The 144,179-nt window shown below is 38.2% G+C and overlaps 1 long non-coding RNA gene, 1 other non-coding gene and 2 pseudogenes across 2 annotated transcripts; 3 read left to right on the top strand and 1 right to left on the bottom strand.

The window, feature by feature from the left end:
• The first annotated feature begins 35,034 nt into the window (after positions 1–35,034).
• Positions 35,035–35,137, top strand: LOC116275500. The gene has a single exon (XR_004184631.1). It is a non-coding gene; the product is annotated as a U6 spliceosomal RNA (small nuclear RNA).
• A 1,575-nt stretch (positions 35,138–36,712) lies between these two features.
• On the top strand, positions 36,713–40,572 carry LOC101024404 (annotated as a pseudogene).
• A 20,932-nt stretch (positions 40,573–61,504) lies between these two features.
• Positions 61,505–67,826, bottom strand: LOC110743047 (annotated as a pseudogene).
• Positions 67,827–86,530: 18,704 nt separating this feature from the next.
• Positions 86,531–139,949, top strand: LOC116275251. Its single transcript, XR_004184206.1, has 3 exons — positions 86,531–90,400; positions 137,514–137,698; positions 138,020–139,949. It is a non-coding gene; the product is annotated as an uncharacterized LOC116275251 (long non-coding RNA).
• The last annotated feature ends 4,230 nt before the right edge of the window (positions 139,950–144,179 follow it).

Here is a 144,179-nt window from a genome sequence, read left to right as displayed (position 1 = left end):
CATTTTGTTATTATTCAGGAAAACCATATTGCTTCTTAATGATCTGTTATCACTGAGTTTCTTGGTTCTCTTATTCTGCATAGTGTCTGCCATTTGGTATTCAAAAGATTCATTATTATTTTTATAGAATTAATCATAAAGTTCTAGTTCAGATATACAGCAATCATTTGATGCTTTCGTCCTTATAGTCTTCTATTTAGAATGCCCACAGCTGTAGCCTGTACTACTTTAATAGAAAGCATGCCATTTTGGCTATTAGATAAGGTATCTATATCAATTATTTGAAAAAGAAAAATGCAAAAATTGTTGTGAATTCCTTTATACTTGAATTTAGTGGCTTGTTTTTTCCTCATGGTTATAGCTTTAACATTGGAAATCTCCTTGTCCATCTTTGAGGGGGTAGGCCAGGGTTTGGGATGGGCAGGATTGAGGATCATTATTTTTGGTAGGGGTTGGAACCTTGCCAATGTGTGTCTGGGGAGTCACTGAGTCTCAGATGTTTTGAATAAAGTGTAACTTGGATTCCACTTTCACTTCATTTGGTAACAACACATATTATTCCAGTGAAATTCTGATAATTTGCAGGGCTGCTAAAATGCACAGGTTTTTATCTGGAGTTTTGATTGCTTCTTTTGTGAATTGTTCCATAGAGCAGTTTTAATAAAGCACATGGTAATACTTTTCTTCAAATAAAAAAGTAGACCGAAAATATTGTGGCTTTTAAAAACTAACATTTGACCAATTTGGTTCTTTGATTCTTTCATATTTGAAAAAGTACAAATGGTTTGGATACAATGGCAATATGTGGAACAAAGTTATCATCAACCAGAACATAGTGGAATGTGGTTAGTGACCTCTCAGAAATAAAGTCTTACATATTGTGAAAAAACGTACGATAAACTTAGCTAAAGGTAGCCCTTGTGAAAAGAAATAGGGTGCAACTGACAAAGTCATTGTCAAATTTCTTTATTACCATGGGTGGGAGGGCGGCAAGGAGGAGGTAAAAGGAGCAGCCTGGGCATGCCACATCTTAAACTTGACACACTCACTAATGTTAATAATCTTTAAAAATGTCTGAAATCTAAGGATTCAGTCTTTGTTATTTGATTTTTTCCCAAATTTCTTCTTCTTTATTTCATTTGTTTTTAACACTGACTAGTCTTCAGAGCCACCAGGGGGTGGTGTGATGGGTCCCCCACCAAGGTACTTAAGGGTGTATGTCCGCTGCTTGGGTCTTGAAGGCTGGGTCATGAGCCAACGTCATGGTGCCCAGCTCAGGAGCAGGTGTCCCTGAGAACCCAAACATCCCGGGGCATAGCTGGGAACATACCAAGGAAAACAAGGAGAACGGTCTCATCACACACACACACACAGAGTAGACAAAGGGTCAGAAAATGAACTTAAAAGCCACTTAGAGATGGGAGGCAGTGCAACTCTCTTTTTTTTTTTTTTTTTTTTTTGAGACAGAGTCTCGTTCTGTCTCTCAGGCTGGAATACAGTGGTGTGATCTTGGCTCACGGCAACCTTCACCTCCCAGGTTCAAGCAATGCTGCTGCCTCAGCCTCTCGAATAACTAGGATTGCAGGTGCATGCCACCACGCCCAGCTAATTTTGTATTTTTAGTAGAGGTGAGGTTTTACCATGTTGGCCAGGCTGCTCTCGAACTCTTGACCTCAGGTGATTCACCCACCTCGGCCTCCCAGTGTGCCGGGATTACAGGCGTGAGCCACCGTGCCCGGCCACAGTGCAGCTCTCTAGAGGTGTCCCGTTGCCACCTGGCAGTGCCCTATACATAAGACCTAATGAACTCATCTACTCACCAAGGAGTATGTGAGTTTATTACAGTCCCAAGTTTTCTCTTTCTTAAAAATACATATGATACTCCAATACCATTGAATCAGAATTTTTAGGACATCTGCATTTTTAAAAGTTTCTTCAGATAAATATGATAATTGTGACCCACTGGTCCATCGTCTATTAAATATCTCCTAAAATCTCTTCCTTTTCTTTGTAAACAAGTTCCTGTCAGAAGAGCGATCAATTCAAGATATTTTCTCTCCCAGTTAGCTATTGATCTAATCTATGCATTGTAGGATTTTGCCACAGATGAGATATGCAACAGTAAATAATCTCCAAAACAAATTAAATTTTTGATTCATTCTGCTGTCTAGGAAGACATAGGTAAGCAAAGACATAGTCCTGATTTTAAAAGCCTGTGAATCAAACACTTTGCCAAGGGTTATAGAGGCATCTATTGACTGTGTCCTTTCTATGCTTTCACATACAAATTTATATTTCCTGTCAATTTTCTAAATAGAAAACAAAAGAGTTGTTTAGTAAACATCCTTGGGGTGTTCATGTAGATCCCTGTTTAGCAGAAAACTTGTGAAGAAAATGCCCATTTTGTGTAAGGCTCTGTATGTAGGAACTCAGTCATGACAGAAATACGTTCTTGGAAAAATATAAACCCATATTCAAATGATTTTCAATTTTCTTTTTTTAGTGTGTTCAGCTGGAACTTGTCAGCATTTCAAGGGAAAGAAGTCACTCACTAATTAATGCTGTAGGTGGTGAGTGAATGTGTGTGTGTGAGTGTACGTGCATGTGTAGGAGGATATAGAAATTAAGGGAGAGTAGGTTTTTACTTTATTTAATTCCCATACTACTTTTCTCAGATTTATATTTCTTTGTAATTAATTTTTCTCAGACACAGTAATAAGATCTGAGTTTTTTCTCCAATCCTATGTTTATTTATTTGATTTACAGACAACACAGCAAGCCCTGCTTTGTTCTTCTGTCATCTTAGTTGTAGGTCTATTGGATCTTTGATCAATTTAGTCTTTTTTTCTTTTGAATTTTCTCCAGATACTATAAATTGTAGCAGGTCCTTTGGAATTAATATAGTTTATCACCTCGGTAGGTTCTAAATTAAGATTCTTTAATAATGCACAGGAAGTGTTTATGACCTTTAGAGTGGATCAATGATTACAGGTTTTAAGAGGTTCAGAAAGTCCAAGGAGACCTTCTCCTCAAACTATTCTGCTTAAAAAAGGAAGGGTCACCAGCCAGACCAGCAACAAAATTCCAAACAAAATAAAACAATCATACAAACAAACAAAAAAACCCTCTGCGTTACTGGGAAGGTAAAACAACAAGAACCCTCGTGCATTGCTTGTGAGATGGAAATGTAGGAAAATTTTGGCTAGTGTCTAGTAAAGCTAAACATACATATACCCTATGAGTCAGTAATTTCACTCATCTGTATATGTTCACCATAAATTCCTGCTGAAGTATATCAGAAGATTTCTAATATTTTTCTTTTCTTTCTTTCTTTCTTTTCTTTCTTTCTTTCTCTCTCTCTCTCTCTTTCTCTTTCTTTCTTTCTTTCTTTCTTTCTCTCTCTCTCTCTTTCTTTCTTTCTTTCTTTTTTCTTTCTTTTGAGATGGAGTCTTGCTCTGTCACCCAGGCTGGAGTGCAGTGGTGCGATCTCAGCTCACTGCAACCTCTGCCTCCAGGGTTCAAGCAAATCTCCTGCCTTGGCCTCCCGAGTAGCTGGGACTACAGGCATGTACCACCACGCCAGGTTAATTTTTGTATTTTTTGTAGAGACTGGGTTTCACCATGTTGTCCAGGCTGGTTTTGACCTCCTGACTGCAAGTGATCTGCCCACCTCAGCCTCCCAAAGTGTTGGGATTACAGGTGTGAGCCACCATGCCCAGCCTTGACATATTTCAAAGTAGCGTTGCAATGGACCAAAATATATGTGTGCATGCATATGTGTATATATTAAAATGAGCCAAAATGCCCATCAACAATCAAATACATGAGTTAATTATGACATACTCATACATTGGAGTAGTATGTAACTATAAAAATGAATAAATTACAAATACACAAGAAATGTGGATCCACCTTAAGGGCATAATATCGAACAAAAAAAGGCCAGACATGATATATCCTATGCAAATGGAATCACATCAATAAAACAGACATAATGTAATCATATTTTAGGCATGTATAATTGTATGTAAAATCTTAAAGTCAGGAAGCAAATAGGTATTTCAGGGATACTGGTTACAGCTGCAGGACGGGAGGCATTTATATTGAAGAAGTGGCAAGTCTGGGACTCTCTTATATTATGTCTTGCCATGAGTACCAGTTACGTTGCTGTGCATGTCAACAGTTCATTAAGGTGTACATTTGTTTTAGGCACTTCTCTTTATGTATTATATTTGATAATTACAAATAAAGTACCTGAACTATGTTTAAAACGAAAATGAAGACACAATCACATGTGTTGATAAAGGAAGTTTCAGGGTTTCACCTAAACTTACAAAAGCAAGGACAGACCCTGCTAATTGAACTTTGCTCTTCACTCCTCCTGGTGCGCCTTGTTATTAGGGCACATGTGGCAAGCTGTGACATGCTGAGGAGCCCCCCTGCAATGGTGTCAGGGGGATGAAATAAGGTTGGAGAGGAAGCCTTACATCGGAATCTCATTACTTGGGTGAGGTTAAGTCAGACACTTCATGTTACTATAGCATAGTTGTGTGTGTGTTCATATGTTAATTCTATTCTAGTATAATGAGGGAAGTGCTGGAATTCAGCACCAGCCAAGTACCTAATGTGCCCTTCAACCCCTGACCATAATGAATATAAAATGCTGGTAGTAATAGATAGATTGAAATGAAAAACCCCTTCATCTTGGCATGTGAGAGATTTGCAATCACGTTTGGATTCTCAAAGTGCTGTTTGATTGGAGATTAACATGTGGGTGGATTGACCTTTCTTGCAAGAGCCGTTGTTTTTACACTAGATGTGTGAAAAACAAATTTCAAATAGCTGCCCTATTGTACTTCTTTTGTGATTCATATTATCACCCTTTTAGATTTCTCAGCAATAATGGCGCTTATTAAACTCACTGGGTCTTTTTTTTCCCTTAACTCTACTTAAACACCTTTTTTTTTTTTTTTTTTTTTTTTTGTCTTCCGTAGGGGTGGAATTTTCTACCAACAGAAAAGTTTTTTCACATTCTTACACTGTCAACATATGGTTTTTTGATTGGCTTGTGTTTTAGTCCCAAGAATGTCTGCTTTAGAAATTAAGGGAAGCCTTGGGATATTTTGTATAGAGATTTTTCACCAATTCCTAGGGGGGAAAACATCATATATTATTTTTATGAGCTTTAAAATCATTTTCTTTCTTTCTTTATTTTGAGACAGAGGCTCACTCTGTTGCCCAGGCTGGAATGCAGTGGTGCGATCCCTGCTTACTGCAGCCTTCACCTGCCAGTTAAGCAGGTGGCAAGATTCTCTTGCCTCAGCCTCCCAAGTAGCTGGGATCACAGGCCACACCCGGCTAATTTTTGTCTTTTTAGTAGACTTAGTTTCACCATGTTGGCCAGGCTGGTCTCAAACCCCAGGCCTTAAGTAATACACCCACCTTGGCCTCCCAAAGTGCTGTGATTACAGTAGTGATCCACTGTGCCAGGCCCATATTTTCTACATATAGATCTTTCTTTTGTCTTAGTTTTTTTCCCTTCATAAGTGTTTCCTACATGCTACCTTGTAAACCAATATGTCAATTTTTCTTGTTACAGCTATCAAATTGCAACAAAGTAGATTTAGGTTCTTGTCAAATTCTAAAATATTTTTAATTAAAAAAATTTAGAAGATGATCAAAATTGACCTACACTTTTAAATCTCTGAGTGAAGAAATTATCTGAAACTATATATTTTGTACTCCCAGTGTGGATCAATTTATTTTAAGCTTTTTGGAGTTGAGGTTGGGGTGTGGTTTGGAGAAGCAAATAATAGTTCCCCAAATTGAGGGCAAGTAATCATACCACTGTTGAGATATCTGACATTCCTCCATATTTTATGTAGGCTGAGATGTAAATTATTTTCCATCATGTATGCTTTGTTTGGTTATAGATACAATCTTTATTATTATTATTATTATTATTATTATTGTTATTATTATTTTTGAGATGGAGTCTCGCTCTGTCACCCAGGCTGGAGTGCAGTGGTACAGTCTCGGCTCACTGCAGCCTCTGCCTCCTGGGTTCAAGCAATTCTCCTGCCCCAGCCTTCCAAGTAACTGGGATGACAGTGAGTGCCACCACACCTGCTTAATTTTTGTATTTTTAGTAGAGATGGTGTTTCATCATGTTGGCCAGGCTGGTCTCGAACTTCTGACCTCAAGTGATCCATCTACCTTGGCCTCCCAAAGTGCTGGGATTACAGGAGTGAGCCACAGTGCCTGGCCTTGGTTATAGATACAATCTTTATACCCGTAGCTCGTTTGAACTTATTTTAAATATTTGGAAGCTATTAAATAGTTCCTACTCAATGGAGTAATGAATGCCAGCACAAAAATCAAATACACGTGAGGAATCTTTTACCCAATCAAATCAACTAATAAACAGTAATATATCCCCTCTAGAAAGTTTAGCTATTTTGGTGTTCAGTGGTATCTTGTTCTGTTTCATAGAACATCTTCTTTTGAAGAACGGGATGGGGCAAAAGGGAATGTAAAAAGGCATTAAAATATTTAAATTTAATTCTGGGGTCTAAGTTTCTTAAGTAGCATCTGTAAAGGAAGCCTTTCTGTTTTAATGTTTCCCCTGTATTACTCACATCATTTTAGGGGCACACCACTAAATATGTTATTTCAATAGCTACATATTGAGTTTGTTTGACGAGAATAGCTTTGAAAATCAATTTATTTTGTCTTATTTTCCTTAAGGCTGACTTATAAAAGCAATATTCCCCTAGTTGATTTCCTTTCTTTTCATAAGCTACCCAGGAAGAGATTTTGTGAGTCATGTTGCACTAAAAAATGGCCCTTGTTCCTTAAGTGTCATATGGACTAGAGCAAATACTGACTTTAAGTGGTCTTAGGAGCAGATTGATGGGACATTTGTATGTTGAAAAGCTATCTCTGGGGATTTGTAGAAACTCTTATTCAGAAAATAGATAGAAGTATGCACGCTCTTCAGGGTCACTGGGGAGTCTAAGCAAAATGCCATCCAACCAGCAGTGACTGCCAAGACTTATCCACACTTCTGCCATCCGGTAGAATATGAAACAAAGCTGGAGTAAGCAACTTCCTGTGGCCCTTCTGCTGCTCTCACAAAGTGGCTTTCTTAGATGATAGCCTTTGTCATCTGTAAACGTGACTTACTGTGGAAAGGAGACAAGTGATCCTCAAGTAGCGTCAGGCTGAAGTTCATCCTGGTTCCATCAAGATTTTTCAAAGTCAGAAGTTAAAATGTGGATTGACCTACTTGAAACTTTCTTAGCTGAAATATGGAGGATAAAATGTGGATGACACAAGCAGGCAAGATCTGGGAGGATTCTCATGCACCTCAACATCAATGGAACCACATTTGAAACCCATATGAAAACCCAAGCCCTAGACTGAGTTACTCACAAACAATGGGAAAAGTGAAGTTTTACAGGGGGTAGGGAGAGTGATGAGTTATAGGAATATAGATAGTGTAGGGAGAAGAGAAATAGACTCAGAGGAGCATCTATTAACCCTGCTAACATAAACTTTGCTGATAATGAGCTTAAAGATACTTGAGATGATGTCTTCCCTGCCATGATTCAGTCTGGCTTCTCTAGGCAGTGCACATACTTTGGTGTAGGTGACAGGGAGTGTTACACAAGAATACACGACCACTTTGTAGTGCTGGCCAGCCAGATGAAAATGAGCTCTAGGTAATGCAGTATTGCTGTTGGGAATATCCCTGTTTCTGTCCTTGTGTGTGTATCTACATATAGTTAGATATCAACACAGACACACACACACACACACAAATACACACACACTCACAAACAACTTGGTGGCAATACACGGAGATTTTCATGATGCTTAAGAAAAGTGAAATTTCCTTTTCCTGGGGTGCATATATGTCAGTGGCAGGGTGCCTGAGGTACTGGGCCAGCTCTGCCCCGTGGGTGAACTTGGGTGGTCTGTCTGAGGTGAGAGGCTTAGGTTGTGGGCTGGTGACCTATCTCAGCCTGTGCAGCTGACTAACAAGCAATTGTCTTCTAACCAAGTGTTGAACTGCATCCAGGTCTGTGGAAGGTTAGTCTACTTCGCCTCCAGGATTCAAGGCTCAAACAAGTTTCTCTTTGCTTTCCATGATGCATAAAAAGATTTTTAAAAAATTCTGAAAGCTTGCTGGCACCTTCATCTGGAAGGAAGTACAGTAGGTCCTTAGAAAGATACTCACCTCTCTGTGCCCTCTGTGAGGGGTGAGAGCCCTGACTCTGCAGGGGAGCAATTTGTTAAACGAAGGAGGAATTTTGGCAGTGAGAGTGCCAATGACTGGATGGGGTATATATGTCTTGGTCCCTCTGCCAGCAATTCCAGAACTTCCTTCCTCTAGTTCTGTGGCTGCAAAAATGAGAGCTAGAATAACGGGGCAGGGGGTGGGTGTGGGGCTAAGGGATGGGACACTATTCGTCTCCCTGCTTTGAGTATTAGCAGAAGAAAGTTGGGCGCAACCACTAGGGCTCCCTGGATGCTGTTTTTCATTAGAGCTACAGAAGATGTTTTACTTTGCGTCCTCTTTTAACTTGCAATCTTGCATATTCTAGCTCTGAATGTGTAAAATAACTTGGGGTAAATCAGTCTTAAGCAAAATCTCCAAATGAATGACTTGTTTGTGGGACTTGCTGTTCTCTTTTATTTATTTTAATTTTTCAAATGCTTGTTACTGTTTGGTGCCACCCCAGTTTTTAGGATGACTAATGATTTCATGCAGCCAGGGATCCCTCCTCAGAGAGGTCGAAAAACGTCAGATTAAAAGCAACCACAGCTATTTATAGGATGTGAAGATAGCTGAGTTTCTTGATAAAATCCAGAAGCATTTGCATTTTAAAAATGGAGACCTCGTTGCTGAGAAATCCAGAGGAACAGACCTTTAAAGACAGATTGTTGGGTATTTTTATGTCTGGGCAAGGGAGATATTTTGGGGCAAGGAAAGCTTCTTAAATTACACCATTCTGGCGTGCTGCCTTTATCTACTTGTAAGGTTAGTCCTAGTCATGGATGGGATGTATCCAGATGAATGGCATTGTTCGCTAGCAAAATGAGGCCATCAAAAGTGCCTGTGATTTTCCCATGGTCAGATGAAAGTTACTCTTAATCATTTAATTTTGCTTCTCATTTTATCAGCAGCCTCTAGAATGCTTTCCAGGGTTATTAAAATGATGATTAATTAAAACACAGGTAAGAGTTAATGAGATTTGAAAAGTGCTTGGGCATCATTGAGGCAGATAGTTCTAGGTAAGGAGATTCTGAATGAAAGTCATCATCATTCCATCATCATCTTGATCACCACCATCACCATTGATAATAACCGTTAGCATTTAAGTGGTACCTATTTTCCAGAGATTTCAGCATCTGACAGAAAATTCCTTGCTCTCACAACATCCTATTAATGACAGAAGGTGGTTGTGGTTTAAGAAATCATGATGGTTATCACTCACTGGGTCCTGGCTGTCTAGTCATGCTGATGCATCTGTTCTCTCTCCTTGACTTTTCTGTCCCTCTAGAGCTGTGTAGCAACAGTTCAGTGAATGGGCAGAACCTTGTCACCCAGAGACTGTGAAGAGCAGAGCTCTCTGTTCTTGTTAGTTGCCATTCACACTCATCTTGGGGGAATATTACACCTAATTCGTCTCAGCTCATTCTGTTCATCTGTTGCCTCATTCCTTTTTCTCAGCAATTTGTCTTTTTCCCTTTCTTTCTCCTGTCTTTTCTAGCATTCTACTGCCTCCCCTATCTCCATTCTCTATTCTCTTTCTATTTTCAATGGCCAGTTCATGTCTCTATTTTTCCTTAGTTTGCCCTGTCTTGGAAGCTTATACAAGATAAACTAGAGATGTAGAGATACGTGCGGGGAAACAGCTCTCTTTGACTTTCTTTTCTTTTCTTTTCTTTTTTTGAGACGGAGTCTCACTCTGTTGCCCAGACTGCAGTGCTGAGTCTTGGCTCACTGCAACCTCTGCTTCCTGGGTTCAGGCAATTCTCCTGCCTCAGCCTCCTGAGTAGCTGGGACCACCAGTGCACACCATTACGCCCGGCTAATTTTTGTATTTTTAGTAGAGACGGGATTTCGCCATATTGGTCGGGCTGGTCTTGAACTCCTGACCTCGTGATCCACCCGCCTTGGCCTCCCAAAGTGCAGGCATTACAGGCGTGAGCCACTGCGCCTGGCCTGTTTGACTTTCAAAACTGGGGAATTAAGTACTTTGCTCTGTTTCTAGTGTACATAGTTTTATGTGTTGATACTTCTCTGCCTTTGGTGACTGTTAGCATGTTTTTAGTAACTTGATTAGGTCAAAGTGACTGATTTCTTTTTTAGTTCAGCTCTCTTGTTCTCTATTAAAGTTTCATAGAAATTGGAGTGGGAGAGGAAATTTTGAGGGCTTCCAAGCAGAGTTTTGGCAACATGTACATTCAAGGGAGGAGTAAGAAGGATTGTGGACTCTGTACTGGTCAAGTGTGCATCCAAGTTGGCAGAGTAACAGACAACAGCTCACATGCATTGAGCACATGCCCTCTGCTAAGCATGGTTGTAAGCACTTAATAAATAATAACTAGGCATAGTCAACTCTGTATTATTAAATTACCTGTACTCTATGACTCCTTAGCTCCTGCCTTTTTGTATTTGCTTTTTTCTTCAGTGTTCTTGGTAACAATTTCTTTTCCCTAATTTAAAATTCATCATGCCTGAAATATAAAGACAAAGACCCATCCATACCTTGGATGGGACTGAGAAGGTCACTCCCTATAATCTGTTACAGTGGGATGGTGTTTCTGTGAAGGGCAAATTGAATTGCAACATTAAAGAATTAAATTAGGCAGTAATAGTGAGTCTTTCTCTATTTGAAGTAGTCTTTCTAGTCTATGATTTTAGTGTTTCTGAAGATGTTACAAAAATAATTGTTCTTGCCTGGCACAGTAGCTGAGTCCCAGCTTCTCGAGAGTCTGAGAGGGGAAGATCACTTGAATTCAGGAGTTAGAGTCTAGTCTGGGCAACACAGTAAGACTGAGCCCCCCCATCTCTCTCTCTCTCTCTCTCTCTCTATATATATATATATATATATATATATATTCTTTTGTAAAAATCGAATTTGTCCAGATGCTGATAGCCCCAGAAAAATCAGGAAGAATTGGTAAATCACTCAGGTAAAGTGATTCCTGTGGCTATAGAAAGGTGGTAATGATGGTGGGTTATAAATAAACAAATGACCCTGCTTTTGGCTAGAGTTTATTCTGGCCACTTTCAAAACAAATAATTTTTCTGTAGGCATATTTTTTACAGACATATTCATTTGTGAGGAAGAAAAACATTTTCTATAGATGGTCAGAAGTTGCAGCATCCTCCTGTTTTGAGAAATGGTAAATCTAAAAACATAAAACAAAACAAACAGAAATCCACAGCACCTTTACAAATCTAACATTTTTTTTTTTTTTTCACATGATAGAAACTTGGTTCTCTTGGCCTCCATTAGGGAGGTGTTTTGATGTTCTCCTTTTTATTTCTTTTTAAAATAACCTTTTATGTCCTAGTGCTTGTGAAAAATACCTTTGATTCTCACTTGACCTCTTCCACTGAATTGGAAAATTTGGTTCCATTCTCTTAGCAGGTAAATAGCCTTAAAACCATTCATGGTTTTGTCAGGGTAGAGAAGAGTTGAAAAGCATTACATATGTTCCAAGTTAAGAGAGGCCAATCTTGCTGTTTTCAAGTGGTTCCTTCCCCTCCCTTCTTCTATTACGGGCTCAACCACAATGGAGCTTTAATCAGCTTCATTGATTTAAAGCTAATTTGCACTTGGCTTCAAGGTTAAGGTCCACAGCATAAGCTGAAGACCTTTAAATCAGAAGTCAGACTGAAAAGCCTTAGGTATATCATATTGTCTGCTGTGCATAAGAATGACAGCTCTTGATGACTGCGAATTAACTATTGGGGAAAAAGGCACAAAGCCAGTTTTTCTTCTGTGTTAATATAACCTCTGCTAGCCGAGTTTCACAGCATTGCTATCAACATTTCTGCTTCATCATGTAAATGGATGGAATTGGCTCAAAATACTTTGGGACTATGATGTTTGTAGCCATCCATTTCTGCTTGGTTTCAGTTGGATTTCAACCTAATTGCCAAACTGATTCCATCTGTAATAACTTTTAACATTTATTTTTCCCAAAGGGAAAAAAATGTCTTGTCTGTATTCTGCAATTAAGAAGGTGATGAAATATTCAGTGTATGTCTCCACTCTGACTAAATTCTTTTGTTAACTTTATCAGATAAACTATAAAATATTAACCAGGCTCACTGTTTGAGCATGTGCAGATGGCATAATATTTACCAGACATATTTTTAATACACATTTAATTTTATAAATTGAATTAACTATTACATGGCTAATTTTTTTCCTCTCTTTTCCAAATTGATGCAACAAGCATCTCTGTTGTTGGCTGTATGTACTACACTAGAACATTTGTGGATAATTACATAAGCTTAGCTGTGGATATAATAAATAACATTTCCTCCAAACTTAACCACATGAAATCAAATCAAGCAGAAATAATGCTATTTTCTAAGCAAAATTATGCTGAGTCGCAATATGTGGGTTCTTTGCTTTTTTTTCTCTGACAGCTCAGTTTTTAAAATTTTCTGGAACGTTTAAATAGGTAAGTTAATTTTACCCACCTCTCTTATCCTCTATACGACTTGTTGTATATATCCATATCTTCTCTGCCATTCCCAAATGTACTAACATAATACCCACATAATACTTAACCTAAATCAGATTTTCTTAGAATGTGATTTGGACTGAATCAAGGTCAAATTCTAAATCATGGCACAAAGAGCCATGAAAACCTTTTTTTTTTTTTTTTTTTTTTGAGACGGAGTCTCGCTCTGTCGCCCAGGCTGGAGTGCAGTGGCCGGATCTCAGCTCACTACAAGCTCCGCCTCCCGGGTTCCCGCCATTCTCCTGCCTCAGCCTCCCGAGTAGCTGGGACTACAGGCGCCCGCCACCTCGCCCGGCTAGTTTTTTTTTTTTTTTGTATTTTTTAGTAGAGACGGGGTTTCACCGTGTTAGCCAGGATGGTCTTGATCTCGTGACCTCGTGATCCGCCTGTCTCGGCCTCCCAAAGTGCTGGGATTACAGGCTTGAGCCACCGCGCCCGGCCTTTTTTTTTTTTTTTTTTAAATAATTAACAAAAAGGCTTGGTTATTGGTGAGCTGCTAAAATATCAAAATGGTTCTGAGCAGGGCAGCCATGTGATAGAGGTTATACTAGAATTTCACGGTAGGGATTGGAGAAAGGAGGGCGGATGGCTAATTCTGAGAGTCAGGGATAGTGGTAAGGAGGACATAACAATTTGGCTAAGATTTAAATGTTTGCCTATTTGGACGAGGGGTGTGCAGTGTAGAAAGGACATTCTAAGCAGAGGGAATGGTGGGAAGGGCCTGTGGGAAGTGGTGAATGTGTGATTACCATGAGAGACCTGTGAAAATACCTGGAGTATGAAGGAGAGAGTGGTAAGAGAGGAAATTAGGAGGGTAGTTGCAGCCTAGAACCTAAAGGTAGAATTAGCAGGACGTGCTGATGTCATGGTTCAATGGACCGTGCAGCCGCAGGAGTATGATGTGCGGGGAACAATGTGATGGTTGACAAAAGGCAAGCAATAGAGGGAACAGAGTCAGGAATGGTGATTGAATTCCTGGAGGTCCCCAGGACTCATTTAGAGAGCTGCATTTTGGAAAAGAATTCAGCTATGAGCAAGATGAAGAGAGCATGAGTATTCAAAATAATTCATTTTGAATATGAAATCTTATTTTGTACCCCAAGTTGATGAACAGGGGACTCAACAGCTCCATGCATGAATCACATTCAAATGTACACAAATGTCGAAGTTGTGGAATCTGATTTAATCATGTTTCACTATGCACTCAAAAGTGGTTTTGAGAGTCCCTCATCCCCTGCCCTCACTAATTGATTATAAACATAATTACTTAAAGTATCATACAGTGCAAAATTATCAACCCTAAAAAGAGCAAGCACTCCCATCCATAATGAGTAATATGTAGTTAAGCCCGAAAAACTCAAGTATTTTCCTAAGTAAAGAGACTAGTGTTGGGTGCTGAGGGATAGAGGTGAATAAAGCCTCTAAGAGCTTTCACTGGCATTGAGGACACAAAGCATGAATACATCACATTTTAAATAACAAAAGCGTTAAATTATTCAAAAGAACACAATTTAGCATGAGAGGGGATAGCTGCAGATGCAAAGAGGGTGCTTACAACACTGAGGCAATATCATTGCATCTACTTATTTTAGAATATATCAGTCCATAGTAATGTTGACAACCCGCTTCAATTTGTACATGCAAGTTAAACATAAAACACATGTTTCATAGATAAGTGGAGACAATAATGATGGGTTATCTCAAGTGAAGGAAGGCAGACGAAGCCAAAGAGACATTTGTGTAATAGAAGTGCAATGCAGACTGAATTGAAGCTAAAATTTGCTCACACAAAGGAGCAGGGGCACGCACAATAACTGAATTCCCCCAAAAGCAAAAGGGTGAGTTTGGACAAACACTGTTTTAACATCTCTGTTTATTTTAACATTAGTTTTTAATTCTCCCCCCGACCACATTTAGTTATTATTCAGAGTTTTATTGTCATGGTCAGCACTATCATCCTCAAAGGCAGCCTCAGGCAAAATTGCAGAAGAGAACCAACATTCAACACCGCTAGCCACCCCTTTTAATGTCCTTCTCTGCGTCAGTGATGGTTGCCACCCACTTAGGGCTCAGAGCTCTTACCACCTTCCTGACAATCCCTTATGGGCATCTGCTCTAGGAAAAACAAACAAGCAAGTGTATTCACACAGAGGTGCTAAAATGTGAGAAGTTTAATTTTAACTCTCTCTGTGGGGCATTTACACTATCACTATGGACAGAGACTTTTGCTACAGGGAAGGTGTCTGCTTGTATTTTGAGGATTCAGCTGGTTTAGGGAAGAAACAGTCTGAACAGATGTTGATCTTCTTCACCCTTGAGCATGCATCACAGAATCGGTCACCTACTGCACCTACCGCCTTCGCCACCTCTTATCTGTGTGATGACAGCAGCCTTCGGGTGGGTTTCTTCCATTTTTCAAGACTTTTTCTGTAACAGAACCTAGTAAGCTAAAAAAAAAAAAAAAAAAAAAAAAGAAGAAGATATAAACATGTATTGGGGTTCAGGATATAGTATCCCTGAATATTTTAGGCTAAAGGAATTTGGGAAAGCCACAAAAGCAGGAAGGTCTGCCTGACCTTCCCCCCAAAGTAGGTCATAAAACCTAGGGAGGATTTTCTGACCTTCCTCTGACGCAGTTCATGAGAACTTCATGTGGGAGGTACCCTCCCTATACCCAGAGGAAAGGGCTATCCTTATTTCTGAAGACAAAGGGTCACAGAGAAGAATCGGAACAAACAGGTCCTGCTAAGTTTTCCCCAGTTTATTGCCATTAGATCATACCGCTTTTGTCATATTATATTTCTTCACGACTATCCACCCTTCAAATTTAGCATTAAAACACACAGGTTTAACTATTTCTTTGGGTCTCATTTTCTTTTGAAGGCTCCTGCGTCATGAAAAACTTACATTAAATAAAATGGTATGCTTTCCCCTTGTTAATCTTTCTTTTGTTACAGGGACCTTAGCCATGAACTTGAGATGGGTGAGGAAAATATGTTTTTCCTCCCCTACAGATGTGCCAGAATGATAGTCAAACTACTGGCTTTCTCTGCCTTACTCTGTTACTCCAGAATCCCTGAAAGTTTCTAATTGTTGATTAGGACAAACAGGAATGTTTCAACCTCATGACAGTATTTTTTTTACTATTTTTTTTTACACTATTTTTAATAGAGCACCTCTTCCCACCTCATCTCTTTACAATAAATCAACAATTTCCCACTAAATCCCAGCAATCCCTATGGTCTCACATTTGCCATCATCTTTTTTTTTTTTTTTTTTTTTTGAGGTGAAGTCTTTCTCTGTCATCCAGTCTGGAGTGCAGTGATGCAATCTCGGCTCACTGCAGCTTCTGCCTCCTGGGTTCAAGCAATTCTCTTGCCTTAGCCTCCCGAGTAGCTGGGACTACAGATACATGCCACCACACCCGGCTAAGTTTTGTATTTTTGTAGAGACGGGGTTTTGCCATGTTGGCCAGGCTGGTCTTGAAGTCCTGATGTCAGGTGATCCGCCCCTCTTGGCCTCCCAAAGTGCTGGGATTACAGGCATGAGCCACTGGGCCCGGCCTCTGTCCTCTTTCCTCTAACCTATGTGTGCTGTTTCAGAATATAGACTCACTTTATCCAATCATCTTTTCTTTCTAACCTTACTTATTCTGACCACTTACTTTACTGGTACGGTTTTGTCACTTTCTTCAAGTTTAATGGCCTGTTTCTTGGTATTTCCTGATGTATTGCCTCGGAGGTATCATTTTAAATATTGCTCTTGGCTTATAGCTCTTGGTGAACAAAGAATAACCACCATCATCACGATAGCTTCTGTTAATCTGCAAAATAGATATTTTTTTCATGTGTTATTAATAATCCTACCAGGCAGTTGTTATCACCACTCTGTAAGTGAGAAAACTGAGGCAAGGAGAAACTGAATGAGAAAACTGAATCAAGGTCAAATTCTAAATCATGGTACAAAGAGCCATGAAAACCTTTTTTTAAAAGAAAAATTAATAAAAGCCTTGGTTATTGGTGAGCTGCTAAAATATCTAAATGGTTCTGAGCAGGGGAGCACTGATTCTTACAAGACTGTCCTTCATTCAGCATCATCAAAGAGCTAAAGATGGAGCTGGTAGGGAGAGAGACACATAAGGACACATTACAATCCAGCGTGATACGGGTTGTACTAGAATTTCACTGTAGGGGTTGAAGAAAGAGGGTTTAAATCATTAGTCATCCTAATGACCAGATTTAGCTATGACAGGACTGGGATTTTAGCCCCACTCTCCTTGTTGAAGTAGTGCCTTTCTATCGTGTTCATAGTATTCAGACTTGGACTGGTCTGTGAGGTAAAAGCCTTGCTTCTGCTGTTAGGGCTTTCTTTGGAGTCCTGAAAGCCTGGTAAACATGACTTTCTTTGGACCTGCCCTTTAAAATTAGAAACAGAAGATTTAGATACTATTCATGTGACAGGCATTTGCAAGCACTGCTTAATTCACCTCCCTCCAGTCTCTGGTCACATGACAGTAATATAATTTCACCCGATTACAGCCACACAAGAAACTGACAAGCTGATGTCCTGGGAATGGAGTCCTACGGTTAAATTTTCTAACCCCCATTTTGTAGATTTATGCTATAATATCATGAAAATTTATCCCATATCACCAAAAATAAAGAAATTGTTTGTGGTAAATACTATACACTTCTACCTATTGATCACATATTGACATGTGTTTAAACTTGTCTGGGTTAAGCCAAGGATAGACTAGGAGATAAAATTAAAAGGAATAAAATACAACACTTTAATTGCATTTGTGGCCAAGGGACCTACATTATACAGCAACCAGCATGTAACAGTGTACTTCATGTTCCATGATTTACCTTGCTGATAATTGCTTTGCACTCCTAATAAATTAACCCACAGAAAATCCATTCATCTGCATCTTCTTTTTATGCAGAGCTAGAGGAAAAAGGACCAGTATAGCAATTTGAGTGGCAATCATGCACTGATTGTAGCAAAGAAAGTAGCATGGTGAGAGTCTTAAGCATTCTGAAAGCATTTCTTTGTAAGAAAAGAGGAAGGAAAAAAGAAGAGAGGGCTTTTGCTAATTAAGTTCTGTTTTTTGTCTTATTTGCTATGGAGAATATATTATGTTCTAGGTCAAAAATTCTTGCTGGATATACTATATTTCTGGCCAGATATTTTATTTTAATATCATTTTCTTTAAATATTTGTAGAAAATTCTCATTGTTATGTTTAAGATTCCTAGAAGGAAAGAATGTATAAATATGTTATTATATTCCTATGAGGTTCCTTCCATAAATATTTTTCCATAGTAAATCTCACATTTAAGCTGCCCAATTTTTGTTAGACTCTGTAATCAAAATAATTTTGAATAACTTAATTTTATTCTAATGCTTTATGTACTTTCAATGTTCTGCCTAGTGCCTTGATGTTACTTAGCTCATTTGATCCTCATGGTCAACATGGTAGAATGGAAAGAATGGTGAATGATAATCCCAGCACTTTGGGAGGCCGAGACGGGTGGATCACGAGGTCAGGAGATCGAGACCATCCTGGCTAACACGGTGAAACCCCGTCTCTACTAAAAAAAATACAAAAAAATAGCCGGGCGCGGTGGCGGGCGCCTGTAGTCCCAACTACTCGGGAGGCTGAGGCAGGAGAATGGCGTGAACCCGGGAGGCGGAGCTTGCAGTGAGCTGAGATCGGGCCACTGCACTCCAGCCTGGGCGGCAGAGCGAGACTCCGTCTCAAAAAAAAAAAAAAAAAAAAAAAAAAAGAATGCTGAATGAGTGAGGAGGCAGGATTTCTGGTTTCCACCCTGACGCTAAATTGGGTATAATATTGGCCTTGGTGTTTTACTTGTCTGAGTCTCAGTTTTCTGTATTTTAACATAAGGAGATTATAAGAGATAATCTCTAAGGTCCTTTCCAAATTTCAGGATATGCAGTCAGAATACTGTGAGTGATTAAGGTTCACAGAGGCCAGTGACTTCCTCAGTTTCATAAGGTGGATAGGTGGTAAGAGAAAAGCAAAAATGAGTTCTGCTTCTAGCAGTATGCAAACTTGACTGACCTTCTTGCAGAAAACAACAAAAATGCTGTTTACGGTTTTTTTTTTTTTTTTTTTTGAGATAGAGTCTCACTCTGTTGCCAGGATGGAGTGCAGTGGTGCAATCTCAGCTCACTGCAACCTCCGCTTTGTGGGTTCAAGTGATTCTCCTGCCCCAGCCTCCTGAGTAGCTGGGACTGGGACTACAAGTGCGCGTGACCACACCCAGCTAATATTTTTATTTTTAGTGGAGATGGGGTCCACCATGTTGGCCAGGATAGTCTTGATCTCTTGACCTCGTAATCTGTCCACCTCGGCCTCCCAAAGTGCTGGGATTACAGGCATGAGCCACCGCGTCCGGCAAAAAATGCTGTTTAAGTTTTAAAAGGCTCCCTAGATACATCAACGAACTGGCAAGAAAATAAGAATTTCTTCAGTGCAGTGTTGCCAGAAAACAAACATAGGCAATCCAGTCGAATTTGAATTTTAGATAAGCAATAAATAATTTGATTATATGAGTATGTCTCAAATATTGCATGAAACATATGTATACACAATTATTTATCTGAAATTCAAATGTAATTGAGCATCCTGCATTTTTATTTGCTAAATTTGACAACTTACTCAGAGGTTAAGAACTAAGTGAAAGCAGGGATCTGGAGAGGTAAATTACCATGGAAGCTGCTTTCAACCAAGAAGGTATTTGCTGAATCCAGATAACCTTGAGCTTTGGCTTTTGCATTCCCACAGAGGTGGGGAGAGGACAGGAATCTAGTAAGAGATCAGCAGAATAAAACTGAGACCCCAATAGGCTACATCATCACTGTAAAAGTCGCTAGAATTAAATCTGGTCCCTGTCCTGGATTGTATGTGTGGAAGCAGGTAGCATTGACAGAAGGAGCAATTTCCTGTCTTGAACCTCGGTGTTGGCTGTGGATAAGGGAGAATGTTTACCCTGAGAACTCACATCTGAATTTTATACCTGCATAGTCTCAGGAACTTCAAGCCAATAATTTAATTTAAAGTGTACTTTTGTTACCAGTATGACCAGGCATCTGACAGAAGCGAAGACTGATGCTGAGAAAGATAAACTCATGTATGGGAGAAAAGATTCCTCACCCATTCATTACAAGGTTTGTGACCGAGACCCCTATAACAAAAGACAGATTAGAACAGGAAAGCATACAAATTTATTTATAACTTTTACATGAGGTGGGAGCCTTCAGAAGTGAAGACACAAAGAAACAGGGAAATCTGTTTTTATGAATGACTATTGCAGAAGTATGATTGGAGGACAAAAGGGTATGGTCTAATGGTAACAAACTGGGGGGGGGGGGGACGTAGCACGATCTGTTTGTTCAGATGGTTCTTGGCAACTCTGTGTCTTTAATCCTTTCCTCAATATCTTGTGACCTACTCTGGAGGAAGTTTAGAAAATTCTTTTCTGGATTACCTAATGGCAAGAGAAGGTCGGTGAGACCTTCTTGCTTCTGCTGTTTTTTTCAAATGTCAAGGTGCCATGTTTTGAGGTAGCATGCCCTGAACCTCATCATTCAGATACAAGTATAACAAAATATACAAGGAAATATGGCCCTGTGAATGAGGCTTGGTGTAAACAAAGGTTGGCACAATCTCAAAAACGTCAATTAGAGTTATCTGGCAGGGAGAATAAAATATACATTATCAATATGCTTAAAGATTAAAAAGGGAATTGAAAATGAGCAAGAGACTTCATGATCAAGTAGATTTAAAAAACCAAATATAGTTTGTTTTTAGGAATAAGAAAAAGGGCAATATTTGAAAATAAACATTCAACAAATGGTACAAACGGATTATACACATTAGGATAGATAGGGATATATTTAGGAGTATTTGTAATACAGAATAAGGAAAAACAGGTGAAAAATGAGAAAGAGAGATTAAAATGAATTAGGGTCCTTAAAGAAAGGAGAGAGAAAATAGAGAAGAGGCAATCATTAAATAAATAATGGCTGAAAATTTTTCCAGATATTAAGGTTACCAATCCTCAAAGCCAGAGACCATAATAAATGACACAGGATAGTCACAAAGAAATCTACACATAGAGATATTAGAGTGTAGATTCAAGACACCAAAGACAAACAGAAGATCTTAAAAGCAGACAGAGAGAAAAAGATATATACCTATCTTTTTCATACATATGTATATACACAAACGTATACATATATGAAGAATATATATCTCTTTCACATGTACATACATATACACACATATATGTCTACACTTTTATATACTTCTTATATATTATCATATATATATAAAAATATATATACATATTTATAAGTAACTAGGTAAATATTAGTCAAAGGAATTTGAGATAGTTCTATTGATGTCAGAGGAAACAGACATTAAATCAAATGGCTAACTAGAGATAAGGAGTGATTATAAGATAAAAATTTCTAGCTAACAAGAAGTTGTCTATGTGTTTGTGTGTGTGTGTGTATTGAACTTATATGTGCTTAGTAACCAAGCCTCAAAACATATAAAGCAAAAATTGACTGACCTGCAAAGAGAAGTTGATACCCAAGTCTATCGTTATAGTAATTGTGTCTTAGTGCTTGTTAGATTAAGACAAAAAAAATCAGTAAAGATAGAGAAGACCTAAAGAGCTTAATTAACCAGAGCTAATTGTGAACCCCATGTTTATCTCAAGTTATTTATGGAAAAAAAAGATCATATACTGGGCCACCACATAAGACTCAACAAACTCAAAGGATTTATCTCATTCAGAGTATTTTTTTTTTTTTTTTTTTGAGACGGAGTCTAGCTCTGTCGCCCAGGCTGGAGTGCAGTGGCCAGATCTCAGCTCACTGCAAGCTCCGCCTCCCGGGCTTACACCATTCTCCTGGCTCAGCCTCCCGAGTAGCTGGGACTACAGGCGCCTGCCACCTCGCCCGGCTAGTTTTTTGTATTTTTTTAGTAGAGACGGGGTTTCACCGTGTTAACCAGGATGGTCTCGATCTCCTGACCTTGTGATCCGCCCGTCTCGGCCTCCCAAAGTGCTGGGATTACAGGCTTGAGCCACCGCGCCCGGCCCAGAGTATTTTTTTTGAGCATTAAACAATTGAGTTAGAAACCAACAGCAAACTATCACCAACAAAACCATAGGCATTTGAAGATCAAGAAATATAAATTTAGGCCGGGCAAAGTGGTCCATGCCTATAATCCCAGCACTTTGGGAGGCTAAGGCGGGTGAATCACTTAACATCAGGAGTTCGAGGCAAGCTGTGAAACCCCATCTCTACTAAAAATACAAAAATTAGCTGGACATGGTGGCACATGCCTGTAATCCCAGCTACCTGGGAGGCTGAGGCAGGAGAATTGCTTGAACCTGGGAAGCAGAGGCTGCAGTGAGCCAAGATTGTGCCACTGCACTCCAGTCTGGGTGACAGAGTGAAACTCCATCTCAAAAACAAACAAAAAAACAAACAACAACACCCCAAAACAAACATAATTTTAAATAAAGTATGGGCCAAATAGGAAATTATAATAAAAATTAGAAAATTTTTAGAATAGAACAAAACCAAAAGTACTATACATTAAAAGAGAAAAAAAGACAGAACATTAATGAGCTAAGACTTTTATTTATAACACTAAAAAAACCTAATGGAATGTAACCTAAAAATAGATTAAGTGGAATTTACAATAAAATAAAAAAGTACAATAGAACCCACAAAACCAAACTTTGTTCTTTACAAAGGCAATCCCAATCCATCAGCCAAATTGATCAAGAAAAGGGAGCACAAAAATAATAATTTTGAAATAAAAGAGGATATTACTGCAGAGTCTTCATAATCAAAGAATAATAAACAAAATTATGCTAACACTGAAGTCTTATTAGACCTGGAAACAGTCTTCAGAATATAATTTACCATAATTAATGCAGTAAAGAATAGATCATCACATAATCCTATAATCATTAAAGAAATTGATTCAGCAGTTAAAAACTTCCCCTTTTCACAAAGAAACAAACAAAACTGAAACAAAACATTATTTCCAGTTGAATTAGTCAATGTGGATTATGTAACATTCATGGAATAAATTATTCAAATTTCATACAAATGAATGTAAGGACTAGAAAGTCTGATCTTGCACATAGAGAGAGAAGAGCATTTCTTAAACAAAACATTAATAAAATGAATCACACACTATATAAAAAAGAATACTGGACTAAACTGGCATTATTCCAAAAATGCAAGGCTTGCTTTACATGGAAAGAAATTAAATTATAATTTATTATTAATAAAGGGTGAAAAGTACACCACTTCAGTAGACAAAGGAAAAAGCTTTTGATAAAATTCGTGATCTATAATCTATTCATTATAAAAACTTTTAGCGGACTAAAAGTAGATAATATTTATCTTCAAGTAACATGCAGCATTTTAGTGGAATAATTCGCAGTTAATTTAAAATTAACTCAAGATCAAGAACATGAAAATTTTCGTACCATTACTGCTACTTATGTACATTACACTAGAGATTCTAACCAGCTCATTAAGACAAAAATAGGGCTGGGTGCAGTGGCTCAACCCTGTAATCCCAGCACTTTGGGAGGCCGAGATGGGCAGATCGTGAGGTCAGGAGATCGAGACCATCCTGGCTCACACGGTGAAACCCCGTCTCTACTAAAATATACAAAAAAAAAACAAAACAAAACAAAACAAAAACTAGCTGGGAGAGGTGGCCGGGCGAGGTGGCGGGCGCCTGTGGTCCCAGCTACTCGGGAGGCTGAGGCAAGAGAATGGCGTAAACCCGGGAGGCGGAGCTTGCAGTGAGCTGAGATCCGGCCACTGCACTCCAGCCTGGGTGACAGAGCGAGACTCCGTCTCAAAAAAACAAAAAAAAGAAGACAAAAATAAATAAATAAGTAAATTGTGACGATATATGGATTGTAAAAAAAGAGATGGTTATTATTTGCATATAATTGTGCAGAAAACACAAAATAATATGCAGATTATTTATTGAATTAACAAGATAATTTAGCAAGGTGGCTAGATATAAAATCAATGTACGAAAATCAATACATTTCTATTAACTTAAAAATAAGTAGGCAAGAGAGTGTGATTTATAAAAGCAAAAGTATGTACAGCGTTTTCAGAACAAAATCTGTAAAAGATATGCATGACTTTTACACGGAAAATAATAAAGCTCTGTGAGAACACATTGGAAAAGCCCTATATAAATGGAGGACTCTATGGTATTCATGGACAAGAAAATTCAATATCCTAAAGATGCAAATTTTAATAAAAATTACCTAGATTAAAATTCCATTAAAACTCATAACATAATATTTTTGGTGATGCTTTAAAACTGGTCCTAAAATTTATTTGAAAAAGTCAGAAGCCATGTAGAACTCAGACATGGGTCAAGAACCAAAAACTTAGGTAAAGAAATTTTCCTGCCAGATACCAAGAATTAATGTGACTGTAGAGTAATTAAGACAATATGATATCACCAAATGGGCTAACAAAGACAATAATTAAATTGAACAGAGGGCCCCAAATAGATCCTTACATGACTGGAAATTTGATTTATGACCCAGATGGCATTGCAGGGCACTAAGGAAAATATAAATTTTTCAACAAATGACACTGGACCCACCCATATACTGTAACAGTTAAATTAGACCTCATATTTTATACAACACAGATACCTGTTCTAGGATGATTGAAGACTGAGGCGTGAAAGGCAAAACTGAAGCTTTTAGAAAATGATGTATGAGATGATCCATATAACCTTAATGTAAGGATAGATGTCTTTAAAAAGAACCACCAACTTGAAAAATTGACTTCAATAATGTTTAGAACTTTTGTTCATAAAAAGACCTCACAGAGAATGTGAAAATATATGCCTCTGACTGAGAGAAGGTATTTGTAGCACACATAGCGAAACATTGATTAGTATTCAGGACACGTAAGGAATGCACGCAAATCAGACTGAGAAAGAAAACCCAGTGCGGAAATGGACGATAAGACTAGAACAGGTACTTCACACAAGAAGAAACTTGAACGGTTTCTAAATAAATGAAAGGAAGCTCAATTTCAATAGTTTTCAAAGAAATCCAAGTTAAAACCATAATGAAACAGCATTTCATACTCATCAGCGGATAGGTGAAAATTAGGAGGTTGACTGAAACAATTGTTGGTAAGTTTATGGAGCAACCGTAACTTTTGCACACTGCAGGTGTATACCTTGTACAAGCACTGTGGAATATCACTAGACATTATCTAGGAAAGTTGACCATATGCTTATCCTGTGAGCCAGCAAGTCTCCTTGCAGGGATATACTCTAGAGAAATTTTTGTATAAGAAAGATAGGAAACTCTTTAGGCTAAAATCTTTAGGCTGGTAACTTTTATACTAGCAAAAAACTGGAAGCAATGAAAATGCCCATTAAAATGAGCATGGATAAAAAATATGGCATAGTCATACAAAAAATGATGTATCCACATACATGCAGAAATTCAAGGAAATGAACTGCAGCCACAAGTAACAACAAGCAAGTACATGCATGAATTTCAGAAATCTAATGTTAAGGAAAAAGCGAGTCACATACTACTATTGATGAATATAGGAATGTTTATGTGCTAAATTATAAGCGACTAAGCAATACATTGTTTCTGGATGCAAATTGTGTAGTAAAATTACAAAGAAACAAAGGGAATGAGAAACATGAGATTTAGGAAAGTAGTTCCTCATGGAAGGAGGGAAGCAGGGACTCCACCGATCACATTAATGCTCTATTTAACAGTATGGTCCAGAGATAAGCATTGATTTTGCTACGGTTCTTAAACTACAGACATTTACAGATGTTTCTTTGCATCTATTCAATATTTAATAAAAGCACGTTAAAAATGGACCAAAAATCAGGTTTTGGGTCCCTGATGCAGTGCTCATTCTAGTGAACCACATACCTGGCCACTGGCTTTTCTCTATTTCGTGTGTTCTAGAGCAATTAATTACATGCACATATACCTGCATTATTTTCATTGTATGCTAATTGTCTTTCAGTTTTCTATCATCCAGCTATTTGGCATGCCTTCTGCAGACAAATGTTTTATTGCTTTTTAAACGCACTTGTACTGTGTTCTTTGAGAATGAAAAACATTAATTAAAACTGTGGGTATGAAAGAACAACCTATACTCAAATGGAAAGAGAAACTTCTGATAATTCTGAAAGACCTGGCAGCTGGGACAGTACAGTGTAGTGGTTAGAGGTGTAGGTTTAAAAGTCAGCACATGTCACTTTTAATCCTGACTCCACTATTTATTCAATGACCTTGATTTTAGATTTCTGAGTCTTGGATTCTTCATAATCTTCCACTGTTGTGAGGATTTTGTGGGCTGGTATAGGGAAAACATTTATTTGGCTGCGTAGTAGAACTCAGTATCAGGTGACTGATATCTATCAACATTATTATTAAGTATCATTAAAGAGTAAGAAAGATTAAAGTTAGCACCTAGAGCTACAGGAAGTAAAAATATACCTTGAAATTAGCTGTTAGTGCAAGTGTAAAACTTCCAGCTTTCCTTTGCTTTGGAGATAATTTTGATATTTTCTGGGTTAAAAAATCCAGTGAATAGAACTCATTTCCCCTCGTTGCCATGTATTTCTCATTTGATCTGACTTTTCATAGTCTCATTTTTCTTATCTGAAATATGATGACGATGTTTATACTGGGTCTTTGTGAACTTCCAAAGGAGTGATATATAGAAAAAAACGTATTTAATAAATATATTACCGTGAGTGTTATACCCTGAGAAACTATTTTGAGTATATTATTTGTAGTTTTCCAGAAACAAAAAGGCAAGTGCTCCAGTTTTTAGTGTGTGTGTGATTATGTTTTCATGACCCCTGGTCATTATTGTTGAAACTGCATAAAAGTGGTCGTGTAAAATGTCACATAGCAACATGTCCCATCTGCTTAGCAACAGAAAGAGGACAGGTAATAAAATATATATATCAAAACAGAGACTCTGTAAGAAACTAGAGTCAAAGAAGCATCAAACCCTAAACCTACTCATATTTTTTTCCTTAATAACAAAACACTAAAAACCACTCCCCAAATTGTCTGAAATTCTACCAAGTTCTCTAACAATATTCAATTCAACTTATTTTTGTTATGAACCTCACAGTGTATTTCATTTAAATGGCACAAATTCAAATAGTCACAGTAATCTAGATGACTTTCTTAGACTCTACATGATCCACGTGAGGTAAGAGGAATAAATTACCCCACAGGAGAAAAATTCTCCTGTGTGGCGAATTAGCTGCCTAGAACATCAATGTATAATTTAGTACTCTGTAAGAAGTGATTTTTTAAAATGGTATCTGGAAGAGTTAATTTACCTCATAGCAGCAAGTAGTTTACTACAAAAGAATTGCTTACTCATCTTGGATACTTTGGAGTAAATTCATTATAGGATTACTCATTTTGGGGCTAAAGGAACATGTTTGCCATAATAATGGATAAATATACTGTACAATTTCTGCATTATTTATTCTGTTTACCAGCTGATGGACCACTGTTCTTGACAGGGTTTCCATCTGTTTTGATAGGAATTAAGGAGTTCTGAAAGCATTTAAAGGTATTCTTCAGTTAGTGCTTTATTTCCTCAACTCCAAAACACCATTTATTATACCAAGGCAGAAAAAAATGCTAGTTAAACTCTGACACAATGTATTCTTATTACTGAAGAATTTTTATTTCATACTTGTTGACAGAGTTCTTTAGACTGATTCAGATATAGAAGTTTTAATCACATATTACTCTTATACATTCAAAAAAGGGAAAACAGAGGTAAAGTATATTAAAGGTATTCCCAAACTGTCTTCAAATTCAGTTTGACTCTTCTGAATTATTTTTCGACTCAGAGTCACTTATATCCATGTTTTCCCACAAAGTGTCTTCTTCTGTGCATGAAGTGGACTAGTGAGTCAGGATATTTCCAGGACTATTGCACGATTGTCATTGGCATTAAATTCTAAGTAATTGACAACTTTTCGCTAGTTTTATGTCTACACAGTCTTCCCAGAAAATGTCAATGGAAGGATTTCAAGCAACGATTAGAGCTCATATTTTTTTTTTTTCTAATGGTCCTTAAATGTTTTGTTGGCTAAAAACTAAGAAGTTGCAGTTTGCCAGGTAAGCCACCAAGAAAAGCAACCAACTTTGCTCATGAGTAAGAAGATAAGTAAGTCAAGAGTGCTGCCTGGTTACAGTGACTTTAAGGTACCTTTGACTCTAAGATGCACTTCTATTTTGAAGACTTTAAGAATGAAAAAGGTGCGTATTTGTAGTGAGAAACATGGCATGGAGTTTTAAAACATTTTTACTTGAATTAATTACAGATATATCTGCTTATATGAATCTATCAATGTATTGCTCAAATTAGCATTATTTGCAATCTTGTTATTCTCTTTAGAGTTGGCAAGAGGATTAGCACTTGTGTATTTTTCTATTTTTTCCCTCTATATATTGATATCACAGTTTGGGTTCTAATTTTGAACCTTCCAAGAAATATGATCTACAATTACAAATACCATTTACTGAATATTTTCCAGTTCTTTATGGAGCTAGTTCACTACAAATTCATTTGGACTTTCCCCATCGGGGCCACTGATGCTGCTTGAGAACATCATTTTTTTCCTGTAATACATGGGGTTCATATCTTACTCTTTGTTCTCTAAATCTTTTCTACACAAGGACCAATTGATTCCCCCACCTCTATCAAGTTTCCCACAAATAACGCAGCTCAAGGTGATCCTCATTTACCACTATCCTCTGTCATCCCAGATACTACTGTCTTTTAAACATTTTATGCGTGAGAAAATTGCAGCCTAGTTGTAAAGTTGTGAAGAGCCTTGTGTGCCATGCTAAAGAACATATGACTCCTAAAATAACCGTGAACATTTTTTTTTTGAGACATAGTCTCGCTCTTGTCACCTAGGCCGCATGCAGTGGCGTGATCTTGGCTCACTGCAACCTCCACCTCCTGGGTTCAAGTGATTCTCCTGCCTCAGCCTCCCAAACAGCTGGGATTACAAGCGTCTGCCACAATGCCAGGCTAATTTTTGTATTTTTAGTACAGATGGGGTTTCACCACGTTGGCCAGTCTGGTCTCGAACTCCTGACCTCAGGTGATCCGCCCACCTCAGCCTCCCAAAGTGCTGGGATTACAGGCGGGAACCACTGTTCCTGGCCTAGGAGTTTTAATTCCTTAGACGCCATTTTTCTATCTATTAAGTGGGAAGAGTACATAGTTAGCAAGAGTTTTGTAGATAAAGTTATATATGTAGAGCATCTAACTGAGGGCTTGACACATAATAGTTGCTTAATAAATCACACTAGTTATTATCATATAGGCAATGATAGGACATTAGATGATTTTTCTTCCAAAAACAATGCAAAGACACACACATCTAGATAAGGTCCACAGAGCATGCAGTATCCCCAAATTCCAAGTGCATGATGATAAATAAATCCAGGTCAAACTGGTAGGACCACTAACAAATTTTGAGGTTTTCTTCTTGAAGTTTGTCTTCTTGGGTGAAATAAACATCCATTTGCTTATTTGCCTTGTGAATCCTTTTTTAAGTCTGGCTGGATAGGGTTGTGGCTCCATTAGTAATTCAGTAGGATACTCCTGTTTTTAAAAGTGATGAAATCACTTTTAATTGCTAGTGCTTCAGAAATACCGACCTTCTGTTAGATATGGGAAGGGTGAAGCCTTTACATACATCATCCCTAATCTTCGTATGAGTCCTCTCTGGAGGGCAGTATCCTTATCCTACTGGTGAGGCAACTGAAGTTGAAAGATGAAAAGGGCTCCATCCTTGGAGGATGACAGAGCAGGGCTCTGCCTAGAATCTGCTGACTGTGAGGCTGGCCCTCTCTCTGCACTTTACCAGGTCATACTGGGTCCTTTTTTCTAAGAGTTTACTTTAGGTCATCCTCCATAGTCTGTTTCACACTATCAGCTTGGCTATTTGTTTGGGGTTCATAAATCATGACTGGAGCATTTGAATAATATCCCTGCCCATATGTTTTTTAAATTCACATGAAATAAGCACTGGTGCATTGTCAAAAACTCTATTGTCTGGCGTATTTTTCAAGTAATAGGCATGGAGCTATTGATTTTACAGCAGAACTTTGAATCGAAACCAGAAATCTGCTGCCATCAAATTATTATTATCTTGGAACTGTCCTGCAAAATCAATAGAAATGTAGATACAAAATACAAAAATGTAACCTGCGATTTCATTTAGAAACTGATATAGTTTGGATTTGTGTCCCCACCCAAATCTCACGTCAAATTGTAATCCCCAGTGTTAGAGGAGGGGCCTGGTAGGAGGTGATTGGATTATGGGGGTGGATTTCCTCCTTGCTGTTCTCAAGATAGTCAGTGACTCTCACAAGACCTCATTGTGTAAAAGTGTGTGGCACCTTCCCCTTCACACTCTTTCTCCTTCTTTGGTCATGTAAAACGTGGCTTCTTCTGCTTCACTTTCTGCCATGATTGTAAGTTTCCTGAGGCCTCCTCAGCCATGCTTCCTGTACAGCCTGTGGAACTGTGAGTCAATTAATCCTCTTTTCTTCATAAATTACCCAGTGTCAGGTAGTTCTTTATAGCAGTGCAAGAACAAACTAATGCAGAAACTTATCGAAACATGTTATCTGTCATTTAATAGTTATTTTTTCTAAACATGATTTTTAATGGCTATGTAATATTTTATTTTATTAATATCCTTAAACAAGCCTCTATTTTATAGTTATGAATCCATTTATTAAATATTGTTATATGCTTTTTACATATCTGTAATGTTTCTTTAGGCTATATTTCTGAAAGTAGAATCTAGGTCAGAAACAGACCTTGTTTAAGGCCTTTAGTGTATTATATTGCCTTCAACAGAAATTTCAAACTATTTCCAGGAGAGAACTGCTTCCCAATATCCTTAACAATGGTAAATTTTATTATTTCTATGAATTGTCAATTATATAAATGAAAATGGAAGCTTATTATGTAACTTGCATTTCATTCATTATAAGTGAAGGTGATTTTTTTCATATATGATCTGTATGTATTTCTTCTGCACATTTTGTATTTATTACTTTTGCCAATTTTTAAATTTGAATGTTTATAATTTTATTATTGATTTGTTAAAGTGTTTCATAAATGAAGGATTTGCAATGTGTACTGTAAATACTTTTCTAGTTTGTTATTTGTTTTTAAATTACATTTTTTTTGTTCTTGAAGTTGCTTTCTCTCCCTTCTTTAAGTTTCAATACAGAGAATTAAAACAAGATTTTAGACAATTTTCTCATGGAAATAACTGTCTTTGATTAGGTTCCATTAAGTAACATAGATTAAACATGCTACTGTAAACTTCAAAAACAGAATTGGGTCAATGTCACTAAACTAAGGCCTTCTAGCCAGAATACTTTTTTCTTTAATGCATCACTTATATGTATCATTATCAAAGTACTGTGAGAGCGGTTTTCTGAAATGACATTGTAATTCACTAAAGTAATCATGTTGAGGCATATACATTATGTTTCTAGGTTGTGACTGCTGAGGTTTTCTTATGGAATTTTATCTATTGATCATGCTCTTTCCTGCCTGCCTCTCTCATTCAGTTTAAAAAACTCAATCTGGGATTATACAGTTAATAGCTTGTGTTTAATCATATTCTACACTGCACCTAATATAGTATCTTACCATAATGAACTCTGAACTCTATTTGTGAATGCCTAATTCAAAGATAACTAGGTGGAAAAAGAGAGAAATCTTTTTTTTTTTTCAGTTTTGAATAAAAGCAAGAATAAAAACCTGGCAGTATGTCTAGAATGTATTAAAGGATTAGATATCTAAACAAGTTTCAAATTGGAATTATCATATAGATCAAGACAATGAAACATGAGGAAAGTAAGTGACTAGTTCCAACTGCATGTAATTCAGTCTGATTTCCTGAACAAGTGTATGGGCTGGGTGGAGACCAGAGTTGACCAATAACATGACTTAGACTGTGTGTGTTGGTTTGGGGAGGGGGTGTCAAAAGAAATGTGCTTTGCAGACTTTCGACTACAGCAAACAAGACTGATGAAGGGCCCTAGCTGTTAGGCTCTAAAATCCATTGCCTTGTCTGGGCTGAGGCCACGCTTCCTACCTGTTTCCCCAAAAGTGAGTATGGCAGAGATAACCAAGGCATACCTGTTCTTGTGAGACATGAAACTCCACTGATGACCAACTTTGGTTCAGGAACTCTCCTATAACCTTCCATAGACCACATGATGGCCTGGGGGTGATTTCTTTCCTCTCTTCTCTCAGGGTCAGAACTGCATCTTGGTCTAATGGGTCTTTTTGTCTTTCCGATTCTTCCCCCATTTTCTTCTCATAGCCATTTTCTCTAATAAAGTCCTTGCATGTTTAATCTTGTCTTTGACATCTCCTTCTTAGAGGACCTAGATTAATCTACAGAGAAATTGTTGGCCAATTTTCTTATTCCTTAGAGACTCTGTTTTTTTTGTTTGTTTGTTTCAAAAAATTTCTAAATCTTCTTAAAGACTTCTTTCTTCAGTAAATGGGAACAATAAATGGCAAAACGTACATAAAAATTTGCATGCAATTTTAGTTGGTGCATGAGAATTTTGGAAATAACTCAAGGATCCTCTGAAAATCCACTGGACACCAGGTCAAGTATCCCCAGAATTCTTTCTGAAGACATTGATAGTTGATATTGATGAAGACTAATTATATGCTTTAAGGACTTTAAGCCTGGTAGTGCAGGCTATATACCCATTCATACTCTGTGGTGATATTCAAATTACTTAACAACCAATCAGAACAATCACTAGCCTCTACAACACAAACTAGTTCTCACCCTGTTCTTTTCCATTATCTGTCTTCCATGAAATCGACGATAATTCTTAATGTATATATTCTTCTTGATATTTATTATGAACTGCTCAATAACTTTTATTAAATGTCAACAAAGTATGTGGCCTCGGGCAGGGGGAGACATCAGGAAAACCGACACAAAAACTAAGAGACAGGAAAACTAGCAGTAAAGAGTCCCCCTTTTAGTTCAGAGTTAAATGCAAGCATGGCTTGCATGGTTTACGTTTGAGCAATTGTTTGTACTCCACTATTCTTTAAATAGCCAACAAAAGGTTTTCGAGGCAGCCATTTTTAATTGGTCCAATCCTCATTCATATCTTTTGAAAAACCCTAACAATTTGTGTTGAACTGCATGTCTACCTTCTTGTGTTCCAACTCTTTGGTTCACTTTGTCTGTTGTCTTTCCCATATGGTTCAAAAAAGCACTGTGCATAATGCCTTTCTCTAGCATGCCCTTTTGATTCCTAACATTCTTCTGAGGGCCTTAACTCTATAACCATTACCTGAACATGGTGCTTTCATCTAGGATTAAGTTTTGCACTTCTATTGATCTTCCTCTATGGGGTTGAATGTAGTAAATGAACCTCCTAGCTCCCAACAAATTTGCATGTAATTGCCTGTCCAGTCCTGAACACTGAATACTGGGCTGGAAGAATACACTAGCATTAACAGAGCCAAAAATGTTTTTCTTTCAAAGCCTCTGCTCCTTTGTAAAAGTGGCATATATGGGAAGAATCAGAAGGCTTTCTCAAGGTTTGGGAAAATGGCGAGGTGGGGGGGATGTCCGGAAATTATTACCATGCTATCAAAATTATTATAACCTGAAATGGACCTTTTGAATAAGTCTAGAGCTGGTGTTAACCTCTTTTTGACCACTGAAATATACTGACCTACATTTACATACCCCCAAAGAGAATTGAAATACTTTAATCATGCCTTCTTTTCACTTGAATTTCTTTAGACAGATTTTACTAGGTAGTGATAAAAATTTTGTCCTGTACTGTGTCTTTGATGGATTTAATGATCAATCATATTTGAAGGGTTATTGTTGAATTCTTTTGAATAAAAAAGTAGTTTTACTTGAAGCTAGATAACTTTCATACTTAACGCATTATGTAAACCCTCAAACTTTTCCTCTGATCTGTCACAATGGACAAGGTATGAAATTTTTAAGGGAGATGTAAAATTTACCACAGAGAAATGTCTGATTGTTAGACTTTTATCACAGTTAATTACAAACATTCAATACTGCACTGTCTCAAGTCTTGATTTTTAATTTTTAAAAAAGTGATGGCTCCGTCAATATTTGTGTGGGACACTCTTCATTTGCTGTCTCCCCAATGCAACCATATTATAAAGCACCCACTCTATTTACTTTAAAACATTAAGTGATGGATTTAATAAAAATTAAATGAAATAAAGTTTAATTTGCTCTGTAATAATTGGAGACCCAATACCGTGTCTCATATCAAGGGGCTTGGGAATTATTTTTTTCTTTTTTTCTTTTTTTTTTTTTGAGACAGAGTTTCGCTCTTGTTGCCCAGGTTGGAGTGCAATGGTGTGATCTCGGCTCACCGCAACCTCTACCTCCCGGGTTCAAACGATTCTCCTGGCTCAGCCTCCCGAGTAGCTGGGATTACAGGCATGTGCCACCACGCCCGGCTAATTTTGTATTTTTAGTAGAGACGGGGTTTCTCTATGTTTGTCAGGCTGGTCTCGAACTCCTGACCTCAGGTGATCCACCCACCTCGGGCTCCCAAAGTGCTGAGATTACAGGCGTGAGCTACCACGCCCAGTTGGGAATTATTTCTTATAAGTAAATCCCTTGTTCCTCTTTGGAGAACGTAGAAGCTCTGCATTCTGATGATATGTGACTGGGAGAGGGGTCAAAGTTCCTCTCCTCATTTGTCCTATTCAGTCTGATGAGCTGATGAAGTCAGCAAGTTAAAGACATGCTTTGGAATGATCAAGAGGAATTATTTAGGAGGAGGTGTGGTTTGTGAGGAAATGTTGAAAGCATTTTTAAATTGCACTAATAACTGATGAAGTTCAAGCATTATTAGCACTGACAGGAATCCAGCTGAGTCTTTAGTAACATCATAACTTTTTATACCATCCCTGTGAAAGTGACAATGTTAATGTTAATTTGAGTTAAATTCTTAAGCATCCTGCTTTTGATTAGTTCAAAATGCCAAATACTAATGCTGTTTCATAAAATTCTGTGAGATATAAAAATAGATATATTTCAATATGTCCATTAGTGTTGGCATTGGCAGCACATATACTAAAATTGGATACAGAGAAGATTAGCATGGTCCCTGCACAGGAATGACATTCACATTCATAAAAAGCATTCCATATTTTAAAAGAAATAAATATAGCAATTACATTTAAGAAAGATGAGAAGGAAGATTTCAGAAAATAGAACAAGTTCTATTGTTTTAGACCAGATAAGTATGCCAAGAATTATTTCTGTCATTGCCATTCTATTATTCATGTTAAGGGATATCATCTGACTAATAATAGTATCCCCAGACACTGTGTAAAGCCCTGTATGTGTTAACTCATTTGATTGAACACAAATAGTGAGAATATGAGATGTGGACAACTTTAAGATGAGGAACTGGGTTTTAGGGAGGATGGGGGACCTGTCCAGAGTCACTTTATTTGTAAAGGATATTTTCTGCCTTTGAACCCTGATTGTTGGATACAATCATTCTAACTCAAGAAATGCTCAAACTGGTGTTGTATGTGCATCATACTGCATTGAAAACCACTTAGGTGATAAGGTGAGAAGGGTCTCAGTTTAAGAATCAGAAGATCTGTATTCTAATTCTGACACTAATCTCACTTTGTCCATGAAACAGTTTTTTTTTTTTAACTAACAAAATTCAATTAAACTTGTATCATACAGGGTAAAGGAAGTCAAGCATTTAAGCTATGGCCTATATCTCTCCACATCTTATGTGATATATACACTCCTTCCCTCTTCATAGTGCTTTTGTCTGAATTGCTCATTCTGCAGTCAATTTACATGAAGAAATGTAAAATAAAATATGAATAAAACAGTTAACACTAAAAAACATGTTTTAAATTAATATGAAGTCATATAAACATAAAATAATATTTGAAAGAATAACATTATTAAATTCTCTATCATTTTGAAAGCATAGGACAAACATAGCTAAGAGGAAGACAATGCCCAGTTCTTTGAAATGAGTTGCACACACTGGATTTAGATCCATCACACCCTAAGATACAGAAGTAACTTGTAGAATTACTGCCAGAAATATTTTGAGAATTTATGGAGAAATGAAATACTGTTGAATGGAAAATGTTGCCTCAATCATCATAAAGGAGACAAAATATATGTTTTAAAGCTGCAAAACTGCACAGTGATAACCCTGCAGCCCTCTTTAGTAGGTTATGAAAGGAACAGTTTGCCGAGGAATGGTCATGAGGAGCCAGCATGGGTTCACTGAGAATGAGCAATGCCAGGGTCGCTAATTTCACATTTTAATAAATTAGACTTACATGTTTGGGGAATTTTGTAGACATAGTATGTAAATATATTTCTGGACTTGAGTCTAAATAGCAACATATTGCTTAAAAATCCCAGAAATTTTGTATTTACTTTAAAGAAATTTCCCTTTAACTTTTGGGATGCCGATTTACTAGATCTTGGTTGGGACCGGGAATGTGTTTTGTTTTGTTTTGTTTTGTTTTGTTTTGTTTGAGACGGAGTCTCGCTCTGTCGCCCAGCCTGGAGTGCAGTGGCCGGATCTCAGCTCACTGCCAGCTCCGCCTCCCAGGTTCACGCCATTCTCCTGCCTCAGCCTCCCGAGTAGCTGGGACTACAGGCGCCGCCACCACGCCCGGTTAATTTTTTGTATTTTTAGTGGAGACGGAGTTTCACCGTGTAGCCAGGATGGTCTCTATCTTCTGACCTCGTGATCCACCCGCCTTGGCCTCCCAAAGTGCTAGGATTACAGGCCTGAGCCACCATGCCCGGCAGGGAATGTGTATTTCACAAAGTTCCCTAGGGAGTTCTGATCATCTTCTGTGTTTGGAAATCTCTATGTTGGGCAATCCATTTTTTTTTAATTGGGCAATCCATTTTTTTTTCTAGCAAATATGAATACATTTCTTTTGAACTCCACTCTCTACTTACAGATTTAGCATCTGTTTTTGAACCTCATAAGGTCTTGGACAATTTGAGAAAGATGAGAAGAAAACAAGGATGCTTACTTGGGAGCATCTTACTGTAGCCATTCCAAGGTTAAATGCACAGATACGAAGCTGGCTTCCTAGGTCCAAAGCCTGACTCTCTAGCTGTGTGTTACTTTATGTGTTTGTGCCTTTGTTTCCTTTTACATGTAAAATAGTAATAGTGCTTCCTCATTGGTAATTAATTGAGATACAAATACAGTACTTACAAAGGTGTCAGTGTATAGGATATTCTCAATTAGAGTTAGCTATTATTATTATTACCATTGTGATAAATACCTATTATTTTTCACGTGGGATTGACAAGATGAATAGACATAATCCTCGATTTAACAACTTCACAGTTTATCATGGGAGTCAAGTGTGCAAATAAACAATTGCCATGCAACTTTCAAGGTACAAGTTTAAAGGTACGTATGAATTTTATTGGGCAGACATCAGTGACAGCTTCACAGCAATGTTGTCACCTGAGCTGGATATTTAGGTGAATTATCTGGACACGTAAGTAAGGGAAAAGTCATTCCAGATGACAGGAACACTATGACAAAGGTGCTGGGGACTAGAAAAGCCTGGCTTTCCAGAGAGTGAGTATTGCTTTAGTGGGCAATGGGAGAAGAGAGTAAAGAGAGGTATATTAGGATTTGCTTTAGGGGACTCCGTGCTGGCTAGATCCTGAAGGGCCCTGAATACCATGCCAAGGAACTTGGCTTTTTTCCATCCTTAATGAGAGCCATGAAAAGATTTTAAGCCAGAAAATGATGCTATTAGATTTTCATATAGGATTGTAGGAGGCTGTTAGTAGAGTTGAAACTAGAGGCAGGCACACCAGTTAAGAGGCTGTTACTACAATTCAGGCAAGGCTTGGTAAGGGTCAAAACCAGAATGGTGACAATGGGAGGGAGAGCAATACGTGATAGCTGCTGGTAGGAAGATCCCAGACATCTTGCAGGAGGAATGCTGGTTACTGGCAGATGATGAAGGAATGGGAAGCAAAAAGACTCCCCTGATGTCACTCAGCAAATAAATGGTTGAATCTTCCTTCAAATTGAGCTAGGAAATAATAGCATAAAGAGCATATATTGGAGGCAATATGAGTTGTGTTTTATTCTTGCTAAGTTCTGTGTGTGTGTGTGTGTGTGTGTGTGTGTGTGTGTGTGTGTGTGTGTTGGGGGAGTGTTGATATATTCAGATAAAGTTATCCAGAAGATGACTGGATATCTAGGTCATAATCTTTGGGAAGAAAGCAGGGTTTGGAGCATTGATTTTGGAGTTGTGTCCTAAAGCCACACTTATGAGTTACGTTTCCATTTTACTACATGTACTGCACGTGACGGTGACTTAATGAAGATAAAAATGCATTTCTATCTCACCTAAAATAATTTTGGAGATATATAATTCAGAGAGAGAATCATAACTCTATGACAGTTTTGTCTCTTTCCAGCTCACTTCTCAGCTACCTAGGTCAAAAGCTGCTACCAGAGTTCTAACATTCATATCTTTGCATGTTGTTATGGGTTGCAATTTGGAGAAGAAAAGAAGGCTGTGATCTTCCTTTCAAAAGAAACTCCTTGGGAGTACCACACTTCTGTTTATTTCTCATTGACTAGAACATAGTCAAGTCATGGGATTCTGGGTAATGTAGTAATTTAACTGGATGGATATATGCCCAGCTACTTGGAGTTCTGTTATAAATGTAGATTAGCGCCCATTCTGTTGGCCACATGCCATGAAGTGGCAGGTGCACTGTGACCCCTGGTGTGGGCCGTGGTGCTTGCTGCTCCAGAGCTGCCTGTGCTGGACATGAAGCGGCCCTTCCTGTGCTGGGAGCCGCTGAGTGGCCAGCACATGGGCCTCAATGTCCCTGCTTCTGTTCGTTGTTCCCTTATGGACATCAAAGTGCTTGCCTTTTCTGGGTAGCATTACAATGAAGTTTTAGGTAGTACAAAGTCTTCAAAAAAGAGCAACAAGGCTAGAAAAGGCTTCTCTTATTTGTTAACTGCAACAGCTACTGTTGCATATGGTGCCAACAATATCTTTCCCCAGTTTGTTCCCAGCACGAGGGCTTCTGCTGATGTGTTGGTCATGTCGAAATCAAATCCAAGTTATCCGATATTCCAGAAGGCAAGAATATGCCTTTCAAAGGAAGAGGCAAACTCCTGTTTGTGGGCCACAGAACCAAGAGGGAAACTGACTAGGAAGCTGCAGTTGGAAGGCCCCATTTGCAGGATCCACAGCATGATTTAGAACAAGTAAAGAAACCCCACTTTCTTTATCCAGTTTTTCACCATCAATGATAGACTGGATAAAGAAAATGTGGCACATATACACCATGGAATACTATGCAGCCATAAAAAAGGATGAGTTCATGTTCTTTGCAGGGACATGAATGACGCTGGAAACCATCATTAACACAAGAACACAAAACCAAACAACTCCAACAAGTGGGAGTTGAACAATGAGAACACATGGACACAGGGAGGGGAACGTTGCACACTGGGGCCTGTCAGGGGGTGGGGGTCTAAGGGAGGGATAGCATTAGGTGAAATACCTAATGTAGATGACGGGTTGATGGGTGCAGCAAACCACCATAGGACATGCGTACCTATGTAACAAACCTACATGTTCTGCACATGTATCCCATAACTTAAAGTAGGTTATCCTGATAAGTGTTTGCATTCACCTTGGTTATGTACTCACTGCATTTGCAGGACATTCTGGTAGTTATTACGGCCCTTGCCATGGGTCACACTATGATGCCTTTCGCATGATTAGGAAGGGGCCTGCACCTCCCAACCTTGAAGTTCCTTCTTATGAGTTCACCAGTGTTGATATAGTCATTGTTGGTTAGAGACTTGGCCTCAAGTCTTGGGCTTTTTTGTCACCTCAGAAGAGTTATTTGAGTGCAAGCCTTCTGCACTTCAAGTTAGTTGATGTGAAATATGTAAGAATGGATGATAATGTATTTGCAAACGTTAATGTGAAGTAAGTTGAATTTAATGTTGAAGACCCATGTATTCACTTAATAAAGCCATGGTTAAACATTATTAAGCTCAGTCATACACTTGAAAAGTGCAATATCTTTTAGCTAGTTTTAATTAAAATGTTAATGTTTTACTTAATTTTAATTAAAAATTACAGACTGGTGTGCAAACAAAATATGGGAGAACAGTGAATATTTGGAGGCCACTCTCAGTCTCTGGTACTCCAGGGAGTGGATGCATTTAACCAGGAAAGGATACCAAGTGAGGAAGGTGAGCAGCAAGGATGGAACCTGGAAGACCTTTCAAGCATTCCATCCTTTTGTAATGACCTCTGGACCTCTGGTAGGCTCTGCCGGGTTGCTTCTCTCCATCATGTTACATCTGGATGCTCCTTCCTTGTTTCTTTTCAGCCCCTGCTCTGTGCATCTGCCAATGCCTGGTTTCAGAACCCAAATTATGTCTACACACTATCAAAGAATGACTGGAAGAATAAAAATAAGTTTATTAAAACATCTACATATTTTTCTATATGTTACTCAAATTAAGTTTATATGTTTGTAAGTAAAAAATGAAATTTTAACTTTAAGTATAGGTATTCTGTGTACTTTAGATGACAATGATCACAACTTACTTTCCTAACTTGATGTTCACAAATTTTGAAGATTTTCTCTGAAGCATGCTATAAACCTCCACTCAACTTTTATGTTAATGAATCTTGTTAGGGTGTTGCTGTAAAAACACCAACAGTGGAAAAAACAATACCCTCCCATTTGTTTTCTTAAAATTAAACCAACAAAGCCCCTACATCTTCCTTCCCTTCCTTCCTTCCTTCCTTCCTTCCTTCCTTCCTTCCTTCCTTCCTTCCTTCCTTCCTTCCTTCCTTCCTTCCTTCCTTCCTTCTTTCCTTCCTTTCTGTCTGTCTTGTCTTTTTTTTTGAGACAGAGTCTCACTCTGTTGCCCAGGCTAGAGTGCAGTGATGTGATCTCGGCTCACTGCAACCTCTTCCCCCCAGGTTTAAGTGTTTCTCCTGCCTCAGCTTCCTGAGTAGCTGGGACCACAGGCGCCTGCCACCACGCCCGGCTATTTTTTTGTATTTTTAGTAGAGAAGGGGTTTCACTGTATTAGCCAGGATGGTCTCGATCTCCTGACCTTGTGATCCGCCCGCCTCGGCCTCCCAAAGTACTGGGATTACAGGCGTGAGACACCATACCCTGCCCAAAGCCCCTACATTTTAAAAGTTAAACACATTCTCACTCATGACACAATTGTCAGATTATTTCATATTAAAAATTATTTTATTTCATTTTTTAAATTTTTGGGTGGTTTTGTTTTGCAGAGAGTTAGTTTTCCTTTATTTGATCTAGAATTACTAATCCAGAAAAGGTACCATGGAAAGGCTAATATGGAGAATCTTTTATTAGTTTCACATTGGAATTTTTATTGCCACATCTGTTATAAGTTGGCCATAGATGGTAACAGAGGTTTTTATAAAACTCCTATTTCACTGATCATATGCACTGGGCTTAGAAAAGACCTGTTATAACCTACTTCATATGTATAGCACAGTCATATCGAAGCTCGCCAACAGGAATTTCAAAATAAGCTGACTCCAAGGCAATCAATTAATATCCTTTAAACAGTGTACCACAGAATTTCCAGTAACCAGATTTATTATAACATCATGTGCATTACAATGAAATCTCATAAGATAACTGTCAATTACATTTTCCTTCATTTCATTAGCAGAGAGGCCAGATATTTTTGTACAGCTGAGAATTCATGGCACTTAGTACACAATTGTATTGTAAATTGCTTTATTTTAAAAAGTGCCTGTTTGTGTCACGGCGTGATTGACATTTTGGCAGAACTGTGTAGAACTCTGAAAATAATGTTTGTTACTTAACTGATGGATTTACAGGAAAGGCTCAAAAATGCAAAAAACATTTTTTTGGTAGAAACAATGATAATTGCTTTTGGGACCATATGGCTTCATGGTTAGAGCTGGGTGATGTGTCTTTCTGAGCTATCTCTCTATATTTGTATGAATAAGTACAAAATACGTGTCTATGCATTCATTCACTGCACAAATATTGTATGAACGCCTATTATGTAGGTATTCACCTAGTATGGTGAATACAATAGACCTGGTTCATGCCATCAGTGAACAAATAGTTCTATAGAGGAAACAGAAATAAACATGAACATACCTTTATATTATATATGAACATATACATAAAATAGATGTTTCAGACACCATTTTATGTCTCCAAAATGAAGTGGTGCTAAACTAAGATTTTACAAGTAGGTGGCAAAAACCATGTAGAAAACTTTTAACTCCCTCCCTAAAAATAAAGGATTTAAAAGGGTCCAGAAAGGGGATCATGTAGAGAGAGAGAGAATTTTTAGGGAGACCTGCATGGGTTCTGTGAGTTCTTCTTTCCCACCTCATCACAATAAAAGATATTAATTGAGTTCAGTTCCTCAACTTATTAAGAAAGGACTCATTGAGATAATCCTGAGGGTTGATGCATGTTCCTCAAAGTGAGAAGACCCAGGAGACAGTCCAACTCCTGCCTAAGACATGTAACAGGCATGGGATCCACTGGCTGACTTCCATTGGAAAAGCTGAGCAAGAAGTGACTGCAGTGTTATAAAGCCTGGATTAGCAGGTGCGGCTGAGACAAGTGAATGTTTCCTGTGCATTAAATGTGAGACAAGTAAGAGAAAGAACATCAGCTTGAGATGATCTCAGATTCTAAGGTCAAATCATCTTTGAAGAAGGAAACAGACTTCACCAAATAGATCCAATCTCTCTAATTCCTTGAGTGCAGGAGCAGAGGCAGTAGTAACCAAGGATCATTGCATTGCCTGCCTCAAGGGAACGGCAGGTGAAAGTTCTCCCAGTGATGGGAGTCTCCAAGAACCCACAAAAGGAACCCTGAGAGAGGATACTTCTCACCACCCTCCTGACTTTCAGTGTGGGATGCCAACTCACAACAATTATCAGTTGAATGAAAACTTCTATTTCCCCTGGCCCATGTTCCATGAAGGAGTCAGAAGCCACTTCAAGATGGAGCAGAAAGAGTATAAGTGAAAGGTTACTTAAACTTCTGCACTTGAATTTCCTCATGGTTAAAGATAGGGTTAATAGTACCATATCGCAGAGTTGTTGAGAGGATTACATGGGGTAAATAAGACCCTTAGAACAGTGATTGGCACATAATAAATACTATGCAAGAGTTAGGTATCATTTGAAAAGAAGCAGCAGTAGCTGACACATTGTCAAAAGAATAAAGGGAGGATGGTTTCAGGAAGACTCTCAGCATTAAAAGAAAAAAAATCAAACAGGGAAGGAAACCTAATACTCAGGGCTTCATAAAGTTAGCGTTTATTTATTTTACACAATGATTTCATCTCTCCACATCAGGTTTCCTTCGGAAACTTTTACTGCGGATCTGGCTGACCTAAGTATTGCCAGCTTGATTTGGCTTAAAAAAATGCCTCTCATCCCCCCGCCGCCTTATTGTGCACATTAACCTGCGTGGAATAAGGTCAAACATTGCTAAAGAGAAAGAGGTTGCCAGTTATCTTTGTTAAATGATAGCATGGTAGCGACGTTTCCTTTAATACATTTCTAATGTTGATCACTGCATTTATTTATTGTTGTTAGCACCTTATAGATACCATCAGTCAAACAGGCATTTTCCATCACTCTTTTTTAGACAGATGACCCATCACCTTCAATAGCTTCCTCATGGAGCAGTAGTTCCTGACATAGGGGTGGGGAACCGCACTCTATCTGTAGGAAAAAGAGATGCATGTAGTTTGATAAACTGCTCAGTGATTCTGCTCTAGGTCATCCCTTCCTTGCCATCTCATACATCAATACTCTTCCTATCCCACCTTCCTTTCCACACACACCTTGAGAACCTGATGGCAAGGGTCCAAGATGGTGTAACTAATGAATTAATTCATGGCTTTTTTGTTCAGAAAATGAAGTTGATTACTAAATTCATTTTCTGAAAAAAAATGTATTGGGATATAATTCACGCATGATACAATTTGCTCATGTAAACTGGACAATTCTATGGTTTTTAGTGTAGTTACAGATATGTGTATCCATCCCCACAGTCAATTTTATAATGTTTCCATCATTGCAAAGAGAAACCGTCTACCCTTTAGCTATCACCCCCTTGTCTCTTATCCCCCACTCTGAGACCCATAGTTCTAAATAACCACTAATAGATTTTCCTAATCTGGACATTTCCTATGAATTCATCATATAATTCATGTTCTGTGTGTGTGTGTGTGTGTGTTTGTGTCTGTGTATGTGACTGGCTTCTTTTCCTTAGCATAATGTTTTCAAGTTTCATCCATGTTGTAGCATGTATCAGTGCTTCGTTTATCTTTATTGCCAAAAAATATTCCAGGGTATGGCTATGCCACATTTGTTTATTCATTTTTGCTCATCTATTGATGGACATTAGTATTACTTCTGCAGTCTCTTTCTCCTTTTTGTATCTTTGCATCTCAACTATGCAGTGCATCAAATCATATAATTATTCCGGATGAAGTTAATGGATATTAGTGGCTATCCATGTACCAAATTAACTCAAGAGAGTACTATAGCTTAGAAAATTATAAACAATAATGTTGGTTATTTTACCATAACCAACAATACATAGAGCTGATGAGCTTCAAATGCTAAAAAGTGAAGCAGAGCCAGCAAAACTGAAATGAGTTTTCAGTGCTAAGGACTGTCCACGTTTCTTGGAATACTAGAGTCAGTTCGCCTGTTCCTATCCCTGCTGCTAGCACTGAGACTTCGTTTGCAGAATGAAGAACAGGTAAGGATTAAATCATAAAGAATTTCTAAAAATAAATTATTTACTTATTTTTAACAATCATTTGCAACTTCAGCAAACATTTTTCTTAAGGTACATAGCAGCTTTTAATCCACTGCCAAAATATTAGGGTGAATAGGCTTTTTTTTTTTGGCTTGGCAGAGTGTACATAAACATACGATGCCTTGCTTAAATATTCATAGACTCCCAGCTCGCAGTACAGTAACTTAATAATAAAATATTTTGAAGAGGGAATGATGCTGTGGAGCTTGTGATACCACTAATGGATTTGAAGAGGATGCTAATGCATTGTAGGAGGAAGTGAATTGAGCTCTCGTGTGTAAAGGAGGATTATAAAATATAATTATGAAAAAGCAATAGTGGCAGGCTTGAGGAAGTTCTGTTGATGTGTGAGTACTACAAACGACATGTTTTGTTGATGAGAAAGAGGCTTAGATGGATATTTACTGTGCTAGCAATCTTCTCTATCCGGAAACATGAAATGCATTATAGAAATGGCCATTTTGTGAACTCCAGAGTGAAAATTAAATAGGGTAAGATGGAGGCTGACAAGACCTATGCAGCTTTTCATTTCAAATAGCAGTTGTCTAGGAAGGCAAGGTTTTCACATCAAGAGTTTCATGAAGACACCGGAAGAGGAAAAAGTGATATGACTGTCAAAGTAGAGGGAAAACTTTTTTTGCAAAAAGAAGCTTAAGGAATTCTAGAAAATTAAATAATTCATGACATCCTGCAAGAAGTGGAGGAAACATGAAGACTTTTCTGAATATCATTTCCTGGGTTCAGCTTTGACAACTTCTTGTAAATTGTGGGCATCAGTGGGGGCAACTAGACTGGGGCATACAATTAAAATCTTGACTTTCCTTAGTTTCCAGTCCTAATCTCATTGCTTTACCTAAGGCTCTGCCCCCTCAGGCAAAAGGAAGAAATGTTCTTAGAATGTTACTCTAATATTTGCTGAAAAAATATACAATGCCAATAATTAAATAGAGATAAGAACATTGAAGAGACAGGTCATAAGTGATATAGCTTTAGTCTGAAACTATACCCCTTTTCTTCCTGGGAAATTATTATTATTATTTTTGAAAGAGGGTCTCCCTCTTTCCCAGGCTGGCCTTGAACTCCTGGCCTCAAGTAATCCTCCAACCTTGGCCTCTCAAAATACTGAGACTACGGGCATAACCACCCATGCCTGGCTGGAAATTCTTAATGATATGAATTTAATTCTTAATGATATTAAAGCTCAATGTTTTACTCCAATCTATTTTTTTTTCCTTTTTTTTGAGACAAAATCTTCCTCTGTTGCTCAGACTGGTCTTGAACTCCTGGGTTGCAGGATCCCCCTGCCTCAGCCTTCCGGGTAGGTGGGACTATAGTCACCCACCACTGTGCCAGGCTTACTTCAGTCTTTAAACAAGAGTGACATGTGAAATAGGAATAACGTTTATTTTTCAGAAGCACATAAGAATGTTGCCCTTTTATGGAGCTATTTGGGAGGATAAATGAGTGCTCTAATAATTTTGACATTGTTTAAAACATGTATGAAATGCTGTGATTCTCTAAATAAATTGTTTAAAAGTTATAAAAAATTCAAACACACAGAAAATGTATGCAACACCAAGTATAAATAGTTGTTAACATTTGCCATGTTTAGTTCAACTCTTTCTCTTTTTCTCTCTCTGTCTCTTCGTTTTCACAACACACACACACAGACACACACACAGACACACACACAGACACACACAGATTTTTATACAAACAGCACTCTATGGCTATATCTACATTTTCACTCTCAGAGGAACACACTTTTGAGAAATTGATGTGAACTTTTCCCAGGCATTTTGAAATGTTTTTGAAACTATAAATGCATGAAAACTTACAGTATGATTTAAAAATGTTTATTTTTTATGTTCCCCTGAAAGTGTCCTTTTGCAACTTATTTTTTTCACTCAACAAAATGTTTTAAGGTTTGTGTAGATATATGTTCATTTATTTAAACTGCTATGTAGTATTCCATTGTATTAATAAACCACAGATTTTTTCATGAATTTTTTCCCTGAAGGACTAAATAAAAATATCAGTGTATTTTATAAATTAACAGCTATTCAAGCTTTTAGAACATTTTAATTTATATCCTTTGCTCACTGTTTGAAATTTTTGTTTCTTTTCCTTTTTTTTTTTTTTTAAGATTTCTTCCTACGTCCTGGATAGTATTAGTCATTTGTATTTGTATAATACAGAACAGACTTCTACAAAATAGTGCTACAAAATCTCCCAATCTGTGATCATTTTTGTTTGTTTCTCCTTAATTAAGGAATGCTTTTCACATTGAAATTTTTTAGTTGCAATAGTCAGATTGAGCATCTTTTCTTTTATCTTATTGTGGTATGGTGTTTATATAAAAATCCTCGTGTCAGATGCGATGGCTCACACCTATAATCCCAGTACTTTGGGGGGCCAAGGCGGGTGGATTGCTTCGAGCTCAGGAGTTTGAGACCAGCCTGGGGAACATGACAAAACTGTGTCTCTACAAAAAATACAAAAATTAGCCAGGCATGGTGGCACATGCCTGTAGTCCTAGCTACTTGGGAGGCTGAGGCTGGAGAATCTCCTGCAGTGAGCCGAGGTCATACCTCTGCACTCCAGCCTGGGTGACAGAGTGAGCTCCTGGTAAAAATGAAAAGCAAAACCTAAAAAAAAAATTCTCTTTGACCCAAATATTGTACATTATTCTTTATATTTTATTCCAAAATTTCAGAGTTTACTCTTCACATTTAGGTCTTAATCCATTTGTCTGTGTGTATATGTTTGCATGTGTGCATATGCATGTCTGCAATGCAAGGTAAGGATCTAGTTGCATCTCTTACCATACGTCAGTAATTATTTTATCACCATTTAATTGAATAGCTCATCTTTCCCCAGTGATTTGTAAGGGCAGCTCTGTCATATCCTAAGCTCATATACCTACAATAGTCTGTTTCTAACTGGGCAAATGGAGTAGAATTGTTCAGCTGTATAGTAAGTGTGTTTTATTTTATAAGAAACTATCAAACAGCTTTTTATGGTGACTGTACAATTTTGCATTCCCGTAGGCACTCTATGAGAGTTTCGGTTGCTCTGTATTCTCGCCAGCACTTGGCATGGTCAGTTACTTATTTATGAATTTTTAACATTAGCCATTGTAATAAGTGTGTAGCAGTTTCTCATTGTGCTTCAGGTGTTTGCCATCTGTAACTTTTTTGATAATGTGTCCATTCAGATTTTTGTCCATTCTTTTATTGGTTTGTTTCCTTATTGTTGAGTTTTAATAGTTTTTTATATATTCTGGCTACAAGTCTTTTGTCAGACATGTGATTTGCAAATATTTTTTCTCAGTTGGTAGTTTGCCTTTCATTCTCCTATGTATTTCACAGAGCAAACAATTTTATTTTATTTTATTATTTTTTTTTTTTTTTTGAGACGGAGTCTCGCCCTGTCGCCCAGGCTGGAGTGCAGTGGCCGGATCTCAGCTCACTGCAAGCTCCGCCTCCCGGGTTCACGCCATTCTCCGGCCTCAGCCTCCCGAGTAGCTGGGACTACAGGCGCCCGCCACCTCGCCTGGCTAGTTTTTTGTATTTCTTAATAGAGACGGGGTTTCACCGTGTTAGCCAGGATGGTCTCGATCTCCTGACCTCGTGATCCGCCCGTCTCGGCCTCCCAAAGTGCTGGGATTACAGGCTTGAGCCACCGCGCCCGGCCTCAAACAATTTTAATTATGAGCAAGTCCAAATGATCTTTTTTTTCTGTCTTTTATTGGTTGTGCTTATGGTATTGTGGCTAAGAATTCTTTGCCTAACCCAAGGTCAAAAGGTTTTTTTTTTTCGGATTTATTTAAAAAGTTTTAACAGTTTTACATTTTTTTGCTTTTATACCTATGATCTATTCTAATTTAATTACAGTAATAGGTGTGAGTATAGGTTGAGTAGCTTTTTGAATACAAGTGTCTAATTATTCTAGTAACATTTGTTGAAAAGCCTATTCTTTCAACAAGTTGCCTTTGTATCTTTATAAAAATCAGTTGGGCATATTTGTGTGGGTTTATTCTGATACTATAAGTTTAGTCTTGATAACTACACCTTTATAGTAGATTGTAAAGTCACATAGTATGCATCCTCTAACTTTGTTCTTTTTCAAAATTTTCCCTTGGGGATTTTGATTGGGTTCATATTAAATCTATACATCAATTTGAGAAAAATTTTCATGTTAATAATATCAAGTTATTAAATATGTGAACATGATATATTTCTTCATTTTATATAGACATGTTTAATTTCTTTCATCAGTGTTTTGCAGTTTTTAGCATACAGATCCTGCACAGAGATATTAGAGACACAGGTACTGGACACTTGGGGAGCTGTCAGGGTACAGGTAGCAGCTGCAGGGGAGCTCAGGTGAAATGAGGGGTATCAACAGTGCCGAATTTGTCTATGGCTAGGTTTAACTTTTTAAATCCAATCTGAGAATCCCTGTTTTTCAGCTGTTGGTTTGTGTCTATCTACATTTATTTCAATTTGTTTCTATTTCCTACTTTTATGCTGTTATTTATTCCATTTTTCTTGGCTTTTTTCCTTCTCTATGGGTATATTAAATGTATTAAATCTTGTTTGTCTTCATTTTTTTCCCTTTTCTAATGGTTTTGAAAATAAAGATTTTGTTTGTATTTTCTTAATAGCTATACTTAAAATTTGAATAAGAAATCCTAAACCTAACCTAAAGTTAAGTATTAGTTATCTTTAACTTTTCAAGACAAAAGAAGCTAAATTTTTAAATCTGCAAATCTCTTATGCCATATATGAGTAATTTTGTATAATATTTTAATTTACACGTTGTCTTATATTTAGCTGGTGTTATTTTATGAAGTCCATACTTGCTCATTGATTGATTTGTTTAGTATTGTTTATCACATTTACTCCTTCAATTTAACCTCAATTATCTTTTTCAGTAAATATTACTTAGCATTTCTTTCTTTTCTTTTTCTTTTTCTTTCTTTCTTTTTTTTTTTTTTGAGACAGAGTTTCGGGTCTGTCGCCCAGGCTGGAGTGCAGTGGCGCGATCTCGGCTCACTGCAAGCTCCGCCTCCCCGGGTTCACACCATTCTCCTGCCTCAGCCTCCCGAGTAGCTGGGACTACAGGCGCCCGCCACCTCGCCCGGCTAATTTTTTGTATTTTTAGTAGAGACGGAGCTTCACCATGTTAGCCAGGATGGTCTTGATTTCCTGACCTCGTGATCCACCTGCCTTGGCCTCCCAAAGTGCTGGGATTGGAGGCGTGAGTCACTGCACCCGGCTTTACTTAGCATTTCTTTTAGTGAACATTTGTAAGTGGTATATTTCCTTTGATTTTCTTTCTTTTTGCCAACACTTATTTTTCTCACTTTTAAGAAAATATAGTTTAGTTAGAGACAAATTCTTGTTTGACAATTATTTTCTGTAAGTATTTTCAGCATATAATTCCATTGTCATGTAGCCTCTATTGTCTGTTACCTATTTAATTTTGTCCCTTTGCAGATAATTTACTATTCTTTCTGGTGGTTTTTGAACTCATTTCTCTCTCTCTCTTTTTTTTTTTTTTTTTTTTTTTTTTGAGACGGAGTCTTGCTCTGTTGCCCAGGCTGGAGTGCGGTGGCGTGATCTTGGCTCACCGCAGCCTCCCGGGTTCACGCCATTCTCCCGTCTCAGCCTCCAGAGTAGCTGGGACTACAGGCGCCCGCCACCTTGCCTGGCTAGTTTTTTGTATTTTTAGTAGAGACGGGGTTTCACCATGTTAGCCAGGATGGTCTCGATCTCCTGACCTTGTGATCTGCCCGCCTCTGCCTCCCAAAGTGCTGGGATTACAGGCATGAGCCATCTCGCCTGGCCAATTCATTTCTCTTTTCTAGTACTCTTTGGTATCACAATAATGTGTCTAGGTGTGGATTTATTTTTGTTTATGCTCTTTTAGAGTCACTGGACATGCATCTTCAATCTGAGAACTTATGTATTTCATTTTTTCTAAGAAATTTTGGCTATTGTGTCCTTGCAAATTATCTCCCTTTATTCTTCTGGAAGTTATCTTAGTCATGTATTGAAAGTCCTCATTTTTAATCTATTATGTCTCTTTATCACTGCTTTATATTTTCTAACTTTGTGATTTTCACTGCCTTCTTCTGTGCAGTTTCCTTAGATCCATATTATAGTTCACAAATTCTCTCAGCTGTGTCTAATCTTTTCTTTAAGTTGTGCATTGAATTTTTAGCATAATTTTTTAGCCAAATGTTTTCAAGTTTCATCCATGTTGTAGCATGTATCAGTACTTCGTTTATTTTTATTGACAAAAAATATTCCAGGGTATGGCTATGCCATATTTGTTTATTCATTTTTGTGCATCTGTTGATGGATGTTGTTGTTACTTCTGCAGTCTCTTTCTCTTTTTAATTTCAATGATTATATTTTTTATTTGTATAAGTTCTATATGACTTTTTTTTTCCAGTTTTTTCCCCCCAATGTCTTATTTTAGCCTAAGCAACTTGACAACTGGCTTTTATGTTTTTAATTATTTTACTTGGCCGGGCGCGGTGGCTCAAGCCTGTAATCCCAGCACTTTGGGAGGCCGAGACGGGCGGATCACGAGGTCAGGAGATCGAGACCGTCCTGGCGAACACGGTGAAACCCCGTCTCTACTAAAAAATACAAAACACTAGCCGGGCGAGGTGGCGGGCGCCTGTGGTCCCAGCTACTCGGGAGGCTGAGGCAGGAGAATGGCGTGAACCCGGGAGGCGGAGCTTGCAGTGAGCCGAGATCGCGCCACTGCACTCCAGCCCGGGCGACAGAGCGAGACTCCGTCTCAAAAAAAAAAAAAAAATTATTTTACTTATTCTTTATTCACTTTCTGATTTTTGTTTTATCATCTGAAGTTCTTCCAATGCAAACCTGCTTGTGCATGTTGGATTGATTTATTTTGTGTTTGGCAATTTTTCATTGTGATCACATCTTTTAGGTAGGGCTTATTCTTTCTATGAGAATCCTTTGTGTCTGAGCTTTGGAAATGTCTAGGTGCTCCAGGACTGTCAATGGTTCAGGACCAAGTTCTATATTACTTATCAACTTGGAGTTTCCTAGACAACGTCATAGTATCTGACCATGGAGAAGATATATGTGGGTTGATATTTTCTTTTCCCTTTTTTTTTTTTTTTTTTGAGTTGGAGTTTCACTCTTTCACCCAGGCTAGAGTGCAGTGGCGCGATGTTGACTCACTGCAACCTCTGCCTCCCGGGTTCAAGCGATTCTTCTGCCTCAGTAGCTGAGACTACAGGCATGCACCACCATGCCTGGCTAATTTTTTTGGATTTCTAGTAGAGACGGGATTTCACCATGTTTGCCAGACTGGTCTTGAACTTCTGACATCAGGTGATCTGCCCACCTCCGTCTCCCAAAGTGCTGGGATTACAAGGGTTAACCACCACCTCCCGCCAAAATTTTCAAGGGAGGTTTTTTGTTTGCTTGTTTTTCTTTTCCAGCAGAGCCCAGAAAAGTACAAGATTCTTTGGCCTTTCTTGTTCTCTTCCTGTGCCTACTGTCAAATTTTCCCCCTTGTCCTCTTTACCTTATATGCTTTTCAAGGATCCTAGTTTTATGAGCTGGTTTCTTTCTCTTTTTTTTTACATAGAGGGTGGCTTTATGTTTGCTCATCACGTGGATACTAAAAACCAGCCCATAAGTGACCAAGATAGAATCTTCCCCATTCCCCAAGCAAGACAGCCACAGAGTATGCTCAAGTCCTACTATCTGATTTTTAAATTCTTTTTTCTTTCTGGCTTCTAGAGATTACCTTCTAATTCCTGAAAGCTCAGCTAAGCATTTAAAAGGAGTCTGGCTATCTTTTATTAACTGTTTCTAAAAGTTTGTATCAAGACAGTCTTCAGACTTTGCCATGTTCTTAACTGGAAACTCTATAGTAATTGTTCTGACCTGTAGGCTAAATAACTTTATTAGTGAATAGTCATATACTACATGCCCAAGGTTGCAGAGATTCAAATAATAGCCTTTAGGACAATGCCACTAAATTTACCTCCACTGTAAGATTTGAAATTAAGCTTTATGAGAATGAAATGAATAGAACAATGCATTTTTTCCAGTGTACCTTATGCAATGCTGTCACATTGTACAGAACCTGTGACATTAAGTAGACCAAACATAAAAACTCAAGATTTGTGTATTTTTCTCTATGTCCAAGAGTGCTGCTGAATAATTTAGAGTCATAGCAAATAGAAAGAACCCATCACATTTATCACACTTTATACTTTTAGCTAACCCAGGGTTTGGAAAATTCTTGTCTTTTTTTTCTTTATTTTTTTTCTGTATGTTCTCTTTCTGAGATAATCTGACAGGTGGCTGACAATGATTTAAATAGGACTTAATCTGATCAGTAGAAAAAAGAAGTGTAGAAACTCATCTTACTCAACCCCTGAAATGCTGCATTTTCTGTTCATAATGGTAACCCTCATGCCTGTGATACAGGACTGGAGTCTCAAGCGTGCCTTTAGTTGTCAGAAATTGCAAACAAGTTGCTCATTGCTCCATCCAAAATAACCACTGTATACTTTTGTTTTAAAATGGTTCTTAAAGTTTTTACCCCAACGCTTTGAAGAGTCAGCAGCAATTCAGTAATTAATACGTTAAACATGTTAGCCCCATTCAATGCAGTGTAATTTACCTGACCTTCAAAGAGAATCTTCTGTAGAGAATTCACTCCTGAGTAGCTGAGTAGTAGTCACTCTCGCCAATGACATAAGTGAAGCCCATGGGCAGGGAGATTTTCTTGGAGGCTTTTCTTTCAACTGTCAATGAAGAGAGAAAAAAATACAGAAATGGAGAAGGAAACACAAAGCTTTTCACCTTAAATAGGAATAGAGTCTCATAAAATCCTAAAATAGTAGGATGGATAAATCAAAGTTAAAGTGTGATAAGGTGGCAACATGCAACTAAGGATGGACAGAGCCAGACACAGATTCTGAGGCTTCTAACCCCCAAATTAGAGTGTATTTGAACACTAAATAAGTCATGAAATTTTCGAAGGTAGAGACTGCTCAATTTATTTTTATGTTCCTCTCATGTCCAGAATAGTACTTTATATACAGCAGTATCGTACTAATTTTTTTAATGTAATAAATGAAAAAAATAGTTGGGTGGAGGCAGTGCCCCCTTGTACTTTAATGTATTACAGCTTTATGCTGAGTCATTTTGATAACTTTTCAGTCTTCATGAATATATCTCTTTATTCATCAATATTTTAGAGAGTTGCCTAATTATGTTGCTATATTAATATTACCCAAGATGTAATATTTTTTATTTCAAATATGTATAATTGTCTTAATAATATGCTTTAATTTTTAAAATTAATTTAAATATTAAGTTCTAGGGTACATGTGCAGGATGTGCAGGTTTGTTACATAGGTTAACGTGTGCCATGGTGGTTTGCTGCGCCTATCAACCCATCACCTAGGTGTTAAGCCCAGCATGTATTAGCTATTTTTCCTGACGTCTAGCTCCTCCTACCCCATCCCCCGAGAGCCCCAGTGTGTGTTGTTCCCCTGTGTCCATGTGTTCTCATTGTTTAGCTCCCACTTATAAGAGAAAACATGCAATGTTTGGTTTTCTGTTTCTGCATTAGTTTGCCGAGGATAATGGCTTCCAGCTCCGTCCACGTTCCTGCAAAGGACAGGATCTTGTTCCTTTTTATGACTTCAAAATATTCCATTCTGTCTATATACCATATTTTCTTTATCCAGTCTATCATTGATGGGCATTTGGGTTGACTCCATGTCTTTGCTATTGTGGATAGTGCTGCAATAAACATATGTGTGCATGTATCTTTATAGTGATTTATATTCCTTTGGGTATACATCCAGTAATGGGATTGCTGGGTCAAATGGTATTTCTGCTTCCAGGTCTTTTGAGGAATAACCACAGCATCTTCCTCAATGGTTGAACTAATTTTCATTCCCATCAACAGTGTAAAAGCATTCTTATTTCTCCACAACCTTACCAGCATCTGTTGTTTCTTGACTTTTAAAAATTGCCACTCTGACTGGCATGAGATGGCATCTTATTGTGGTTTTGATTTGCATTTCTCTAATGACCAGTGATGATGAGTTTTTTTTTCATATTTTCCCCACATGAATGTCTTCTTTTGTGAAGTATCTGTTCATGTTCTTTGCTCACTTAATTTTTTTATTCTTTTCACAATTATCTACAACTGGAGGAAATCTGCTTGGTGAAATTTTACTATTCTGAATAGGCACCACCATCAGCCTGGAAGAGGTGACCTGAAGTGTAGGTTAGCCATATTTTAAAACTCTGTTCTATGTTAGTGACAAATGTAAAACACTAATTTATAATTTTTCAAAATTTTTAAATATATGGCCTTTATTTAAAGATAATATAAGGGAATAAGGACTGGCGGGTATGACCTGAGCATTGACTGAATAATCTATGAAAGGTTATGTATTATATGTATATATGTAGAAAATATTTATTCTTATATTCACAGAGCTACAGATAGGTGTTGATAACACTATCATTATCCTCTATTTATTGGTCACCTCTAGTGTTCTCAGTTGGATAGGAAAGTTTTTGGTTCTCCATCTACTGTCTTATAATGTGTTTTCCTTGGGTACTCATGGTGTGATACGCATTTTAAGTTGATTTTCCAATGAAGTATTGACTTGGAGAGACTCATCCAAACATTTTTGTCTTGTTTGTGGCAAATGGCTGGCCAATGTTTAAGCAAATAGAATATTATGATGAAGAACTTTTCTTTCCTTGTAAGGATAATTGCTTACTAATGAATCAAGTCCCCATCTTCTTTTTTTATTTGTACCTATTTGTGGAGTACATGTGACTTTATAATATGTATATAATGCATAGTAATCAAGTCAGGGTATTTAAGGTGTTCATCACTCATGTACAATACATTTTTGTTAAGTATAGTCATCCTACTCGCTATTAAACATTGAATATATTCCTTCTATCTTACCGTGTGGTTGTACTCTTTAACACATTTTTCTTTATCCTCCCCACATCAGCTCCCCCATTCATGATTCCCAGTCTCTGTTTTCTGTCTTTTCACTCTCTACCTCCATGTGATCAGACTTTTTAGCTCCCACATACAAATGAAAGCATATGATAATTTTCTTTTGTGCCTGGCTTCATTTGTAAGACAACCTCCAGTTTCATCTGTGTTGCTGCAAATGACATTATTTCATTCTTTTTAAATAGCTAAATAGTATTCCATTACGTATATATACCACATTTTCTTTATCCATTCTTCCGTTGACAGACACTTTGGTTGATTTTATATCTTTGCTATATTCTGAATAGTACTTCAATAAACACAAGAGTGCAGATATCCATTTGATATATTACTTCTTTTCCCTTGGGTAGATACCCAGTAGTGGGATTGCTGGACTGAATGGTAATTCTATTTTTATATTTTTGAGAAAACTCCATGCTATTTTTCACACTACCTGTACTAGTTTACCTTCCCACCAACAGTGTATAAGAATTCTCTTTTCTCTGCATCTTCACCAATAACAATAAATATCTGGGGTTTTTTTGGTCTTTTTAGTAATAGCCATTCTGAGTGGGTTAAGATGATATCTCATTGTAGTTTTGATTTGCAATTCTCTGATGATTAGTGACAGTGAACATTTTTTCATATACCCGTTGGCCATTTGTATGTCTTCTTTTGAGAAATGTCTATTTCCTGTCTACTTTTTAATGGGATTATTTGTTTCCTGTTAAGTTGTTTGAATTCCTTGTATATTCTTAATATTAGTATTCTGTTGGATGAATAGTTTGCAAATATTTTGCCCATTCAATAAGTTGTCTTTTCACTCTGTTGATTATTTATTTTGTTGTACAGAAGCTTTTTAGTTTAATTAAGTACCATTTGTCAATTTTTGTTTTTGTTGCCTGTGCTTTTGGGGGCTTAATCATAAATTCTTTGTTTAGACCAATGTTCAGGATAGTTTTTTCCTAGATTTTCTTCTAGTATTTTTGTATTTTGGGTCTTTCATTTAAGTCTTTAATTCATTTTGATTAGAATTTTGTATATGGTGAAAAATGGGGCTCAGTTCCATTCTCTGCATGTAGCTATCCAATTTTCCCAGCAGCATTTATTGAAGAGGGTGTCCTTTCCCTAGAGATCTTGGCTTTGTTAAATATCAGTTGGCTATAAATATGTGGCTTTATTTCTGGGATTTTTTTCTATTTTTTTCCATTGGTCTACATATATATATATACCAGTATCATGCTATTTTAGTTACTGTAGCCTTGTAATATATTTTGAAGTCAGGTAATGTCATACCTCCAGCTTTGTTCTTTTTGCTCTGGATTGCTTTGGCTCTTCAGGCTTTTTGTTCCATATGAATTTTAGGACTGTTTTCTTTAATTCTGTACAGAATATTGCCATTAATTTAATACGGACTGAACTGAATCTGTAGATTGCTTTGGGCAATATGGTCATTTTAATGATACTGATTCTTTCAATCCATGAACACGGGGTGTGTTTCCATTTGTTTGTGTCATCTTCAATTTCTGTCATTAGTGTTTTGCAATTTTCCTAGTAAAGATCTGTCACCTACTTGGTTAAATTTATTCCTTAGTATTTTTTTGTAGCTATTGTAAATGGGATTGCCTTCTTGATTTCTTTCTTGGCTAAATTATTATTGGTTTATAGAAACACTGTTGAGATTTGTATGTTGATTTTGTATTTTGCATCTTAATTCATTGATCAAATCTAAGAGCTTTTGGTGAAGTCTTTAGTTTTTTTGTTTGTTTGTTTTGTTTTGTTTTTTTTTCCTTTACATACAAGATTATACCATCAGCAAAAAGGAACAATTTGATTTCCTCTCTTCCAGTTTGGATTCTTTTTATTTCTTTCACCTGCCTGATTGCTCTGGCTAGGACTTTCAGTACTATGCTGAGTGGGAGTGGTGAAAGTGGGCATTCTTGTCTTGTTCTAGTGCTTAGAGGAAAGGCTTTCAAGTTTTTCCCATTCAGTATGATGTTAGCTGTGGGTTTGTTGCAGTTGGTCGTTATTAGTTTGAAGTGTGTTCCTTTTATGTCTAATTTGTTGAGAGCTTTTATCATGAAAAATGATGGATTTTTATCAGATGCTTTTTCTACACATCTATTGAGATGATCATATGGTTTTTGTCCTAAATTATGTTTATGTGATGTGTCATATTTGTTGACTTATGTATGCAGAACCCTTCTTGCATCTTCAGTATAAATCCCGCTTGATTGAGGTATATTATTTTTTTGATGTACTGTTGTATTTGGTTTGCTAGTATTTTATTGAGGACTTTGGTGTCTATGTTAATCAGAAACATTGGCCTGCTGGGCGTAGTGGCTCATGCCGGTAATCCCAGCACTTTAGGAGGCCAAGGCGGGCAGATCACAACGTCAGGAGTTCGAGACTGGCCTGGCCAATATGGTGAAACCCCGTCTCTACTAAAAATACAAAAATTAGCTGGGCATGGTAGAGTGCACCTGTAGTCCCACCTACTTGGGAGGCTGAGGCATGACAGTCGCTTGAACCCAGGAGGTGGAGGTTGCAGTGAGCCGAGATCATGTCACTGCACTCCAGCCTGGGTGACAGAGTGAGACTCCATCTCAAAAAAAAAAAAAAAGAAACATTGGCCTGTAATTATTTTTTTCTTGTTGTGCCCTTCTCTGGTTTTGGCGTTAGGGTGATGCAGGGCTCATAGAATGAGTTAGAGAAAATTCCTTCCTCTTTGATTTTTTTGGAAGAGTTTCAGGAGGATTAATATTAGTAATTCTTTGTATGATTGGTAGAATTTGGCTATTAATACATTTAGTTCTGGGCTTTTCTTTGTCAGGAGACTTTTTATTACTGATTCAATCTTGCTACTCATTATTGGTCTGTTCAGGTTTTCTATTTCTTCCTGATTTAGTCTTTGGAGGTTGTATGTTTCTAGGAATCTGTCCATTTTCTCTAGGTTTTTCATTTGTCAGCATATAGTTCTTCATAATAGTCTCTGTATTGTTTTATATTTCTGTGGTATCAGTTTTCATGTCTCCTTTTTTGTTTCTGATTTTGTTTATTTGGGTCTTCTCTCTTCTTGGTTAGCGTAGCTACTGGTTTAAAGGAATCAACTTTTTAAAAAATTGATTCTTTGTATTTTTAAGTCTCTATTTCATTTAATTCTATTCTGATTTTCATTATTTCTTTTCTTCTGCTAACTCTGGGTTTATTTTGTTTTTGTTTTTCTAGTTTCTTGAGGTGTGTCATTAGATTGTTAATTTGTAGCACTTCTACATTTTGATCTAGGGGTTTATTGCTACAAATTCCCCTCAGCACTACTTTTGCTGTATTCCACAGGTTTTGGTACACTGTTTCTCCATTTTCTTTTATTTTAAGAAATCCTTTGATTTTCATTTTAATTTGTTCATTGACCTTATGAGCATATTCTTTAATTTCTATGTATTTGTTTTGTTTCCAAAGTTCCTCTAGGTATTGATTTCCAGTTTTATTCCTTTGTGATCTGAAATGATACTTGATATAGTTTTGATTTTTAAAAATTTGTTGAGACTGTTTTGTGGTCAAACATGGTCTGTCCTAGAAAATGCTTCATATATTCAGTCACTGAATAGAATGTTTTGTCAATGTCTGTTAGGCACATTTAATCTAAAATACCGTTTAAATCCAATTTTTCTTTGTTGGTTTTTTTATTTACATGATTTGTCTAGTGCTGAGAGTGGGGTATTGAAGTACCCCACTAGTTTTGTGAAGTACCCCACTAACAATATTTGCTTTATGAATCTGGGTGCTCTAGTGTTGGGTGCATATGTGTTCAGAATTTTTATATATCCTTTTGCTGGATTAATCCCTTTATCATTATATAATAACCTTCTTTGTCCTTTTTTAAAAAACTATTCTTGACTTAAAGTGTGTTTTATCTGATATAAGTATAGTGACTCCTTTTCACTTTTAGTTTCCATTTGTGTGAAATTTTTTTTTTTTTTTTGAGACGGAGTCTCGCTCTGTCACCCAGGCTAGAGTGCAGTGGCCGGATCTCAGCTCACTGCAAGCTCCGCCTCCCGGGTTTACGCCATTCTCCTGTCTCAGCCTCCCATGTAGCTGGGACTACAAGCGCCCGCCACCTCACCCGGCTAGTTTTTTGTATTTTTTAGTAGAGACGGGGTTTCACCGTGTTAGCCAGGATGGTTTCGATCTCCTGACCTCGTGATCCACCCGTCTCGGCCTCCCAAAGTGCTGGAGCCACCGCGCCTGACCGTGAAATATTTTTCTTTAATTCCTTTACGTTTAGGCTATATGTGTCTTTAATGGTAACGTGAGTTTCTTGTAAGAAGCATATAGTTAGATTGTATTTTTAAAATTAATTCAGACATTCTATATATTTTAAGTGGAGATTTATTTAATTTATGTTCAAGGTTATTATTGATGTTGCAGCTTCATTCCTGTCATATTGTTAATTGTTTTCCAGTTGTTTTATATATTGTTTTCCAGTTGTTTTATATATTCTTTGTTTCTTTTTCTCTTATTGTTTGTCATTATGGTCTGTTTGATTTCTGTAGTGATACAATTTGAGTCCTTTCTCTTCCTTTTTTGTGTGATCATTTTACCAGTGGGTTTTATATTTTGTGTGTTTTCATGATAGTAAATGTTGTTATTTTGCTTTCAGGAATAGTACTACCATGAATGTTTCTTGTAGGTCTGGTCTAGTGGTAATGAATTTCTTTAGTATTTGCTTTTCTGGGAAAGACAATTATGAATAATAATTTTGCTAAATATTGTATTCTTGGCTGACAGGTGTTTTCTTTTTTCCTTTTGACTATATTTTCACATTCTCTTCTGGTCTGTAAGAATTCTTCTGAGAAATCTGCTGTTAGTCTGATGGGACTTCCTTTACAAGTTACTATGGGCTTTCTCTTGATGTTTTCAGAATTCACTCTGTATCTCTGATGTTAAACCGTCTATGATGTGCTGTGGAGAAAACCATTTTTTCATTGTATCTGCCTGGGGATCACTGAGCCTCTTCTATCTGAATGACTAAATATTTTGCTTAATTTAGGAAGTTTTCATCTGTTATTTCTTTAAATAGGTTTTCTTATATTTCCTCTGCTTTTATTTGTCCTTGAGGATACTGATGATTTGTATATTTGGTTATTTCATGTTGTCTCAAATGTCATGAAGCCTCTGCTCATTCTGTTTTATTATTTTTTCTTTATTTTTGTCTGAATGGGTTATTTCTTTTATTTTTTCAACACTTAAGTTCCAGGCTACATGTGTAGGATGTGTGGGTTTGTTACATAGGTAAACATGTGCCATGCTTGTTTGCTGCACAGCCCAACCTGAATGGGTTATTCCAAAAGACCTGTCTTTAAGTTCTGAGATTCTTTCTTCTGCCTGATCTAGTCTATTGTTGAAGCTTTCAAACATATTATGTATTTCTTTCAGTGCATTTTTCATTTCTAAAATTTTTATTTGGTTTTTTAAAAAAATATCTGTCTCTTTGGTAAATTTCTCATTTGTATCTTTAATTAGAATTTTTAAAAAATATTGTTTTTCAGAAGTCCCTTGTATCTCATTGAGCTTCTTTAAGATCAATATTTTGAATTATTTATTTGGCATTTTGAATATTTCTGTTGATTGAGATCTATTGTTGGAGAATTACTGTATTTTTGAAAGGTGTCATATTTCCTTGCTTTCTCATGTTTTCTGTGTCCTTATGTGGATATCTACCTATCTTGTGTAATAGTCACTTCTTCCTATTTTTGAAATTATTTTTGTAGAATAGAACTTTTCCTAAATATATATATATGGTGTTGGTTGTGTACAGCATTTTAGTTTGATTCTGGATGCAACTAGTAGTGTAACCTCTGTGTGATTTCTTTGGCTATAAACAGTATTAGGGCTTTCTGTGATTTTCTTATGGGGGTTAGTATGCAATCATTGATGGAGGTTGTGGTGAAGTTGTGGGGGACTGGGAAGCCAGACGGGCCAATATTCAGGCCCTAGTGGTGGCAGTGGTGGGCTATGCATGCCTGACTTTGAGCCCCAAGGCAGTGTACACTGGCACCTGCATTGGCAGTTAATGGTGGGCCAATTCTTGGGACTCCAGGTGGTTTGCTCAGGTACTGGTAGTGGCAGTGGTGGGCTGGGGGTGGCTAAGCAGGTTCTCAGGCCTCTGGGTAGGTAGTGTGGTGGGTGCAACTGCGGTAGCAGTGGTGAGATGATACTTTGCGTCCTGAGTGGTGGTGGTGGTGGCTGTGGTTCATTTACACCCAATGGCCTCAGACACTCTGCTTTCAGGCTCACCTGATCTCTGTAGCAGTACTGCTGTAGTGCCATGTTGCAGAGGGTGAGGGACCTGCCTCACTCATGAGCCAAGGCAAGAAGACTATTCTGCCAGTGGTGTCACAGTTGCCACTTATCCCCCAGACGGGTAGTCCTCTAACTCATCTGCCCCAGCCTTTGACAGCAGCAGAAGCGGGTGTGTGGAGGAAGGGTAGGGATCCTGTTTCCGACCTGAGTGCCCAAGCACAGAGGCCACCCCACCTGTAGGAATGGATTTTACCTTTCGCTTACAAAGGCAAGCACAGAGTTTGTGCTGCCACTGGGGGTGGGGTCACTTCTCACAGTTCTAGACAGACAGCTCTCGGGCTCTGAAAAGCACATGCTTTGTTTTGCTTTGTCTCAACGGCTGCCTTTTCGTACACTTGTACCATCTCTTCTCCAGTGAGTAGCACTCCCTGTGGGCTAGAGAACTGAGGACCCTGTAACACCTTCAGGACCAGCCAGCTCTGTGCTGCTGTAGCCCTCCTATTAGACACTGGGAAATGTCAGTGAGAGCTCCCAGGGTACGGAGATATGGGGGCTGTTGTTCTCAGGGCAAGATGAAGTCCCATGATGGCTGCACTCCCCAAATGGCACCCTCTCACACCTGTTCAAGTATCGGGGTGGGGAATAAGTGGCCCAGTGTGAGTTTCCTGTCTGCTGCAATGACCTCGCAGGGTCTCCAAACTGCCACTCATACTTGGATCACTGTACATATGGGTAGAAGAGCTCTCCTGCAGTTCAGATGGCAGGAGTCCATGGCAGGCATGTGGGGCAACAAAGCTGTCTTGCTAACTCTTACCCTGCAATATTGAGGCCCCTGGGGCTCCCGGCCAACCTTGGTTGAGTGGTCACTTGCTTCCTTCCCCTTCAGTGCCTCAGATGTTTCATGTGGGTTTTTTGTTGAATTCTGGTGTTCTTTACTAGATATTCTATTTGAGGTATGATTGTCTATTCATAATTTTGGTTCTTCTTTCTGGAGAGGGTGGATGTCTGATGTCTCTAGTTAGCCATCTTGAATTAGAATCTAAGTCCCCATCTTCAATTTCATTCTACTGTACCACCTCTGTGTGTGTGTGTGTATGTGTGTGTGTATCTATATCTATATCTATGTCTATATCTATATTTATCTCTGAACTTTTTATTGGCCTCCTGGTCCCCAAAGGGTACTCTGCTTCTGCTGGCTTAATGTCTCACAACTTTGGTGTCATTGGTCTCAGACACCACTTTGCCATCCACTATCTGGCTGGTGGTGGTCTTCTGGATGGTTTGCATGGAGTTGCTGCTGTCCAGGGTATCACCAAGATTAAAGCCCTTGCCATCTTCCAGCAGGAGGCAGTTGGTGGCGATCTCAGCCTCCAGCTTGCCCTTGATGTTCAGCAGGGCCTTGTACTTCTGGGCCTGGTGAGCTGTCCCTCTGCCTGGGTCTGTGCCAGCTCTGACTCCAGGTGCAACAGGATCCCGTTGAGCTGCTCCATCTGCAGGGCGTAGCAGGCCTCCACCTCCCTCAGCCTGTTCTCCAAGCTGGTCTTCAGATTTCTCATCAAGTCCAGGTCGATCTCCAAGGACTGGACTGTACGTCTCAGCTCCATGAGTGTCATCTCAGCAGCTCCAACCTTGGCGGACTGCATGGTGACCACTGTGGTGCTCTCCTCAATCGGCTGAGACAAGTACTTGTCCATCTCTTCTCGGTTTTTCCAAGCCAGCTTGTCATATCGGGTCAGGATGTCTGCTATGATCTTGGCGAGGTCCTGAGATGTGGAGGCATCTACCTCCATAGTCAACCCAGAGCTGGCAATCTGGGCTTGTAGGCATTTTACTTCCTCTCTGTGGTTCTTCTCCATGAAGAACAGCTCCTCCTTGAGAGCCTCGATCTCTGCCTCCAGTCGCAGCCGAGTGACATTGGTGTCATCAGTGACCTTGAGGAGCCCATGGATGTTGCTCTCCACAAACTGGCACATGGCCAACTCTGTCTCACACTTGACTCTAAAGTCATCAGCAGCAAGATGGGCACCGTTGATCTGCAGAAAGATGCGGACATTGTCCACAGTATTTGTGAAGATCTGAGCCCTCAGATCCTTGATGGTCTTGAAGTAAAGGCTCCAGTCTCTGAACTGGGGTCCCTTCCTCTCCAGGTGCTCCCGGATTTTGCTCTCCAGCTTCTGGTTCACGGTCTCCAGGTTCCTCACTCTGTCCAAATAGGAGGCCGGGTGGTCATTCAGGCTTTGCATGGTCTCCTTCTTGTTCTGGATGCCTCCCATTCCTGCCAGACCCTCAGCCATCCCCACGGCCAGGTCCCCAGACCCCATGCCATCCTGGAGGCTGGTGGAGCAGGACACGGACATCCAGGAACCAGAGCCCCCAGTGCCTGCATAGACGCTGGCCGCCCTGCTGACTGGCTGGACCCATAGCTGGGCCCAGGGACTAGTAGTTGGTCGAGAAGGTGGAGCCAGTGGTGAAGTTCATGCTCTCCAGGGTTGGGGGAGGAGTGAGTAGAGAGCGAGAGGACAGGACTCAGGCTTTGCCAAAGACCGAGTGTATGTATTTATTTATGTATGTTATGTAAATGTGTAGAGCTATCCATTCATCTATCTAATTTACAGTTATCTATTGACTTTACTCATGTAATATAAGCAACAATTTATGAAACTAAACAATAAATAGAGTTGGACACTAAAGATAAACATTAAAAAGAAAAAAAAAGTAGATATATCAAAAATCATTTAGAGAAACAGCAGAAATTTGACAGGAACTCATGATTGGTTAGTTGCTATTGATAAGATTATATTGGGCTCCATGTTTCACAAAGGACAAAGCACAATATAGTCTTGGCACAAAAACAATACAGGAAATCCAGTGGGTTAGATGGTATTTATTGAAGAGTAATTATGGAGGCTACAAGTTATTCTGGAAAGACAATTGCAATAAATTCTGGAAGGGATCTGTCATTTGTATCTTTATGGAATGGACACTGGGTAACATGATAAATGCTATGCTCAGTTATTTTGTAGAAGATACACAGTTCTTCCACAAATCGAGAGCAGTGTGTATTGACTATAAAAGTTGTAACATGAAATTGTAACTCATAGAAAGCATTTTTCTAAAATCTGGGTTACTAGAATTGATGATCAACTGTAGTTGATCACATGTTTCTGATAATCAAACTTAATTCAGTGAGTTTCCTCCTGCTCCTTTGGTTCAAAGATGAGCGTTCCAATCACCTTTAGTATCAAAGTTAGCTCATGATTAAATTATGTGATCAGACTAAAGGGAGAATATTTTTCATTGTTTATTAAAAAGAAATTCGAATGTTGTAAGTTACTCGGATGTCAATTTTAACCTTACCTGTAGAGGTAGGCTGTAAGAATAGTTATAAACAAAGCCATTACTATTCTTAAAATGGAGTTTAATCTCCTTACATGTTTGAGCAAATACTCAGAGAAGATTCTAGCATTCTGGACACACAATATGAAAGGAAGCTTTTTTTTTTTTTTAACCTTAAAAAAGAAAAAAATGCAAGCACTGGTATTACCAATTAGACACTTAGACCATCAAAGAACCCTGTAGGGCAACTGACTTTAGAAGAACGCAATACCTTTGTTTTGGGCTCATGGACATAAATTGGCTCATGAGAAACAATATTGTTTAGCCATCAGCCCCAGACATGATTAAGTCAGATAAGCCTGACTTCAAATCCCAGCTCCATCATTTATTATCTGTGGGATCTCAGGCAAATTACTCTTTTAATTATAAATTTTCTTATTTATAAAGTATACACAAGAGTGCTACACAGTTCAGGATGCTGTTGTGAGACTATACACTTAGCACAATGCTAAATATGTGGTAGGTGCTTAATACTCTTATTTATAATTATTAAGTGAAAAGTATTCTTCCAGGTATCTGAATGAATTGACCTATTTTAAAAAATATTCTCCAATTTGGAAATTTTCATACAATAATTTCATTTTATCATGGCTAATGCTAAACTGTTATTTCTGGTAACAATTAGCCTCCAGGTACAGTTATTTCTTAATGTTACCCTTAGCTGACATTTACAAGTCCATTTCATCAGCATAAGAGGGGATCTGCTAATTTTATTGTTCTAAGGATCAGCCTGCTTTCAGCCAATTCATGTAAGATTTTTATCAAATTACTTAAAATACAAAAAAGAGGGATAACACTATAGCCTTTATTCTACTGAATTTACAAACTCCTTGCATGCCCCAAGGCAGATGATGGAGAGGTGGGAGCTCCGGGGGGATCCTGGTAGACACTGGATGGGACTTGTGGAGCGGTGTGAGGGTCTTGGGTGCATGAATGCAGAAGGAAGACCAGGGACCATCAAGGGAAAGCTTTGATTGGTGAGAATTTTGCCAGGCACAGCATGTCCTGTGGCCACTATGTTGAAGGACAGAAAGAGAGAGGTCGTAGGCCTGTGCTGCATCCACACAGATGACAGGTAAGCTGTGTTCTTGTCTCCAGCCTGTCACCTCAGTACCACAGAATTCCTTGTCCAGGTGTACATATTTGGTCCTAGGAAAGTGACCAAAACAAGGTAAGGGAGGGAAGGGAGGTGAAGGGCATATTAATGAGAGAGGTCTGTGATGTTGGCAGTGTGGACATTTTTACCTGGGTTCCTGCTAATGACTCTTATTTTAAGTCCTGAATTTCTCCCAGAACTGCAAACAGCTGTCTGCACTGAAGTGCTTTGACACATTATTGTACTGTACACTGGGTTGCTCATTTAATCAGCCGTGGTGCTGCTCTTCACATAGAACATGTCACATTTGACAGATTTATCAAAAGACTGTGGGCTCTATTTTCCACAGCCCTGTGGAACCCTTTCCCATTAGTGATAGCAGGAGTGATGTTTATGCATGAAGAGAGAGTGTTCGATTGGGCAATCGTAGCCCTCCACGGCAGGCGAAAGCACAGCTCCCACTTATCAAGTGGGGCTAATAGGGGATATTCATATGCACTGGAGAATCAATTCTCTGTACATGGACCTCTACTACAAAAATAATTGCTACTCACTGGTGGTAAAGACCTCAGCAATGTCAGAGCCTTAATGGTGAGATTAATGTGCTACCACTCCCCGGCTGGGCCATTTCTCTATAACCAGAAAAAAAAAAACAAACCAAAACATATTCCTGGCCGGAGGTCTTGAGAGCGTGGTGAGATGTTTTTCAGGTGAAATCCAGAGCTGTGCTGATTTGCTATGCTATTGAGTAAACCTTTTCTCTGTAGATAATTTTCTCTTTGTAGACTTTAATTAGATTGAAGCAAGCAATGAACAGCTTGGAGTCCAGTCCCAGATTCCACTACCTAAATATACATGCTCTTTATGAGCTCAGTATTTTCAGCTTTGAAACAACGCAGCTGCATTAGGTGGTTTCTTAGTACTTTGCTCATGTATCTGCTACACAGGTATCATGATATATTGAAAATAAGCTTGATCTTTGGTTTGTTTCTTCTTCCCTACCAGATTGTGATTGTATTTCTTAATTTATCTCAAGAGCCTAGCCCAGTATATATTTATCTCAAAAGCCTAGCCTTGGTATATATTATACACACACATACACACACACACACACACCCCCCCTCAAAATACATAATATTTTATATATTATATATAGCTACATATAATTAGTTTTATTTATTGAGAGGTTCAATAAATATTTTTAGTGAAAATAAAATTTTATGCTTATATAAGTATAAATCATTTGGACAATGATGCAGTTCTTTAGAACAATGTTTATTGTTTCTCTTCCTTATATCAGCAAAATTTTCAAAAAAATTAATGGAATTGAATTTATTACACTAGTATCAATGATATTATGTTACTTTATTATATTATAAAGTATTCAGTAAAGAAAGGCTTGTTGGTAAAAACAGATGGAATTTGATCCTTTTCTCCTTAACCAGGAAAGTTGGCTATTTACTAATGGCAAGAGTAGTCAGAGATGAATTCATAGATGAACTTGATTTGATAGATTAGGTAGAACTTAATTTGATCTGTGAAGGATAGTTATGCTTGGTGAATAGGCAGAGAAAAATGGGGAACTCATTGTGGACTAAAAGAAAATAAAAGCTACACAGCATGAATAGTATAGAGTCTGTAGAAGAAGGAAGAGACATGTTGATTGTAGCTGAAGTTGCAGCTGGGGAATTAAAGGAAATAAGGTTAAGTGTGGTGGCCAGATGATGAGAGTCTCACTTGAGACCCAGGAATAATTTAGATTTATTGCATCAACCACAAGATAGCCATAGGAATCAATAGTGCTTTCTGAAAAGCAATGTCATAGTGAAAACTGACTTGGAGACAAGGTACTTTGAAACATTCACCTGATTCAGAGAAACAGATGAAATCTGATACCTTTTTCTTTAACCAGGGAGGTTGACTTCCAACCACTGTAGAGTAACTACATTCAAATTGATGCTCTGAATTCTGTTAATGAGTAGTCTGTTTAGAAAAATTACATCCATTATGACAGCACTTAATCATCTGATTGAGTCATCTTTTACTTTTTTTCCTGAGTTCTCTCTGTTTTTTCAAGTGTTTGGGTTTCAAGATGGTTAATTTTATGTGTCAGATTGGCCAGGCTATGGTGCCCAGATATTTGAACAAACACCAATCTAGATGTTGCAATGAAGGTATTTTAAAAATGTGATTAACTTCTAAATTGGTAGAGTTTGAGTGAAGCAGAGCACTATCCACAATGTGGGTGGACTTAATCTAAACAGTTGAAGGTCTTAAAGGAAATTAGGTTCCCCGAGGAGGAAGACATTCTGCCTGGAGACTGCCTTTGGATTCAAGCCGCAACATCAGCTCTTCCCTGGTTCTCCAGCCTGCTGGACTACTCTGCAGATTTTAGATACATCAGTCTGACAATCATATGAGCTGAGTCCTAAAAATCAGTCTCTCTCTTTTTCTCTACCCCCTTCACACACACACACACACACACACACACACACCCTATTCAGTTTCTTGACGCAATATATATATATTTTTGAGACAGAGTCTCGCTCTGTTGCCCAGGCTGGAGTGCAGTAGCGCCATCTTGGCTTACTGCAACCTCTGCCTCCTGGGTTCAAGTGATTCTCCTGTCTCAGCCTCCCGAGTAGCTGGGTTTTTATGCAATATTTTAAAGAGACAGTTGATGAACTTGGAAGTCACTGTGTCATGTCATGTTTTTCTGCCTTGGTCCCATTCCATATGTCTCAACCTTAAACTGCTTGATGAAAGAGAGTGTGTATTTCTTCCACATCATTTCTGTTTGTCACTCCTTGAGTCTTAGAGAAAGAAATGTATATTTTGGGGGTTTCTAGTATGACATACGTTAGAAATACCACTCTCATGAAAGTGACATCCTTTCTCATACTTTTTCTTTTAGTTATTATTTTTTGAAAACAATGTCTTGACTATTCTGCTCTCTAGTTGCCTTCTCCTTCTCACCTCCCTCTAGAACTCACTTCATCCAGACACGTGAAAGTAAAATGGATACTGTTTTGAAATATTGTTTTATTTGTTCTTTTATTCTGGAGCAACATAGAAAGCTTAATTTCACTGAAATGAGAGTAAAGACATATTCCTAGAATCCACTGCAGAGTAATCTCCTACCTTTTGGAAATAGTGAAAATAGATAGTAAGTGTGCTAAAGTAAGAGCTGTTAGGCAGTTTATGCCAGCATATGTAAACACTAGGCAGCTAGTTCTTCTCTACTTAGGAGAACTATTTTTGCTTCAATCTTCTTGCTCTGCTTTTGACCATATAAACTCATGCCTTGGATTTTGCTTGGAGCCATGTGTCTTATTACAGATCAAGAGGAACTGCTGGAAAGTAGAATATACTTTGGGTTTTGGCTTGTCATCTAATTATGCTCTTTTTTCCTGTGTATATTTTGCAATTTTGAAGTTAATGCATATTCACTGCAAGAAAAAGACTCGAAAAATTAAACAATGCCAGCCATAATTTAACGGCATATAAATAACAATTGTTAAGTTATAGCATGTTTTCTTTGTGTGTGTATGAGAGAGAAATTGTGAGAGGGAGAAAATAGGTCTAAATTGCTCTTTAATGTAATCTCGGCCAAGGACGGTGGCTCATGCCTGTAATCCCGGGACTTTGGGAGGCCGAGGCGGGTGGATCACTTGAGGTCAGGAGTTCGAGAACAGCCTGGTCGACATGGTGAGACCCCCCATCTCTACTAAAAATACAAAAATTAGGCGGTCATAGTAGCTCACGCCTATAATCCCAGCTACTCGGGAGACTGAAGCACGAGAATTGCTTGAGCCTGGGAGGCAGAGTTTGCAGTGAGCTGAGACTGCATCCCCACTTCCATTCCTTCCCCCCCCCTCCCCTTCCTTCCTTCCTTCTTCTTCCTTCCTTCCTCTTTCCTTCCTTCCTTCCTCCCCTCCATCCACCTTCCTCTTTCTTTCTTTCTTTCTTTCCTTTCTTTCTTTCTTTCTTTCTTTCTTTCTTTCTTTCTTTCTTTCTTTCTTTCTCTCTTTCCTTCTTTCTTTCTTTTCTTTCCTCTTTCTTTTCTTTCTCTTTCTCTTCCTCCTCCTTCCTTCTTCCTTCCTTTCTTCCTTTTCCTCTGTTTTCTCCTCTCTTTTTTTTGATAAAGGTTCTCTGCTCTGTCACCCAGGCTGGAAGGCAGGGGCATACCATGGCTCACTGCAGCCTCAATCTCCTGAGCTCAAGGAATCCTCCCGCCTCAGCTTCCTGAGTAGCTGGGACCTCAGGTGAAAGCCACCATACCATGCCTGGCTAATTTTTAAATTTTTTGTAGAGACAGGGTCTCACTATGTTGCCTAGGCTGGTCTCAAACTACTGGGCTCAAGTGATCCTCCTGTTTTAGCCTCTCAAAGTGCTAGGATTATAGGTGTGAGCCACTGTGTCACATTTCTTAACAATGGGTACAATCAAATTTCGTCGACTGCATTCTTGTTTATTATGTTGCAGTTTACTCTTAGTTATTTTTAGTGCCTTCCTCCTCCTTTCTTAGGCTAGGACAGATTGGCAGCATTTCTACAATCCAAGAAGTTAGGGTGGACCTCTGTTCTTCGGTTTATCTAGTGAATTGGAGACTGCACCTCCCAGTCCCCTTGCCCCATTCCACATGGGGACCTGTTGTGGTTCCCAAATCCACTGAGCTTAGTGTTCTGCCTTCAGAAGCCCTCCCATGCACCTGCGTGTGGAGGTCCTGACACCTCCAGCTTGCCTTTCAAGCACTTCTATGATTTAGTTTGTCCCACCAAGACTCATGTTGAAATTCGAGCCCCGTGTGGTGGTGGTGGTGGTGGTGGGAGGTGGGGACTAGTGGCAGGTGTTTGGATCACAGGGGATGGATTCCTCATGAATGTCTTAGCGTTGTTCTCTTGACAATGAGTTCTTACTCTGTGAAAGTAGATTAGTTCTCTTGGGAATAGATTAACTCTTGAGACAGTGCGTTGTTAGAAAGCCAGGATGCCCTTTGGGTTTTAGCTCTTCCAACGTGTTTACTTCTCTTTGACTGTCTCTGTCGTGTTGTGACTCAGCAGGAGAGTCCCCACCAGAAACCAGGACCATGCCCTTGAACTTCCCAACCTATAGAACCATGAGCTAAATAAACCCCTTTTCTTCATAATTTCCCAGATTTAGGTATTCTTTTCTGGCAACACGAAACAGACTAAGACAAGAACACTTAAACTTGCCATCTAGGCTGTCTCATTGAAGGTACCGGCAACCTTCTTTTTCTTTCCTCACATTCCTGAGGAATTCCTCTACTCTTCTAATTGCTGATTTGTTCATCCCAAATCAGGCCACACTCTCCTTCAACCCTGAGAAATACTCAGCCTTTATTTCCTGTTCATTTGAATCATAGTATTTAAAAACTCACCTAAACACCTTTCTCTTTGAAATGGCCAGATTCTAGGCCCTTAGACCCAGCACAGACCATTTAACATACCAGGAGCTAAGGCGGTTCCAGTCTTGACATATAATACCTGAAAACTCATCCTCCAAGTATGCACAAGAAGCTTCGTCTAAAAGCAGCAGAAGATAACAAATTTGAGTTTTCATATACTATTGCAACAAATGCCCAACACCTGCCAGAAGACAAAATTACAAGTTTAACTTAAAGATCTAATTAACTTTTATTTGACATCCTAGATCTGGACAGCATTTTGTATAAAATAGACCATGTATTCTGCAGGGTATGACAGAAGAGCTGGGTTTTTTAAGATGGGAACAAGGAAACAACACACTAGAAAAAGCGGATTGGTTAACATCTCATTGCTTCATTTTAACCTATCTTATAAGGGTTAAAGCAGAAGGGACTTCCCTATTACACTGAATCAGATTGACTGGGCCCATTCCAATTGGTTGTTGTGAGCATCTTGTTTTCAGGAAAAAAAACTAGTCTGTTTGGTGATCTACCTGCTTTCTTTTTTTGGCTTGGTAAGCCAGGAAATTCTTTTTTCTTTCTTTCTTTCTTTTTTTTTTTTTTTTATTATACTTTAAGTTCTAGGGTACATGTGCACAACATGCAGGTTTGTTACATAAGTATACATGTGCCATGTTGGTGTGCTGCACCCATTAACTCATTGTTTACATTAGGTATATCTCCTAATGCTTAAAGTTTCAGTTTGATTATGTGGCACTTAGCACAAGTGACTCCATTTTGATTTGGTCTAGTCTATAGGAGTCTAATGCAGGAGCTCAGCCCAAAACAGTGGCTTCCCATAAAATTTGTTTAACATGCTTCAACTTACTACACACGAGTAAAACATAATTGGGATGATATTATAAATACAAGTTTGTAACTCTTTTTTTTCTTTTTTAGCTAAAATTATGACTGTTTTCCCAGGAAACTTTTTTCCCTAGTTAGCATTGGTTAAAATAAGTGGGCAGGGTGTTAGCTGGTATATGTCCAACTGGCTTGTGTTCTTCACTTAGGCTATCTCAAATGATTTATAAAGAGAGAACATAAATCCCTTCTTTGGAGCACCCAAGTCTTACTAGACAACCAGGAAAAGGCCAGGTTTTCTGTCTCTGAACTGTGCAGGAATCAGTTTAGAATCTTCACCTTGAGCTTTGCTTAACCATTGGTGTAGTGTTGGATTCTTCTACTTATTCACAAACAAAAGAAGTTGTACCCAAGTAGTCTGTATTTGTTTTTCCTTTTTCCCATTTTGTGGTGGATTAAAGATGATTCCATATTCTTGATCACTCCCCTTTCAGAATGAAACTTATTTTCTCAACCCTTGAATCTCACTGGTGCTGTGACAGCTTAACCAATAAAATATGGCTAAGTACTGGATACTGTGGCAGTTCTGAGTCTAGCTTTTATGAAGATTGGCAGCTTCCATTTCTTCTCCCTTAGAATGCTTGTTCTTGGTCCACCCTCTTGGAACACAGCCCCCATGGCAGTGAGATGCTCATGTCTCCCAGGGAGAAGCGTCCTGCAAGACTTCTAGCAGGCTGCCAATCTAAGCTCTCAGCCAACAACCAGCATCAATTGCCAGCAACGGGAGGGAGTCTTCTTGGTGGTTCCAGATCAACTGAGTGCTTGGGTAACTGCAAATCAGCCAATATCAGAACTGCCTAGTCAATGTGCAGAATCTCAAATAATAATAAGACATTTGTTGTGTTAACCCAATAGCTTTTGGAGTAGTTTGTTAGAAATTAATTTGTTTATTTGATAAGGGAAATATGTACTTTTGGTTTCTATTACTATAGGGGCATGGATGTAGTTAATTATCTTTAACCTCACAGCAGTTCTATTATTGGTTTCAATATAGTGGGACTATCTTCTTAACAAAGACTAGTTCAGCTCTAAATATATATATTTTGGGAAATTACTGTGTACCAGGCATAGTGTTAAGTTTTGGGGATAAGCAAGACAAAGTCCAAGCCAGCAAGAGGCAGAGAGTTGAACAGGGAACATGTATGTGAATGAATAATTATGACCAGATCTATTACAGAGAAGATTTTTATTTCATGAATATTTGAGCATCTATTACATGCCTGGCATCATGCAAGGCACTGGGAACAGATAAAAATAAAATTATTGTTCTGGAGTAATTTATCAACTAGTTGAGGAGACAGATTAAAAATAGATATCGCTAATATAATGTGGCTTGTGTTAGAACTGAAGCATAAAGTTGTTGGTAATTCAATGATATTATGTGTAAATTACCTAGCATAGATTGTTATATAAAAGATAATAAAAGCATTTCACATTCAATCCTCTTCCCTTGATGGTTGGCCAAGCTGTATATTCCAAAGATGGCTTCAACAAAAACTTCCAACCCATATACTCTTTGACAATGTGACTTTGCAACTCTATTATCAAGGGGAAGAGTCTCATTGCACTTCCTTTGAAACTGGGCCGCCTTTCAGAATTCGCTTGTAACTAGTGGAATTTGGTGAAAGTGATACTGTATAGCTTCTGAGGCTGGGCAGGAATAAAACCAAGTCGTGTGAGCCTTGGTCTTCTAGAAGACTCATTTTCCAGATGCTCCAACTCAGAAGGCTTTTTCTGGAGCTCAGCTGCCATGCTGTGAGAAACTCAAGCCACATGGAGAGACTATGTGCAGGCATGCTGACTGACAGTCCAAGTTGGGCTCAGCCTTTGAGTTACCCCAGCTCAGGCACTTCCTAGAATAAACTTCCTAAAATAAAAGATTGTGAGTGAAGAAGCTTCCGGGTGATTCCAGCCCCTGGCTGTTGAGTCACCCTCAACCCACTGGAGCCTTCCAAGCTGAGGCCCCAGATGTCCTGGAGCACAAATAAGCCCTCCCCACTGTACCCTGTTCAAAATCCCAACCCACAGAACCTGTGAGCATAATGGTTGCTATTTTATGTCACTGAGTTTGGAGTGGTTTGTTGCACAGCAATAGATAATTAGAACAGATGGAGTTCAAGAGAGAACTACTTTACAATGAATCATATTATTTTTGAATGCTTTCTATGCTGAGGCTCCAATATTCCTGCATGCAGGTCTTTCAGTTAACTTGGAAACTGAGAAAAAAATTTACTTTTTAATTAATTTCTGAATTCAGATCACAGGGTTTTGGGAGCTTATCCATGACTAAAATACTTTTCCATCATGTGTAAAATTAGGGGTCTACTTGCTTGAGGAATATTTCATTTCTTCAGGTAGGAACTAGTTCTCTTTATCTTCAGATTTAGTGGAATTATAAATGTTGGACAACTCATTTATCTGATATTCATATCATAAATTTGTGAGACAAAACATTTTTATAAATGGTAAGTGGGAGAGTATGCCTTGGTATATGTGAAGACACTGGCTACCTCAAATATAATGTGTTTTATGGCTTTTATCACTAATTATCATTTATAGGAAGAATTTGTTTATATGAAGAGGAGTTGAGGAAAAATGAGATATTAAACTGTAAAGTTCTCTTCCATTGTAGTCATTAGTCCTACCACTTATGAACAATTAAACCATGTTCAGTTTCAAGAATGGCAACTTGAAAATTATCTAAGGAAGATATTCATTTTAATTATGTGAATTGAAAGAGGCACTTTTTTTGGCTATTTTTCTATCTTACAGTAATTGAGAAATCATTAAAAATTGGAATACACTTCCATTAAATTTACAGGGGGAGAAAAGAGACTATGTTAATATCCAAAACATTTTCTTTCTTAGACTATAGTCTTGACAGATGAGATAATTAAATCTGAGTCTCTGTAGTGGTAAAATAGGTGACATAGAAGGAAAACAACGAAGTGCAATATATGGTTAATTAATGGATGCCAATTTTATCTTAGAATTGAATGTGTCCTCTGAAAGCGAGAGGACTAGTTAGAAGAGGCAGAGCTGGAGCCTGAGGAGAAACCATGCCTGTAAGCTTGCAGGTGCACCCTCTTAGTAGCCAGATGCTGCTGGGCCTGGACAGGGACAAAACCCAGAAAACCTGGTGGGTGCATTGCACACTGGAAATCCAAGATTCTGACAGTGAAAGCCTATTGTCTGTAGAGAAAGCATGCTTCTTAATTTCCCACTTTCCAATTCTTTGCAAACTTCCTGGAATAAAAGTACTTGGTGGACAAGAGGGAAGCACAAAGTCTAGGAAATCTTTCAGGTCTCAGACTTCATAGCATCATTCTTATTGTTTCCTGTTACAATACGCAGATTTCCCTGTCATTTTCTTTTAGACCCTTCTGCTTGACAAGTATGCATTTTTGGAAGAACCTCTCAGATTCTACCTGAATTGCCTACTAACATTTTTTTCCCCATAGAGACAAGGTCACCCTCCATCGCCCAGCCTGAAGTGCAGTGGTGCGATCATAGCTCACTGCAATCTGGAACTCCTGGACTGCAGCGATACTCCTGCCTCAGCCTCCTGAGTGGCTAGTACTACAGACACTCACCACCATACCTGGCTAATTTTTATAATTTTTTGTAGAGAAGGGGTGTCACGCTGTTGCTCAGGCTGGTCTCAAACTCCTGGCCTTAAGTGATCCTCCTGCCTCAGCCTCCCAAAGTGCTGGGATTACAGGTGTGAACCTAATCACAGAGGTAAGAGCACACTGCAATGTGAAGTTAGTTCCATCATTGTTTCCTCTCTCACCTGTTCAGGTGGTTCACTGCTAAACTGTCTCAGCTTCTTCCAAATGAAGAGATAAATGGAGGGTGTTGCCTGAGGCAAGGAAAGTAAATCAATTTAGAATTAATTCATGCCAAAAGTGAGCAGGAATAGGTTTATACTTTTCTATGTATCTATTCTTTTGGGATATACACATATATTAAAAGTAATTAAAAAATTAAATATCCTCAGGATTTTTTTCTAACAAATCAAAGGAGGTTTTCGTTTAATGTGGAATTTAGATTATTTTTGAGGAAGTAATACACCTCTAAGTATTGGTATATAAGAATGCACATTTGCAATATTTTTGCTCCATTAAAATTTTTTTTGAGCTAGCTTGCTTGTCAGTTCAGTCACCAAGTTTCATGAAGCTTTGCTAATTTTGTGAAATTTGGAATAGTGTTTTGCCACGTTAGAGATAATCCCTGAAAGCTTCCTTCTTGCAGATGGCAATAAATCATTCTTTCCACTAAAAGCCTCGATGTCATTTGAAATTTATTACACAGAGCGGGTAGTGGACTTAAAAGCCATTTCACGTGTCTTATTGCTTCAATCATCTAATTTATGGGTTTCAGCTGCAATTGTAGTTGGAAAAAGTATTTTCCTTTCCCTGATCAATGTGAGTCTGGTTTTGCATTCATTCCTCCCTAACCTTCCAGGCCTGATTTCATCTGCTGCGTCTCCTGGATTTTGTAGGTTCTACATTCTGCATTTCCATCATTCAAGAAAATGCAGGTAGGAAATGGAAAGAAAGTGCCAACAAGGCTGATGTAGATTGACTAAGCTTTCCCAGCTCTTAGCTGCACTTGTCAAAAGATATCTTAGTTATTATTAGTTGAGCAATCTTGCCCTAGGGAAGGGGAAGCTGTCAAAAACTCCTGTGTTTAATATGTACATCTCTGGCTTCATGGAGAGAGCATGAAGGAAGCCGATTAAACACAGATGAGCTAAGACTAAGTAACACACACTTAACACAAAGAAGGATAAGGAATTGGTACTCTTTAATGCCATATTGGAGGCGGGATTTTTTTCTTTCACAATGAAAAATGAATCTCTGTTCCCGTGTGTCAGTCATTCTCATCACCGTGGTGAAAGATAGTATTAATGGGTTGATAAAGTGAAGAAGAATATAGGAATGTAATAGTCTCTCTCGCCTGGATCCCATGTGAAAAGCAAACCTGTGTGCGTATAACGATTGAGCCCCTGCAGTGTCCAGGTCATAGACACTGTCTCCAACTGCCACCAGGATGGTTGTAAAAGGCACTGCTGTATTCTCTGACTTCAATGTAAAAAATAAGATTTGCACCCAAATACTCCTATCCTGAGTTACCATAATTATGTCTTAGCCCCATCAACCTTATGTTTCAATCCATTCAACCTCATGGGGAAATTCAAAATGTATTAAAAGCCTATCACATGCAAGATACTAAAAGACAATTCCCTCTTATACTCTCTCCTATACAATTCTTAGTCAATGTTGGGAAGAAAACACTGGTTTGCCTTTTGTATCCACACGTTGTCTTCTTTGCTGCTCTTTTAACCCTCCCGAGTGGGTCTCACCTGGGTACCCCTCCTCTTCTATTCTCCTTCGGCAAAACTCTTGGTTACCTCCAAAACAGCCATTTCTTTATCTTTTTTTCTTGATAGCTGGGAGAACTTTCTCCCATAATAGATACTGAAACCTTTTATACTTGCATTCTCATCTCCCTTGTCCTTATGGTATAGGTGTGAGACCCAATCCTGGTAAAAGGGACTGGAGGAGATGCCTGCTAGGGGCTTCTGGGGAATATTTTACCTAATAAGACAGACATGTGGAAGGATTCCTTCTCTTTCTCTCTGGATAGGAACATGTCAGCCTGTGACACCTGGGACCGTGTCTTGATAACACACGGAGAATGGAAGAGTGGACCAATGAGAGCTCTGGGTCCTTGGTAGTGAGCTGCCCTACTCCTGGGGCGTTTTGTAGATTGAAAACAATGTATTTTTACAGAGACAGCTGGTGTTTAGTAGTTTGGCCAAGTAGTCTGGAATCTCAGGCTCTAAGATGATTATACTCATTTTTAAAATATGACAGATAATATTCCTTCTTGGTGGTCCTTGTTCCCTTTGAGTTTAATCAACTCCTCAGCTTAGGCTGAGAGGTTAAGACAAAAGCTTCATGATCCGGATCCCACTACAAGTTTGCTTGCTAAAGACAGCTGTGGAAACTAAAGATAAGATTCATACCCGGCCTGGGCCAGGCACAGTGGCTCATGCCTGTAATCCCATCACTTTGGGAGGCCGAGGCGGGCGGATCACGAGGTCAGCAGATGGAGACCATCCTGGCTAATGTGGTGAAACCCCGTCTCTACTAAAAATACAAAAAATTAGCCAGGCGTGGTGGCGGGCACCTGTAGTCCCAGCTACTCGGGAGGCTGAGGCAGGAGAATGGCGTGAACCCGGGAGGCGGAGCTTGCAGTGAGCGGAGATCGCGCCACTGCTCTCCAGCCTGGGCGACAGAGCAAGACTCTGTCTCAAAAAAATTAAAAAAAAATAAAAATAAATAAATGCATACTCGGCCTGGTGGTGCACGTGTAGTCGCAGCTACTCAAAAGGCTGAAGTAAGAAGACGGTTTGAACCCGGAAGTTTGAGACTGGCTATCTGTCTCTAAAAAGAATGAGACAATTTTCATATTCTTCAGATGTGAGAAACTTTACTTTTTATTTTTTTTCTTAGGTGAATTGTCTCCGCAAATTTAAGCAATAAATGATACCACAACTATTTGGTGTGTTGTGAGGCATGAACAAAGATTTTTTTTTAGATAAAAAGAACAGTGAAAACAAAACACATAAATAACATATTGTAATAAAACCACAGGGCAATTTCACTTATGAATAAATGCAAACATAGAAGATAAAATGAGAAGACTGAATCTAGCAACACATTAAGAGGAAAAAACAAATAAAAGAAAAAGATAAAAGAAAAAAAAAACACACCATGCCAGCAATTTAAAAATGGTTCAATATTAGGAAAAATCCTGAAATAATTCTCACATTTTAAACTGGAAGAAAAAAATCATATAAGCTTTCCCACTAATGAAAAACAGCAATATTTTTTATCCATTCTTTAAAAGAGCACTTCATAAAATAGGAATAATGGATATATCATTAACATGAGTCACATTAGATAGATGGAAATCTGATGCTATATGTGCAGAGTAAGAAATTTACAGCCAGAAGTTGGGCACGGTGGCTCACGCCTGTAGTCCCAGCACTTTGGGATGGATCCACCAGGCGGGTGGATCACCAGAAGTCACAAGTTCGAGACCAGCCTTGCCAACATGGTGAAACCCTGTCTCTACTAAAAATACAAAAATTAACCAGACGTGGTGGCACACGCTTGTAATCCCAACTACTCGGGAGGCTGAGGCAGGAGAATCACTTGAACCTGGGAGGCAGAGGTTGCAGTGAGCCGAGATTGTGCCATTGTACTCCAGCCTGGGCAGCAAGAGTGAGACTATGTCTCTAAATAAATAAATTAATTAATATAATAATTTTAAAAAAGAACTTTCCAGCCAGAAAACATAGCTTTACATTTCAATCCCTCCATTTGCAGTCTGTGAAACCTTAGGCATGTCATTTTACTCTCTTGGTTTCAGTCATTTCATGTTAAAAATAAAGCTAGTAACGACTATCTTAGGAGGATTAACATGATGCAAAATACATGTAAATCATTTAACATATTCATTCAACCTTTCATAAATGATTGCTTTTTAATACAATATCACCTATTCTAAAGATTTATTCACCCAAACATGGAAAAAAACAGGAAATATCTGAACACGTACTTAGTTGAAGTCAATAAATGTTCAACATTTCCTCCAATTAATCAAGTAGCATGGATGCCTTCTTCTGATGATTTTCCCAGACAAGATCTTCAGTAATAATGAGGTAAAAGGTTCAAAAGCCTTCTATGGCACATATCGCAACAGAAGGTTGACTCTTTTTTTTTTTTTTTTGTCAGTTATATCCATCCAAAAGAAGACACATGTTCTCACGGAATGTTCCCAACAACTGTTGGTTTAGAATCCATAATGTTCTCCAGATCACGGGGCATCATTCACCTTCCTGGAGAAGTTCATCTGTGGAGTCCTCTTCTTTACTCCTCTGTTTCTCTGGCCTCTTGCTTCTCTAATCAAGCACTCATAATTTATGGAAGGCTGAAGAAGCAGTTAACTTTTTTTTTCTTCTGTAACTCTCTTTGGAAATTGCAAATTAGTCTCCATAACATAGCTCTGCAATTTTCCTAATTCTGTGATTCTATTTATCTCAAGTGCAGCAATGAGAGGAGGGAGTAGAGGACACCAGCTCAATCCAGGCATCCATGTTGAGTGTGAACACCTTCACATCTTTATGAAACCCAATCATATGTTTCTGCTTCTTAATAGTTTCCATTTCATTGCATCACATCAATGTGTATAGACACCCTGTCACATCAATAAGTGTAATCTTTTTTTAAAGGCCAGTAGGGTTCCAAGGAACTGGGCTTCTGTGAATCTGGAGTCTAAAATATGACATTAAAATAAATGCCTTAGATTTCTACTTTAATTCCTTCTAAATATCCACAAATAGTCAATGGATGATTTATAGTTTTTATCTCTTTGTTCATCACATCGTGCAATGAATAGGTCTTACAAAATTGACATAAGCTAATCTCTTGATATAAAGTATGAAGTGTAAACTGCCCACCAACCATCACTTTGGACCAGAGTACACTTTTTTTTTCTTTTTGTTCTAAGTGCCCCTTTGTGGCATGTGAAATTAGCTTTTTCTGTATTTAAATCAAACTTCTTACATTTCTTGCTCATAGGCACTTAAGCCATAGATGCTCTTGTATGCTAAAATTATTTAAAATTATTTCTTGCTAAAAATTTCAAGCATCCCACATCTGGGGGCTATTAGTAGAAACAAATTAGTGGTATCTAAATATATTTTTAAAATTATAAATAGCGGGAAATTTAGGGAGTGCAGAAAAAGTAGAGAGAACCAGATAACAATCATTTGTAGTTCACCATCCAGGGGCAACTACTCTTGACAACTTGTTTCATTTGCTTCCCATCTTTTTTGCAATGTACATATTTGAGGTATATGAATATATTTATGCACCTATACCTGTCTATTTATAGAGAGGAAGATGGGAAGAGGGACTGTGTGGGTTTTCTCAAACAATAAATCTTAGGTTGCTATTTGCTTCACCAGCTCACAAACACAGCCTAGCTTGTTTAGTATGTCTTTATTATTTTGTCTCATTCAGTTTGCTAATATTTTATGAGGGGCATAGAAAGTCATAGGAATCTGCCCAATAATCTTCTAAATCTTCTACTGTGTTAATGGACTATTTACCTGGCTCTTTTATGAAAATAGAAGTTAAAATGCTTAGAATTGTATACTTTCTGCATAAAGAAGAGAAACATTCCTGATACATAAGAGCAGACAAATGTTTCATCTAATTCCTGAGCATAAAGACCTCACAAATTTAAGAGCCAGTCCTTAAAGATGATCAAGTTTAGCTTTCCCACTTTACAGATAAAATTAGTCCATGAAAAGTCTGTGTCTCATTCTTATGGTCTAGTGATTACTCCCTGATGATTTTTAGCTCAAATCTAAAAATAAGTTACAGTAAAAGAGTGGTTGTGAAGTCCTCTATTTTATGGAGTTAAGAGAAATCTGCAATGATGTACTAATCAAGAGGTTTATCTGATCTCCAACATACTTTCTTAAGTAACACATTTGTTTCCACCGCCAGTTACCCCTCCCTCCTCTTAGGTTGTCCAACTTCAGTTTATGGGACCACTGAATTAGGAACAGAATAGACAGGAGCAGAGATATAGGAGAGTTAGTCCTGTAGTTGCCCATCAAAGAAAGGCCAGTTGGAGTGGTACAAAGGAAGAATCATTTGTCCTGCCTTTTGTCTCCTGGTAGTATGGTAGTATGTTTATACACTACTCTACAAAGGATACCTTAAGCAGATAACAAAAAATTTAATCAAAATTTCCTTAAGGTAAAACCAATTTGGGGAGCTATCACCATTTTGTTTGGAATAAAAATAAGTTTTAATTAAAAATTTCTTAAGAAAATACAGAATTTTGAGTGCTGTCATTTTATTGGCAGTAAGATTTTGTTTTTAATTTTGAAAAATATATGTATTGTCTATGAGAAGAACTAATTAGAACCTTAAGTATTCCTAATATTATTAATAAAATATTTTAATATGGTGTAACTTATATCTCAGCATTCAAAATATTATCACGTTTTAATAAGGTGGGCACAACTCTCAACTTTATTTTGTTGAGCAAAACGTGCAAAAAAAGAAACTTTTTGATGATTCTTAATTTAATTCATATTGTGGAGTCTGATAGATGTTCACATGAAATTGTAGGTGGAGGCCGGGCGCAGTGGCTCAAGCCTGTAATCCCAGCACTTTGGGAGGCCGAGACGGGTGGATCATGAGGTCGGGAGATCGAAACCATCCTGGCTAACACGGTGAAACCCCGTCTCTACTAAAAAATACAAAAAAAAACTAGCCGGGTGAGGTGGCGGGCGCCTGTAGTCCCAGCTACTCGGGAGACTGAGGCAGGAGAATGGCGTGGACCCAGGAGGCGGAGCTTGCAGTGAGCTGAGATCCGGCCACTGCATTCCAGCCTGGGAGACAGAGCGAGACTCCGTCTCAAAAAAAAAAAAAAAAAAAAAAGAAATTGTAGGTGGAGAGGAGACTCCAGCTAGGAGTTAGTCAGTCATATTCTATTCTTAATCTTTCCTGTAAAACCAAACTAACAGGGCAATACATTATTATATAACCATTCAAGAATTTCCTGAACATATGACTAAAAGAAGAATGTCCCCTCCATTCTCCCCTAATTTTTTTTTCTAAAAAAATTATCTATGTTATATGATTGGTCTTATTTCCTCTTAGAATAGCTAGAATGTGTGTTAGACTGTTTGTGAAATACACTTAAATGTTAGTCTTAATGATGATACCATTAAAAAATTTTAAATCCACTATTTGGGAATTGATTAAAATTTATATTAAGATTCTCTTCCAAATGGTACGTAGAAAAAGCTTGCTAAGTAAATAAATCTTATAAACAGGTTTTCAACTGGTGTATTCCCCCAAATAATAGGCCACCTTCTTTCCCCCAAAGCGCCGTGTACTTCGACTACATGGTATTTAGGATGGCGTTTTTGTAAATATTTGTTTATTTCCTTTTCTCTTCTGCTGGACTGAGCTGCTTGAGGACCTAAACAACCTCTTAGTCATCTTTTTGTTCTTATGACCTAGCATAGTGCCTAATACAAAGTAAGCATTCAATATGCGTTGATATACTTGAATTAAATGATCATATTCAAGTACTTTGGAAATAACCATATAAATATAAAACACCATAATTCAGTAAGTAGACACCAACTCTCATAAGCTGGTGCTTTGATATGTTAATATAAAATAATTCTTACCTATTCATCACAAAAGAGGGATAATTTGGTGTCAGATAGATCAGGCATCCATGTTGGCATTTATCAGCTGTGTAACTATGGACAGATTAGCCAGCCACTATGAATCTTAGTTATCTCATATATGAAATATAACTGTTAACTGTGCCCTGCAGATCTATAAGGATTAAATGAACAAATTTACATTTTGTATAAATATAATTATTTACATGAAATACAATCTTTCACCCTTTACATGTTCATTTACCACATTACAAGCTCTCAGTAAAGGTTAAAAGTTGGACATTCCACTTGCATCTCCGGGTTAAATCTTTAACTCTTGCCTTTTTTTTTTTTTAAATACATGTTTTTGGAGAAAGGTTAGTAATTAAAACATTCAAATGTCATATTAAAACTACTCTTCATATAGGCATTCTTCATTTTATATATAAGCTTTATAGACAGATATATATATGTGTGTATATATGTCGACACACTACATACATATTTCGTGTAGGACCATATTATATTTATTATTATTTTTGATGTTTTCTCACACAAGACTATACCTCCTGTAGTCTTTTTAAAAGCTGTATAGCACTGCATAGACTAGATGTATAACTTTTTTAAAAACCACCTCTCTTTAGTGACTATTTTGGTTATTTCTCCACTCCAAGATTATTAAAAATTCCTATATTTTCTTCTATTTTTTATATTTTGAAAATTTAAAGTACACCTATACATCCTCAGACATTCATGCTGTGCATGATGAATTGTCTAGCTAGTAGAAGGGCTGTGTATTATTCTATGTCACTCTTGTTCTTGTTTTATAACTAGTGTGTGGGTATGTTCAAGAAACATGGAGAGGCCCATTATCTAGCAGTCACATTGTTGTGGATTAATACCTGCTAGTTTGATTTAGGCCATCAAAGATATTTTTGTTATTAAATGGTGAATTGCCTTTAATTAATTGAAATAAGATTGTCAGAATGATGCCAACATGAACTGTGAAGCCAAATTATAACTTAGAGCAAAAAAATCTTAATAATGTAAACATTTCAACAAGAACCAAATTAAATTCTTTTCCTTAGATGTATTTCTTCAGCTGGGCGCAGTGGCTCACGCCTGTAATCCGAACACTTTGGGAGGCTGAGGTGGGCGGATCACCTGAGGTCAGGAGTTCGAGACCAGCCTGGCCAACATGGTGAAAACTTATCTCTACTAAAAATACAAAAAATTAGCTGGGTGGGCTGGTGCATGCCTGTAATCCCAGTTACCCAGGAGGCTAAGGTAGGAGAATCACTTGAACTCAGGAGGCAGAGGTTGCAGTGAGCTGAGATCTCGCCACTGCACTCTAGCTTAAGCGACAGAGTGAGACTCTATCTTAAAAAATATATATATATAATATATAAATACATATAATTATTAGTGTTTCTTCTATATGAATGTGTATATATATATATGCTTCTGATCACGCAAATGAAGCAAATGTTCCATTATGTATTGAGGCTTCTAGAGAATTTTTTCTTTAAATACCTACTTTAGAAATTACTTCTATTTTCATACTGCAAACTCTTTGTTATCCCAGAAAATAGAGAACAATTTTATACAGATTATTGAAAAACCAGTTTATCAAAGAAACTTGTTTTAACCAATATATTCTATAAGCATTGCTAACGAAGAGGAAAAAGGAGATTTACATTTTTTTTTCTTTCTGTGAATGTATGATCCATAGTATAATAGCCAAAAATCTATAGAATAGTGAAAGTGAAGCTAAGCTCCCAGTCAACTCTTAGACTGGATTCAGCCTCTGAGTAACTTCACAGTGGCTGAAGCAGAGCTTTCAACAAGGAGCTTTATATGAAAGAGGCTGGAAATTTGCTTTGAAATTTATAAAAGCAAACCTTCCAAATAGAAAAAGGTAAAGCAGAGCTCAGACTGCCTTTGTGTGTGTGTGAGCAAAATAATACATCATTATTATTATTATTATTATTATTTTGAGACAGAGTTTTGCTCTTGTTGCCTAGGCTGGAGTGCAGTGGCGTAATCTCAGCCCACTGCAACCTCCATCTCCCGGGTTCAAGCAATTCTCCTGCCTCAGTCTCCCATTAGCTGAGATTACAGCGCCCACCACCACTCCCAGCTATTGTTTTTGTATTTTTAGTAGAGATAGGCTGATCTTGAACTCCTGACCTCAGGTGATCTGCCCACCTTGGCCTCCCAATGTGCTGGGATTATAGGCATGAGCCACCATGCCCAGCCAATGATACATTATTTTTCTAGGGACAGAGTGCACTAGGAACTTACACAATGGATAGGCAACATTCTAAGAATGAGAAATTGTATTTCATAAATCTCTCTAGAGACTACTGCAGAATCATGTGCCCTGAAACAGTCTTTTCATATGTCTTCTGTTTTTCAGGAAAACATATTTCTGAACTCCTACAAAAAGAGGTGACATTTTATGTTCTCCATAAAAGATTCTCTTGGAAAGTTATTTTATAGTTTGTTTCTTAGACCCATTCCAAAGAGTTTTTTTGTTTGTTTTTTTTTTTCTTTTTGCTTCAGACAGGACTCATATCTCTTATAAAAGACGGAGAGAAGGTGGACTGGGTTATTCAGGGTTTGGGGAATGAGTAAGAGAGTAATTTAAAGTTTTTCTTTTTATCACCAGAGTTCTCTCTTTATCCCTCTAAAGTACAAAAGCCCAAATTGAAGAATGATTTTTCTATTAGGGGATATGAAATATACCAGGGCCTGCCTCCACACTGTCTTAACTTCTGCATGCGCTTCTAACTACTCCATGTGTACATATTAGTTGCCAGCTATATTAGTTTCTACCTCATACTTGTACTGATAGAAAATGCCTGGCAAGCGTGACATCAACTCTTGACCTGCAAGTCATCATTAATATATCAAACCACTTTTTCTCTCTGAGCTCAAGAGTGTGAATCAAGCAGCTATTACAAATCAATAAGCACTGTCATAGTAGATCAAATCTGATCATCTGAGCCCTTGATTTCAATCAGCCACCATTCTTCTGTCAAGGAACAAAAGGCTAAAAATTTTAATGCAAGACGGACTTCTGAATCTAGAGGAAAACCTCAGGAGTGATCTTTCCGTCACCTAAAACTTTCTAAGCATCAGTTCCCTCAGGTAATAACAAGTGTTGGTGTATATGTTCTCACACCTCCTTTGCAGCCTACAATTGTACAAAAAGGCTAAGACATTAGGCCAAGAAAATATTATCCTTTGTGGGTAAGGATAATTATAAGTGACAACCGTAAATGTGCTGTTCAGTAGAACTTTCTGTGATGAAGATAATGATCTCTGCAGTCCATCATAGTAGCTGCTAGCTATTGAGCACTGGAAATGTGATTACTGCAAAAGCAACTGAGGAAACACATTTTTAACTTTATTTAATTTTAAATAATTTAAATTTAAATAGCCATGTATCATTACAGATTGAGTATCCCTTATCCAAAATGCTTGAGACTAGAAGTATTTCCAGTTTCAACTTTTTTCGAATTTTAGAATATTTATACTGAGATACATCGGGGTTGAGACCCAAGTCAAAACACAAAATTCATTTATGTTTCATATGCATCTTATACATGTAAGCTGCAGGCAATTTTATATAATATTTTTAATAATTTTGTGCATGAAACCAAGTTTGTGTACATGCGGTGTGTAATTTCCCACTGACATTGTAATGTCAGTGCTCAAAAGGTTTTGAATTTTGGAGCATTTCAGAGTTCGGATTGTCACATTAAGAATGTTCAACTCATGGTAGCTATAATATTGGACGGGGAAAGTCTATAAAACACTTCCATAGAAAGAATCTATTTTATAGTATGATTGAGAGTTAGTGTTTTGACTAAACTATGTGTTTCCCTCTCTGGTATAAGCTTATTTAAAATGTGTGCTATGAAAGAAATAAATATAAAACTTCCAATGTGGAATGCTTTAGAAGTGTGTGGAAAGGCTGGATGATGTAATTTAAAAAATTATGAAATATAGAAACATGGACTGGCCCATAATAAATTCCTCATGTGAACTTATTCACAAAATAGAGACATGATATTTGTTGTAGATATTCTAGTCATTATAAATGTATATGCAAGAATCTTTTTATAAGCTGTGAGATCCTACTTTTTAAGTGGAAACTCTGTCTTTTGCAGTTTTCTTCTTACATCATTTGGCACACAGTAAATATTAAAAATTTTTGTTTTGTAAAAGAATGAACAGAGCAGTAAGTCACCAAGGCACGTGTATACCTACGTAACAAACCTGCAAGTTCTGCAAATGTACCTCAGAACTTAAAGTATAATAAAAAAAATTCAATCACATGTTAAAAAAAAAAAGAATGAACAGAGTTTGTCAGGTTCTAGTACCCATATGAAACGCCTCTCACCTTTGCTGAGAACAGTGATAAACAGAAAAGGAAAGAAGGGTTCTTTAACAAGTCATCACTTTCTTGCTGTAAAATTGCTCTGGGGTAATCAACACAGAGAAAGAAACACAAAAGAAACTATAACACACAGCATTTCTTAGCACCCTTTTTTCCCAAAAGTCATATCAAATTGTAACCACTTAATTGGAACTTGGTTGTTAGGCTATTTCTGTCCTGTGTGTGTGAGTATAGAAATTCCAAGTGACTCTACTTCTTAACTTAAAATGAACTAAGTATATGTGTTGCTTTCACCTTGGGGTCTCAGTTAGTCTTCAACAGGTGCTGCTGAAAAAAAGTTAATGCCAGATGATTAAACAGAAAATGTTTCTTGTGATTGTTTACATCGGGAAGGATGTCTCCTGCAGTTAATTTTCTTGAGAGGTTATACATTAGTCTAGAAGTCCTGTGTTCTGGACCTATAATGACAGTCTTGGCATGCTTAAGTACTGACACAGAAATCCCTTTTTAATCTACCTTAATTAGCATAGCAAAATTATGAAAAATTATCAGAGTAGGATTTTCTGATAACCCCCCAGCTTTCTATCAATGGCGACTGTCAATTTAGAAGAACTGACTCCTGTTCTTGATCATAGAGTAACATACGGATCTTTGACATTCTCTAACAGACCACCTTGTAACGTCTTTTGTCTGTATCATCCTTTTTCTTTTCTTTCTTTTTATTTTTTTAGAGCCAGAGTCTTGCTATGTTGCCCAGGCTGAACTTGAACTCCTGGGATCAAGGGATTCTCCTACCTTAGACTCTTGAGTAGCTGGGACTACGGGCATGAGTCACTGTGACTGGCTTATATTATTATCCTTGTATCCTCACCTTAAATTCCAGGACAAGACGCTTCTCATCTAGCTAAAAAATATTCCTGGTTGGTTTCCATGTGATGTCACCAGCACATGTGATATAGAAATCTATAATAATAAAAAAGTCATATTTATGGCAAATAATTCATGTTGGCAATAAATGAATAACTAATGCTAAGTAGCTAGATAGCTAAAGAGCATGTGAATAGCTTATGATAGGACGTTTCTTGATCCTCCAGATCTTTCACCTGGTATCAGATGCAAACCAATATGAAATGTCACATGGTAAAATATGTGCCCTTTTATCAGTTTGTAGCTGTGTGTTAGAAAGATCTTATATCATCAAAACTTTCCAAGGAAGTTACATAATATAATTGGGCATTAATAATGACAGATGGCTGAGAACCTGAGTATTTTAAATTGCTTTCTCTGATTGGTAAAGGTATCACAGATAACAAAGAAGGTTTCAGCACTGTGTTGTGGTGATATAATTTAGGGGTCAGACTCACACTTGGACAGAAGTCTTAAAATGGGCTCATGGTCAGTTCAAATTAAATATCATGAATGCTAACATACTCATGAAACGTCTTGTCTCCAATTTTTACAGCAGGGATTCCTCAATTTTTGTTTGTCTCTATGTTTTAGATGACACTGTAAGCGGTTGGTGTCCCAGTGCCATCTGGCACATAATAGCAAACACAGATCCACTACCATATGGTGAAACGCCAGTAGAACGAAGCAGTGGTTTCATTTCATCATAATGTGCTAACACATGGGAGTAAAGATGAGGCTGACATGATGGAAAATGTCTTCGTATTGGTGAGTTCAATACTGGAAAATACGTACTCCAAATCATGGGGATAGCCTTGGGAACATTTGAAGACTTTCTTTGGTGTGCGTAGAGTAAGGTCATCTTGGCTTTGTATTTGTTATTTTGGTTGGTGGTTGTAGTAGGTTTCTATCGCTGTGATACAAATGACCACAAATTTAGTGGCTTCTAACAGCACCTGTTGTTTCTGTTGGTCAGAAGTCTAGATGCAATGTGGCTCAGCTGGTTTCTCTGCTTAGGGTTGCACCAGAGTAAAATCAAGATGGCAGAGCTGCAGTCTTTTCTGGAGGCACTGGGGAAGAATCCACACCCAGGTTCATTCAGGTGGTTGGCAGAATTTGGGTTCTTGTGGTTGTGAGATCCTGGCCCCTGTTTTCTTGCTGGCTGTAGTCCAGGGGCAGCCCTCAGCTCCCAGAGATCTCCCTGCCGCCCTTGCATGTTGTCCCCTATATCTTAGAATCAGCAATGGATGTGGTGTCAAATCCTGCTCAAACTTGGTGCCTCTCTGACCTTCCTTTCTGTTGTATCTCTCGACTCTAGCCAGGGCAAGATTCTTTTAAATGCTCATGTGATTAGATGGGGCCAACCCAGGCAATTCAGGACAATCTCCCTATTTTAAGATTCTTAACCTTAATTATACCTGCAAAAGCCCTTTTGCTGTGTAGGGTAACGTATCAGCATGTTCCAGGCATTAGGGCTGAACATCTTTGGAGGGAGTGGGCATTATTTTGCCAACCACAGCGACAATCAGGATTAATAGTTTCTTATTCACTATATATTATTAGTAATAGCTTTTGATTAACTGCATTATTATTATTATTAACTGTACTTTAAGAGAGTTTTAGTTCTTTCTGTATCTCTCTTGCTTTCTCTCTCTCTCTGTCTCTTTCTCTAATTCTCTTTCACTTAGATACCTGGAATACTGAAAGAAAGGAGCTTTCCTTTTACTTCCTATAGGATTTCCCCCCACATATTTTCTAAACAAGTACAACTTGGACATTTATTATTATATCTGGGAAACCTGAAAAGCATGGTCTTTATGAAGTAAGCATTCCAAGGCAAAGGAAATTATACACTTAATGTGATTAACTAAGAACACCGCTGGATGTGAAGGTGATGCCTTTATTATATCCATTGTTACAGTATTTAATTTTTTAAAAACAGAACAAATTTAGTAAAGGTTTCCATATTTGTAATATAACCAGATGCTAACTGCCTGTAGGCATGGGTTATGACAGCTGCTTAAATTCCTCCCGTAGTTCATGTTAGTGTCAACAAAGTCTTATCTTTGAAATTAGCACGGTGCCCTTTGGGAGGAGGTCAAGAGATCGAGACCATCCTGGCCAACATGGAGAAACCCCGTCTCTACTAAAAATACAAAAATTAGCTGGCCGTGGTGGCGGGCGCCTGTAGTCCCAGCTACTCGGGAGACTGAGGCAGGAGAATCACTTGAATCCAGGCGGTGGAGGTTGCAGTGAGCCGAGATCATGCCACTGTACTAGAGCGAGACTCCATTCCCCTGCCCATCCCCCACCCCCCACCGCAAAATAAAAGAAATTAGCACAGTAACAAGTTAAGTACAAGTAGATTAAACTTGGTTTTATATGATACCAGTAACATTGAAACAGTAGAACACTGGCAATTTTTTTTTTAAATTCATCCTGTGTGAATTAGTCTATTCAGGCTTTCTACTACTCCTTGGTAATTTATATTTCTCTAGAAAATTGTCCATTACACCCATGTTTTCAAGTTTATTGGCATTTGAAAAATATAATAGATAGTATAAATCCATTATATAAATGGATTTTATATAATTATAAAAAATATAATTAAAATATTTTCACTTGTAGCTATTTTTATTACTTGTGTTTTCTTTGTTTTGAAATTATTATTATTTTGTGTTTTTCCCTTTTCTTTTCTTTTCTTTCTTTTTTTATGAGACAGAGTGTCTCTCTGTTGCCAATGCTGGAGTGTGGTGATTCCAGCTCACTGCAACCTCTGCCTCCCACATTCAAGCAATTCTCATGCCTCAGCCTCCTGAGTAGCTGGGACTACAGGCGCCTGCTACCATGCTCGGCTAATTTTTTTATATCCCATAGAGACAAGGTTTCCCCACGTTGACCAGGCTGGTCTTGAACTCCTGACCTCAAGTGATCCATCAACCTCAGCCTACCAAAGTGCTGGGATGTTTTTTATCCTTAACATACTCACAGAAGCACTTTATTCCTGTTCGTTTAATCAATTCTGAGTTTTTTGGTACCCTTATTGTGATTTTGAGGTTTCTTTATTTTATTTTATTTTATTATTATACTTTAAATTCTGGGGTACACGTGCAGAAAGTACAGTTTTATTACATAGGTATACATATGAGCCATGGTGGTTTGCTGCACCCATCAACCCGTCACCTACATTAGATATTTCTCCTATTGCTACCCTTCCCCTAGCCCCCCACCTCCTGACAGGCCCCAGTGTGTGATATTCCCCTCCCTGTGTCCATGTGTTCATTGTTCAACTCCCACTTATGAGTGAGAACATGTGGTATTTGATTTTCTGTTCTTGTGTTAGTTTGCTGAGAATGATGGTTTCCAGCTTCATCCATGTCCCTGCAAAGGGTATGAATATATCCATGGTACATAGTATTCCATGGTGTGTATGTGCCACATTTTCTTTATCCAGTCTATCATTGATGGACATTTGGATTGGTTCTAAGTCTTTGCTGTTGTGAATAGTGCTGCAATGAACATGCGTGTGCATGTGTCTTTATAGTAGAGTGAGTTACAATCTCTTTGGGTATATTTCCAGTAATGGGATTGCTGGGTCAAATGGTACTTCTAGTTCTTGACCCTTGACGAATCATCACACTGTTTTCAACAATGGTTGAAGAGGTTTCTGTATTTTTTCCCTTTGCTTTATTTGGGTTTATTCTAGCACATTCTGTAGAAAAAATAATTTATTTAATTCCTCTTGTTTTTAATAAATTATTGTATTTATTTTAATAAATAATTTAAAATTTATAAATGCTCCTCTGGGAACCACATTACCTTCATCACTTTGAGATATAGTATTTTTGTTTTCCTCCATTTTTTCCTCCTCTGGTTTAAAAGCTATACATTCAATTTCTATCCTTCTATGATTACCTTTACATTTTTAACACTTTATTGAACTTAGAATTTTCTAAAATGTCTTCTGTTATTCAGTTACCTTTTTGTTCCATTGGAGAAGATAAGAGTGTTAGAAATGTTAGAATAGTTTTTATTCTAAGGTTCCCCTCACAAGCTCTTCTCCCCTGCCCCCCACAAAATCCCAAGTAAACCATATTACTATCTGGAATTTTAATTTCAACTAATTGTTCATATATTTTTATTTAGGTATCATCAATAAGTTTTTACTACTTATTTTTAACTTTCCATTGAATTATTTATCAAAGTTCTTCTTTTTGGATTTGTTTTTCTTCTTGTTAAAACATTGTCTTTCAAAGTTGACTTCTGGGAGAATCTATAGGTAGTATAATATGCTAACATGTTAGCATACCCATATTTTACTTTTTCTCTTGAAGAGTTCATTTGTTTTTATTCATGAAGTTGTATTGTATATTGAATTCAAGGGTCAAATTATTTTCTCTCAGGATTTGGAAATATTTTTCCATTGCTTTCTTGCATTCTGTGGTACTGATAAAAGTTCTGATGTCATTATGATTCTTATTTTTGAAGATGAAACTTTTTTGTTTCTCTGGTAGATTTTATAATTTTCTCTGTTGTTATGTTTGTGTTCATGGTATTTTGAGTAAAGTTATATATTTTTTCTTATTGGACTTAGTGAGCACTGTCATTCTAAAGACTCATTTTTTTTTCTCTCGGTTCTAGAAAATTCTCAGCCGTTATTTGTTCTAGTATTGCTTCTCTTTCATTTCTTCTATTGTTTGCTTCCAGAAATATCGTTAGGGGAGTATCACATTTTTGGGTGTCTATTCCAAAAGTTTCAATTTTTTTTTATTATTATACTTTAAGTTCTAGGGTACATGTGCATAACGTGCAGGTTTGTTACATATGTATACTTGTGCCATGTTGGTGTGCTGCACCCATCAACTCATCAGCACCCATCAACTCATCATTTACATCAGGTATAACTCCCAATGCAATCCCTCCCCCAACCCCCCTCTCCCTAATAGGACCCGGTGTGTGATGTTCCCCTTCCTGAGTCCAAGTGATCTCATTGTTCAGTTCCCACCTATGAGTGAGAACATGCAGTTTTTGGTTTTCTGTTCTTGTGATAGTTCGCTGAGAATGATGGTTTCCAGCTGCATCCATGTCCCTACAAAGGACACAAACTCATCCTTTTTTATGGCTGCATCATATTCCATGGTGTATATGTGCCACATTTTCTTAATCCAGTCTGTCAGTGATGGACATTTGGGTTGATTCCAAGTCTTTGCTATTGTGAATAGTGCCGCAATAAACATACATGTGCATGTGTCTTTATAGCAGCATGATTTATAATCCTTTGGGTATATACCCAGTAATGGGATGGCTGGGTCATATGGTACTTCTAGTTCTAGATCCTTGAGGAATCGCCATACTGTTTTCCATAATGGTTGAACTAGTTTACAATCCCACCAATAGTGTAAAAGTGTTCCTATTTCTCTACATCCTCTCCAGCACCTGTTGTTTCCTGACTTTTTAATGATTGCAATTCTAACTGGTGTGAGATGGTATCTCATTGTGGTTTTGATTTGCATTTCTCTGATGGCCAGTGACGACGAGCATTTTTTCATGTGTCTGTTGGCTGCATGCATGTCTTCTTTTGAGAAATGTCTGTTCATATCCTTTGCCCACTTTTTGATGGGGTTGTTTGTTTTTTTCTTGTAAATTTGTTTGAGTTCTTTGTAGGTTCTGGATATTAGCCCTTTGTCAGATGAGTAGATTGCAAAAATGTTCTCCCATTCTGTAGGTTGCCTGTTCACTCTGATGGTAGTTTCTTTTGCTGTGCAGAAGCTCTTTAGTTTAATTAGATCCCATTTGTCAATGTTGGCTTTTGTTGCCGTTGCTTTTGGTGTTTTAGACATGAAGTCCTTGCCCATGCCTATGTCCTGAATGGTATTACCTAGGTTTTCTTCTAGGGTTTTTATGGTATTAGGTCTAACATTTAAGTCTCTAATCCATCTTGAATTAATTTTCATATAAGGAGTAAGGAAAGGGGCCGGGCGTGGTGGCTCAAGCCTGTAATCCCAGCAGTTTGGGAGGCCGAGACGGGCGGATCACAAGGTCAGCAGATCGAGACCATCCTGGCTAACCCGGTGAAACCCCGTCTCTACTAAAAAATACAAAAAACTAGCCCGGCGAGGTGGCGGGTGACTGTAATCCCAGCTACTGGGGAGGCTGAGGCAGGAGAATGGCGTAAACCCGGGAGGCGGAGCTTGCAGTGAGCTGAGATCCGGCCACTGCACTCCAGCCTGGGCGACAGAGCGAGACTCCATCTCAAAAAAAAAAAAAAAAGGAGTAAGGAAAGGATCCAGTTTCAGCTTTCTACTTATGGCTAGCCAATTTTCCCAGCACCATTTATTAAATAGGGAATCCTTTCCCCATTTCTTGTTTTTGTCAGGTTTGTCAAAGATCAGATGGCTGTAGATGTGTGATATTATTTCTGAGGACTCTGTTCTGTTCCATTGGTCTATATCTCTGTTTTGGTACCAGTACCATGCTGTTTTGGTTACTGTAGCCTTGTAGTATAGTTTGAAGTCAGGTAGCATGATGCCTCCAGCTTTGTTCTTTTGACTCAGGATTGTCTTGGCAATGCAGGCTCTGTTTTGGTTCCATATGAACTTTAAAGCAGTTTTTTCCAATTCTGTGAAGAAACTCATTGGTAGCTTGAGGGGGATGGCATTGAATCTATAAATTACCTTGGGCAGTATGGCCATTTTCACGATATTGATTCTTCCTATCCATGAGCATGGTATATTCTTCCATTTGTTTGTGTCCTCTTTTGTTTCGCTGAGCAGTGGTTTGTAGTTCTCCTTGAAGAGGTCCTTTACATCACTTGTAAGTTGAATTCCTAGGTATTTTATTCACTTTGAAGCAATTGTGAATGGAAGTTCATTCATGATTTGGCTCTCTGTTTGTCTGTTACTGGTATATAAGAATGCTTGTGATTTTTGCACATTAATTTTGTATGCTGAGACTTTGCTGAAGTTGCTTATCAGCTTAAGGAGATTTTGGGCTGAGATAATGGGGTTTTCTAAATATACAATCATGTCATCTGCAAACAGAGACAATTTGACTTCTTCTTTTCCTAACTGAATACCCTTTATTTCTTTCTCTTGCCTGATTGCCATAACTTCCAACACTATGTTGAATAGGAGTGGTGAGAGAAGGCATCCCTGTCTTGTGCCAGTTTTCAAAGGGAATGCTTCTAGTTTCTGCCCATTCAGTATGATATTGGCTGTGGGTTTGTCATAAATACCTCTTATTATTTTGAGATACGTTCCATCAATACCAAATTTCTTGAGTTTTTAGCATGAAGGGCTGTTGAATTTTGTCAAAGCCCTTTTCTGCATCTATTGAGATAATCATGTGATTTTTGTCTTTGGTTCTGTTTATATGCTGGATTACGTTTATTGATTTGCGTATGTTGAACCAGCCTTGCAACCCAGGGATGAAGCCCACTTGATCATGGTGGATAAGCTTCTTGATGTGCTGCTGGATTCGGTTTGCCAGTATTTTATTGAGGATTTTTGCACTGATGTTCATCAAGGGTATTGGTCTAAAATTCTCTTTTTTTGTTGTGTCTCTACCAGATCTTGGCTTTTTATCTTTTTATGCTACATTAAAAATAATTTTTGTCCAATCCTTCAAGTGACTGATTCACTCTTCAGCTATTAAGACCATTTACTGAGATTTTCTATCCTTTCTCCCAGTGATTTGAGATGGCACCTTGATCATATACTAAATTTTCGTAGATATTTGTGTTTATTTCTGTACTTCTATTCAGTTCTACTGATTTATTTGCTTATTTATGTGCCCGTGCCATAATATTTTAATTATAGCTTCTTTAGAATATATTTTAATGTTTGGTAGGGCTAGTTATTTCTTGTAGTTGTTTTTTTTTGTATTGTTTTCTTGAACATTTGTGCATGTTTGCTTTTCTCATACAAACTTTAGTATGAACTTGCCTATCTCCTTAAAATTACTCTTTGGTATTTTAATTGAGATTGCATTGAATTTATAAATTAATTTAGGAAAAACTGACATATTTACAATGTTGAATCATCATATCCAAGAGAAGGGGCTGTCTATCTATTTTTTCTTTTTTTTTTTTTTTTTGAGACGGAGTCTCGCTGTGTCTCCCAGGCTGGAGTGCAGTGGCGTGATCTCCTCACTGCAAGCTCCGCCTCCCGGGTTCACGCCATTCTCCCGCCTCAGCCTCCCAAGTAGCTGAGACTACAGGCGCCCGCCACCACGCCCGGCTAGTTTTTTGTATTTTTAGTAGAGACGGGGTTTCACCGTGTTAGCCAGGATGGTCTCGATCTCCTGACCTCGTGATCCACCCGTCTCGGCCTCCCAGAGTGCTGGGATTACAGGCTTGAGCCACCGCGCCCGGCCTATCTATTTTTTCAAACTTACTTTTGTGTCTTTTAGGGGTGATTTGAAATTGTCATCATATAGGTTTTGCACATTTCATCTTAAATGTCATCCTAAGTCTTTAATCTCTTTTGTTGCGAAAGTGAAAGAGCTTCTTTCTGCCATATGTCTTCTAACTATTTATTGTTTGTGTATATAAAGGCTATTGATTTTGTATTTTGATACGTTCCTGAATTCTTTTGTAATTTAAGTTAGATTTATCATTGATTCTCTGGGGGTTTCTAGATATACTATTTGCAAATAGAGATATTTCTATTCCTTCTTTACCCATTCTTATGTCACTAATTACTTTCTCTTGTTTAATCATATTGGTTAATAGTCTAGTACAAGGTTGAATAGCAGAGATAGTAAAATTCTTTGCCTTGTTCCTCAGCTAATGCTTTTCCATTAAATGAGATTCTGGCCTTAGCATTTACATGTCTTTATCTATCTCCATCTCCATCTCCATCTCTATCTCTATATTTCTATTTCTATCTCTGTCTATCTCGATCTCTAGATAGAGATTATTATGTTATGAAAGTATCTCTTCATTCCTATTTCTTGAGTGTTTTCTATTCATGAATGAGTGTTAATTTTGGTCAGAGGTTTTTGTCAGCATTTATGAAGATAATCATATTTCCCCCTTTATTACTATGGTGAAATATATTAATGTGGTTTCTAATATTGAGCCAACTTATATTCTGGGAATAAAACCCAGTGGTCATTCCATATTACTTTCTTAAAGTGGTGTTGGATTCTGTCTGCTAATATTTTGTTTGGGTATATTTGCATTGATATTTGTTAGTGGGATTAGTCTCTGTTTTTCTTCCCTTAACATATGTACTTCAAAAAAGGAATTTGAGAATTTTCTTTCTTTTTCAATACTCTTGAATAATTCATGCAGCATTGGGATTATTTGATGTTTGAAGGTGTCATAGCATACCACAGTGAAATCATTTGGGTCTGGTGCCTTTTCATATGGTTTTCTTCAATTCTTCCATGAATATAATCTTTTTAAGTTTTTTAGGTTAGTTTTGTTTTCTTTCTTGCTTTGCATTTGCTCCCTGTAAAGCCTTGCAGCTAGCTGGGGGCAGTAGGGGCAAGTATGAGAGACTGCAGATTGGGATTTGGTGAATTTGACAGTTTTGACGTTCTCAGCCTTTAAGTAATGATGTAATGGTTAATTTTATGTGTCAACTTGACTGAGCCACAGAATGCCCAGATATGTAGTAAACATTATTGTGGGTATTTATGGGAAGTATATTATGTATTTGTGATGAATTTAACATTTACATTAATAGACTGAGTAAAGCATAGTGCCCCTTCTAATGAGAGTGGGCCTGATCCAATCAGTTGAAGGTCTGAATAGAAAAAAATCAATCCCTCTCACAGAGAAAAGTGAATTTTTCCTTGCTTGATTGTCTTAAGCCAGGGCATCCATTTTTCCTGACTTTGAACTAGAATTGAAACATCAGTTCTTCCTAATTCTTGGACTAGAACTATACCCTTGGCTCTCCTAAGCCTCCAGTTTCTCAACTGCAAATCTGGGGACTTGTCAGCCTCCATAATCTCATGAAATAATTTCTTATATATAGTTGATCCTTCACAATGCAGGAGTTGGGGTGCTAACTCTCCTGTACTGTTAAAAATACATGTATAACTTTTGATTTCCCAACAACTTGACTTCTAATAGCCTACTATCAACTGGAAGCCTTACTGTTAACAGATACAGTTGATCAACAATATTTTCTATGTTTTTTTGTATTATATATTTTATCGTTACAATAAAGTAAGCCAAAGGAAAAAACGTGCTGCTAAGAAAACATAAGGAAGAGAAAATATATTTACTATTCACTAACTGTAAGTGGATTATTATAAAGGTCTTCATCCTCATCATCTTCACTTTGAGTAGGCTGAGGGGGAGAAGGAGGATGAGGGGTTAATCTTGCTCTCCCAGGAGTGGCTGAGGTGGAGGAGTTGGAAGGAGAATCAGGAGAGTCAGACACACTTAGTGTAACTTTACAGGAATATATCATAATTCCTGTCTAACATTTTGCTTTTTCATTCCTCTAAAAATGTTTCTACATCATAGATGGGTCCATGTTGTAAAAGAAATCAAAAACAGTGTTGAATAATCAGAATCCTTCAGCTGGATTGTCTAATGTAAATGTGTTTTCTAGCACTGCTTCTTCTACATTTTCTTCATCATCTGGCACAGGTTTGGAAGCACTCATCTCCATCAAATCATCTTCTGTTAATTCCTCTGGTGTGGCGTGTATTAGCTCCTGAATTCTCCAAGATCCGTATCTTGAAACCCTTCATATTCCACATTTTTTTTTTTTTTTTGGCCATCACAATCTCTCATGATTTCCTTGATTGGCTCTTTGTAAATCCTAAGAAGTCATGCACAATATCTGGATACAGTTTTCTCAAGCAGGAATTCATTGTTTCAGGTTTGATAACTTTCATGGCTTTTTCTGTAACGACTATGGCATCTTCAGTGCTGTAATCCTTCCAGACTTTCATAATGTCCTCTCTACAGGGGTTATCTTCCATAGTGTTGGCAATCCTTTCCATAAAGTACCATGTGTAATTATCCCTAAAGGTCCTGTGACTCCCTGATCTAGAGGCTGAGTTAGACACATTGTGTTTGGGAGCAAGTAGACCACTTTGCTTGTTGAACTCATAAAGTTCTGAGTGGCCAGGGACATTGTCCAATATCAAAAGAACTTTAAAAGGCTATCTTTTACTGGCAAGGTATTTCCCGACTTCAAGGAGAAAGCATGGGTAGAACAAATCCAGAAAAATGATTTTTGTTGTCCAGTCCTTCTTCTGCAATCAGAAGACTGGAAGTAGGTATGTATCTTTTCCCTTCAAGGCTTAGGGGTTAGTAGCTTTATAGATGGGGGCATTCCTAATAATAAGCTTGACTGCATTTACACAAAAAGGTAGAGTTAGCCTATCTCTTTCTACCTTGAATCCTGGTGCTTGTTTCTCCTCCCTACTAATAAATGTCCTTTGTGGATTTTTTTCCAGAATAGAGCACTTTTGTGTGTATTAAAACCTGTTCAGACAGATATTCTTTCTCCTCAGTGATTTTCTTAATGGCATCTGGGAACTTGTCTGCTGCCTCTAGGTCAGCAGAAGGTGTTTTTCTTATTATCTTGTGTTTTTTAAAGCCAAACCTCTTTGTTAAATTATCAAACCATCCTTTGCTGGCATTAAATTCTCCAGCTTTAGATCATTTACCTTCCTTTTAATTTGATTTGCCATATAATGACTTTGCCTATTTTCAAATCGTTTTAGAGTCTATAGGTGTGCCTTTCTTATAGCAATTCTGCACCCAAATAAAAGTTGCATTTTCAATATGAGATAAAAAGCTATTTTGCAAAAGAAATGCAAGGTTTTCCCACCTGCTGTGGTAGCTGCAGTGATGGCTTTAAGAATTTCCTTTTCTTTTTTTATAACACTCCTTATGCTGGATTAATTTATCTGTGAAATGGTGGGCAACCACAGCTGCACACCTCAATCAAGCAAAGCTGCACACATATCAAGCAATTCAACTTTTTCTTGTAATGTCATGACTTTGCTTCCTGGGAGCACTTCCAGCATCACTCATGGCACTTTGTATGGGTCCCATGGTGCTATTCAAGGCTTATGGCATTGCACTAAACATGATGAAAAATGCTTGAGAACTGCAAGAGAACACTTTTTACTGTAATATGCAATTTTCTGAAGAGACAAACTGCTCATGTGGAGATGGTTAGTGATTAGTGTCACGTGGCATTTTAAGAGGATACTCCCAACACTTGAGCTCACCACAATAGCAACAGGAAATGGCTACAAAATTATTGCAGTACTGTAGTGAGTATTATAGTCAATTTTATGCAGTTATGATTTAATACTGCATCTTTCCATTTGTTTACATTCCTCTTGACTGAAAATAGTGCCATGTGTGGTCTGTGTGTGCGTGTTTGACCAAGTATAACTTTTTGTAATAGATTTGTGTATATTTTATGGTAGTAAATGATCAAATAGACTAGTATCTACATATATTTTATGCAGTCATGACATCTGAAGTTTTCTCAATTTTCTCAGTATTTCTGGGCTACACACTTCATCTGAGTTTTTCAAATTATTGCAAATATTCAATAAATACAAGTTTTATTGCAAATGTTCAATAAATACAAGTTTCAATAAATACATGTTCAATAAATACAAGTTTTTCCAATGTATTTATTGAAAAAAGTCTGCATATAAGTGAACACACACAGTTCAAATACTGTTCAAGAGTCAACAGTATATATGCATATACTATTGTTTCTGTATATAGTACATACAGAAGCACATAAACATATATGTATATATGCTTCTGTTTCTCTGAAGAATCCTGACTAATACAGATTTTGGTGCCAATAAGTGGGATGTTGCTGTAACAATGTGGAAGCAGCTTTAGAGCTGGGTAATGGGCAGAGGCTGGAGGAGTTTGAGATATATGCTAAACCAAGCCTAAACTGCTCTTAAAGACTGTTAGGAGAAATATGAATGTTAAAGGTGATTCTGGTGAGGACTCAAAAAGAAAAGAGGAGAGCCTCCATCTTCTTAGAGAATACATAAATAATTATGAATGGAATGTTGTTATAACTGTGGGCATTAAAGGTCATTCTGTTGAGGTCTCAGGCAGAAATGAGAAACAGGTATTACAAACTGGAAGAAAGGTATCTTGGTTATGATGTGGCAAAAACTGGTGCTGGCCACATGAAAAATTGTGTGCTAGTGTTTTGTGGCAAGTGGAACTTATGAGCAGTGAAACTGGGCATTTAGCTGAAGAATGTTCTTAACAAAAATGTTGTAGGTATGGACTGGATTCTCCGGACTGCTTATGATAAAATGAGATAGAAGAGAAATAAATGGAAGCAATTTTTAAGCAAAAATTGACGCAAAGCATGAAGATTTGGAAAATTCTCATCTTATACGTATTGTGAAAAATGGGAAAGCTTATTCTGAAGAGAACCCCAAGAGTGTGGCTGAACACCCATTCAACGAAGAGTTTAGTTTGTGTGTGAACCATGAATTTAAGTAGCCGCTTCAGCTGAATTCAGGAACAGAGGTGGAATTATATCAGCAAAAACAGTGCCAGCAGGGACTAAACTCGACATTAAAAATGGGACAGAATGAAAGAAGGCTGTCAAAGTACTTAGATCATGCAGGACTGTATGCTATCTATCTCTATTTCCACCTTTCAAGAAAAGGGAAGAATAACTCTGAAGGCAATTCAGAGAATGGCAGGGTTGACATTCCCTCCTGAGGCCCAGGGGATAGGACTTGTTTCAAAGGTTGGGGCCTTTTTGTTTTTTGGGTCAAGGATGCCATGGTCTGGTGTTCAGTGGTGGGGCTACCCTCACAGAGCTGTTGGGGTGATGCTACTTAGGCAGGAGGTGAGACGACTGCAGAAGTGGGACTCAATCCAAGAGTCGGGGCTCAGGCATTGGACCAAATTGACTAGCTCAAACAGGCATGGGGCAGAAGCAGCTTTCCATAAGACACATCCACCAGAGTGCCATGTCAGTTTGCCATTACCATGGCAACATCCGGGAGTTACCATCCCTTTCCATGGCAATGACCCCACCACCTAGAAGTTACTACCCTTTCCCTAGAAATTTCTGCATAAACTGCTCTTTAATCTGCATGAAATTAAAAGTGGGTATAAAGATGACTGCAGAACAGCCCTGAGCCACTGCTCTCCCCTGCCTATGGGGTAGCCCTGCTCTGCAGGAGCCGTCCCAGAGCTGTAACACTGCCTGAGCTGCAACACTACCACAGCTGCAACCCTGACACGTCAGTAAAAGTGTTTTCTTCCACCAGTGGCTTGCCCTTGAATTCCGTCCTGGGCAAAGCAAATGACCCTCCTGGGCAAAGCAAATAACTCTCCTGGGCTAAGCTCCAATTTGGGGCTTAACTGCCCTGCATCACTACCACTCCTGTAAGCCTGGAGGAGAAAGCATTGAACTCAAGAGCATTACTCTGGATCCTTACGATCTCATAGAATTTGTCTTGCTAGGTTTTCTAATTGTTGAGGACTCATCACTCTCATTTTTTTTCTCGTTTCTTCTTTTTGGAATGAGAATGTCCATCCTATGCATGTCACACCACTGTATTTTGAGAACACATAACTTGTACTTAGTTTTGCTGGTTCATCGCCGGAAGTAAATTTTGCCTCGGGATAAATCTTACCTGCAGACTCATTCATCTGATTAGAGATCATATTTAGATATGATCTCAGAGTTGATGCTGAAGTGAGTTAAGACTATGGGAGCTGCTAGGATGGGATGAGTATATTTTGAATGTGAGAAAGAATGAATTTTGGGCAACCAGGGCAAAAGGTTATGGAGTAAATATATATGTTTCCTCCATCGCAACCCCAGAGTTCATAGGTTGGAGCTCTAACACCCAGTGTGGCTATATTTGGAGTAAGGAAGTAAGGTTAAAAGAGATTACAGGGATGGGGCCTAGATCCAATAGGCTTAGTGTCTGTCGAAGAAAAGACTCCCTCTCCCTTCACGTGTACTCAGAGTAAAAAGATGTGAGGACAAAGTAGCTATCTACAAACGGGGAAGAGAGTTTTCTCCAGAAATGGAACCCCGCCAGACCTCGATTTGGGACTTCCAGGCTCCAAGGAGAAATAAATTTATTTTGTTTAAGCCACCCAGCCTGTGGTATTTTGCTATGGCAGCTCAAGCAAACTGATATAAATGGCGAGGCCACGTTTTTGTGTAGGATTTTCCTGGTTATGCAGTTGTTTCATTATATTTTGGGAAAAAAATTTATAAGAGATTATTACACAACTACTATTGTCTTTAGCTATGAGAGAAGTAAATCACAATTACTAAATTCAATGTGATTGACTTTTAGAAAACATTTTCTGAGTGCAGTCCATTTGATTAACCTGATTCTTGAAATATTCTGGACTTTTTCAATTAATTTCTACTTCTGCCATTTGTCTTTCTTACCATTTTTGGATTTAATAATTTGATTTTTTGTTATTGAATGTTTTCTCCCACTCAAATGCTCATACTCTATTTTTAATTTCTTATTGATTACCATTGAACTTTTACTTTGTTATATGTTTTAATATAACAAAATCTAAAGTTAAACAATATCTTTGCTTTCATCCTAAACAAGACATGATCTTGTCCTACCTCTCTGAATGCACGATATTTTTTGTCCTTGGTATCTTCTAGTTTCACTAAGATACATCTTAGGGGATTTGTTTTGATTTATCCTGTTTAGAGCAAGTTGTACTTAGCAGATCTGAAGATCTGCAGATTTTTTATCCTTTCTAAAAGATTTAGGTATTGCCTTTCCCCCATCCCCCTATACTCCCTACATGAGTCTGCAAGTAGACTTATGTTGGTCCGTATCACACTATCCTCCAAGATCTCTTAAAATCTTTTTCATATTTTCTCATTTTCTTATTTCTTTTTTTCCTGTATTGTGGATAGCTTTTGGATATGTCTTCCAGTGTACCATTTCTCTCTTTCTTGCATCAAGCTGGTGTTTCACCCATCCCCAGCATTTCTGATTTCTACAAATATATTTTTCATTCCTAAAAGCCCCTTTTTTTCCCTAAAGTTTTATTTTTACTTCCAATAACTTCTTGCTGAATGCTTTACATTGAATATTTTACTTTTTAAAACATTTCATATAGCTATGACATATATCCAACAAGTTAAACATCTGCAGTTTTTGTGAGTCTAAATCTGTTATTTCTTATTTATGCATACTGATGCTAATAGCAGTAATTTTGCTAATTTTGTTTGTGAGTTGATTACTTGTTCTTAATCATAGTGAGTCCTTCAGGACTAACATATTTATTAAATCTAATGTGACTCTCATTTTTCTTAAACCTATGAGTTTAGTCCATTTGGTTATCCTGATTATTGCGTTAGAGGCCTTTTTAAAAATTAAGTTATATTTATCCCATGTTTTTTTCCCCTTTTTACTATTTTTAGATTGAATATTTTTGTTCTGCTTGATCTACTTAACTTTTTTTCTCACTCAAATTTATACACTCTTCTTTTAATCTCTTATTAGTTACCATTGAACTTTCATTAGGCATAGTTAATATCACAAAATCTAAAATTAACACCTTTACATCTCAAACAATACTCAAATTTCAGAACATTTTATCTCTTTCTGCAGACTTACATAGTATAGATTTCCATTATATTAGTTTCACTCCAGCTCCCAATTCTGTAAGTCTCTTCTGCCCTAGCTCAGCTTCTCAGCTCTGTGGCCTTGAGTCATGCCTACCCTAGCCGACTTTTCCTGTGTATTCCTAACCTGATTCCTGAGTTCTCCCATCTCAGATGTTAGCTTCAGAAACCCTAGCCCTGTACTCCTGGTAGTGCTCATGTTTATTTCTTTGAGAGCTTTTTTTGGGGAACTCTCCAATCTTTTGTAGTATCAACAATACCTCCAAGAGTAAGTTTTTTTTTTTTTTTTTTCCCCAGGGTCTAGTTATTGTAAGAAGGTCAGTCTCCCATAGCAATAATGATTAATGATACATTCTGAATCTCATGTTTTTTATTTCAATAACTGTTCTACTCATAATTATGTTATCTAATCATTTTTAATGCAAACCTATTCTTGTTTCACAACCACTACTCTTATTTAATAATTTATTGTATTTTTTAATATATAAATACCAAATTTATTTTTTTCCCTAAAAATTAATTGTTCAATTTTCACTTTGCATAAGAAATTCTTCTAGATGCTGTAGAATATAGCAGTAAATAAAACAGACAAAATTCTCTGCCTTTGTATATTCAATATTGTAGTGAAAGGCGATAATGGCTAACTTTCATAGACTGTTTAATATATGTCAAGCATTGCTCAATAGCAATATTTTCCACATTCTGTAAAAAACAAAAAACGATTTCCATCTTTAGTTATTATCTCCCTGGATAGTGAACATACATATTTTTAAAAACCCTTTTCAGATTATTCCCTTATTTATATTCCTTCAAGTTTAAATGGTTTCATACATGGATCTTGTTTCTCCTCCTTCAAGTGTTAGATTTCCAGTTGCTTGGTGTCTTGCAGTTCTGTTTTCATTTTCTAAGAAAGAGCTTTTCCTTGTTCATTATGGATTATGATGATCTCCTTAGGAGACCATCTTGTAGCAGCACCAACTCAAATCTTGACAACTTAAAGTTCAAGTTTTAAATGATCCTTAGGGTGTAAACAACTAGATAGTATATTTTGTAAGGTTGCAAATATGCACACTACACACACACACACACACATATAATGGTGTATTTTTAAACCATTCGCCTCTTTTTATCACTTTTTCTGTTTTTTCTTTTCTGTTTTTTTCCTGTTTTGAAATATGTCTTTCTAATCTATGGAGATATTCTTCTTTGGTTTTCAAGCCCAAGTGTGTATTGATTAGGTTACTTTATTTTCTATAATTTCTTTGAGTTTGGTGAAAAAGGATGAGATTTCATTTCACGCTTATTCTGCCATCCTAAATGGAAAGTTCAGTTTAAATTTCATATGTCATTTTCAAACTTCTGATATAAAATATATTCATGTATTATCAACAGTTTTTTTTAAATTAGAAATTTTCTTTTACCTTTTAGGCATATAGTGACGTTGTCTCATCTGCTAAAACCTTTCCTTGGGTAGCTGCGAATATGATGTGCCATTTAACTAGTAAAGCTATTGAAAGCCTTCTTAATTAACTTTATTTCCGAAGAGGAATTATAGCTAAGAAAATTTCTAGATTGCTGCACCGAGAGAAATGTCACAACTTTGTGGTATAAACGTAATTGTCTTTGCTTGGCTGTTGATTCTGCTTATGTTGTATAAACCCTTGAACACTGACAGCGACATCATTGTAAAATGGACTTTATAAAACAATTCTGTGAATGCCTCGCTCTTTTTAGTCTTAGATGAATGAGAAGTGGTAAAATATTTTGTTACAGCTAACATTTGAGTTCTATTAAATGCCAGAAGTATAGAACTTGATTGCTCAGGGCCTTATGTACCAATTATTTTTATGGTGGAAAGAAATCCTCTCGGCATGGGATTCCTCTGAAATAGAATGAATACCATCAACTTCTTCGATGGATTCCTAAACACATGTTTTCATTTCCCTTGCACCGATAATGAAAAGTGTACAGATCCCTATGGAGCATCACTTGTTATTTTCTGTTTCTTCTTTACCTGAAGATGCCTTTCTAGGAATTCACACTCTAAATAGGAACCTCCAGTTCACTAAGTAGCCACCTCATAGTTGCATATTATTCCAACTGTGCTAGCAACAGCTGTGAATGAGAGAAATGCATATCATCATAGAGCTTATGGAGCTCAATATGTTAGTTCTGTTTATTCAAAAGACCACCTGTGTTTCTGGGGAAATTGGAGAAGTTCCAAAGGAGAATGAAGACACAGCAGACAGTCATGAAACCTTCAGAGCCATAAGCGGAAACATCATTGCTTTGGGTTAAACACAATGTGACAGTCCTGTGGGAAACTTGATTTCCAGTATCTATAACACAGCATTTTTGGTTGGAATATTAATTAGCAAATAGATGGCTAAAATGCCCAGCTCTCTCTTCTCACATATAGAAAGGGTATGAAATTATGACTATCACTGTGAGGAGAAAATTACATTGCTATGTGAAAAGAAATTCTAGTTGTCCATTTTTTAAAGCTATATTTTTCCTTGTTTACTTTAACATTTGTGGAGGTTGTTTTATTGACCCTAAATCCACAAACGTTCTGTTTTCTCTTGAATCGATAATCAGCCTATTTCCTCCTGGTTGTTGAGGGAAATTGAGTTACCTTGGGGCTCCTCGGCAAACCCTTCCCATCAAGAATTTCACTGTCACCCTGATGGGTCCTGACTTAAACAGAGAATGTGTGAGAGAAAGGTCGAATAATGAATGAATGAATGATGCATTGTGATGTCTGGTGCTCTCATATTACAGGCTGCTGAAGAAGGGATGAGGCAAAATTTGCCTGACAGGATACCTAAATTGAGCGTAGCCTCAGGGTAGGAAAAATGCAAGTAATTCGCTTTTCTCTTTCTTGGTTGTGACCATGATGAGATTGAATTTGAGAATTATGCTGCCATAACAACATCAAGTTGCTCTATATGAACAGTGTTGTTGGCGGGGATCTTTCTCGACTTCCTCCTGCCCCATTAAAGGCTCTCTGGCAATACCGAAGGCATCCTGTCAGACCTGTGGCATGCACCCTGACACAGGCATTGGGCTAGCTTTTACCAGGCTGCTTCTTTACATATCCACAGAGTGTATGTACCTTAGGATCCCACAAGCAACTCAATATTACTTTACCTTAGAGAAAACAGCTAATTGAGACAGCTGATTTAGAGGTGGCTTTTTAAAAGTGCTTCCAGAACACACTCTTCATTCTAGTTTGCCCAGCTTTGTTATGAAAGTATAGCTATATCATGGGGAAGCAAAACTTTCCACACAATATCATATACTCTCTGCCTGAGTTCTTTGATTCTTTGCACAGTGGTGCACGTCTATAGCGTTTCTTGCAGAATCCAGGGGTCATTCTTTAAAATGAGGTTGGGTAAATGTGCAGATTATGAAAGGAGATACTAGGTTTAAATGTTCTCCTCTAAGAGTCCAGGCTACTCCTCTGCCAAAGCCAGCAAAACACTAAGGTAAAAGAAGATAGCCTCAGTGGGATATTGTAATAGAAGGCAGAGGCCAACCATACACAAGATTATAGTGTAATGTAGAAATCAAAAGTGTGGAAAAATCACAGTGGCAAAGGATAAAGTTCTTGGTTTTTGAAACGTGTTACACGTGTATATTTTTTCTTTTTTCCCCCGTCACCTCCCCCTGAACTTTTAATATGAAATTCTTGATGCTGCCAGAGACGCTATCTGTCACACAATGAGTATTTGTGTGGATTGCATTCTGGGCTGGGGCGGCTGAGCATTCTAGTGTGGCTAGCTAATTGGTAGTGAAAAGGAAATGCCTAGACTTGCCTAGGAGAAATTACCCAACTGTTCCCCTTGCAGCTGGTCTACCTGAGAGTGGGTTTATGAGCCAAGCTCTGGTGAGGGGTGGCAGCAGTGGTTAAGAAGTCCTGCCAGTGAAGTCCCCCTCAGAAAAGCATTCCACACCTGTGTTTCAGAGAATAAAATATCCTTTGTTAATTTCTCCCACTCCTATCTTTGCTAGTGTAACGGTGTGGGTTATTGAAAAATTAATTAGGGTCTTGTCCTTTTTGCTGCCCTATACCTCACAAAAAGAATTTAAAAAGGTAATTTTTTCTCCCTTTTAAGCAACAAAAACGTAAGAAGAGCTACTAACAGGCTGGTCCAGGAACCAGCAGCAGCAGTATCTCCTAAAGACTTGCTAGAAATGGCAGTTCTTAGGCCCTATCTCAGACCTACCGATTCAGAATCTCTGAGGTGGGGACCAGCAACCTGTGTTTTGATACATTTTCCAAGTGAGTTTTATGAAGTCTAAATTTGAGAAGGAATGGGGAGGCAGGAGATAATCTTTCTGGTTATACACCGTCTAGATAGTCTCAGAGAGAAGACGGTAAGAGACAGACAGGAGACAATGTAAGAAAGAGGGCTGGAGACCTCAGCACTCGGAAGGTAGAAGGCAGTGGGCTGTGTAGATGACAAATGGCATCTATTCCCATGGATTTCCTCTGTAGGTAGCAAGTTTCCATTCCATGGGAATGCCTGGAGATCGATCATAACATGTGTGGCCTTGCGAGTGACAGTGAGGATCCTGGCTGCTGACTTTGGCTTGGAAAGCATGGGCACTGCTAGTAGAGTCATTCCACCTATCTGAGTGCCATATGAGCTTGGACAATGAGCATTGCCTGGGGAGACTACCAAGGACGGAAAGCCAGAGGCCCCTCTCCCAGGACTCTTGGACTGTGTCAGCCCAGGGTTTTCAGATAATCCCAGCACAGTAGGGTCCAATCCCTGTAATTTGCCTCATATTGGATTTTCTTCCAATTTTGGCCAGTGGGGAACAAACAAGACTTAGTACAATTTCAAAAATAAATGAAATAGACACGAATGTATTATAGAAACCACTCCTAGTCATATCAGAACAAGAAATATTATTCAAGAAGACACATTAAGTATGAGAATGTTTGTTCCCCTCTGCCTTTAGAAAAAGTGAAGAATTCTTATGCCTGATATCCTCTGAGAACTGCTTCTTAGAAGGTGTTTAGTAAATTCATTGGTTAACTACCAGGCAAAGGGAAGACATATCTTTCCCTTGTTTGTCTCTATGTGAAAAAACTTTTAGAAACACTTAAGGAGAATATAAGAAAAATAAAATGATACAACTGATTCGTTTAAGGTTGAGCTGCAGAAAACCATGTGTGTTGTGGTGGAAAGAAGGCAGGAGTGGGGGCCTCGGCTTTGATTCCCACTCTGTCACTTACTGGCTGTGTGACTTCAGGGAGGGAGATTTTATTTTTCTATGATTTAGCTTAATCTTCTGGGTCTTCGTTTCATTAGAGATTTCTGTAGCTCTTTCTTTCTCATCATAGAGGTTCTGGTTAGATATCGTTTGCTGAGAATATCCTTCCCTTCCCTCTCTAGTTAAAATATACACCCCAATACCACTCCATCCCTCTTTTTTTGCTTAGCTTTTACTTCTTGGCGTTTATCAGAAATTGTGTCATTTATTTACAAATTTGCTTGCGTATAGCCTGTTTCGCCCCCTACAAAGTAAGCTCTATGAGGACAGGAACTCAGTCCGTCTTGTTCATACCTTTAAACTGATGTCTAGAGAGTGCTTACCAATGGTAGGACTTCATGCATATTTTTTTTAATGAATGAATGAATGAATAAGTGAATAAATCATCTGTAAGAACTTGGGCTTTGGAGTTAGAGAGACCAGGATTGGATACATGATTCTGACGCTGACCAGTAACAATAACCTGAGACGTGTTACTTTATCTCTCTCAGCCTGTAAAACAAACTAATAATTAAATAAAATAATGTAGGTAAAAGACAACTGATTGTACAGTACTTAAGAAACAGTGATTGAGTAAATGAATGAAGCTTGTAAAAGAACTTTTAAAGGGAAAAATCTATAGCAATATAAAAAGTTAATATTGATATAATTAATAATAATAAGGCTAAAAGATCCTTCTAAGGTGAGGTTCTAATGCTTATCTGCTATGAATAGAAAAACATACCTAGAAGGCTTGTGAGAATTGCCCATACCATGTTCATACTGTGAAACAATGAAGAGACACAAACTTTCCCATCTCCATTTTCCTGTGAAAAGTTTCATTATAACCCATCATACATGGGAGTGTAAAAACCACCTCAAACTCTGGAATGCATGCCAGATGACTTGTGTGTTAATTCTAGTTCTGTTACTAACAAGCCTGGCAATCAGTGGCACGCAATAACTTCTGTGTTATTTCATCCTCAAAATGTGGTTATTTCATCTTCAAAATGTGGACATAGAAGGAGATGATCTTGATAGCGTTTCTCAGTTGCAAATGTCCTATGAAAGTATTTACTTTCTTAGAGCCTTTCTACAAGGACCTTTGATTTTTGATCACCCGAGCCTTGTTTTAACCATGAGCTTGGACAATCAGTGTGACATGAGGCATTTATTTAGCACATGCTATACAAACTCTAGCACATCAAAGGTATTCATTCCTTATGCCACGACTTTTAATATTAAGAGGCCTTAGTGAAACTGTAGATTTTAAATATTTAAAGTGCCACAGTTCAGTTTTCAATGTTCCTAATATTGGGAGAACATGAATGTATTGACAATTGTTATGAGGAGAATGAGCAGTTGTCATTTCTTTTTCTTTTGCTAAATGAAATTTATCTTTATTCCATGTGAGAAAAATTTAAAAAAAATTGTACTGTCGAGAAATTGTGGGGACTAGGAAGTCAAAGTGAGAGATTCAACTCACATGGGTTTAGAACCAATAGTTAAGTTTGTTTCAAATGCTTCTGTCCCAAAATCTGAATATGAATGAAATGAAAAAAACAAAAACATAAAGCAACAAAGAGTGTATATAACAAATCTTATGAAAATCAGTTTCTAAAAAGAAGAAACTTTAAGAGGAGACACAGATCTCCTTGAGTTGCCATCTGCTTGGCTATTCTAAATTCAGAACACAAATCACTCTGCATAAAACAGTTCCTGGATGACCAGCAGCTCTTCTGGCAATGGCTGGAGGAAGCCTATGGAGACAAAGTCCAGCTTAGGGCATCCCTGGCCTCTGGCTCTCATAAGCTGCAAGTCTTAGCTCTTGGTTTGGCTGATGTACTCTCCTGAGGGCACAAGGTATACTTTTGAGTCCATAACAGTCTGAACAGCCTCCATGACTTTGAGGCTAGTGATGAGTTATTCCGCTAAATTGATTTTTCCCCTCCTGTCCTCCTGCTGCATGGTTGCCTGAACTATGTAAACTGATACTTGATTGTACCAGAACAAAATCCCAATATACATACAAAATGTCTATTTAATTGTACAATCTTTCTACTCCTACCTACTTCAAAATTTCTTATATTTCATTGTCTTTCCACTTCATCCAAAATTATGATGTATTTTTTTATCCCCCACTAGTATCTTGAGTTTATGATTATAAGAGGTTGTAGAGAAGGGAAACACCTCAAAAACAGGTTGATGAAGTGACTGAATCTGTAAAGAACCAGCATAATGTTCCATACTGCATGGTTACCCAATATTAATGTGTACTGAGGAGCATCAAGGTGACACAGGTCTTTTTAAAAAAAGAGATAAGAGACTCAGTAGAGCATTTTAATGCCGCCTCATCTCACTCATCCTCAATTATTAGGACTACGTTCACTACTGTTTTTAAAAATGTGCATGCAAATAGAATCATTAGTCTATAATTAATGCCGCTTGTTCCTGGGAGCTCTGCTGTGGCCTCTGGATAATGTGGAGGATGCTGCCTGTGCTGGCTGACCTGCATTCTCACTACTGTTATTTACTGTGTGCGGTGGGTATGAGCACTACATGGGCTTCTGTTCCCTGCCATGCTTCGGTGCTCCCTTCCAGTGAACAGGCAATAAAGTCAAATTTAAAGGAATTCCACTCTTCTAAAGAGGTCAAAACAAGCACTCACAGAGCATTTTACATTTTTCTTGTGCATATCAGATGCTTTGCTAAGTGCCTTTCTGTGTAGAATTGAATCAGGACTGTAGTCCATTTGGGGGAAAAAAGTGTCCAACCACAAACAAAGGCGCAAAGTTGTTAGCATATGATTTTGCATATGATTTGCATGTTAATGGTCCAATGTCAAAACATACAGTCATCTACCTGTCCCTGTTCCTTCCCCTCTATTGTCAAGATTGGCTGATTAGTCTTATTAAAATTAACTCTTAGGTTTCTACCAGCCTCAACTGCAACAAAATGAAAAGCTGTTACAATGACACGCGATGTAAATTGTTCAGATTCTACTGGAAGATCCCTCATGTTGATGGTAAAAAGCTAAAGTGAAGAAGTCAGTTGCATGAAATAAAATTTCAATTTGTGAGATGAGATACTGATGGTTATTACTTTTATTCCTCAAGCCCACTTTTTCTTCTTCTCATTGCCATAAAGCTCCAAAAAAGCTATTTGAATGTTCTGTCAATTAGCCCTTTCAAATAGACTTATTTTTAAACAAGCAAACAAAAAGTCTAAGGTCATATGCATAAGAGGTACTCGTGTTTCTATAAAATTAAATATTCTGGATATTTAGGAATAAAAGGAAATGAAATGAAACACATGTCAAGTAGAAAATTTTGATGAAGCACATATTTGTCCAAGGATGACATCTTAGGTAACATTTTGGTGGGTGGAATGAAGGTGTGTTCATGGAAGGTATTTTCCCCAAATTAGTAGCAGAGAGAGACACTAAATTTGGAAACACCTGCTAATAAGGGTGAGATGTTTGATTTCAGAGTCCAGTTAATTCAGAAGTGATTATAGCTCTCTGGCCTAGTTAGATCTGTTATGTACACACACACACACACACACACACACACACACACACACACACATTCTTGAGAATTTAAATAATTGTATTAGGAATAATATCAATGTTTTATATTATTGCTAAAAGGTATAAAGTTATTGCCAAGATGATAGATACTATGCAAGAATACAAAGAGACATAATAAAATCTCTGTCCTCAATTCAACTAAGGTCTAGCTGGGAAGACAAGTCTGACTCACATAAAAATGTAGCTAAAATTTTACAGCTCATAAAGGCTTAAGAGTCAGAGGAAGTAAGTTATGGTGTCAGAAAAAGTTCTTCACAAATCTCAGGAGATAGCAAAGCCAATTATAATATCATTCATTTGTGCATTTACTCAGTGAGTATGTATTGATGGCCTATGTGTTAGTCATTATGTCTGGGGCCAGAAATAAAGCAGTAAGTGGGACACAGTTTCCGTTTCCTGATTCAATGATAGCTAATAAATACTTTAGCTTGTATAGTATGGTGGGATTTGTTAAACTTTTTTTTTTTTTTTTTTTTTTATTTAATTTTTTAATCAATACAACCTTAAGATGATGGTATTTATTATTCCTACGAAATATTCTTAGGGAGATAAGTGGGTTTTCTAAGTCCCATAAAAATCAGGTGGCTGAAGTTGGACTTGAACTCTGGTCTTTCAATTTCAGGTCTGCTAGCATCTCCAATACACCCGAATAGATAGAGCAATATAACTGGAGTGAGGGTTACATGTACAGGAGAAAACAAAAAGCATCTGAAACATTTCGCAAGGCTAAGACTGTGAAAGCTCTTAAAGGTTAGGCTAAGAAGGAACTTAAAACAAATTTACAAGAAAAAACAACCCCATTAAAAAGCATGCAAAGGACATGAACAGACATTTCTCAAAAGAAGACATGTATGCAGCCCATGAACATATGAAAAAAAAAGCTTAAGCTTATCATTACTTATCATTAGAGAAATGCAAATCAAAACCACAATGAGATACCATCTCACACCAGTCAGAATGGCAATTTTTAAAAGGTCGAGAAACAACATATGCCTGCGAGGTTGCGAAGAAATAGGAATGTTTTTACACTGGGAATGTAAATTAGTTCAACCATTGTGGAACACAGTGTGGCAATTCCTCAAAGATTTAGAACCAGAAATACCATTTGACCCAGCAATCCCATTACTGGGTATATACCCAAAAGAGTAGATACCATTCTCCTATAAGGACACATGCATGTGTATGTTCAGGACAGCACTATTCACAATAGCAAAGACATGGAATCAACCCAAATGCCCATCAATGATAGACTGGATGAAGAAAATGTGGTACATATACACCATGGAATACTGTACAGTCATAAAAAGGAATGAGATCATGTCCTTTGCAGGGACATGGATGGAGCTGGAAGCTATTATTCTCAGAAAACTAATGCAGGAACAGAAAACCAAACACCACATGTTCTCACTTACAAGTGGGAGCTGAACAATGAGAACACATGGACACTTGGAGGGGAATAACATACACCAGGGCCTGCTGGGGGATTGCTGGGGATGGGAGAGCATCAGGAAAAATAGCTAATGCATGCTGGACTTAGGTATCTAGGTGATGGGTTGATAGGTGCAGCAAACCACCATGGCACGTGTTTACACATGTATCAAACCTGCATATCCTGTACACGAACCCTGGAACTTAAAATAAAATAAAATAGAATAAAATTTTAAAAGACTAGGCTAAGAAATTTGGCAATGGGAACCATTACATTTTCAATGAAAGAATTTTAGTAAAGAAAGAAATTTCTTAATCAAATTAATCGTATGGTAATGTGCAGCGTTAGCTCAAGATGGAGAAACTGTTGGCAACAGAGTAGCCACTATCCTGCTATGAGGTAACAAACATGTTTGCTCCAACACTTGGGGAGTAGAGTTGACCTTCATGACCAGAGGTTGTCAGAGACATGGAACAAAATGAGCATATATAAGAATTCTTCCTGAGAAATAAGTGACAGGATTGATGACTACTAGTATATAGGGTTTGGGGAAAAGAAAACATTGAATTTGTGTCCCAAATTGTAAACTTGAGAAGTTGAGAATGAATAGTTGTCCTACTGACAAAAAGGAAAAACAAGACAAACAAACAAAAAGGAAAACAAAGAAAAAGAAAGTAGGAGGAATTGGTAGGAATCTTATTTCAGGGGGAGATGGTATATGTAGGTTGGATGTGTTGGGAGAAAAGTGATATTGTCATATTCAATAAGAGATACACACCTGTCAGCTGATTTTGAAGGCCTGGGTTCAGTGAAGAGACTTTGACATGTGGATTTGAAAGGCTTTTCCAAAAATGTGATCTCCAGTGGAAAGCTTGTTGTTTGATGAGATCTGAGGGACATGCGGAGTAAGAAACAAAGGGCAAACGACTAAACATTGTGAAAACCACGATGGATTTTTGATGAATAATTATGCTCAGGGTATGGGTACATCATTTTCCATGATATAATTATTATGCATTACATGCCTTTACTAAAATATCCCATGTACCCCGTAAATATATATACATACTACATACCCACAAAAATTAAAAATTAAAAAATTAAAAATATTATCCTCTTTTTGATTCATCCTCAACCTTTCAGATGTGCTGACATAGCCTGTGGTATGCCTCTACTAGCTTCAAGTAGCTCATGAATACAGTCCTGGACAGAGTGATCACTGTAAGAAGTATCATCACTTCTGGGTCATTCTAGGCATTCCTTCTGTACCAAAAGCAGGAAGCTCTTATTCAAGAACCAGGAGGTAGAATCATGACATGCCCTGCTAACACTAGATAGGGTGGTTGTGGTATAATTAAAAAAATAAATATTTGATCTTGGCCTCAGTTCTTGGCGCATTAAAACCCTTGGAATCTCTTGGGTGATAAGCGTGTCTTTTGTATGCTAATAAGATGACTGGTGACTGAGAGCCCCTGGATAGCTTCAGGATGGAAGCTGGTCTCCAGAAAAACCAAGCCACTATTATAGGGTCTGAGATTTCAGCTTTTCCTTGCCTTCTTCACCACTGAGGAGTGGAGGGAAGCTAGAGATTGAGTTCAATCTCCAATGGCCAATTATGTAATCATCCTACATAATGAAACTTCCATAAAACCTCATAAACAATGGGGTTTGGAAAGTTTCTAGGTTGGTAACATGTTAAGGTGCTGACAGGGTGGTGCACCTGGAAAGCTGGAGAGGGCATGAAAGCTCCACATCCCTCCCCCTATAACTTGCCCTATGCATCTCTTCTATTTGGAAGTCTCTGGGTTGTATCCTTTATAATACTGTGAATACTGACCATCCCTCATAAGCTTTTTAGCTCTGTAATAAGTAATAGCAGGGAAAGCATTTTTCTGAGTTCTGTGAGTTATTCTAGTGAATTATCAAACTTAAGGGGAGGGTCATGAGAACCCATGGAATTGTAGTTAGCCAGGCAGAAGTGTGGGAAGCCTGAGTGTTACCACTGCCCTGGGTTCTTGTGACATCCCAGGATAGAAATCAAGAAAGATCACCAAACATAATAGCAAAGGAAAGTTTTTTCAGCTTGTGCACAAGGGAGCCAGCACCAAGAAAAAGAAAAAAGGAGTAAGCTGCTCCCAGAGGGTAGTGTGTGGGTTAGTTTTATAGGGTCTTTCTATAGGGAAGGGTGATGTCAGGGCATGTACAGGAGGGGTTTTCCATCACTAGTGCAGTGGTCAGCATATTTATTCATACATCATTTGTAGCATTAGAATTTTTAATATCCACCCCTGGGCATGAATTTTAGCGTTAAAATGAGGAAAGGGTAACTTCAGGTTGGAGTGTAAGTCTAACTGTGCATGTGGGGTTCTGGGGAAGTCCCCACCCTCTGTAACAGGAGTTTACAGTTAATAGCTTCTTGGGTCATTTGTTACTGATTGGGGTGAGCTAGAATTTGAGTGAAGGATTTTTATCCTCTTCCTCCAGACCATCTTATTCCCTACTTTAAAGTAAGCAATCAACCAGCCTACCTATCTCATGAATACCCCATTGTGACTGACATCTTACATGGGGCAACCTTGTAGGACTGAGCCTTGACCCATGGCGTCTGATGCTAACTCAGGGAGTTAGTATCAGAATCGAACTGAATTGCTGGCCACCCATGTGGCATGGAATAACCAACAAATTGATCGATGTTGGAGAAGATACTACTTATTTGGTGTTAGGAGGAAAAATCCTCTCAGTGTTTCCGGACGAAGCTGAGCTGATCTGTAATATTTACCAGTCCTGGGAATTCACCATTCTCCACTTTGTCCTGACCATACCCCAAATCAGCTTCTTAAATATGGAAGTGTTTATGGCTCTGGGCCATGAATGCCACTTTCCTGTATCCATAAGTCAGCAATATAAAATTCTGTAGAGAATTATCATAGAATGGTGATTAGGACGTCAGCAATAATCTTTGAAAATAACGTTTCAGTAAAATGTGTGATGGCAGAAACCAATTCTGAGTCTAAGGAATGACACTATAGTTTGAGGACATAGAGGTCAAGTGGACAGACCACTTTGAAAATTGTTGATGGAAAAGAAAGGAGCTAGATGACCAAAACAATCTGCAGGCATCCTTGATGCACCTGACTGTTACTTGGATATCCTCCGCAGGGAGCCTGTGATGGTTAAGATTGTGAACTTGACTGGGTTAAGATTGCCTCAATGGCTGGTGAAGCATTGTTCCTGGCTATGTCTGTGAGGCTGTTGCCAGAGAAGAACAAAGCAGGTGGAAGAAGGGGGATAAGTAGCTTTCTTGCTGAGCCAGCTCCCTCTGTCGTTCCCATGCTGTGCTGGACACTTGGCTTCCTCTCCTGCCCTTGGACATCAGATTCCAGGTTCTTCAGTCTTTGGACTCTGGAGCTTGTACCAGCAGCCTCCCAGGGACTCTCAGGTGTTTGGCCTCAGACTTTGGATGGTTGGCTTTGCTGGTTTTGATGCTTTTGGACTTGGACTGAGCCACACTACTGGCTTCTCTCTTTCCTCAGACTGCAGACAGCCTCTCGTGGGACTTTGCCTTGTAATCATGTGAGCCAATTCTCTCTGATGAACTTATATATATACACACACACACACACACACATATATATACACACACACACACACATATATATGTTTAACCCAACCCAGGATGGTCTGGAGGAAAAGGATATATATATATATATTTATTTATCAGAGAGAATACACACATATATATAGCCCTCTTGGTTCTGTCCCTTTGGAGAATTCTTCTGTATTCATCCATTCTCACACTGCTCTAAAGCACTGCCCGAGACTTGGTAATTCATAAAGAAAAGAGGTTTAATTGACTCACAGTTCCACATGGCTAGGGAGACTTCTGGAAACTTACAATCATGGTGGAAGACAAAGGTGAAGCAAGGCACGTCTTACATGGCAGCAGGAGAGAGAAACCAAGTAAGAGGGCAACTGTCAAAACACTTTTAAACCATCAGATCCCGTGAGAACTCACTCATTATCAAAGATCAGCATGGAGAAACCACCCCCATGCCAATCACTTCCCATGAGATTCCTCCCTTGACACATGGGATTACAATTTGAGATGAGATTTGGATGGGGATACAGAGCCAAACCATATCCCCTGCCTAATACAAAGCCCTATAATTCCACCTCCAATATGTGGCCAGGAGATGTACTGTGTATCTGATTGTTTTAAGATAAACGAACTCAGCATCGGAGACAAAATTAGAGAGTGTAGTAGGCATGGAGAAGACCATCAACGCATGTCAAAGAAGAAAAGAGAAAAGAAAGATTTGTAAGTTTGTAAAATGGCAAACTTAACGTTCAACTCCCAAGATTTATGGAGACTTGGGCAAGTTCATAGGGATCACCCGATTAAACCTGTTCAATTTACATCTGCAAAGGTGAAGTTACTTTTCTGGGTCTTATGACTAGATAGTAGTAGGACTGAAACTAGAGCTCTGGGACCTCACTCCTCTAAATATTTCCTTCCCTCTGTTCCTACTTCCTTCCTGATTTTGTATGTGCCCTTGTGCTTCATGAATACTGTGAATACTGACCATCCCTCATAAGCTTTTTGTCTCTGTGTGTTTGATCAAGATATGTCCTATGCTGGTTCTCCTCTTTTCTCTTACCTCTCTGTATTAAGTTCTATCTTTCCTTTGAGGTTTATTTAAAATATTATGTCTTCCATGAAGACTTTCCAGAGCACCCTTTCTAGAAGTTTTCTCTCCCACTGAGCTATGAAAACACATGACTTATTTTCGCGTTGTTCTAATGTATGTACTAGTCTGAAGACCCGGCCAGATTATGAATGCCACTAGAAGGAAATATGCTTATATGTATTTGCTGTCTCTAAGGACCTATTGCTTCTTTCCTTATGGTCCATATCTTCTCCTTATTGATGGTGAGGGGTGTTTATGGTCGAATTGAATTATGTTAGCACCAGCTGACTGGAGTGGCCTCTTTTTCCTCTATACCGGTCTTCCTGAACCATTGTGCACAGAGATCCGTGGTACAGAAATTAAAGTACAGTGGGTAAGGATAATAGGAAGTGAGGAGAAAATACCAATATTTTGGGTGAACTGAGGACTGAAGTTAATTTAAGCCCAATTAGTAGAGTTTTTCTCTAGAGGAAAAAAGTATAGAAGACTATACTTAAGCTAATATCCTTCTTAAAACAGTCACTCCTGATATAGAAAGGCTGTTTCTCATGCAGAACACATTTTATTGACACCTTCTTTTTTTTTTTTTTTTTTGAGACAGTCTCGCTCTGTCATCCAGGCTGAAGTGCAGTGGCACGATCTTTGCTCACTGCAACCTCCGCCTCCCAGGTTCAAGCTATTCTCCTGCCTCAGCTTCCTGAATAGCTGGGACCACAGGGATGCGCCACTATGCCTGGCTAATATTTTTGTATTTTTAGTAGAGACGGGGTTTCACCATGTGGGTCAGGCTGGTCTCGAACTCCTGACCTCAAATGATGCACCCACCTTGGCCTCCCAAAGTGCTGGGATTACAGGTGTGAGCCACTGCACTGGGCCTACTGACTCTTTTGTGGACTATATTAATACATTTAGTAGAGAACTGTATCAGGACTGAAGAAAATCAGTAAGCTTGATTCACAGGGGTGTGTCCCAAGACTAGAAAAAACCTTTTTCAGAAGAAGAGAATTTCTAATCTAATAAGGTGTTAGGTGGGCCGATAAGTTCGTCTCCCCACCTATCCGCTGTCACCCCCCAAATTACATTTTCTTACTTAATTATGAATACTAGAAATAGTATTAAAAAGTCATAATCATTTCTAAAGGCCTAAATTTTACATATAAAATTTTGGAGGAAGCTTACATTAAATACCCCTAGGAGAGATAATACATTGACTTAAAGTCAAGCCAATTTACAGTAGAAGGTAAGAGAAGATGAAAAAGAGCTCTGTGACATTCAGAGGTGGTGAGGGAGGAAGAAGTGTTATGAAAAAATACAGCGTAGGTGGTGGGGATGTAGAGAACTTCATGCAATTGACAACTTTACCCTTCTTAATGACACACATCAAGGGTGAAGTAATAGGTCACCAACTTTCAGTTTCAACAAGTTTATTATATAAGGTAAATAAACACGATTCGCAGAAATTATCCTTGGAAAACCCAGCCTGATTCCTTTGCAACCACTTATTCCCAAACTCTGAAAGTTTCTCTAAGTATATGGGTCAGGTCTTTAAAATATAACCTGATTTCCAACCATGAGTGAAAACATATTTTTCTTTTCTTTTTTGAGACAGAATCTGGCTCTGTTGCCCAGGCTGAAGTACAGTGGCATGATCACAACCCACTGCAGCCTTGACTTTCTGGGCTCAAATGATCCTCCTTCCTCAGCCTCCTGAGTAGCTGGGACCACAGGCACATGCCACCAGACCTGGCAGTATTTTAAATTTTTGTAGAGATGGGATCTCCCTATGTCACCCAGGCTGGTCTTGAACTGCTGGGCTCAAGGAAGCCTTTTGTTTCAGCCTCCCAAAGTGCTGGGATTACAGGCATGAGTCACTACACTGGCCCAGTTTTCTTTTCTTTGAGTTCATCTCTAAATTTCTTGACTAAGTCATTTAAAATTAATATAATAGGCAAACCCTTAAAGATGGAAGTAAGAAATTCTTTCTTTTTCCAGAGTTGATAATGGACTTAAAAAATCTTGATTTAAATCTGAAGACAATGTAGATATTCAAGGACTCAAAAGGTAAGAAAGACATGTTAGTCTCACATCCTTTACTCCATATTAAATTGTCTCATTAAAATGCCTTGCTAATGTGAACATTATTTCACAGTTCAGCCACCTCCACACAGTATGAAGCAGCTGTACAAAGGTCAGGTACAGGAGGGCAATGTGAAAAGAAACAGAAAACCATGCCATAGCGCTTAGAACTTTCAGCCATTCACGGTCACAACTTTCATAACATGATGACATTTCTCGATTGATACTGCCCCCCACCTTTTTAAAAAACCGCCATGAAACGACATCTCTCTGACTTGATAAGCTCAATCAGTTTTCCAGGAAGATCCCTTATATTATATGTTTGAGCAACACTTATTACAGAAAAAAGATATAAAATAGAAAAATCTTATTCTCAAGAGCAAGCTTCTGTTTTTTCATAAACTGTTGCTTCAAACTTCTGTTTCTTTTATTTCCTTTTCTTCATGAAAGTATTCTTAGGCACATTTTGAATTGCTGTTGCATATATATTTTTTTTAAATTAGAGCCTTCTATTGCTTTTTCTGACTGAGCTTTGCATATTTTGTCTGCACCCTTGCAAAGAACTGCTTTGAAGAGCGTAGTCTTGGGACTTCCTCCCCTTCTCTGCCTCCTGCCAGACCCATTTGAGTCGTTCCATCTTTAAACCTGCCCTCCAACTGAGTCTTCCAGGATAGGACTTATTTCCACCTCCGACTTCACATTCCTCTTCAGTAGTTGACTGTGACTGGGAAAATAGGCGTACAAAGCATTTTGCATTCTCTGGATGTACCACACAGTAATTCTGCTGTCTGAAAACTCTGTAATGTCAATAATTGATGCACTTGAGAAGTGGTAATTAAATTAGTTAATTATGCTGGTAAAATTACATGCAATTATGTGACTGCAGGGTATGTTTAGTAAATTAGGCTTTCCCATACTCACTACATATTGTGGTGCCAATTTTGTTCCTTGATGATTAGGTAGCTTTTGATACTTCTTAATTGATTTAATACCTGGATCTTCATTAGCCCTTGATTGCTATGCTATGTATGTCTGACATTTTTTCTCTCTGATATTTTACTGAGATCGTGCATCAGGGAAAATATATGTACATGTTTGCGAATGATACATACCTCTATGTGAATCAACGCACTTATTTTTTGTTTCAAATATTTAGATGTTAAAATATCACCCCCCTCCCACCTTCTGGGAAATAACTAAATCCTAAATGTTGACTCAAATAGAATTCAAGAACTTAACTCTTCTTGGACACTCTAAAGAAGAAAAGTGCTATGTTTGTTTTGCTTCTGAAAAATTAATACCAATAGTACTAGGCAGTAATTGAAAGAAGCAAAAAATCAGACATCTTAGGAAAGTTAATCATTTCACCTCTTTAAATAAGAGGCAATAATCTTTACATAAGATCCTTATTGATGAGAGTTAATTAAAAGTTTATAAATGACAGAAATGGAAAAGTTGTCATATTATTCGTAGAGATTTACAGTCCCTTATGGACTTCTCATAAGCATTAGAAAGCCTTCATGGGTCAATGAGACTGGTAGGAGAAACCATTACTCCTATGGGTAGAGCTTGTGGATGGAATTTCTTGGTTCAAGATTTAGAATCCAGAGCTGGAAGGAAGCCTGGGAATTCCTTGGTCTATTCCCTTTATGTAACAGATGAAGAAATGAAGTTCCCATTGAATGTTTTATACATAGATGTTTTCACAGCAAAGCAGTGACTAGGTTGGGTCTGGAATTTAAATCTTCTGCCCCTGTGGCCAGTAGCAATATACTATACAATATTACGTCTGTTTTCTATTTTGTCCATTTCCTCTCCGTTACCCACTATAAACCTCTGAGTGACTTTTACTCATAGAAGGACTAGACGTATTTTCAAAAGGACTCATTCTTTGACTGAGTGTCAGGAGGCAACTTGGCTCATTTAGAAGAAAGTGTATCAACTGTAATCATCTGCATTCAAGAACCTGAAACTTAGTCTTGTTTGTTGTTTGTTTCCTGAGAAGCCAGAGCAATAGTCAGCATCTGCAACTTTTCCTATATTGTATATCCCACTCTTAATGTGAACAATGATGCATTCTGGCATGGAGGAGTTTTCTGGAGAGGAAGATAGCCTTGCCCGCATTGGGATAAATGGGACAGTTTGGCCGCTATGTGGGACTCTGTCCTTCCTCTGAAGCCAGGGAAATGAACAACCAGGCCCCCATCCTCCTGCAAAGCCTCTGCTGGTGCTGTGATTTCATAATCTTTAGAAAACTACCCCTCTGAAATGGATAAGCAAAGAACACTCTGCACATTCATTGTAGGTTTTTTTGTTGGTTTTTGTGTTTGTGTTTTGATTCTCAGGTAGATAAAAAAGAATACCAGAGGTAAATGATAATCATAACGTTCAGTTATACAGTGCTGTACGCTTTCCTAAGTATTTTCACATCCTTTATCTTCGATGGTTTTTACATCCACTCTCTGGTGACAGAGAACAAGAATTATTCCCTTTTCATAGATTCTTTTTTAATCTGACCCAGAAATTTTGCAACATTTGAATAGTGAATAGTGCAGACTTATTCAACCTGTTAAGTAAAGACTAGCGATATCTAGTTCTTCTTGTGCCTTATGTATTCAAATTTTTAACAAAAACTGTCTTTTATCTTCTCCAGGAAGTTTTTTCTAGGTCCCTCTGGGATGGAGTAAGCACTCCCATAATACCTGTCTATATCCCAATCACCACATTTGTTCTTTGCTTTATGTTTGGTCACATAATCACATATGACATTAGATCATGAAATCCTTGATGGGAGATGTTCTGAATGATTTCTTTCCTATTATTAAACATTAGTTCAGTGAGACATCTGGTAGATGCCCAGTCCCTAGTTGCTGAATGAATGAATGAGTGTATATTGGCCTAGAAAACATTCTTCTATCATCAGGTAAGATTTAAACTCCAGTTGTCTCTATGTTTTCTCCCTAATATAGGTGCACATATCTCTTATTGGGACTATCCAAAGTGTTTTTGTTGTACTTATTATTACCACATGCTCTAGACATTTGAGTGAATTTTCTGTTATTTATTTATTTGTTGTTGTTGTTGTCGTTGTTGTTTGAGATGGAGTCTCACTCTGTCACCCAGGCTGGAGTGCAGTGGCATGATCTCAGCCCACTACAACCTCCACCTCCCGGGTTCAAGCGATTCTCCTGCCTCAGCCTCCCAAGTAGCTGGGATTACAGGCACATGCCACCACGCCCAGCTAATTTTTGTATTTTTAGTAGAGACGGGGTTTCACCACGTAGGCCAGGCTGGTCTTGAACTCCTGACCTCACGTGATCCGCCCACCTCAGCCTCCCAACGTGCTGGGATTTCAGATGTGAGCCACCATGCTCAGCCTATTTTTTTTTTAAAGCTAATAAATAATTGAATACGAACTGAAAATGTTCTTGGTCATTAGGTTGAAGATTTTTATTGTATTAATTTCCAATTGACTTTTACTCTTTTGGTTCTATCCACTGCAGCAGTGTATGACTTTAAATGTAGTTATAAAACATCTTTCAGTCTCACATAAAGCATTAGTTTAAAACACCGGTTGCATTTAAATATCTTTTCTCATGTCTTGTAGGAATAACTTATATAGATAGGTTTTAATATTTTTCATATAAATTAGTAGGCATAGAGCTGGAACACAAGTCAAACAAAGACATCTTTGCTAGATCTTATAGATAGTGTAATGACTGAGGAAAAGAGGGAGGAATCATGGGGAGCAAAGGAGAACACTGGGGAATTAGAGGAGGCTCTAGCAGAGTATTGATGGAAACCCTGCTGCTTCCTGCTAGCCCTGCCAAGAAGCAGGCAATAACACCACCTGTCTGCTTGGCAGCCACAGGTACCTACACATGGTTCATGTTTTTCTCCTCTCCAGATTTCAAGATTTAGATTGGAGATCCAACTGGTTAAATCAACAGGTGAGATAAAATGTTGTGAAGCAGAAAACCACTCTCAGCCTTGGTGTATGAGGAAAGGGAGAGGCAACCTGGAGCTCTCTTCAGGCACTCCTGAGAGTTTTGTAAGGGCTCCTTGTCTAAACCCTTTCCTTGGCCTCTGGGCTTCGGCAAAGCCAGCAAGCTATCCTGAAAGCTGGCGTGATGCCACTGTAACAGATGGCCAGGAGCATAGGCAGCAAAGAAACCATGTGGGAACATCACAAGGGAGTGCTGAGGGTGAGAGCTCTAGGCACAAGCCTGGAGTGTGTCTGTCCATTAGCCAATGCTGAGCTCCTGAGCAAAGTGGGCATAGGGAATGTTTCAGCCTGCATCTTTGGCTGTTACGTACTTCAGGCAAAAGTGCCAGCCTTGCCTTATATGTGTTTTACTATTAGGATTTCCACTGTACCTCTGATATGTGTGGGTATGTGGGATAGCTCAAGAGGGTGAAGACAAAGATAGGAATATTCTAAATAAAACCATTAGTGTTTCTAGTTTGCTCACTCGGTCCAATTCATTCTGCATACTCCTGCTAAATTCATCTTGTAAGGCACAGCTTTGATTCTATCTCATCTTCTCCTAAACTTCTGATGATCGTGGTGATGATGACGATGATGGCATTGATTATGACAATGGAGGGGCTTCTCTTTGTTAACTACTTATTACACGTAATTTCTTACTTCATAGACAACCGGAACTCAGAAACCAACTTCCTACAAAGGCACCATGAGTAATCCATGTCAGAACTGAGATCTGAATTTATTTTATCTGACTCTAGAAAGAGCCTTAACAAATATGCTCTATATTTGCAAATATAAGCAAATTTATTTGCCAGAGATTCTTGGTGGTCATCAATATACAATTTGAAAAAGTAAAATCTTTCAATTTAACTAAAAGTTTAGTTTAATTAAAAGTTTAATATTTTAGTTTTGGGATGTTTCTTTGTAATTTCTTTTTTTTTTTTTTTTTTTTTTGAGACGGAGTCTCACTGTGTCTCCCAGGCTGGAGTGCAGTGGCGCGATCTCGGCTCACTGCAAGCTCCGCCCCCCGGGTTCACGCCATTCTCCCGCCTCAGCCTCCCAAGTAGCTGGGACTACAGGCGCCCGCTACCGCGCCCGGCTAGTTTTTTGTATTTTTAGTAGAGACGGGGTTTCACCATGTTAGCCAGGATAGTCTCGATCTCCTGACCTTGTGATCCACCCGCCTCGGCCTCCCAAAGTGCTGGGATTACAGGCTTGAGCCACCGCGCCCGGCCTTTTTTTTTTTTTTTAAACAGTTTCACTCCCCATTGTTCAAGCTGGAGTGCAGTGGTGCGAGCCCCAGTAGCTGGGATTACAGACGTGCGCCACCAAGCCCAGCTAATTTTTGTATCTTTAGTAGAGACAGGCTTTTGCTATGTTGGCCAGGCTGGTCTCAAACTCCTGACTTCAAGTAATCTGCCCACCTCGGCCTACCAAAGTGCTGAGATAACAGGCATGAGCCACCGCACCCAGCCTGTCTGTCATTTCTTAAGAGAATATTTATTCTGAGAAACTAGATTCAAGTTAATGAGGACCAAGATGAACCATATGTCTTAACAAAAGTACTAGATCGACCCTCTATACTGTGGTAGAGTAGCTCACTGTAAAGGACACATTTCTTACCTATTTTTAGAAACTGACAGAGTTTCAAATGACATTTCTATTTTTATAAACTTATCTGTGACTTTATGTCTGAAATCAACACATCTGAAGGAACAAAGATCATTTCGTTTGTTCTTTCTAGACGCTAAGGCTTCAGCATTTCTCTTTCCCACTATTGAAACTCTCATATAAAGGTACTGACAATATTAATCTTTCTTATTTTTAACCTGAATCTTTTCTAGCATTTTCTCATCTCCAGGAAAGAAAGAAAATGTCCTCATATACTTGAAGATAGTTATTCTCTCTGTATCAGTTAGCTACTGCTGCATAACAAATAATCATAAAAATCTCAGTGAGTAAAAAAATAAGCATTTATTTTTACAGATATGAGAGTAGGCTGAGGTTCAGCTTATTGCAGCTGTCTAGGCTGATATAGGTTCACATGAGCTCTCACTCTCCAGCTGGGGTCAGTTTATTGCTATTTCCACAAAATTGCAAGTCTCAGCTTTTGCATCTACTCAAAGTCCGTTGTTAAGAATATTTTTAAAATGGCATTTTCCTCTTCCAGGGCCATGTGGTAAAATCCTTTTCCAGGAAGAAATTATCATCACAGAAATTTGCTCATCTCAGTATATAAGGCCCTTCTGCTCTAGCTCTCTAGCATCTAAATGCTTTGTGTTCTACCCAGCCATGTATAAAATATGTTCCTTTGATGTGAAGAATAACTTCCTGATTGGGATTGAGCTGAAATGGGGCCCTCCTTTGGGCAGAAACATAAATGACATCATAATTCCTGTGAAACATTTACATCTTCCCGGGCTGCATCACCTGAAAATTTTGCTTTGTAATCAATTTTATACTCACTGTCATTTGGGCTCGAATTCCTCTTTATTAGGGATTAGATGAGACGTTGGTGAGGGGCTGGGAGGAGAGAGAGAGAGAGACAGCACGTGCACGAATCTTTTTTATGTGTAGATACCTATGCATGTGTATGATTAAGCAGAATATATTTATTTTATAATTAAGCATAATCTTTATTCCTTTAATAGCAGTACTATTAAGTTCATCTGATGTCCATCAGCAAGTATGAAATATTAATTTGTAATATGTTTCATTTGTCAATGACCCTCTCTCACACACACCAATGATCACTACTTAAATTTCATCGACTGTATTTTTAAAATTTCCAATCTGAGGACCTGTGAGAAAAGTTACAATTTAAGATCTTTGCTCACATCTTATTTTCATGTTAACCAGGCAGAACAGGCTGATTCAGATGTTTGGAAGCATCAGAGTACTTAATCTGTTACCACTGCTTTGCATCCTATCATGTTCTAGACTTCTTAGGAGCAATCTTTATTTATTTTTGGAGCTCACAGATTGCATTTGAACGAGTCAGGAATATTTTCCAGCTTATTTTAGTTAACTTACTCATATTTTGCCCAAGTGGAGAAAAAATACACTGTTTTCCAAAGAGTTAGTATTAGTGCCGTTCTAGTGATAGAGTATTATTTTACTTGATTACTCCAAAGACAAAAGAAATTCACATACTTGTCTGGTTTCATACATGCACATGAAGGTATAGACCTGCCCAAATAGCACATTTCTACTCATTATATAAATCAAGTCAAAGCTCTCACTGAAATCTTGTGTTTTAATTTTACTTCTCACACCTAAATACTTAGTGTTTTTAAGTAATCCTTCCTTGCGCTCATGAGTAAACCCACAAGCATTAGTTCACCTTTAAGAGCTACTCGGGTGATAAATATCCATGTTTGACTCAAAGCATGCACTCCCAGTGATGATGGGACTAGTTGCCTGGTTATTTGTGGTTATTTTTATAGCACCTGTGGATTCTAAGATTGGTCATTTGTTTCATCAGAAGTATGTGTCATACATTTTTATTAATTCACTGAACACAGGTGTTTCCTGATTATCTACTTGATTAAGTATACATGGCTAGCAACCAAATTAAAACAGAACAAATAGAACGTTCCATGCTTACTTCCCTCCCCATATCCATTTTCATTATCATGTAATGTAAAGCTAAATGTTTGCCCACTGTCTTGTTTTAATTTAGTAGAACCTAAAATCACTCCAGACTCTTCTCAGTGCCAAGCACAATGTCTATTGTTTGTTGAATGAATACATGAATGTATGACTGAATGTATGCATATATTTATGAATTCTTTTAATATAAATGGTCACCACTAATGCCAGGACCATGGATAAACAATCCATGGATAAACTTTTATTTTTACTCTTATTTTAGTCTTCATTTGCAGATATTATTCTTACGTATTCAGAGACTGTTGGAAGCAGCATGCAGCAGGGAGGAATAGAGATAAGGACTCTAACAAGGGCCAAATCTTTCCACCCATTAATCAAACTCATAATTCCCATTAAGACAGGTAAAACAATGAATAGCACTAAGGAAAAAATTACTTTATATCATGAGCACATTTAAAAGCTAAAATCAGTGACTGGTGTCCCAGGGCACAGCAGAGATACTTCTAAAAGGCAAAGAAGTTTGAAGACTCTCATTAAGGAGATGTCGCCTGCATGCATAGATAAAACAGGAAAGAAAAATGTATCTAAAGTTCCAAGGAAATGTAGCCCATATTCTTCCTCCCACTCCATTTCACTGAATGATTCTCTAAGTTACAATATGAATAAAATGGAGCTTGAAATAGACAAAACGGGACTAAAGCTTTTTTTTTCCATGTAATATCTTAATGGAATTGCTACTCCCTACCTTCTTCACAAAGATTATTTGGCTTTTCTATATACTTAGGAAGGAAAATGTTAAGTTTGTAGTTAATGTCACTTTCAGTAAGTACCACCACTATGTTTCTAGATACCCCGTGTTTGGGGTATTCAGGGGATATATTTATTTGGTCGTGCCTTACCCGTTTAGATTGGGTACCATTTGTACTTGCAAGCTTTAATGGAAATGATAGCTAAAATGTGAATGAATGCCTCCTCTGTGGGTAAAACTAAGCCTAGATGCCAACAGCTATAGCAGTTAAATATGTGCCAATTTTCATAAAAAGAGCAGCCATAGGCAATGAAGGCTGGGTTGAATGCACAGACACAGAAAAAGCCTCCATGAGTTGCCTTCTCTACAGTCGGCATGCCTGCCTAACCCTTTACTAATGCTGTCCTTCACCCCATTAACAGATGCACACACCCCTGTGCACATCCTATGGCCAAAATGAGAGCAGAATTTCTCTTTTTCTCTCCTTTCCTCCTCTCGCAAAAAAAAATGTCAGCTCTGTTTTCTTAAAAGCATATTTTTGAAAAATCATGCATCACTATTTGGAATTCTCCGAATGACTGTATTTCAGATGCCACAGAAGAGTGATTCCTAGAATGATTTGCACTTTAAGCATGAAGGGTGACAGCCAAATGGCTCATGTGCCCAGTTAGCCATGTTAACTTCTAGTTTTTAAGTCTCCTAAAAGTGTAACACATTAAAGACTAAAACTAAGATCAAACCAAAACAAAGGAAAAGAAGATTCTCTATCATCTAATGCACAGATTTAAAAGCTTCCTGAACTGTCCTGACCTGGCCATTCTCATGAGGAGATTATGTAAGGGGGTGGAAGCCCCTTGTATTTTAGGATTTGCAGCTTGGTAAGCTTTATCTCTAAGACAATGCAGGGTGACTTCTAAGCAAAATGCAGTCACTCATTTCTTTTACTGATTTAATGAACAAGTGCCAGGTCCTTTGTTGGCGTGTAAAGAGTGCAGAACAAATTAAGATAGAGCCCCTTGTTCTTCAAGGAGTTCATGGTGTAGTGAGGGAAATGGATACAAACATATAAAATTAAAATTATGTATTTATATATAAATACGTTATTGAAAATGAGTTGTGGAAAGACAAAAGTAGGGTCAAGTAATTCAACCTGGAGTTGTTAAAAAGACTTCACAGATGAGCTGAGTCCTGAAGGATAAATGGTGACTTATCCAAGCAAAGAGAAGAGTATGTGGAAAGACATATAGTGTGACTGGCAACAAATTCACTAGAACTGACATATAGGGTAGAGGAAACTAGATTTGCACTATACAATAAGGTAGTCAATACAACATGTGGCTACTTAAATTTAAACACTGATCACATTTCAAGTGCTCAATAGCTACATGTGGCTAGTGGCTACTGTGCTGGATGGTGAAGATACAGAATTTGTCCATCATAACAGCGAGTTCCATTGGGTGGTGCTAGTGTAAAAATCAAGCAGGAAGTCAGGGTTGGATGTAGATGGGGCATAATGAACACAGATATGTAGTTGAAACTGTGAGTGTGGCTTTATTCAGAGAATAAAAAGCGAGGAGAGAAGAGGGAGCCCTCTGGTGTACATCACCATTTAAGAGGATGGGGGAGTAGATGGTATTAACAAATGAGCCCAAGAGGAATGGCATGAAGAATGGAAAGCAGAGAAAGTAGCAAGGCGATGTCTGCAGACATCTGCAATTGTTAATGATGTGCAATACTGTAGAAAACCTCATGAAAACCAAAGCTTTATAACGAAAAATTAGGAAGACATCAGTGTTATTAGTGAAGATTGGTTAAGTGGCATTGTGTGTGTGTGTTGGAGTGGATGTGGTTAGAAGATAGGTTGAAGTATGAAGTGGATTGAATGGTGGCCCCGAAGACACATCCTTGTGACAACCAAGAGAAGTTGACAAGAGGCAAGGAACAATTTTCCCCTTAAACCTCCAAAAGGAGCATGGTCCTACCAACACCCTGATTTCTGACTCCTGACTTCCAGAATTGTGAGGGAATAAAGTTCTATTGTTTTACATTGCCCAGTTTGTGCTAATTTTTTACAGCTACTACGGGAAGCTAATACAAAGGGTATTTAAGAGATAATGAGGAGTAAAGAATGGAGAAAGTTTTGACAAATAGTTACAAACTCAAATGTTCTCAAAGGACAGGCAGATGAAATAAATAGCTGAAAATGAAAGTGGGAGGGGTAAAAACTGTGGAGAATTTGAGATTACATGTCCAGACTACCAAATCAACACACAGATTGTATTTCCATACTCTGCCCCCTCCCATACCTACTGAACCTGATTTATTGAAATCTTTTTTTAAATTTCCATTCTCTCTTGCCTACGTAGCTTAGACTTTATGTTTAGCCATCTTAGCTAACTTGTCAAGTCATGTTAAAATTCCTTTCATTCTTTTTTACCTTACAGTGTAGGTTTCTTGTTTATTTCCTAAACCTGGTTAAATTCTTCTATTTCTCTACCCTTGGGATAATTTCCCAGTAACTATGATCATTTCTCCACTACACACTCAAATTCGCTCAAAACACTTAGGTCCTCCCTACTGAACAGCTTTGCTTTTATTTATCTCTAGTTCCTTCTAATTTCCTCTGCAGTAGCCTTCCCAAAATGTTACTCTTGAGAACATAAAATCCATCTCTTTCATTTGTCGTTAATGAGAAAGTTGGGATTATCCAACATACATGTCCTCAATTCTTCTTCCTTCAGGGTCACAATTTCCTTATGCGGTTACTACATTCCATTGTCTTTTCTTTTTATCTTTGGGGATGTAGTGTCCTGTCCCATCTCAAGACTAATTTTTCCACTCTCTGAAATGAGACTTCGCTTTTTCTGTCTTTCTGAATATATGTGTTCCTCCCCACTCTCTATATTCCCCTGATATTTTATTCACAGCCTTCCCCCCCTTGTTGGGTTTTTTTTTTTTTTCCCCCTGTGGTTGATCTCATCCAGCTTCCTGTGGTAATCTCATCCCAATTCTCAACTTCCTTCCTGAGCTCTCTCACTATTGGCCACCTCCAAGATAGGCTATAAAATTTCAAACACTGAGCTTAAACTTATACTTATGGTCTTTCCCTCTAAACCCCATTTCACCTCAAGAATACCCTATTTTTGCTGGGATTACAGGGGAAATGCCTCTCACGACCTGGCATAGATTTTGGATACCTAGTGGAGATGCAGCTTCTCAATGTTGGTCAGGCTGGTCTGGAACTCCTGACCTCAAGTCATCCTCCCTCCATGCCTCACAAAGTGCTGGGATTACAGATCATGAGCCGCCTTGCCTGGCACATGTGGGTAGATGTTTAAAAGGCATTCACAGTGACTGATATAGATACTGGAATAAAGTGGAAAGAACACTGCATTTTGCATTTCCTCAGGAGAGTCTAGTCATTGGAAGTGCACATGGTTCCACTTGACATTGCACCAGCAAGTCCTTTGTGAATGATACTGGGGTGGAGGCAAAGGTTACACCTGCAACTGTCTCTTTGCCTTCAGTTTCCAGTGATTCTGTCCAAAAAGGTGATAGCAATAATGACCTCTGTACACCACAGGATTGATTGTGAGGGGTTACAGAGCTGCTAATCCATCCACTAAAAGTTCTTTGTAAATTCTAAAGTGACACGGTTTGATTTAATCTTTGGTATAACCAGGTGTATATTCCCCAAATTGCTCTCATTCTCAGACATCAAGGTCCCTGATGTTTTATTAAGATGTGGAAGTCTTTAACTTACTAAATGAAGATGGTATTGTGTATAATTTATCACATCTATACTTTAATTTGCTGCTACTTATTCTAAGTGCTTAGGGCTTAGTGCTGAGGTCTATTGTGGCTTCCTTTCAGCTGACAACTTCATCTTTAGGAAAAATCTCCCTTTTTTATGTAGCCTAATAAATATCAACAAAATGAAATAAGATCATATCTTCCTTAACTAAAAGATATCTGATAGGAAGATAGGCCTGATAGGATTGCCTTTTGGAGTAGAGCTATCAACCTCAGAATGCAACTCTTATATTTAAATATAAAGCTCTAAAAGAGAACCTCGTTTTCATATTGTGTGTCAGTGTGCATATATGTACATTCAAAAAATGATTTTTTTTTTCAGTATGGGACACTTTTTACTTAACAAAACACTGCAAGTAACCTTGACTGTACAATGTAAGGCCCGTCGCCTCTTCAGATTCTGCATCTTCCTGATTCTATACTCAATTAGGTGCAAACGCAAACTCCAGTTCTGGTGTTCTTATGTAGTGTTTAATTGTACAGATTCCATAAAAAATCACTTAATATAAAGAAAACAAACACTCTTTTTTACTGCCTCACTAAATACTTTTGCCAGCAAATGCTTTGGGGGTGCTTTTTATTTATGGATTTTTTCACAATGCCGGAGAGCTTTTGTCTTTTTTAGTGCTTTATATTTATGGTTGTGGGATGATCATTTTCTGGTTGGTTTCACATTGAGCTGTTTCAGAACTAGTTGGAGTAGTAATAGTTTCATACTGTTTTTACTTTCTCCCCCTGAGTCCTATGTTAAATCTTTTTCACTCTATCAGTGACACTGCAGTATATTATGCTACACATTCTTAGGCTATTAACTTTGGGCACTGCTAATGATTTCTTTTATATATATATAGAGCACATAAAATATGTAAATGTTCCTTATTAAAACAAGAAAACTCAAAACAGAATCAACCTTATCAACAAAAGCTGGAGATTTTCTTTCTCCAAGTGAGATTGTAAGCCAGAAACAGGTTTGTAAAATCCCAGTGTTGGGAAACAAAGTAAATTATAAAAGATCCCTGAAGGGAGAGATTTAGTTTTCTTAAAAAGCAACTTGTTTGGTATTCCATTCCCACATTGAAAATTTTTAAAAAGTAACACATTTGAAAAATCAACAGTAGCAGCACCACAGTTTTATTGACTACAAGAAAGTATCTGGGTATCTGTAAGAAGACTGGAAGCAAGAAAAGGTGGGAGAATCTCAAAGTCACCTGCAATCTCACATTACTGTGCTCAGATCCTTTAAAGGAGCTCTGAGGAGTATCTCACCTTACCTCTGGCAGCTCGGAGCCCGTGAGGATTTAACCTGGAATTAGTATGTGTAAAGTAACTGGAGAACAAGCACTCTCAGGGGCGAAGTTTAACAATGAAAGATTTAAGGGAATAAGATGATTCAGAAATGACTTCCCGAACACAAAAAATGGAACTGATTAGAACAAAAGCAACCAGTATTTGCATCTTTAAATCGAAGATTGCCTACTCATAAAAAGTCTTTGGAAGCCAGTGGGCTCCTGATTGACTTTACTGTTTGGCTTCCTTTATACTATGCCTTTTTGAACCAGCAGGGTGATTCAGAAAACGCTTTTTATAGAGGTATAAACACCTAATTTGGACATTTTCAGGCCACACAGTCCATGGGATAAGGTTGGATGGGATGGAAGAGACAGTACAGCAAAAAGTAATGGGTTAAGACAAAAAGTACCATGCAGGGAGAATGAGAGAGGACAGAAACGACTGGGGAACAAATAAAGGCAGTGAAAAGAAGAGATAACTAGAGTAATGTAATAAAGGAAGTCGGATATCTAATACAACTTAATCTACGCCTACAACTACAAAGCTAGTGATATGGTACATGCAAAAATGAGAACAGAATTTTTTTTTTCTTAATGAACGAAGGGGGACTAAAGAAACATTTACAAAATATTTATTGGGGTTGCCCCAGCAGCGTACAGACAACCACGTTTGGCTGGGTCCTGCCCTGCCCAGACTTACTCCCCTGGGGGCGATGGAAGGAGGAGGCACTGCAGCAACCTAGTTCTCTGTCCTTACAGTTGTTCATCTGCTTCCAGAAAATGCTGCCTGAGATGAGCAAGGTCAGCAGACAGGAAGTGAGGTCAATGTCAGGTTTCCATGCCAGCAGCGGGAACTCTGGATACAGTGGAGAGTCACAGCTGGTCAAACCCTGAACTGCTTGCTCCTCGAAATGGCCAGAGAGGCCCACCCCAGAGCCATGCCATCATCTCTCCTCAGACAGGTGAACCTCTTCTGGTGGCTATGGGGTGGGGAAGAACAGAGATCAAAGCAAAGCAAAACCAAACAAAATGAAAGCATAATTGTTACATATTTTTTTTTTCTTTTTTTGCACACATGCATTATAATTTATTATGAACTACTCTGAGTTCTTTCCTTAAATTTCCCAAATTAAGGATCAGCTTTGCTGGCAGAGATCTTTTCCCCCAAATAAAACTGGGCACTTTCTTAAGAGTTCCATGTTCAAGGTTAATGCTACGGTGTGTAGCTTGGCCTCTTTGAACGCTTGATGGAGAAAGCTAATCAGTGGATCTGTTGTCTCTAGGAAACCGAGAAGGAAAACAATCAGCTCTGTTCTCTCTGGGCCAAGGGAGTGAGCTGTAATGAGGGAGCACACAAACGCATTGGGCGCCCTCAGACCTGAACACACAGGTTAGCACCACCTGCCTGGCTGACCCGGCTCACAGGTGCGCGGTTGCCAGGTAACGCTTGGGATCTCAGGGTGCCTTCAGAAGCCCAGCGGTTGGCTTGGGGAGGTGTGGGCACGGCCTGGGGCGATGGTGGGGGCAGGGCAGACGGAGTCACTGTCAGGGCAGCTGGCAGCACCACTGCTCCTCACCTCTGTAGCAAGTGGAAACAAGCCGGCTCGCCCTGAAGCCCTGAAGGGCCGATCTTCTTCCTCAGCTGCCTGTGTTGTGAAAGGGCTCTCTGATTAGAAATGAGCTTACAGATGCAGAAGGGAGAAAATAAAACCCATGCTGCGTGTTATATAAAGCCCCCCATCTCTCTCTCTCTCACAACATATACGTGTGTTTTACATAAATATAAATATAAAACACACATCTGTCCTTTAAAAAGTTGTATTCTAAAAATTCCTCTCAAACTTGGGCAACTTTGTAGAGCATGTTATCACATATGTGAAGGGCAAAATGATGTTTGGGAAGAGCTGCTGACTGGTTGAAAACACCTGGGTTCTGGCCCTAAATTTGCAAGTTTCTTGATTCTCCAGTGTTAGTGGGGAGTCACTCTGTCATTTTAGATTCACATGAAATCAGCCCAAATCCCTACGTGTCCTGAAAAACCCAGAATTCCCCTCAGTCTCTTTATGAACTCTTGAGGGCTTGATTCCCTTGCCCTCTCTCTGGCCCCCACTTCCTTCTTGCACAGATGTAATTGATTTCCATCCTTAGTTATCGCATGTCTATTGCATAGGTTCTTCACACAGAGTCTGCCATTTCCTAAGCTCTGGCAAATTCATAAATCTGGAACACCTTGTTCCCAAATAATGCCAGATGTATAAGAACTCCTCGCCTAAGCTAACGCTGGTTTCTCTTTTGGTGGTAGTAGTTGTTCCTGGTCAAGTTGTGTACTCTTAGGGGTCTTTCTTTCATTCTACTTGATCAAGAAAGCTCTATGTGAGTGGATAGGCACAGTGTCACTGTGTAGAACAGAATAGGTCATACATTGTGGTGGTCCTGGACTGCAATTAATTTGCAAAGATAGGCTCAATGTGTAAGAGTCAGCATTTTTAGTGTTGGCCTCAGTAGGTTCATCAGGGCCACAGAAGGGTGAATATTGGAAATCAGTTGCCCTCTCAGATCCATGGCCTGTCATTACAGCTGAGTCATTCCTGTGCAGAGTACTACTTTTTCAACATAGGGTATGCGTATGTTCCTGCATCTGTCTTGGGTGAGGAAAAGATGAGTTATCTAATAAAGTTATGGGAACGCTAAGAGCTTGAGGTTAAGCAGAGACAGCCAAGCTGTGTTCTTCCCACCTGGAATCAGGCAGGCTAACGGCGGATCACACAGGCCAACCTTCCTAGCCCAAGGGCTATCATTCTGCTTTATATGTTTGAGTCATTGTGAGAAGAGAAAGATTTATAGGTATTCTTTCAACACTTACTCAACAGATATTTATTGAACACCTACTCTATTCTGAGCTCTGCAGTGTGTTCAGAAGCCAGGGCTGCAAACAAGTCATTCTTCCTTACTATCCTTGAACACTGCTCTTTTAAACTGCCTCTAGATCCATCCTAAGTATCAATCCATGTATTGATTGAATGCATACATGTGTAAAGGCTCCTACAGGCTGACATTGTCAATATTTGCAAAGTCTAAGACTTGCAGACTTGGAGGCAGTTTATTTTCTGTGGGTATGTGCTTTCATGTATCTTAGAGTGCAGCCCAATTTGAGTTTATATTATAATTTTTTTTTTTTTTTGAGACAGAGTTTTGCTTTTGTTACCCAAGCTGGAGTGCAATGGTCTAATCTTGGCTCACTGCAAGCTCTGCCTCTTGGGTTCAAATGATTTTCCTGCCTCAGCCTCCCGAGTAGCTGGGATTATAGGCACGTGCCACCACGCCCAGCTAATTTTTTGTATTTTTAGTAGAAACGGGGTTTCACTGTGTTAGCCAGGCTGGTCTCGAACTCCTGACCTCAGGTGATCCACCCGCCTCCACCTCCCAAAGAGCTGGTATTACAGGCATGAGCCACTGCTCCCGGCTACATTTTTTTTTTTTTTAATTAAAACCAACTCTCACATAGACAGAGTCCAAGACTGGGAAAAGGATGCTTTAAGGTACTTTTCAGAAGCCAAGTCAATCTGCTGCTGCATTGTGGTACTATAGAGTCTCAGTGTTGAATATGTACTGAAAATATGGGTTATGGGTTTTATTTTATTTTATTTTATTTTATTTTATTTTATTTTATTTTATTTTTTAGATGGAGTTTCACTCTTGTTGCCCAGGCTGAAGTGCAATGGTGCACTCTCAGCTCACTGCAACCTCCGCCTCCCAGGTTCAAACAATTCTCCTGCCTCAGCCTCTTGAGTAGCTAGGATTATAGGCACCTGCCACCATGTCCAGCTATTTTTTTGTATTTTTAGTAGAAACAGGGTTTCACCATGTTGGCCAGGCTGGCCTTGAATTCCTGACCTCAGGTGATCTGCCTGCCTCGGCCTCCCAAAGTGCTGGGATTACAGTGAAAATATGTTTTTTAAAGAAAAATGTAAATACTTGTAGAGTGATGTCAATAGTTCAGTAGATGAAATTTTTCCAATTTGATCATCACTAACTCCAGGGTCTAAAATATAGGGAGAGATGCCTAGTTCATTAATGAGATGCCATATTTGGCATGGAATGTAAAAATATGGCCCTTAGTACTAGTCATCACCAATGATGTTATATCTCTAATGTGTGAATGAGGAAAATACAACCTTTGTAAGCCTTTGGCAACCATCCAGAGGTTCATTCGGTGCCAGAGACAAGGGCTTGGGAGAAGAGCTCCTCTTTCTGGTCATGCCAGCTCTCTTCAGGAGCGCTGAAGTGGGATCACATGTCTTCAAGTGCAGCTCACAGAGCTTGGTGGATTTCCAGAAAGAATTTTGCCATGCTGATTCTAGAACAGTGTTCTCCAACCTTTCAAAACTCAAAACTCCTGTAATGCTTTCTCATTCTGTCTTCTGGAGAAGCCAAGTCAGCCAGAAATGTGTCGTTCAGCTGTGGATTCTGTTACAAAGGCACCAGGAATATTAAACAAGTTTTATCAAACTGCTTATGACCCCCTACACAAACCTTTTAGAAACTCTGATGAGATGTTTCCCTTCACTTGGGGGAGCCATAGTCCAGTGTGCCTTGGACATTCCCAGTTTACTCTTGTTCTGGTGTAAATATTACTGTCGCGTGTTCCTTGCACTCTCATATGTGGCTCAGTTTGAATGGTGAGGTATATGGTCACCTTATCTTTACCCTGGATCCTTCTCTCCCACCAGTTGAGAATAACTCATCCAGGGTTATTGAATGGTAGAGGATCTTTCAAAATCAACAGCTAGAAAGTCGAGAACCCTTCATGCCACACTAAGAAGTTCCATGCTAGGCAAAGAAGAATGACAAGGTATTTCAACAGGTGAATGATGTGAGTAAATATTTGCTTCTAAAAAGTATGTTGTAATAATCCAGGTGAGAAAAAATGGGAACACTAGCAATGACGTTTGAAGAACTATACCTGTGTATCTGGGAAGTCTTGAGCTCAAATGAGAGAGAACTCTTACCGTGAGGGAATTGCAATTAGAGTCCTGTCACCTCTACTCAAATCTCTCAAACGTAAACCATTGGAGTAACATTTCCTTGCTTCTCATCTTTCAATAAGACTTGTGTGTGCTATTAACAGAATACCACAGCATCCCAGAGCAGGATGCCTTTCAGTGATGAATCAATTGAGTCTCACATGCTAGTGTATAAATTGTTAACTGCTTCAGGATTCATAGGGATGAAAGATGCTTTATTTATTGTCCTTTGAGATGAAAGATGCATAATTTATGGCACTAGGATTACTATTTTATTTACTCTTCTGATGCTGAAATCACATTCTTTTCTAGTGATGGAATTGGAGAATCTCTTTTAATTTGTGGGCAAGTGGCTTATTAAAAGCTTCAGAGTTGGAGGGTCTGGCTATACAAAAGTGGGTGTTGTCTGAAGGAAGAAGTATGATGCTTTTGTTACTAACACAAAGACTTTATTCTCCTGCTCACAAGCGTTAGTGAGATGTTAAACATGTGTGCATGATGTAAAGCTGTTGGCTCTGATACATGTTCATGTAGGCTTAAGGTTTAGAATGACATAATTAGGTACATTCTGTAAAAGTATCTTAAAATATCGCAGTTGTAGATTTCGCAGTTTTCTCTTCCAGTGGGCCCGGGACGTTTGCACGGCATACTTCTGTGTTCCTAGGCAATCACATGTTTTCCAGCATCCAAAAATATCCACAACTTTGTGTTCAGGAAAATGTCCAGCTTCCTTTGTTGATAGAATCTTTAGAATTTCATTGCCTGAAAATATATTTGCAGCTTTGCTGAAAAGGCTAGTTTAGTTCGTTTGTTTTCTTACTTTTACCTAAAAGTTGTGGCTCACTTCTTGGCAGCAAGGTTTGGGACAATTTCTTTGATTAAAGAAAATATTTGCCTTGTGTCATCCTGCCTCAGAGGGCCTATGGGAGGCCATGTGTGGATTGGGGTGAGGCAGGAATGTTGGATAGTTGTTTCTACCTGGTATTTCCACCAATACACTCTACCTTTGGTGGAACCAATGTCATTCGACATTTTAGGGATCACAGTAGTAAAATGTGTGGAAATAAAAGAGCAAGGTCAGGCTAGCCAATAGCTTCTTTTTCCTTCTTTTCCCTGATGGAAAAGTGCTTTCCCTTAGACTGATGGCTAAGTAGCAATACAGGTTGAGTATTCCTTATCCAAAATGCTTGTGATCAAAACTGTTTTGGATTTCTTTTCTTCTTTTTTTTTTTTGATTTTGAAATATTTGAAAATACATAATGAAATACTTTGGGGATGGGACTCAAATCCAAACATGTAATTCATTTATGTTTCTTATATACCTTATGCACATACGCTAGGGTAATTTTATACAATATTTTAAATAATCTTGTGTATGCAACAAAGTTTGTAGATGAGGTCAGGTGTGGAATTTTCTACCTGTGGAGTTGTATCAGTGCTGAAAGAGATTTGGAGTTCAGAGCATTTCATATACTGGATTTTCAGATGAGGGATGCTTAATTTGTAGTAGGAAAGGAAAGGGAGCTATAGACAAAGGTCCCAGACACTGTCGGGTAATGTTGTATGAAGAATCGCAAGAACTGTACAGAATACTCAGGAAAACAAATAGATCTAAAAATGATGTTACCAGTTTGGTCGCATGATTCTACTTTATTGGGATGTAAGTTTGCTTTTTTTTCTTCTTCTTCTTTTCTTTCTTTGTTTTTTTTTTTTTTTTTTTTTTTTTTTTTTTTTTTTTTTTGAGACAGAGTCTCGCTCTGTCGCCCAGGCTGGAGTACAGTGTCATAATCTCAGCTCACTGCAAACTCCTCCTCCTGGGTTCAAGTGATTCTCCTGCCTCAGCCTCCAGAGTAGCTGGGATTACAGGAGTGTGCCACCATGCCCGGCTAATTTTTGTATTTTTAGTAGAGATGAGGTTTCACCATATTGGCCAGACTGGTCTCAAACTCCTGATCTCATGATCTACCCATCCTGGCCTCCCAAAGTGCTGGGATAACAGGCGTGAGCCACCGCACCTGGCAGTCAATTTGCTTTCTTAATCAGAGTCAGTTTGGCATTTCTAAGAATGCTCTTTTGGAAATAGAGAAGGCATTTCTAGAAAGTGCAATTCCTCTGCCTTCCATCCCCCAAACAGGGAAGTGTGACTTAAAAAAATAAAATTCTATTTGACACTAGAAGCAAATGAAGGAAAGTGAAAGCGTAACTAATAACTATCTTTATGTATGTGGAAAACTCTGGCTTAAGTTAAGGAGGACTAGCAATTATGTCTTCACTGAGGACAGAAATCGACTTCAACTAAATTGAGGGATTAGGACAGAAATGGACTTCAACTAAATTGAGGGATTAGAATTTAGTTTAAGAAAGCCCTTTTACTCTGACTCCGTCCACTACTGATGTTACATTTTACACAGCTTGTTTC

Source organism: Papio anubis, chromosome 6, assembly GCF_008728515.1.
Source record: "Papio anubis isolate 15944 chromosome 6, Panubis1.0, whole genome shotgun sequence".
Classification (NCBI taxonomy): Eukaryota; Metazoa; Chordata; class Mammalia; order Primates; family Cercopithecidae; genus Papio; species Papio anubis.
This window is presented reverse-complemented; position numbering and strand designations above follow the sequence as displayed.